The sequence below is a fragment of the Saccopteryx bilineata genome, chromosome 12 (genome assembly GCF_036850765.1).
Source record: "Saccopteryx bilineata isolate mSacBil1 chromosome 12, mSacBil1_pri_phased_curated, whole genome shotgun sequence".
NCBI lineage: Eukaryota > Metazoa > Chordata > Mammalia > Chiroptera > Emballonuridae > Saccopteryx > Saccopteryx bilineata.
In genome coordinates, this window is record NC_089501.1 from 40,310,330 (window position 1) to 40,436,037 (window position 125,708).

Here is a 125,708-nt window from a genome sequence, read left to right on the forward strand (position 1 = left end):
ATCACACAGTCATATCTGGTCTAAGACCAAATGATCTCTGTTTTTTATTGCACCCCCAACCCTAACCTTTTCCAGATGAGAATCTTACCAGTTTGCTGATAGCAGAACTCTGTCTTATAGATTTGACTGTGGTATGGAGTACAGCTATAAGAAATCTCAACAAATCTGAACATTTGGAGTTGTTTTATAAATTTTTTTCATTCACTATTTCCCATAGTATCCTATTCTTCTCAACTTCAGGGCACCTATAAGTAATTGAGAAGACATAAAGCCACGGATTGATTATACCTGATCAAAAGTCAGGAATCCTTCTGTTATTGCAAACTAATTTATAAGGTCTTTGACATTGTTCCATATGGCTAAAGCAAGAATCCTTGGACAAATGAGCAATAAATGCAAAGACTGAGACATTCATTTTTATATTACTTAAAACCCTCTTTTATCTAGATTTAGCTTAACATTATGTCACACTTGGTGATCAGTCACTCATATGGAGAAGATTGACAGCTCACCACACTGCTCATTGCCCAGAGTTTGTTCCTAACTTTGCCGAGTTGTTGTGACTGTGCAACTTAAGGAGGGAAAATTTGATTTGTCATTCTTACTCAGTTAACTTACCCATGAATGTGTCATTATAACTTGAATTCTCCGGATCTAATACGTTTGAAAATAGAAGCAAGAGTTCCAGGATCCTAATTCTGTCAAATGAGTCACTTTTTATTTCTGCCAACGACCCCTTAGGGAATCATTCTAAAGTCTAAATGCTACGAGAGCCGTGGGTGAGTCTCTTAAAGGGTGATGCAGAAGAGCGTGAAAGTCAGTGGCTTAGAAATAACTTGCTGGCTGAAGAATGAAAGTCAACAGAACACCACTACCGACACTCGACACTCCTCGCCCAAACACTTAACATTCTGGCATCAAGGGACGGTCTCGTGAACAGACTATAGATCACGTTTATTAAATAAGGTTAGTAAATCACTTGACTCTGATCCTAAGTTTCTCTCCCATAAAAAGGACAATATACTTTCTAAGCATGTTTGTGGGGGTTTTTTTCTATGTGGAAAATAAATGAAGATCCAGTATATATGTGGAAGATATTTATAAATTAAGGCTCAACAAACATACTCTTTCTTCACAATCTGGTCCCACTTGCCTGTCCAGTCTTACTTTTCAACACTATCTGTCCTCGTCCCTCCAAATTCTCCACTTTGACCTAAATACTATCTGATTTCTTTTGCCTCTGAAACCTTTGCAAAACAAATAATACTCCTTCTGACCCAAAATTCTCATCTCTCCTCCAACTGCTGCCAAAATTTGGCTCACACTCATTGTCCAGGTTTCTGTTTATATCCTACTTTCTTAATCTCCCCAAACTGGATTGAGGTATTTCTTCTATTACAGTGCTTCCTGTATTTTGTGGCACCTGTCCATTTTCCTGTTTGTCCCCTTTGTTACTTGTTCCCTCCAACACGTTGAAGTCTTAACCCCACATGTCTCAAACTTAAAATTTGACTATATTTGAAGATAGGGTCTTTAAGACATAACTAAGTTAAAACAAGGACGATGGGGTGGGTGAGCCCTAATCTGATATGACTGGTGTCTATATAAGAAGATATTCGGACATCAACACATATGGATGATGTGAAGAGAACCATCCACAGGACAAGGCGAGAGGTCTGGAGAGCCTTCCTTCATAGCCCTCGTTGAAAACCAGCTCTGCCAAAACCTTAATCTCAGACTGCTAGCATGCAGAACTCTGAGAAAATAAATCTATGCTGTTTCAGCCACCCAGTTTGTATGACTTTGTTACAGCAGTCCTAGCAGACTAACACACCATATCCACAAACTCAAATGGAAAAACTGTGATTATCTCAAGACACAGGAAAATATTTTGACAAAATTTGACATTCGTTCCTGACTCTCAAAACATTCGGAATAGAAGGAAACTTCATCTTTATAAAAGGCCTCTACAAAAAAGCTAGAGATAACATGAAACTTAGCGATGAAAATTGAAGCCTTTTCTCCTATGTTTAGGAAAAAGACTAGAATGTACAATCTTACCACCCCTATACCAGAACTTCTAGCCAATGCGTTAGAATGACAAAAACAAACAAACAAAAAAACAAGCACCTAAAGTGGGAAAAATATGTAAAATTACCTTTATTTAAAAATATTTATATGTAAAATTACCTTTATTTGAACATATGATCATCTACATAGATATTAATATACAGAAATCAGTGGTGTTTCCATATACTCGCAGTTTGAAATTGAAATTTGAAAAGCAATAGTATTTATAACAGCATCGAATATATGGGAGACTTAGGAAAAAGTCTAACAAATGATGTGCAAACCTGGACACTGGAACACAACATGTAACTGAAATTTAAGAAGACCTGAACAAATCAGAGCGATATGATATTCATGAAGAGGCATACTTAGTACCACTAACATTTCAGTTCTTGCCAAATTTTTTATAGACTCAACATAATCATAATAAAAAACCCCAGCAAGATTTTTTTAATGAAAATTGGCAAATTGATTGTAAAATTTATATGAGATTACAAAGAGTCTAGAATAGCCAAAATGCCTTTGACAGAAATAATAAGAACAAAGTTGAGGGAACACTACCAGAAATGATAATTTATTATAAATCTGTAATTAACAAGACAATGTGGTATTGGTATAATGGCTGATAAATAATTCAATGAAACAGAGTAGGTTCAGAAATATACATATATTGCACAACTAATTTTTTACATGATGAAAGACAATTTAGTGACAAAAGATAGTCTTTCAACAAGTGATATTGGACAAATTAGATATCCATATGCAAAAAAGAGAAAGAATTTTTGAAGATGGTCTATGAAAGCACAGGAAGAGAGGTGACATTTCTTGAGATAAAGTTTTACTTCTGTTGGGACTTGAAAATAAGAGAAATAAATGAAGAGGTTTTGATTACAGTTAACCAAGGAAGAAATCTTCAGAATAACATTTTAACATAACATAGCCCTTAAAAAGTAGACATAAATGAGATTGCGTTTCCAAAGAAATACAGGGGACTGATGCTAGTCTATTGAAATGCATCTCCCCAGTTTAAGTTGTATAGCCACAAATATTTTAGGTCACCTGGATGAAAATGGCAGCGGTTGGTTGTCATCGTGCAATAGCCTCTTTTATTAAAAACACAGAGAGCCTGACCTGTGGTGGCGCAGTGGCCAAAGCATCGACCTGGAACGCTGAGGTCTCAGGTTCGGAACCCTGGGCTTCCCCAGTCAAGGCACATATGAGAAGCAACAAACAAGCAATGAACAACTAAAGTGAAACAACTATGAGTTTGTACTTCTTGCTGCACCCACCCCTCTGTAAAATTAATATATAAAATCTTAAAAAAAAACACACAGAAAAAAGGAGGAGTGCATTCCAGGTAAGGAAAACAGTGTATGCAGAGGCACTGAGCAGTGTGAGGAGAGCTTTGTCAGGGCTGCCGTCTTCGTTTGCCTGGCCTGCCATCGTGAAACACCAGAGACTGGGGGCTTAAACAACAGAAACCGATTTCTCACAGCTCTGGAGGCTGAGTCCCAGATCAAGGTGCCTGTTGATTCAGGCTCTGGTGAGGGCTCTTCTCCTGGCTTGCAGACAGCTGCCTTCTCACCATGTCCTCACATGGCCTTTCTTTGGTGAGAAAGAGGGAGAGAGAGAGAGAGAGAGAGAGAGAGAGAGAGCACTCTTGTGTCTCTTCTTCTAAGGACAATAATCCCCAGCCTCATGATCTCACCTAACTCTAGTTTCTTCTTTAAAGTTCCCATCTCCAAACATCTTCATACGGGGGTGGGGGGGGGGGGGTGTTAAGGTTTAACATAAGAGAGGCACAACTTAGTTCATAGCAGTAACTGAAATGGGACCGGAAGTGCAGAACTGAGCCAGTTCATACAGGACAAATTGTGTCCTGTTCAGGAGTTTAGGACATTTCCAATGTCAGCAAGGAGCCTCCTGCCTTTAGTGGCTTATTAAGTGACTGCCTGGTTGTGAGGAAGCAGGACCCACATGCAGTAGGATACAGGGTAGCAAAACATTGCAAGTATTGTAATATGAAATATTGTTGGAAGATTGTTGCTAAACAGATTGTGTTAAAATCTTTTGTGACAACCTTTTTTTTTTTCTTTTCTAATTCTTTATTTACACGAGTCATTTGAGTCATAAGAGCATCAGTCTGCGGTTCCACAAACCTACAAAGCATTTCTTTCTATGAGCAGTTTATTCTTTTGTCTTGTTGACAAATGAGATCACCTCTTTGCCTTTCCTTGTGGTGTGGCTATAATTTAAGACACATTCCTATAGTCTATCTCCTTTTTTTTCTACATTTTTTGTTTTTCATCCTTCCTCGCTTTGGACCTTAATTTGGGTTTCTTCACACTTAATTCCTTAAAACACTTATTATTGACTAAACCCCACTACTTTTACTTGTACCAAACATCTTTAAGCTGAAAAATGTCCTTTAAAAAGAAATGGAAGATTTTTTAAAAAGTAAAAACACCACAATTACAACAAAAACAAAACAAAAAGAAAAAAAGGAAAAGATCCCAGTAAGCTCCTTGTAAAGAGGTAGCTTTCTGTTATTTGGTGCAAAGATCTGTGTGGGTTGTTTATGGTCATCTAGCTTAGGGACCAGACTTTTGGAGACTTGGAGCCTAAGGCAAGTTAAAAAAAAAAAAAAAAAAAAAAAAAGCACAGCATTCATTCCAAGTGAAAAGCCCAAAGGGAACAAGGTTTGATGATGTCCTAGATTTCTGAGATAGTCTACATTGAAATGATTATTTGTTTCTTTTGGAGTGGCCGCACTTTTTAGGTCATTAGTGGAAGGCAAATTTGTTAATGCCCCTATCTTTCTTTCCTTCATGCTTACCCCATCAAATAAAATTTAAAACACAAACACAAGGCTTGGGATTGTGGTGCCTTTATTTCTAGTATGGAACGTTCAAAACCATAAACAGCCACATTTTCGAAAACGACTAGCTTTTTATTATTCTGGGCTGCATATTTTCTTCCCCAGGAATGACCCTGCCAGGTCCCTGACGTAAGCCTCTGATTGAGTTCACATTTTGGTGCCTCTGGCCCCTCTTGGGCACTTCCGGCCAGCATGTGGAAGGAAGCAGAGGGTTACTTTTCATTCCAGTTCAAGCTGCGATTGCAACCACAGTGAGCAGCAATACACATTTGAACAAATTCCAAAGCCGCTCATTTCAGGAGTCAGGAGTCCTGTCCTGGTCTGGGAAACCGCCCCGAGCCAGGAGCCAGGTTTAGCTGCATATTGCTGGGCTTGTTGGCTGTTTAAATGAGTATTTCAACACAAAGCAGGACTGCATGTGCACAGCCGGAAGTCTCTAACCGGTTTCCCTTTTATGCTCTCATTTACCATTTTGGGAGTAACTTTATTCTACCTATTCAAAGCAACAAAGGAGTACCTTCTGCAGCAGCTAAGACCACACGTGGACTGACCCAAACTCTGAATTAGGTGCCAGAGAGTCTAAGATGCAGACCCAGGCTCTATTTGGGAAAACCTATATATTGTCTAGACACCCTTCCTCGAGTTATTCTATTTTGACTTCATGGGAGCTATTTTACAACTCCATACTTTGTAAATAACTGATCGGCATATGTATTTTGTCCTGCTGGGTCTGAAGTTCATTGACATCCCTTGGCCCCGCCCCTTTGTGTGCGTGGTGGAGAGGGAGGGTTGCTTCCATTTGCAGTTTTCTTCACCATTCCTTTATTCTGTATGTATTTGTGCTTCTTGATTTCTTTTTTGAACGAGCTATAACATCTGCTTACTTCCCTCATCGAATGAAGTGAACAAAATCTTTAACCCATGTCCATTCTTTTTATCCCTATGCAAGTCACAATTTTACCTTTTTTTTCTTCAAATTTTAACATTCAACTTCCCCATGGAAATGAGTATAAAAATACCTATCTCCCATTTCTCCGTGAGTTTTGGGGTGAAATGAGTTATAATTAATTGGGTTGAAACAATCCCTAAGGGCTAAAAATGTGTCTTATTTCCTTTTGTATTCCTAGTCTCTGGGAAGGAGAATCTGCACAAAGTGCTCTTTATTATAAAATACTAGACTAATAGGAGGTATTGTTATTTTCTCAGACCTCATTGGCAGCACAGGAGCCAGCCACCTCTGACCTCATTTTGGTGGTGGCCAGAGGGTTCATCTTAGGTAGCACTCACAGAGCCTAAGGTTCAGAGCTCACGCGCAGGGCAAATGGGGACATGGTGACACTTAAGTGGTTTCCGATTCCAGTGCAGAGGCCACTGGTGGCAGAAAAGGGTTAAAGGAGACTCTAAGAGTGGCCTCTTCTTTTCTGGGCTCTTCGCCACCAAGGGATTCAGAGGTCAAAGGTGCTTTCCCACACAAACATCAGCTAGTCTGACACACAATTACTTGTCACTCCTCCTGGCTTTTGCCTGTGTGGCTGAGGTGGGGTGACAGACAGTCGGTGGACAGAAGGGGTGGACAGCAGAATTTCTGGGATGCAAAATCTACTTACAGTGCATATAAAGATTTTTCAGAGCACACAAAGATTGCCAACACAAATTGGCTCGATCTGTATCTAGCTTTTAACATTTAAATGATCTGTTTCAGTTCCAAAATATAAAATCCAGAACTTTAAAATAGGAAGCTAAAGTTCAAAATATAGGTCTCACTAGAAATATTCTGTGATGGTTTTAAGTCTCAGTATTCTTTTTCTTTCTTTCCCTTTTTTTTTTTTTTTTTTTTTTTTTTGGTGAAAGAGAGAGAGAGATAGAAAGGGACAAACAGGAAGGAAGAGAGATGAGAACAGAGGCGGATTAAGGTCAGTTGAGGTCTCAGGTGAAGAAGAAAATATAGGGACCCTTAAAAAAAGAGAGAGACAGGGAAAATAAAAATACACGTTAATCATATTTTAAAATAAATAAAAATATTATATACTATTAATGCTAAAATTGCACATATGAAACCAAACTTGGTGTCATTAGAAAAAAGTGTAAAGTTGGGGTTTTGCGGGGGCCTTCAGAAGTCAGGGCCCGGGGCATGCGCCCAGTGTGCCCGCCATTAAATCTGCCTCTGGATGAGAAGCATCAACTCATAGTTGCAGCTCCTTAGTTGTTCATTGATTGCTTTCTCATATGTGCTTTGACTGGGGGGCTCCAGCCTAACCAGTGACCCCTTGCTCAAGCCAATGACCTTGGGCTCAAGCCAGCGAACATGGGGTCATGTCTGTGACTCAGTGTGCAAGCTGGCGACCCCACACTCAAGCTGGAGAGCCTGCGCTCAAGCCAGCAACCTTGGTGTTTTGAACCTGGGTCCTCTACATCCCAGGCTCATGCTCTATCCACTGCGCCTCTGCCTGGTCAGGCAGACTCAGCATTATTAACTTTACTTTTCCACTCTTTATATCTCTCTGATTTCAAAGTGAACAGGTACACTGAACATCTTGTTCATCAAACATTATTAACTCACGGGTTCACAGGAAGCCAACTTGTGTCCACTAAGTGAGTATCCGAACACAGCCCTCTAATGGACTGTCACAGGCTGGAAAATGCCTCCCAAAGATATCAGGTCCTAATCCCTGGAATCTGTAACTCTTGCCTTATATAGAAAAAAGATGTTTATAAAAGTAAGTTAAGGATCGCGACAAGGGGAGATTATCTTAACTGAGTGCACCCAAATGCAATCATAAGTGACAGTATGTAGACATGGGTGACCCAGACAGAAGAGAAAAAGACCCTATGACCATGGAGGCAGAAACCAGAGTGACATCAGCGTGATCCAGGGGACACCTGCAGCACCAGAAGCTGGCTGAGACAAGGAGGGGACTTCCCCTTGAGCTTCCAGGCCGAGTGTCGCCATGCCGACACCTTTACGGCACCCCAAGGAGGCTGATTTTAAACTTCTGGCCTTCAGACTGGGAGCGAATCAGTTTCTATTGCTGTAAGCCACTGAGTTTGTGAAAATTTGTCACACCAGCCACAGGAAACATACAGATAATTCTGCAAGCACTGTCTTATAGAGATGTAAAAAAAAAAAAAATCCCTATAACTTTGTCAAGTATATTTGTTCGTTAGGACTGCTATAATAGAGGACCACAGACTGGGTGACAAACATCATGAATTTATTTTCTCACACTTTTGGGGGCTGGAAGTTGAAGATCAAGGTATCTACAGAATTGATTTCTTTTGAGAATTCTTTCCTTTAGTGTATAAATGGCGTCCCCTGTGTCTTCACATGGTCTTCCTTCTGTGCACGCTCATGTCCGTGTCCTAATCTCTTGGAAGGACGCCAGGCACATCATTGAATTAGGGCCAATCCATATGACCTCATGATACCCTAATCATCTCTTTAAAGACTTTATTGTTATCTGACTGAAGGGGTGTGTTTGCCCGTGCACATCAAAACCCAATCAAATGCTAACAGAAATTTGCAGTCATGAAAAGTTGAAGAAATGGAGCCATACCTGGAGTCCCCTGTAAGCTAGTGCTCAAAGCCCTGCGTGCCCGATGGATTCCAGGGGGAAAATCATTCATCGTGGTGGCTAAAGGAGTTGGAGTCCTGGGTTTTAGGGATTGGTTGGGGCCAGGGCAAGGAGTAGTTGATCACTGTATCAGGCCCTGCTGTTAGCCATGGTGTTATTCTGTCTGGTTACATGAAGGTGTGGTCTGTAGGGTCTTCACTTGCCTGGGCCTGGGGCTGAAACAGAACTAAAGTCGAGATGTTATCTTCAGCTTGATGAAACTCTTTTCCTATGGTCATCAGACCTGAAGCTTTGTTATCAAGACAGTTTGATACTGACCAGAATCTGATCCTAGAGGCTTAATGATTAAGGAAGGGAGTGCATGGAGAGAAAGGAGGAAGGGTCATGTTGAAGAAATGGAGATTTTGCACAGTTAGGTTATATCTGAATGCAGTTACATTTGAGGTGTGGAGGATTAGGACTTTGACAGGCATATGAATTTTGAGGGGAGTATAATTCAATCCATAACTCCAAGTATGATCATTATCTTCATTTCTACTTGTGGACAAGTCCTGCCGGGGGTGAGGATGATAGAGACCAGGTTCAGTGATGCAGATCCACTTTATTCAGGAAGTAAGCTAGCTTATATATGTAGGTTCAGCCTATAGGGTGTTAGAGCGTGTCCTTCATTGCCAATGGCTGAAAAGATCAGGGAGCTGCGTGGATGGCGCCAAGTCACTTCCTTATAGCGGGCGAGCTTCCTTCCTGGGTGTGCCCAGGAGGCTTCTGGGAGCTGGAGTATTCTCACAGCATTGCATCAGCCACAGCTGCTAGGAATGCGCTTTGTGCTCCACCCACATTTCTCATGAAGAAAGCCCAAAGCCCAAAACTTTGCTTAACACCACACAGCTAAGTCTAGGAGCTTGAATTTAAAATCAGGTTGCTCTGACTTCTTACTGAGTTCTTAATAATAATAATAATAATAATAATAATGATAAATTTTTTGGGATACAATTAACTTTTGTTGAACTTTATTTCATATTAGGAAGTTTTGACTAGGTCACCAGTTTCAACCAGGTAGAAATAATGATACCAAAGTTAACTTACGACACAGAAAATCAGTTGAAAGGAAAGAACCCCTGGTTTGCATTATTAAATTAAAGACAGAACAAATATATAAATTTCTAATATTTGTACTTAGAACATAAAGAGTCAAATGAAAAGCAAAAATATCAAAGGAATAGAATGTAGCTGTCTTAGAAGACTCTTGTTTTTCATACCTCACCCCTTTAATTTCTTGTTCAATAACTTTACTCTGCACCTGAAGAAGGAGATGGAGCCTAAGCAGTCGGGATCTTTATAATATTTTTAAAAGTTAGCTATAAAACAACCACTCTTAGAGCTGATTTCTTAAGATATCATTTTTGAGACAAGCATCAACCTCTACAACAAATCATCAGAATTATTTTTAGGAGAAATTAAAAAATCTTGCATTGTAATAGTTTTTATTATTATTAAGTAATAATGCTTCCCATATACATTATTTCATGAGACAGCTTCCTTTTTCTTAAAAAAATTTGATCAAGTTTGAAAATGTTGCCTTTCATTGGGGGTTAATTTCCAAACATAATGGCATTCGTTGAACAAATATTTATTAAAGACTATCTGCCAAATATTGTTTTAAATATTAGGAATGAAGTATAACAGCAACAACAGAAACAAACCCAGAAACATCCTGAACGAAGGTGAAAGACGGAGAAGAAGGAACAGTTTTAAGAAATGGAAAGAATTCGATGAGAGATGTGATCTTTGGTAGACGAAAGCAGCTAATCCTTGCGGACCCTGCAGGGAGGGGGCTGGGAGGAGAAATGTCCTGACTCCACTCTCCATCCACCCTTCAGTCTCCTGCTCAGGCTCACATGGGCCAAGCCCCGTGAGAAGCTAGAAGACCTGGAAGCTCACTGATGAGCAGGAAGCTGCAGAGGCCGATGGGAAATAGTGAGCCCATAGGTTAATCGGTTGGAAGGGTAGCTTGGGCTCGTATCACTGAGGACTTTGAACCCTAAACTGAGGAATTTAAACTTCATCCTTTAGAAAAAGGGGAATCATTGATCGTGTTTGGAGCTATAATTGAGAAGGAATTCAGTCATGGAAAGAATGGAGGAAGCTGAGATGAGAAGAAATGAAGATATGAATTTAAATAATGATAATTATCCAGAAGACAGCTTTTGTATATAAAGTTAACAGAATGTTTATAGGGAGTGAGGAATAAAAAAGTTAATAAGGAGCCTGGTGCCTTGATAGGAAGGGAACTTTGAAAGCAGGTGAGATGAAGATGATAAAGACTTTGTTTGGAATGGTGGACTCGTGGAATTCTACTGCTAGAATGGCGGATCTAGGTGGTAGCTGTGGAGTTGATGAAAAGTGGTTGGAGTACAGATGTATTTGGAGGGTGGACTTTATTGGCTGATGAATTAGATGTGAAGCGTGAGAGAAGATAAAGGCATTAGGATGACCCCAAGGCTTTTGGCTTGAGCAAGGGAAGGATGGAGTGTTATTTATTGACATGCAGAAAATAGCCAGTTGAGTGTTAACAACTTCCAATTAACAAGTTTATTTTATTTTTTGAAAGTTCTGGGAGAAGAACTTTCTTATTGCTTATAATCTTATATTCCTATAATGGGCATCTGTAGCCAAAACCATGGATGTAAACTCTGGGGAGGGCCCCTGGTAGAACTTCACATCCTATTACTAAGAGTGACTAGCATGTCCACAGTTCCCTGATGTATAATTGCAAAGAGTGGGTGAGCATGTTAGTCTTGGCTTTAGTGCCTTAATGGTGTTCATTAAAGGAAAAAAGGAAAGTTAGGGACCATTTAACCCTATACTCTAAAAAGCAGAGGCATCAGGTCTACTTACAGTCCTCTTGAGGCAGGGGAAGACTTTTCAGTAGGCAAATTAATGTCATAAAGAGTTATTGTATTACTGCTATGACATACCAAATTTGTGGGCAGATACCATCTACACCAGGGGTCTCAAACTCAACTCAGCATGTGGGCCGCAGAGCAAGATCACAGCCATTCGGCGGGCCGCACTAGGTCTACAAAAGGCAACTGTTACGCAACACTTTGCTCACTGCAGTTGAAAACAAAAAAAAAATCAGTACAAGCACAATCATACATGCAGTTTACTCAGTGTCACAAAACGACCAGAAACTGTAGTTCGCATCACAACTGCTGTTAACTAAGCTAATATCTAGCTAGGATGCTAGAGAAATGAAAAATACAAGTAGGCCCCTAGGCTTACTTAATTTTATCCAAAATATTTTGAACTTCGTGGATTAGTCTGCGGGCCGCACACAATTGTTCGGCGGGCCGCATGCGGCCCGCGGGCCCCGAGTTTGAGACCCCTGATCTACACCATCATTTCACAATGCAACTGGTTAGATAGCTCAGTTGGTCAGAGGTGTTATCCTGATACACTAAGTTTGTGGATACATTCAAAAATCAACCAATCATTTCATAAATAAATAGAACAACAAACAAATCTTTCTCTCTCTCATATTCTTTCTCTCTCATCCTTCTTCTCTCTCTAAAATCAATAATAATACACATTTTAAAACCTTGAGGTCCAATGTATTGAAACTTAAAATGACTATATCCTTCATTCTTTGGTGATTTAAATTATGTTAGAAATACAATGAAAGTGAATTCTACCATGCTAAATTGGTGTCCTTAGTGATAAATTTATGTAGTGCTTTTGCAAACTCTTTGTCAGTAATAGTAAATCTTTTACTCTCTAGCAAAATTGATTATACAAGGTGGGGCAAAAACAGGATGACAGCTATGAGTATATGAAACACAGAGTTTATTCATGTATTATTACTTATTATTATATTATTTTCCATATAAACAACTATAAACCTACTTTTGTCCCACCCTGTATAATTACATTCCTACTCCTCTGAAATGTTCTCATTCATAAGTGTCTGAGGGCAGTCTTTTACTGTAATACAAACAACTCAATTCTTCTGTGGCTCCAAGCTGGCATTTCAGCACTGGGTTCCAATTTTAGAGCAAAGCATGAAAATCTTCTAAGTAAACTTGGCAAAGAATATGGCCACCTAAATTTATTAAAAGCAATGATTTCCCTTAATAATGCTTTGTAGTTTTCATTATATAGGTCCTTTACATTCTTTGTTATGTTTATTCCTAGGTTTTTTTTGTTGTTGTTGTTGCAACCATGAAGGGGATTGATTTTTTGAGCTCATTTTCTGATGTTTCATTGTTGGCATATAGGAAGGCAATGGTTACAAAGAGCACTTTATGAATTTGACTCCAAAGGCAAGGGAAGTGAAGACAAAGATAAATGAATGGGACTATATCAGACTAAGAAGCTTTTGCTCAGCAAAAGAAACTGACAACAAAACAAACAGCCAACTAAATGGGAGATGATATTTACAAACAACAGCTCAGATAAGGGCCTAATATCCAAAATATACAAAGAACTCACAAAACTCAACAACAACAAGCAAACACTCCAATAAAAAAATGGGAAGAGGACATGAACAGACACTTCTTCCAGGAAGAAATGCAAATGGCCAACAGATATATGAAAAGATGCTCATCTTCATTAGTTATTAGAGAAATGCAGCCTGACCTGTGGTGGCACCGTGGATAAAGCATCGACCTGGAATGCTGAGGTTGCTGGTTCAAAAACCCTGGGCTTGCCTGGTCAAGGCTCATATGGGAGTTGAAGCTTCCTGCTCCTCCCCCCCTTCTCTCTCTCTCTCTCTCCCCCCCCTAAAAAAATGAATAAATAAATAAAAGTAATTTTGAAAAAAAAAATGCCTGATCTGTGGTGGCGCAGTGGATAAAGCATCGACCTGGAAATGCTGAGGTCGCTGGTTCGAAACCCTGGGCTTGCCTGGTCAAGGCACATATGGGAGTTGATGCTTCCTGCTTCTCCTCCCCCTTCTCTCTCTATCTCTCTCTCCTTTCTAAAAAATGAATAAATAAAATAAAATAAAAAGAGAAATGCAAATCAAAACTACAATGAGATACCACCTCACACCTGTTACATTAGCTATTATCAACAAATAGCAAATGTTGCAGAGGCTGTGGAGAAAAAGGAACCCTCATTCACTGTTCATGGGAGTGTAAAGTAGTACAACCATTATGGAAGAAAGTACGGTAGTTCCTCAAAAAATTAATAGAACTATCATATGACCTAGCAATCCCTCTATTGGGTATAACTCAAAAATACTGGTACATAAAGACACATGCAGCCCCATGTTCATTGCAGCATTGTTCACAGTGGCCAAGACACGGAAACAACCAAAAAGCCCTTCAATAGATGACTGGATAAAGAAGATGTGGTACATATATACTATGGAACACTACTCAGCCATAAGAAATGATGACATCGAATCATTTACAACAACATGGATGGACCTTGATAACATTATACTGAGCAAAATAAGTAAATCAGAAAAAACTAAGAACTATATAATTCCATACATAGGTGGGACATAAAAATGGGACTCAGGGACATGGACAAGAGTGTGGTGGTTATGGGGAGGGGGGAAAGAAGGGGGTAAGGGCAGAGGAGGGGCACAAAGAAAACCAGATAGAAGGTGACGGAAGACTATATGACTTTGGGTGATGGGTATGCAACATAATCAAATGTCAAAATAACCTGGAGATGTTTTCTCTGAACTTATGTACCCTAATTGTCACCCCATTAAAAAAAAAAGCAATGAAACTGCTTTTTACAGGTTATTCTATTTCTAATCAACAAAACTAATACAAGTGAATTGGAAATCAAATATACGGATTTTTCTTACTGTTTGGTTAATGGAAACTGGTTAAGTCCTCTTTGATTTAAGCCAGTGGGTCTCAGTTTTTTTCCACTAGGAGAGATTTGGTAATGTCTGGATACATTCTTGTCATAACCTGGGGAATGGGATGTGCTACTGTATTTGCATCTAGTGGGTTGAGGCCAGGGATACTGCTCAACATCTTTAATGAACAGAACAGTCCACCCAAGAAAGAATTATCTGGCCTAAAATGTCAAGAGTGCTGAGATGGCACCTGGTTTATGCTACAGTTTATAGTTCATTCCACAGCTCACGTCCCATTTTCCTTTCTTTGTGCATCCTAGTTCCGTTGCTCAACTCCGTATTTGAGTGTATGAAGGAGACAGACACTGGAATGTAGTTCCTGGATGGGAAGAACACAGTACTTTGAGGTTACACGTTTTGCAGTTAGTCATTGTTTGAGTTGGAAGACCATGTGATTCTTTATTGGAAACCAGCCGGTTTGCCGGATTATGGCTTTATGTAAGAATATCATGAGGGTTAATGGGTTTTAGAAAGATAATAGCGACCTTTGTTTTACGTCTAAGAAGTCTGTGCATTGTTTAGTTATTCCAGTCCCATAGCTCCATTCAATTGAGTGTCAACTGCAGCCAGCAATTCCAGATGCGACCACATTGTAACTGTGGCAGCTGGATATCAGCGAGATCCATGGGCCCTGAGCATTATATTCTCTACAATGTGTGACTGATTTTGAAAACCATCTGTCTCATTTTAATCAGAAGAGGCTCTGCCAAAGCTTTTGCATGCCAAATAACTTAAAAGAAAAACACCACACACCATAAAATGGTGCTATGCTAAACAATGTTTTAAAATATTTTTATTCATATGTAATTCACATACCACAAAATCCAGCCATTTAAAGTGTTTAATTCAATATATGTTTTGTAGTGTATTCACAGAGTTGTGCAACTATCACTACAATCTAAGTTTAGAGTATTCTCATCATTCCATAAAAAACCCTCAAGCATTAGCAGTCACTCCACATACCTCAGCCTCTCTCCTAGGCCTACATAACCTCTGCTATACCTTTAACTCTATAGATTTGACTGTTGTAGATATTTCAGACAAATAGAAGTAGACAATATGTTATTGTTTTTCTTCTCTTAGCATGTTTTTAAGATTCATACTTTGTAGCATGTATCGTTACTTCATTTCTTTTTATGTCTATTCCATTGTAAGTCTATGCTACCTTTTGTTTATCCATTCATCATTTGATAAACACTTGGGTTGTTGACCTTTTGTTTATTGGAAATGACGTTGATAAGAACAAGTTTGAGGTGGGGCTGTAATCCAATATGATGGTGTTGAAAAAAGGGCCTCCTACTAACCCTGACAAGCTCAGGGAGGCCTGTACTGCAGACCTTACAAACTCAGAGACCTAAAGTAACCACACAGGATGGTCTGAACATGAAAAGTCCCACCTAAGAGCAAGTCATGACAAGTAGTCATGTCCTAGGCCTGTAGCTTACCTGACCCAAAGGTCAGGCAACCTTTACCTTATGTGAACCAACTTTCCTTCTGCATCTAAGCTAAAATACCTTTGAAATGTCAGAGTAATCTTTTCTAGAGCCCTCAGGGCACAACCCACAAACCAGAGCACAAGACTGCAGAACCCCTCATCACCTTGTTCCCATGTACCATCCCTGTGTCCTGATGTTAAGCATTAACTGTCTGGTACCCACCAATGTAAGAGAAGTGTCTCTCTCCATTTTCCTTTTTTTTTTTTTTTTTTGTATTTCTCTGAAGTTGGAAACGGGAAGGCAGTCAGACAGACTCCTGCATGCGCCCGATCGGGATCCACCCGGCATGCCCACCAGGGGGCGATGCTCTGCCCATCCGGGTCGTTGTTCTGTTACAACCAGAGCCACTCTAACACCTGAGGCAGAGGCCACAGAGCCATCCTCCAGTGGAGCCCTGGCTGCCGGAGGGGAAGAGGGAGACAGAGAGGAAGGAGAGGGGGAGGGGTGGAGAAGCAGATGGGCGCTTCTCCTGTGTATCCTGGTCGGGAATCGAACCCAGGACTCTCGCACACCAGGCCGATGCTCTACCATTGAACCATTTTACTTTTTATCCCATCCCAGAGATTCCCCTGCTTTGCTTTCTCCCTCCCCCATAATCCATCCCCAAGGGAGTTCTTGTAACCCTTTCATCTCCTACTTTGAGTCTAATGTATAAAACAAGCTGCAAAAGGACCATTCTCTGGGGCATTTTTGGAATCCGTTGAGATTTTGCTTCTTGTCAATTGTTGTCAGTTTGACTCAAATATACTCAGAAAGATTATTTACAGGTTTGGACACTTCTTAAGAAAGGAGACACCAAGGGAGCATGCTCACGGAGGAGGGACCATGTGCGGCACAGGGAAAAGGCTTGAGCGCGGGTTCATCCGGCTTGAGCGGGGAATCACTGGCTTGAATGTGGGATCACAGACATAACCCCATGGTCGTTGGTTCAAGCCCAAGGTCACTGGCTTAAGCCCAAGGTCACTGGCTTGAGCCCGAGATTGTTGGCTTGAGGAAGAGGTCACTCGCTCTGCTGGAGCCCCCGGTCAAGACACATATGAGAAAGCAATCAATTAACAACTAAGGTGCCACAATGAAGAATTCGTGCTTCTCATCTCTCTCCCTTCCTGCCTGCCTGTCCTTATCTGTCCCTCTCTCTCTCTCTCTCTTTAAAAGAATAAAAATAATCCTAAATATTGTTAAAATCTTTGAAAGATCATGGACAACTAAAACTGTACTGGATACTATAGGGCCGTTCTCACTGGAATCTTGAAACAACGAAAGTTTTCATCAAAACTTCTTTGGCAAACAATGATGAAATCCTTCATCACACTTCCGTGGCATGATAGAGAACAGAGGAGCTCCCTCAGCCACCATGCTAGGCAACATGTGACTAGTCAGTGGGTGGGAATAAAGGTCTTCATGTTGATCTGCATATTTATAAATAAGAGGAAACTTAAATTTGTTTTACAGACATTACCCCACTCAAAACGTGTTCCCCTATCTTCTTTACTATCCCTGGAATATGCACGCCCCACATTGAAGGGCCATTAATGAACACCAGCGATACTCATCTCAAAAGCTGTCTTTTTGTGTGTGTGCAACCTTTATTCCTTACATGTTTATGTCTAAACATTTATGGGGATGTTTTCTTAGAAACATTATCATTCCATTTAAAAGCGGCAGCACAAACAGCATGGCCCATTTGCTTCCCCAAGGGTGGTGTGAGTCAGAGTTCAACCAGAGAAAACACAACCAGTAGGGGATCTACATTAAGGGGCTCATGGCGGGGCACTGACACGTGACTGTGGAGGCTGGGCAGGCACGATGGAAACCCACAGGGTAGGCCATCAGGACTGGCAGGCTGGAACTCTCAGGAATGGCTGAAGCTGCTGTCCACAGATGGAATTTCTTCTCAGGGGAGTTTTATTCCTGCTCCTAAGGCCTTTCAGTTGATTGAATCAATCCCACCCAGGTCATCAGAAATAACTTTCCTTAAAGTTGGCTGATTACGGGCTTTAATTATATCTACAAAACTTTCACCGCAATCCACAGATTAGTGTCTGATTGAGTAACTGGTACTACAGCTTAGCTAAGGTGACCCACACACCTGACCACCACAGGTGCCCATTATCTCTGTGGTCACATAATTTTTTTTTTAAAAAAATATTCATATGAAGGTAGCATTTAAAAAGTCAGCTGCTATATCCAATCTCAACAATTTAGATTTTTTAACAAAGTGTAAGATACAAAATTAAACAACTCCTCGTTGTATACGAAGTCCACCGAACTTGCATCTGTTGTGGTTGCTGAGGGGTAGCTTTCTTTCCACAACAGGCCCTTGGCTATGATCAGTAAAAATGGGCATATAACAACTTGCTATAAGCACGGGAAGAAAGTTCTGCCCATTACCTGCCTTCCTCTTCATGAGACTTAAGATACTTTAAAAAATACGCTATTGCATTCGCCCCCTGGAGGGCAGAGCGTCGCCCCCTGGTGGGCATGCCAGGTGCATCCCGGTCGGGCGCATGCGGGAGTCTGTCTCTCCCCGTTTCCAGCTTCAGGAAAAAAAAACACAAAAAAACGCTATTGCATTTGTTCTCAAACTTTCTGGTCTCAGGATCTTTATGAATCAAAATTAGTGAGAATTCTAGAGCTTTTGTTTATATGGGTTGTGTTTCTGTCAGTTTGGGCTGCCATAGGCCAGGTGGACTCTCTCCAGGGAGCTGATTTCCAATACATAGGCAGACAGTTTTTTAAGACCAAGGAGGAAAATAACAGATAAGAAAGGAAGAGCCCGAGTAGGTGGTGGCACAATGGATAGCATGTCAGACTGGGAAGCAGGGGACCCAGGTTTGAAACCCCGAGGTCGCTGGCTTGAGTGCAGGCTCTTCTGGCTAGAGTGCGGGGTCGCTGGCTTAAGCAAGGGATCATAGACATGACCCATTGTCACTGTCCTGAGCCCAAAGGTTGCTGGCTTAAAGCCCAAGGTGGTAGGCTTGAGCAAAGGGGTTACTCGGTCTGCTGTAACTCCCCCCCCCCCCATCAAGGCACGTATGAGAAAGCAATCAATGAACAACTATGGTGCCACAATAAACAACTGATGCTTCTCACCTGTTTGTCCCCTCGCTAAAAAAAAAAAAAAAAAAGGAAGGAAGAGAATTAAAAAGTGGTTTGCTCAGTAAAAGTGTTTTTAACCTTAACACTTGCAAGACCAAAGATATTTAAGGAAACTTGCTCATGTTCTGCTCTATGCACAAGAAAGATTGAGTAAAAACAGTATCTTCCCTTAAAAACAGTTCACTGCATACATTAGACGTCTGCTTGAGTCACTGTTAACAAACAGGAAGCCAGAAGTGTTCTGTGAAGGTTTTTCATAGCCTGTCGTGCAAGCAGCCAATCCTCTGGGAAGGTGAATTTGAGTACAAGGTAGAAAACATTCCTGCAGATAGGGGCAGCCCCCTGATGGCCCATTAGGGTTTAAAACGTGAAAAGCATTGAGACAGTTTTAAGTAAATACAAACTCCACAATGATGCTTACCATTTTAATAGCTAATTATTTATAAACATTCTGATACAACAAAGCAAGATCAGGCACTAACATACATTCCCTTTTCAAACACAGGTTTGCATTTTCCAAAGAAGACACTATTCTGTGACAGTCAAAGGAAACATATTTAACATGACCAACAGGCAGTAATGTTCTCATTTTAGTCAATAACATTTTTTATGAAGAGTTTGGACAACACAGTGGATGTAGCGTTCATCTGATTATTGGAAGCTGAGTAACAGTAAGGGAAGAAGGCGTCTTTACAGGTCTGAGCACAGAATTAGAGATGTGGTAAATACAAAGTAAGTGGTCTTGAAAGAAAACATATACAGGTAATAAACCTCAGTAGACATCCCCTAAATAAATTATAAATAAAGTGAGGAGACACTCAATTTCTAAGGACATCTGGGTACAAAAATTTGCTCTGTAAGGCACTGGAGGGGTCAATGATCAGAAGTGTGAGTCATAAAGATCACAGATCTGAAAAAATCCCACATGCCAAAAATATGTTTGCACAAAACTCTTCCTTGAATAGGTTCTATCAGGGGCGCGGTTTCCAGGAGACTAAGAAACTAGGAGGGGTTTGAAGAGGAAGACCTTTAAGAAAAGGCTGAAGGGATGTGTATTTGATAGGCAGAAAGAAAAAGTTACTGAACAATTCTATAACAATAGTCTTTTGTAATAAAGGATCATTATACAGATAACGGAGGTTAAATTTTGTTTTACATGGGAAAAAAAGCCTAAGCTACAGTACAAAAGATTTGGTTTCAACATAAGTTTAGTTTTAGTGAACAAAATCAATCTTGAGAGTCACTGATATTAAATAATGAAACAGGATACCATATATGGTGAGGGACCTTCAAAGACAAGACACAGAGTTAGCTCCTGATGAAGGCAAGGGAAGGCTAGAGATGGGCGTTTTGGTCCCTGCCAAGTTCTCGTGCTATTAATATTTTCTCTACGTGATACTTTTCTGCTCTGTAACTCTAACAGTGAAATGCCTGGTCTTTCTGATGCCATCTTGTTCAGGCCTTATTCCCATAATCTTCAGGCTACCAGCTCAGGCTTTAGACTTGAAAATCATCAGAGGAATTCAGCTTTGGGCTTGAGTTTTTACAAACACATCCCTCCTATTTTCTTTTCCTTAGACTTCGAGGAAGCCTGAACTCTTTGCTTGCTTAAGATGGATTTGAGGAAGCTCTGAGGCCCCCATCTTCTTGATTAGGCGCCTTCTCGATCAATAAATCTTTCCTTACTCCAAACTCGGATGTGTTGAGTATAGGTCTTTTGGAAGTGTAGGGAACTCCCTTCGGGAGAAGCAATTACTCACAGTCCTTTCTCCAAGGGAGGCTTGCAGGGGGTTCATGATCTACAGTGTTACAGAGGTACATGGGGATTCTCATAAACTTTATAAAATATAGTTAATTGAACCTATTTTGAAGAAACACTATTGAAGATTAGATTTCTCTTAGTCCTGTCCTGTTTTAATGACATTCCATTTTTATACTGGCATGCCATTTAAAAATTATGAAATGGCATATTATTGTGGAATTTTGTTAAAATTCTAGAGAAACTGAAAGATGCTTTCTATTCCATTTAACTAAACCTGAGGTCATTTAGCATGGTGATTTTGCATTTTGTAAAGATTCTCCTTTGAGCTTAATAAACATAAAAAATGCCCAGCACACTCAATGTTGGGAGAACTTGCAAGGACAGCAGGGGAGATTATATAGGCACCATCTCTTCCTTTGTCCACTTGAAAGGGCAGCTTGTGGCAATGGCTAATCTCGCATTGCTAAATTCAGTTCCTAAATATTTTGATAAGTACTGTTAGGCTTAATAATTACTTGTAAAGTATTTGTGGATTACATGTTAAATTATTATGTCAGGAGTCCTTAGTCTGTTGTTATCAGTATGATATGCAAGGGACCAATTGTTAAAATCAAACGCATCGATCATTCTGCAGAGAGAACATACGAAGAGAAAAGTTGAAGCTGCAATCAACACAGTCAATAAACATCTGGTTTGAAGCAAAAGTTACGAAATTAGGTGCATGTATTTTCCATGGTGTGTATGTATCCATATAAACAAGTCTTTCAGTCTTGTAAGCTCATCTGACTCACTTCACAGAAGCTGGTTCCCTGTGACACACACACTTAAGCCCTCCACAGACTGCAACTGCCTCATTGTTTCCGGTTCATCAGCACAGCACCCATTTAAGAACAACTATTTATAAGCACAGGGACATTTCAGAGAATATAAAATGATGAAAAAAGAAAAATAAAGTCCTTTGCAGCCAAGAAGATGTGGGGGTTAGATCTGTATTTGTTTTGAACAAGTATTTGGGAGAATTGTCACAACTGTTTTAAAGAAGTAACAAATGTCTGTAAAATATGGGATTCTATACTATAAGCAATTTTGATGTATTTTGTTGAGAAAGCAAAACAAACGAACCCCCCCCCCACAAAAACACTGTATATTCCACAGCTCAGAAATTAAATAAATCCCCAGATTTCAACTTCCACTAAGATATTTATTTAATTGCTGATATCTTACAGAAATAAATAGGAGCAGTGTGTCCTCTAACATAGACAGGTAGATTTACATTTGTGTGTGACATACGTAGATTTTTTTTTTTACAAAATTTAAGCGTATCAAATTGCTTCCCCTAAAACTTTAGTTCAAAAGGAATACTAGAAAATAAACACAAATACTAAAATATACTCATCATTAAATTATAACCATGGGCTTTCTGAATGTCAGCATAACAGGTGAGTTAGAGAAAGAACATGAGATTTGGAGCCGGGGACCTGAGCTCCATGGTCAAACTTGCCTGTGTTACAAGCATGTTTCTGAATATTTCTGAACCTCAGTTCTCTACCTTGAAAACAGGAATGATATAAATGACAACTTCACAGGATTGTTGGGTAAATGAAACACGTGAACGCATAGGAAAGCTCATATGCAAAGAGCTATACCAATAATAGTTGTTTAATATCATATAAAAGAATCCATGCAGACCTCCATTCAACTGAAGAATAAGCACCAAAAATGTGTGTGTTTTCTTCAGCAGAATTATGTCAAATGTAGAATAAGAAAATGCACCTTAACTAAGCACCAGAGCCTCTCGGACAAATGTGATCAAGGGGGTATTTCTATTAAAGTTGGCTAAGTAAAGCTAATGAGTCCTGAGGGTCATTTAAAACGGCTCAAAGAAAACAACACAGAACATGATCATCTGCGTTACGCCCAGTGGCGGGGACGTGCTAAGCTACTGCTCGTAAGCTACCAACCCCAGAGCCCACCGCTTCTTCACAGAAGAAGGAACACGAAGTCATCAGCACTTACAATTATCTGCGTATGTAAATATGACATCCTCTTGCTTCAAAGATATAATACTAGTTCTTGAAATAAGTATTAGTGGAATAAAATGGTAAACCCAATCATAAATTTAGGAATTTGTGATTAGAAGTCACTAGGTACACAAGAACATGAAAAAGAACGCAAGACATCAGTATAACAATGCTTTTTAAAACACTTGCCATATTTGCATGTCATAACAATAAAAACTGAAGTTTAAAAAATTGTAATATTTACAGATACCTTACTCTTAAAACATGTAAAAACTTAATGAGAAAAAGTAAAAGTAGAGAAAGCAGGTTAGATAATTTGAATGTAAACAGTAATACACTTAGGAAGCCTATGTAAAGTGAACTGCTTACACTGACACTACTTAACATGTGCTGGACAGAAACAGGCAGTCGCGAGAGACAGAGAAAAGACACACCTGCCGAATATTAACCACTGTTAGGAGCTGTATTACTGTGACGTTCCTATGTATGGAGTTATCTAAACCTACTTGAATGACTAGGAGTTAACAAAATTTATCATCTATTTATAATATTGATATTACTAACAAGATATTGCTGAATCATATGCTAAAGATACTAAAGGCCCTTCCAAAAACAAGACTCATGTTGGTTAACAAGCAGGTCATAGAAAACTAGGCTAGATTACTTCCTCTTATTCCAACTCTTTTTAAGACTGACCTTATCAAAAGAATAGTATGTTTTACGTATCTTAATTCCCTCAGATATATTCTTTAGAACAAAAATAAACGTTTTATTGGGAGAAATTAAAAACCTTTGTAAGAGCTCAGGAAACGGTGTATTTATTGAGAAGGACTCAGTAACTACTAGGACACTGCACAACTAAAACAAATTCACTCAACTAGGAAGAGTGTGTACTGACAGCTACTGGGTGTTTTCCTTGTAACTTCGCTCGACGAGCTAAGCGTGCAGATGCGCTCATGTCCGCACTCTGTGTCAAGGGCTCTTCAGTCCAGGTCCTCGGTGTCTCTGGTAAACAGGTCCGCCAGGCCGGCCACGGTCAGGACGGAGGCCTCGGCGTGCTTCACCGAGTTCGTGCGGCTGCAGGGTTTTCCAGGCGAGCAGGGTCAGAAACACCAAAGAATGAATGATTTTATTTGTACTATGTAGTGTTCTAGTCTATAATAATATGTTATAACACATGAATATAATCATATTATATTCTTATGATAACATAGGGACATTATTTGTAACTAAGTCTTAAGAAACTCCCAGGAGAAAGTAGGTGATAGGATCATTATTACTTCTTGTTAAAATTAGTGAAGACTTCTATATATTATTTTCAGGCTTTGTCATAAGAAATACTTGTTCTTGGCACAATTAATAAAACAGAGAAAAAACTCTCCTCCCCCACGGATACTAGGGCTCTCACCGTCAGTTCATTTCCTATCATGCAAAGTTAATTTGTTTTAAGAGAATGTCAACAGCTCTTCTAAAACTGAGGCAACTTAAATATAATCACTGAATTCTATTACGCATGAAAACAACAACAAAAAGCCTTCATGTTTGAGGCAAAAATCTCGTGTCGCCTCTTTACTTTCCATAAACCACAGATGACCATTCCTGGCCGCAAACTGCTTCTGTGCTAACTAGGCAAAGAAGTCCTCTAAGGACACATCCCTTTGAAGAGAATCATCTCTACTGTGCTATCTCACGAGGGTGCTAAGACATTTGTTGATGTTTTCAAAACAACTTTAAAGAAAACAAGTTCTGGAATAAATATTAGCAAGTTTTAGGACTCCAAAGCTGAGTTTTTAAAATCAGGGCTGTTTTGGTCTCTGCTGCTGCTCTGCCTTCAGAATTAACACCATAATGACCAGCAGAGGCTTAGTCTGGTCCTTCCTATCTGCACGTGACTAACAAATGTGAAGTTCCAAGCAGCTCTTTTGTTTTATAAATAACACACTAAGGCTTTTAGGCCGGGCATGAAGGTAGATTTCATTTAAAAATCCAACGTGGTAAAGAAATGTAGGATGGTTCAAATATTTTTATGCATTTTAATCCCTATTAACATGTTAAGTCATATACAGAACGAATAGCAGTTGAAGCATTTGAACAGGTAAAATGCCACACCACGCTTTCAAAGAGCACTCACACTTCCATCTTTCAGCAGCCTGGTGGCCACCTAGTGAAGCAGCTCACTTACACCCTGTACATAAACAGAAAGGCTTCCCCCTGCCACCTACCTCCTCTCAGCAGCTCTCCGTATTCCTTGCATTCTTTCTTCTATGGTTGCTTTAATTAAGAATCTGTGTACAATAGTAGGTCTAGGAGGCACATAATGACAAGTTTAAACACATCTTAAAACTAAAGGCATCAAACTATTTGGTGTATGCTATATCATCCGTCAGTTCGTCCCCACTGTGGCAAGCACTAGCCAAGGTGCTGGAGGGGTGTTCAGCAGTGAACAGAGCTATTTATTCTCGATGAACTAACATTCTAACGAGGGGAGACACAATAATAAACACATCAACAATCAGGATACTTTCAGGTACAGATAATGCCAGGAGGAGCTGACAGAGGAGTTGAAACGCAGGCAAAGGAGGAGTGGGAAGGGTACCCAAACAAAAGGAGCAGGAATGAAAAGCCAAGTCCCGGGAGGAGAGCAGGCTAGGTGCGGCTTACGAAGTTCTGGGGGCAGAGGGGTGACTATCGTGGCAGCAGCACACTAGAAATGTGGGGGAGGTGAACGTGAGCCTGGACGGGAGGCCTCGGCACGCCGGGGCTGGCAGGATGTGGCAGGAGCTTGGATCACACTGCGGTTCCAGTGGGAAGCCAGCAGCGGGTTTTCTGCAGGAGCTGAGGTACACTTGATTACGCTATAGAAACCCCTGGGGCAGCTGCGCGGAGGCTGGACCAGTGGGGCAGCGAAGCGGGTGACAGAGAAGCCAGTGAAGTTCTGTTGTCAGCCAGGTGAGGGGTAGGTGGGCCGTGGTGTGTCAGCGAAGGCAGTCAGCGCTCAGGGGACCAGGAGCACCTTTTAGGGGTGGAGCTGACAAAGCCTGAATGACGGTTTGGATGGGAGGCACGAAAGGAGAACTATGGGAGGGTCCTAGACATATGCTGTGAGACACCAGACAGGGCCACACCTGCAGAGGGCCAGCCTCGGGGTGGGTGGCAGTGTGGTGGGAATAGTTCGGTTCTGCCCACATTAACCTTGAGTTTTCTATCAGACAGGCACCTGAGGGGAGGTGTTGTGTCCACAGACACAGGTGCAGAGATGGACGTGGATAGACAGGCGCTAAAGAGGCACGTCCTAAACACGGAGCCTCCCCACACGGTACTAGAGAGAAGTGTCATGCTCCTGCCGAACACCGAGCTCCACACCGAGGATCAGACCTCTTGCGTTGAAGGCCAGAGCTCCAGCCTTCTCCCCACCTCTTGCTTCATAGTTTCTCTAACAAATCATTCTCTTACTATTTCTCCCACGTGAAGAGGAAGAGAAACCCTCTCCCGGCCCCCTCCTCCTTCCCCTGCTCTCTGCAGGAGAGACTCCTCACAGCACTGTCCCCCAGCTCCCACAGGCAGCCGGGCCCCGGGGCCGGCACTGTCCCCCCAGCTCCCACAGGCAGCCGGGCCCCAGGGCCAAGAGCACAGACAGTGAAGGCCTAATGGCTGTGTCTTACACCTGCCACCACTTTCCCGAGCCACATGACCCAGACAGGTCACTTAACACCCCTAGGCTATGTAAGTGTTGCTAATAAATAAATAAAATCCTAATCTCTCTCACACTCACCCCAGTCCATGTCTCTGCTGCTCTGGCCAAACCGGTTTGATTTCCTTGCGCTAGACCTAATGATCAATTCTCAATTCTCACTCACTTGACATCCGGACAGGACTGGCACAGCTGATCCATTCTTCACTTGGCTCCGAGGACGCCTCTCCCCTCCAGTTTCCTTCCTCCCACTTTGAGCTCTGTCCTCTATGCTGCTGTCTCCTCTGTTCCCAGCGCCCTTCACTTCGGTGTGCCTGGAGGCTTGTCCTTGGTCCTCTGTCTACACTCTCTGTTGGCAATCCCACTCCACGCTAGTGACTTCCCAACATATCTCTCCACCCAGGCTTTCCTCCTTGACTCCGAACATCTACATCCAGTTAGAGAACAGACATCTCCATTTGGATGTCTAATAAACATCTCAAATTTAGATCTAACATGAAGTTCTGCCTCTGTCACCAAATCTGCTCTGCCTTCCAGTCTGCCCAGGCCACAGAGAGGTGCTGCATCCTTCAGCTGTCCAGGCCAGAACCATGGTGTTCACCTCGACTCTCTCACACCCCGTGCCCAGTCTGTCCACAAATACCACTGGTTCTGCCTTCAAAAGAAATCAGACCTGACCATGCCTCACCACTGCCACTGCTGTGAACATGGGCCAGGTCCCGTCCCACCCCCACCAGGATCACTGCACCGCCTTCTACCTTGTCTGCTTGCTTCTAGTCTCCGTGCTTCCCTCCCCCCGGGCCCAGACCCGGAACTCAGTGACTGTTTCAATCCTTACGTTAGATCACGTCACTCCTCCGCTCAGAGCACTCCAAAGGCCTGTGGGCCCTGTGTCCAGCCAAGCTGTCTGACTTCATCTCCTCCCCCTCTCTTCTCTGCTCATTCGACTCCAGCAATTCTGGCTCTTTTGAAACCCCGAAACACATCAGGTGTGTTCCTGACTCAGGGCCTTCGAGCGGAGTATTCTGTCAGGAACACTCTTCCCTCAGGCATCTGTTGGGCTTTCCTGACCTCACTCTATATCTCTCTGATCACAGTACCTTCTCCATAGGACCGACCTGACCTCACTCTATATCTCTCTTTTCACAGTATCTTCTCCACAGGACCGACCTGACCTCACTCTATCTCTCTGTTCACAGTACCTTCTCCATAGGACCAACCTGACCTCACTCTATCTCTCTGTTCACAGTACCTTCTTCACAGACCCGACCTGACCTCACTCTATATCTCTGTTCACAGTACCTTCTCCATAGGACCGACCTGACCTCACTCTATCTCTCTGTTCACAGTACCTTCTCCATAGGACCAACCTGACCTCACTCTATATCTCTCTGATCACAGTACCTTCTCCATAGGACCGACCTGACCTCACTCTATATCTCTCTGATCACAGTACCTTCTCCATAGGACCGACCTGACCTCACTCTATATCTCTCTGTTCACAGTACCTTCTCCATAGGACCAACCTGACCTCACTCTATCTCTGTTCACAGTACCTTCTCCATAGGACCGACCTGACCTCACTCTATCTCTCTGTTCACAGTACCTTCTCCATAGGACCGACCTGACCTCACTTTATATCTCTCTGTTCACAGTACCTTCTCCATAGGACCAACCTGACCTCACTCTATCTCTCTGTTCACAGTACCTTCTCCATAGGACCGACCTGACCTCACTCTATATCTCTCTGTTCACAGTACCTTCTCCATAGGACCAACCTGACCTCACTCTATCTCTGTTCACAGTACCTTCTCCATAGGACCGACCTGACCTCACTCTATCTCTCTGTTCACAGTACCTTCTCCATAGGACCGACCTGACCTCACTCTATATCTCTCTGTTCACAGTACCTTCTCCATAGGACCAACCTGACCTCACTCTATCTCTCTGTTCACAGTACCTTCTCCACAGACCCGACCTGACCTCACTCTATATCTCTCTGTTCACAGTACCTTCTCCACAGGACCGACCTGACCTCACTCTATATCTCTCTATTCATAGTACCTTCTCCATAGGACCGACCTGACCTCACTTTATATCTCTCTGTTCACAGTACCTTCTCCATAGGACCGACCAGACCACACTTTATCTCTCTGTTCAGACGGTACCTTCTCCATAGGACTGACCTGACCTCACTCTATCTCTCTGTTCACAGTACCTTCTCCATAGGACCGACCTGACCTCACTCTATCTCTCTGTTCCGACAGTACCTTCTCCATAGGACCGACCTGACCTCACTCTATCTCTCTCTGTTCACAGTACCTTCTCCATAGGACCAACCTGACCTCACTCTATCTCTCTGTTCACAGTACCTTCTCCATAGGACCGACCTGACCTCACTCTATCTCTCTGTTCACAGTACCTTCTCCACAGGACCGACCTGACCTCACTCTATATCTCTCTGATCACAGTACCTTCTCCACAGGACCGACCTGACCTCACTCTATATCTCTCTGATCACAGTACCTTCTCCACAGGACCGACCTGACCTCACTCTATCTCTCTGATCACAGTACCTTCTCCATAGGACCGACCTGACCTCACTTTATATCTCTCTGTTCACAGTACCTTCTCCATAGGACCGACCTGACCTCACTCTATATCTCTCTATTCATAGTACCTTCTCCATAGGACCGACCTGACCTCACTTTATATCTCTCTGTTCACAGTACCTTCTCCATAGGACCGACCAGACCACACTTTATCTCTCTGTTCAGACGGTACCTTCTCCATAGGACTGACCTGACCTCACTCTATCTCTCTGTTCACAGTACCTTCTCCATAGGACCGACCTGACCTCACTCTATCTCTCTGTTCCGACAGTACCTTCTCCATAGGACCGACCTGACCTCACTCTATCTCTCTCTGTTCACAGTACCTTCTCCATAGGACCGACCTGACCACACTTTATCTCTCTGTTCAGACGGTACCTTCTCCATAGGACCAACCTGACCTCACTCTATCTCTCTGTTCCGACAGTACCTTCTCCATAGGACCGACCTGACCTCACTCTATCTCTCTGTTCACAGTACCTTCTCCACAGGACCGACCTGACCTCACTCTATCTGTCTGTTCAGACAGTACCTTCTTCACAGGACCGACCACCCACGCCTTCCTGACCAGCCTCCTGCACTCTTTTTTTTTTTTTTTTTTTTCATTTTTCTGAAGCTGGAAACAGGGAGACAGTCAGACAGACTCCCGCATGCGCCCGACCGGGATCCACCCGGCACGCCCACCAGGGGCGACGCTCTGTCCACCAGGGGGCGATGCTCTGCCCATCCTGGGCGTCGCCATGTTGCAACCAGAGCCATTCTAGCGCCTGAGGCAGAGGCCACAGAGCCATCCCCAGTGCCCGGGCCATCTTTGCTCCAATGGAGCCTTGGTTGCGGGAGGGGAATAGAGAGACGGAGAGGAAAGCGCGGCGGAGGGGTGGAGAAGCAAATGGGCGCTTCTCCTATGTGCCCTGGCCGGGAATCGAACCCGGGTCCTCCGCACGCTAGGCCGACGCTCTACCGCTGAGCCAACTGGCCAGGGCCGCCTCCTGCACTCTTAATCCTCCCTCCCCCGCTCTACCATTCTAACTCCTAACACTGTATAGACTGTTGTTTATTGTTTACCATCTGTCTCTCTACCGACTCCTTGTAACTAGAATTTAAGCCCCACAAGGGCATCTCAAGTACGGTGAACAGTGCCTGGCAGACAGGGCTCAGTACAAATTCACTGAATGAAGTATGTAGATATCATGTTGGTGACGGAAAGAAGAGGCACTTCTAATCTGATTGAATCTGTTTCTGCTGCATGAGGCAAGACCATTGTCAATGGCGAGAGGAAGGAGGTGTAGAAGACTTAAGATGGTCTCCTCAGAATGCAGCAGAATGAGTTCATTAGGGAAGCGTAGTGGAATTGTCAAGTAGTGTTAAATATCTTGAGACGTGTGGCCTTACGCCTAAGAAGAGTCCAGGGCACGCTTTAAAGACATCGATAAGACGAAGTCTATGTTTAAAAATATAAGACAGAAACATAAACAAAAACAAAACCATGTAAACAACCAAATAAGACATGACTACATCTTCAATGCTATTTGGTAGTACTGCAAAACAAGCCTGCACTTCCTCTACTGCCTGGTCCCACTCTGCTAAGGGCCTGTCAGGTGGATGTGTCCTGCGTGCTCACCACTGAGCCCTCCCGTGTCCTGCCGGCCCGTGCTCGCAGAGCAGTGCTACTGCTGCGTGTGGCACAGAAGATCACAGCTCCTGCCATCCCTCTCCTCGCGCTTCGTACCCAGCAACTGCAACCCCACAGTCCCCAGACACATCACGCTGGTTATCTCCACTGTGTTCCGGAAAACCTAACTCTTTTTGGCTGCGAGAAACCCCCTTTTAATCCAATTCTGAAATAATTATTCCTTTAAGACGAATCCTAATAAAGTTTTTTCTGACTCCCTAGGGTACAACCTAATCACTCCCTTCCTTTGTTATACTTTTGCATGTCCTAGTATAATGTGTTAAATCCTCTGTTTCCTGTACTACATGCTAACCTCACTGGGGGCAACAGATTGTGTCTTGTTCAACTTGACTCTTCAGTATCCAGCCCAATGTCCGACATATAGTAGAGACTTAATTGATATTTATTTAATAAGTTCTTTGTATGGATGCATTTCCTTGAAGAACAAGGCATCTAACATCCAAGAGGACTTATAAAGGAAAATGGCCCATTATAATATTTGAATAAAAATAGTGCATACTATATAATATATACAATTAGGTTTGCTCTGGGCCTCAAACTAAATCTAATTGTCTCTTAGAGTGGCCCTGTCTCAGAGTGGGGCTGTCTTTTCTTAAGGCAGGCAGGAAATATGCCTATGACAGCTACCTGAGACAGAAGAAATCAATTCTTCCCGAAGTTAGGATGCATGCTTTCAACCCTGAAGTTGTCCTAAGTATTTCAAGAAACTGCTTTGATGTATCAGGGCAGTTTGTGAAGGAGAAAAGACAAAAGTCTAGGAGAATTTGGGGGTTTGTTGCTTGGCGGAGGGAGGGTTGGAAATCTTTTAAAATGTCTTTGTTTGTGTAATAATATTGAAAATGTAATCAATGAGGAAGAGACTGAGAATGAATAGGTTGCTGGAAACATAAATGAAGAGTTCCGACCCCGATGTGTCCTACAGGAACCTGCAGCGACCGCAGCTAACAGTCCTGAGCCCTTACTTGGTCTGCCCGATCCGGTGCACCCTCCCGATGGCCTGGAGCTCGTGCGCGGGGTTCAGGATGGGCTCCACCAGGAGCACATGGGTGGCTTCAATGATCGTTAGCCCGTTAGAGCCTGTGTGCAGGGGCAGCAGCAAAATATTGATTTCGGGATCATGTTTAAACGCTGAAAGGTTCTCCTAAAAAAGAAAGATACATTTAAATTTTAGCTGAATCAGTTAAAAATAAGAGCAGTATATTATAGCTCATGTTAAATATGCCTAGTGGTATCCAGGTCTTTGTGAAATGTAATAGCTAAGAAAAGTAAATGTAAAATCACCAATTTTAGAAGATGCCAACTGTTACTTGAGGAAAAAAGGGTCACATAAGCTGTAGGGAAATCACAAGGTATACATGTGTGTTGTATGGAAATTCAACTATATGAGCTGAGAGAAAAAAGAAAGGGAAAGAATGTGTTGGAGTGAATGTGACAAATGAGACAGGAATCTGCTCAGTGTTCACTTGTCCTGTGTGTTTGTCTCTTCGGTGTGGATCTGTTGCTGTGCTGAGTGTGATGCAAAGATAATTTGACCACACGCTGTGTAACCTAATGCAGTGTCTTCAGAATCTAATTCCTGGGGCATAAGGCCTCTGTCCATTCAAAAGGTATTACCATAGGCCATTTTTGCTATATGAAAGAAATATACTTCAAGTCAGAAGAATCTTGCTATAGGTATAACTGAACAGAGAGAAAATAGCTACAGTTTCTCTACTTTGCTTCCTAATGTTGATTTTATAATTATCAAGACACAAGACAGTGCATAAAAGTAAGCTAGTTAACAGAAGTTTGTTTGTTTTTTTGTATTTTTCCGAAGCGAGAACCAGGGCGGGGGGGCGGGAGACAGAGTCCTGCATGTGCCCAAACAGGATACACCTGGCATGCCCACCAGGGGGTTAATGCTGTGCCCCTCTGGGGCATTGCTCCACTGCAACCGGAGTCATTCTAGTGCCTGAGGTGGAGGCCCAACCAACTTTGCTCTAATGGAGCCTTGGCTGCAGGAGGGGAAGAGAGAGACAGAGAGGAAGGATAGGGGGAGGGGTGGAGAAGCAGATGGGTGCTTCTCCTGTGTGCCCTGGCCGGGAATCAAACCCAGGACTTCCATATGCTGGGCCAACACTCTACTGCTGAGCCAACAGGCTAGGGCCAACAGAAGTTTTAATATACACTGAATCCGCTTCAAAAAACATGAGAAAATCTTTTTGACATACCTGAAATGTCTTAATACGACTGATCTGTGCAAATTCCATGTTGTTGTCCACGAGAGCTTTTGAAATAATATCTAATACATCTTGCCACTAAGAACAAATAATAACAAATTTACACATAGCTTTCACAGAAACAAAATTTAAAAAGGCAGTCAAAATAACTTTTGTACCTCAGAATTAATACAAAACCATAACCTTTAAATGAAGTACTGTCAATGTTATTTAGTTCTATCTTGAAATGTTTTTTTTTTAAATCAAATGCTAAAGGTGAAAAAACATATATCTTTGAGAACTGAATTAAGATAAACATAAATAATAGAAAAGAAATAATGGAGTGCTTAATGAATGTGGTTACTTATCTCTCCAAAATGAAAACAGGAATTTTTATTCCATACATTATTCAGTTGATCTTCTTTTTCTTAAACAATTAAATTTATTTGTAAAATGAGACTTCAAAGGTTATAGATCCTAATTTTAAGAAACATTAATACAAGAAAATCCATAAGTATAACTAATATAAAAACATGAAATGTAGCTATAGGAATTGTCTTGTGAAACATCATAAAATTCTGTAAAAATATTCTATTGTATGGTCATGGAAAAAAATCTAATGTGGAAAAGCCTATCAGTAATTCTAAATCTCACCTCTATTATGTCCAACATTAATAATTCTCAGTTACAAACTCATTAAAGACAGAAGCCAGTCTGCGTTAACACTGAGGGTGAAAACGCTGGTCATACCGTTGAGAAAACGAGCGCTTTAGCTCCCGGATCTCTAAGCTGGATTCTCCGCAGAGTTCTGACCACAGCTTCCACTTTTGTAGAATGACTGCCCTTTAAACACAAAGAGGAAAACACATTACTACCAAATAAAATCTAGTTAACAATGAAATGGAAAACCAATATAAAACACTTTTATTATAAAAACTATATGATAGGTACACATGTGTTTATCTCTTATTTTGTATTTGCTGGAAATCTTTAGCCTCCAAGTGTAGAAGTTCTGGAGTTCATACCCTGAGAGAATTGAATATAAAAGCATTCTAGTGCCTGACCTGTGGTGGCGCAGTGGATAAAGCGTCAACCTAGAAACACTGAGGTTGCCGGTTCAAAACCCTGGGCTTGCCTGGTCAAGGCACATATGGGAGTTGATGCTTCCTGCTCCTCCCCCTTCTCTCTCTCTCTCTCTCAATCTCTCTCTCTCTCTATCTATCTCCCCCCTCCTCTCTAAAATGAATAAATAAATTAAAAAAAAAAAAAAAAAAAAAAAAAAAAAAAAAAAAAAGCATTCTAGAAATCATACAGTGATATGACCCTGAAGGTAAGATTTTTTAGTTAAATGGTTAGGTCTGTAATTATAAAACTTTGTTACTTTTAGATAAGCACATTATATATCTACTTGAAACGCTATTCACTTTAGCTATTATGGCACTAGAAATGTTAATACAGCCTGATCTGTGGTGGCGCAGTGGGTAAAGCGTCGACCTGGAAATGCTGAGGTCGCCGGTTCAAAACCCTGGGCTTGCCTGGTCAAGGCACATATGGGAATTGATGCTTCCTGCTCCTCCCCCCCTTCTCTCTCTGTCTCTCTCCTCTCTCTCTCTCTCTCTCTTCCTCTCTCTTCTTTCTAAAATGAATAAATAAATAAATAAATAATTAAAAAAAAAAAAAAGAAATGTTAATACAATATATCCAAACTCCAATTTAAGAAAATAGTGAAGGGTCCAAACCATGAAAAATCCTTTCCTACAATGACATTACAAAGGACAAATGACAGAGGTACAAATGTCCACTTGGACTGGGCTTTACACAAAGCTAAATAAACACTTAAAGGATGCTTTTTGCACAACCATTTTCATCAGAATATGAAAATAAGCAAAAAATGAAGAAATTGTAAGATGAAGGAAAAAAGCACGTGTTTTTATAATCTTCATTGAGAAAATTTTTCTTCTGGAATGCTCTAGGGATGGTATGCCATGGAGATTAAGGGCGTAGGGTTTTGAATAAGATAAAATCCAAGTTCAACTGCCAGTTCTACATCTCACTAGTTATAGATTCTAACCTTTCCCAGCCTTATTTTCCTTCTTAGTCAAGCGGGGATGATGACTGTATCTACTCCCAAAGGGTGCTGTGATGGTTAGATGAGAAATACACACAAAGCATCTAGCACAACAGTAGAGATTCAATAATTTATCTTTCCGAGACATTAGAGATGAGCACTCTAATGGGACAGACTATTCCCCAACTCGGGCAGACCTCACCGAAAAGAAGTTACACTACTCTCCCAGCAGCCCTACTGCTTTCTCATCATTTTTATGTCAAGAGACAATCAAAAATAAAAATATAAACAAAACAAGGAAGAAAGCTATAGTAATTTCAAGTTAGCAAGATAGAATAATGGAAAAGTTTTAAAATTCTCATATTAAAATCCTGACTGTTTTTATTTTTCTGGATATGTAGACTTTCAATTATTCTTGAAAGGTTAAAAAATATCAAGGAAACTATTTTAGTCTAAGCATTATAAAGAAAAAAAATATGTTAAGAGCAAAATAACCTCAAATAAGAGAAAACAGAAAATTAGCACAGAGTGATCACATTTTGGAGTTTAGACAGAAACATCCATGTTCCTTGCAAGATCTCATTTTCAAGAAGATATCCAAATGAAATATCAGGATGACTATAAACCCTCTACCTATTAAACTGCTTCTTATAAGAACTTACAAAGGAAATAAAATAATCTTTTATAAGCAGCATCCAAAATGGAATGCTAATATTATAATATTAAGGAAAAGCCCAGATCATTCCTTTTTGCCCGAGTTTGGCCAGTTCAGCAGTAGCTCTCACTGATTCCTTCCAAATGCCATAGCTCTGTGCCGTTTGGTCCCAGTTCAGTTACTTGTCACTATGAGAGAAACAAAATAAGGAAGTCTGCAAGTCCAGAGCTCTGCTTGGCAGAATGCGTATGGGCAGTGAGATGACCTCAATCCCTTTCCTTCCAGATGGACAGAAAGTGGCTACTGAGAATGAGAACAAGGAGACAGAGAGGGCGCCACATTTACCTGCAGCCCTTGGTCTGGACAGGCATGCCCTGCATAATTTTTGAAAACAAAGCCAATAAAAAAGTAATCCTTATATTAGATCAATGTGTTAAGGCTGTTTCTTCGAAAGATTTCATATTTTAGACTACCTGAAGACATTTAAATTATCATAAATCATAATATAATGTTGCCTGAAGTTGTGAGATGCTGTGTTGAAAATCCACTGCCTCTATCAGTCAACTTTAGTAAGAATTCATAATTTGTTGTTAAATGAAAAGCAAATGTTACACCCAATGATTGCTGATCTACGAAGACAACACAGAAAAATTAAATAAAAGTTACATAAGAACCTGGTTTCTGCCCTATTTGCTAAATATATCACAAGCACTTTTTGAAAATTTAAAAATAATTAAAAAGCGGTATATGTTTCTTGGACAACTAAGCTAAGAAAAGTGCACAGGTTAAAAATTTAATTTATTTTTATGCCCTACCCTCTCTGAACACCACTAAGAATTTGGCATTTATCTTGTTAGAGCTTCTTATGCATTTTAGAGGCCTATGTAAAAACGTACACACAACCCGTACTTACAGCTTTGGGAACACACGCAAATATCATCGAAGTAGCATTGTTGGTCAAAGGATAAAGGAATTTTTCAGGTATCTGGACTTTGGTAGTTTCCCTATCAAATTACCCTCTAAAATGCTAGAACTTTTAGTGACCAACAGTTAAATGAGTAACGTGCACAATTATGACAATTGAATATTCTGCCACTTGATAGGTAAAACAAGGAACCAAACGTTCACTCAGTCCGCATGCGCCGAGAGCGACCTAAGACCAGCTGCTACCCACTGCGCCCTCCTCTGCACTGTCTGCTCAGAGCCTTAACCAACGTAAAAGGCTGGTTATCTCAGTGATTTGTAGCACCTCCTCTGCACTGTCTGCTCAGAGCCTTAACCAACGTAAAAGACTGGTTATCTCAGTGATTTGTAGCACCTCCTCTGCACTGTCTGCTCAGAGCCTTAACCAACGTAAAAGACTGGTTATCTCAGTGATTTGTAGCACCTCCTCTGCACTGTCTGCTCAGAGCCTTAACCAACGTAAAAGACTGGTTATCTCAGTGATTTGTAGCACCTCAGATGCTGTAAATGTTAAATTTATGTTGTATTTTCCTCCCTCATTATAAGTAGTTTATTTATTGTGTTAAATGCAATAATGCAAGCAAAAGTACTACATTAATATATTAGTTACAGTAAATCACAAATGCTTGATGAACAACATCTCGATTTAAAAACTATTTTTCAAGTTTACTATTGTAAACATACTTTTTTTCTGTGCTTGACATTTAAATTTGTCTTTCATAAGGGAAAGATGAGAAATTTTATTTGGAAAAGAATAGCTTTTTTCCCTCAATTAATTCTCCTGCCATGGTCTATCTAGTATGATTTCACATTATAATTATATCATTCCTCAGAGTTATTCATTAGTCAATATATTATTGGAAAACAGGGATCAAAAGGCATTTACTTTTATATCACCAGCGCTTAGCATGGCCCTATGTAAACAGTATACATGCAATCAGTTTATTTGATGCAAAAGAATTAATATTTACATTTAGCCTTCTCAATCCTAAACAGGACTGAGTAAAGCAAACAAAATATTAATGGGGTCAGAATACAATTTAGTATTTTCAACATATTTTTTTATTCATTTAGAATGATCAGCAAGAGGCGAATAAAATCTTGTAACTAATCTTCAGTTTTCCCACTTACAAATGCTAGAGAGGCTCAGATAGTCAGTCAAGGAAGACAAAGGACTCACCCTCACACAGAGCAGGCTCTAGGCGGATTTCATGTTAGGTACTGTGCAATGAAACCGTGGGAACTGGTTTTAAAAAAAGCCATCAATTGGAGGGCGGTGTCATCACATTCAGGTTATCAAGGCTGAACTTTTCCACGAACCTATCAGCAGCTCTGGGGGTGCTTAATATACTCAGCGAACCCTATGGGGTTCTATATGAACACTATTTATGATACAATATTATATATAACATTTATTGATTTTCTCTAGATGTGGAAGCCATGTCTATGTTTAGATAAAAAAAATGTGAATGTTTAAAAATTATAATTTTAAAATGACATCAGAACACAAATTAGAATGTGGAGAGAAGAAAGATTACCTCACATTTTAAAGTGAGGAGTCACCATACACTTTCTCAAGCTAGTATTTTAAGAACAAAATTTATGTATATTATTGAAAGTCATATATAAGATCTCTGTAGCTAAAAATAGAAACTGTTCACAGTGACAAGGAAAAGGAGGGAGAAAGGAGAAAAGCATTACTTTTCATTGTGTCCTTCTGTGTGAATTATTTCTACTCAAAATAAATTCAGGGTAGGGCAAAAGTAGGTTTACAGCTATTTGTATGGAAAATAATACAATAATTAATAAGTAATAATACAAGAATAAACTGTTTCACATACTCACATCTGTAAACCTACTTCCGCCCCATGCTGTGTTATACTTTTTGTCTACCGTTGTTTCTTACAGATGAACTCATTCTTAGGAGAATGAGTGGGAGACCTGTAATTCTGGGACTTTTCAAACTTACTACCTCAATGATACAAGTGGAATGGTGTTTCCCAAGGGAACTTGTCTTCTGAATTGTGTGAGCACGCCGGTGCTGCACGCTATCGTATCTGCAGTACCTCTCACTGGGCTGGGGTCAGGTGGATGTCGAACCTGTGCTAGCTGCCACAGATGTGAGTCTCAGCTCTGTCGGAGAGGAGACAGGATTCTACACATAGTAGACTTTGGTATATGGTGGTTCTAGGCTTCTCTGGGAGTTCGAATGCAGAAATACAACTTTTCCTCTACAAAACAGGCCACATAAAACATACCTATAAGCAATAGATTTACTTGTTAAAAATGATCTTATAAATACTAAATCAAAATCTATGGGAATGGGGCCTGAAAAAAACCTTTTTCTAAAAAGCAGGGCAGTGAATGACTAGATACTCCACAATCTGAGAAGATGAGCCCTGTGCACATATGTGGGGTGGCAGGGAGGCGGCTGCCCTGCTGGGGCTGCACCCCTGTAGTATGTCCTCCTGGTCACATACTTCCTGTGACAGAAAAACCTTGTCCGTTCCAGGGTCAGGGTTTCCACTGACAAAAATGCTTTGTATGAAACCTAGCCAAACTTAGGACACAGGGGCCATGCCACGTGGGGCTGTGTTCTGCCAGGAGGCCTACTTAGCATCCAGAACGCCTGGCAGTTGTCAGAACTTGCAAGGGGAATTTTGTTTACTTTGTGAAATGCCCAGTAGGTTCCAAGGGTCATTTAGGAATACTGTCACACTGTCGTTAGGGTAAATACAGTCTTCAACTTAAGTGCATCCATGAAAAGGAACACTGTGATCTCAGGACTCATTTTATTTCTACAGTCCATCAACAGAACTCCTTACATTGTGAAATACCAACAGAAAAAAAAGTCAAGTTATTTAATACTATTTTTATGTCCTCCAAATATTATCTGAAATCAGCTCTATAATTAAGCACTATGTGTGATATTATATTGTTTATTATGGCCCAGAGTCTCAATGATTGGCTTAAAGTAAAATAAACATTTTAGATAATACAAAAACTTTAATGAAATAAAATTAGTTCTCAGGATTGTTTAATCAAGATCAGAGATTTGGTAGTCAATAACAATTTTTTAAAAGCCTATGTTTAGGAATAGTTTAAACTGTTATTTACAAAATTTCAAAATGCCTTCATCGTTCACATAGAGCCAGCTTCCTTTCGTATCTGATCGTGCCCTCAGCTCCAAGACCATGTGACCATGTGACCATGTGGCAGAGAGTTTCAGTAATCGCAAGAGTGTCGTGAGAGTCTGGGAATACAGTAAGTAGGCGCTTCAAGGAGAAGTGGCAGATACCAGGGCAGAAAGAGGACAGAAGGAAGAAAAGGGGATAGGTGACAGAGGGCAGAAGTGGCAGACACCAGTGGTGACAGAAACAATACTGAGATTAAGCTTGCATAATAGGTACAATGTTCAGTCATGTATTTAATGAAAAATGGAAATGCAAGTATATATGTATCTATGACAAAAGAGAAATTAACTTTAGTAAAAGTTGTAGTCATAGTTTTTCACAAGATGGTTCAATTCGTTCATGTGATCATAGATACTCATGAAAGACAGGAAGAAGTCAGAGCGTAATAAACACATTTGCACACTGATATTCTTGTCCCAACAGGACAACACATGTAACTGTCCTAATGTCCCTCCCGGGTGTCTAGGAAAGCTGCCACAGGATGAACAGGTGTGAGGTCTGATGGGCTCAGTGACTCAGTTTCGCAGAGGCTGTCCTGTTTACTGGTAGCCGGAGCAATCGTTCCCCAACCCTTGGTGCATTCGGCCTGACACAGCAGTTCTTTCTTCTGCTGTCCCCTCGACCGTGAATGCTTTCGTCTAAGAGTCAGCAGCCCTTCTTAGCCACAAATGCCTTCTGTGGCCTTTGGGGTGCCTGAGGCTAGAAGAGGAGACAGGAGAAAAAGAAGAAAGCACTAGGAAAGACTGTTTTTATGAAAAGAAAAGGGAGAAAGAAACTACAGGAGTGGGAAGAAAGGGGGACAGAGAATGAAAGCTAATAAAGTATAATCAACTTTAGATATCATATACACTGCCCGCTGGGACAGCCCAATCAACACTTGGGTCTCACCACTTCGCCTTCCAGAACCTGCTTCCTTCACCTCACTTGGGTCACCGCTTCTACAGTCACATCTGAGGTACTGAATACCTGGACCTCTCTCAAAATGACTAATTCAGGTCGCTTCCTCTCTGATAAAAACACCTGCCCTTACCGCTTGTTTGCTCGACAGCCCAACATATACCCACTGATTTCAATTAGCTCTATTTTCCTTCTGCATATTAGCATTTTCCCTGTCTTTCCAAAAAACTTATAGTATTTTACAGATTACCGCTTTTCTCTCTATATCTTCAACCTATCCTTCTTTATTAGAGATTAATCACGTTCAAGAATCTTTTCTCTTAAACAAAACAAAATAAAAGACAACAGTCTTTCTGTCCTTATGTGCTTCTGGTTATAACTCCCGCTCGTCGGTTTCACGGCTAAGTCTGCCCAAGAGCCGGGCACTGGCGCTTCCTACTCACTCCCTTCCCTCATCGTCTGCTCCTCATCCCGTGCCAGTCTGCTTCCAGCTCTACATTTCCACTGCACGGGCTCCTTCTGAAGTCATCACTGCCCTGCGGGAGCCCAGTCAGCCCAGACTGCGGGTGACCCACCTCCAGCACACTGGAGAGTGCTGGTGACTGCTCCTGTCGAAGCAGGTGTCCTGTGGCCTCTGTTGTTAGCCTACTCCTGGACTGCCGTGTCTCTGGCTGCTCCTTCTTGGTCTTTTTCAGCTCTCCTTCCTTTAATTCCACCTTTAAAGAGCTATGGAGTTCCGCAGGACTTGATCTAAAGCTAACTTCTGTGTTTCCTTCCTTAGGCCATCTCACTCATTCTCATGCTGCAGAGAGCACATATGCCAATGACTGATTTTTTCTTTTTAATCTTCAGCACTACATATTAAGACTCTGCTGAATAGTTTCACTTGAACATCTAGGCACTTTAAAGATAGTATGTGTAAACGTGCTCTTCTTCCAAATACCTTAATACAGTAACTGCACCATTACCTGCCTGATTTTTCATACCAGAGACGAGGGGGTCACCTGTGAAATCTTCTTCATCAACCCCTCCAACATCTCATCTCACTAACCAACTTTAATCTAAATATCTCTCGAATATATCCACTTTTTCCCTCTCCTCCACCACCAATATAATTAAAGCCACCATTACTAGTGGCGTAGACTCCTCAACCTGCCTCTCCAAATGTCCTCTACTGTACTGTTTCCTAGAGCAACGTGACTGGTATTTTCAGGTTTTACTCAAGTGATAGTAGAAATAAACAGCAATGAGATACTCTTCCATTCAACTTGAGTTTTCTTGGGAGAGAGCATCCTAACAACTGCCTAATATCCTAACAATTCAATTTGTAGCTAATTCTACCACAAGGTATAGTCCTTAAACATAAGAAAGAACACCAAGGACCCAGAAGGAGAAGGAACTAAGGAAGAAGTCTACCATCTCTTTGCCAAGAGCACGCTGCACCATTCATTCTCTTGACTACTCCCTCTGGCCCGTATCCCGTACTACATGCACATGTTTATCTGTCCATCTAAGTCTGGTTAGGGGAGAAACAGCCCACATGTGTAATAACAACAGAAAAATCTAGTATAGGTTTTTCATTAATAAATGTCCCTCAGGCAGAAAGTCCAATTATAGACTCTATTTGGATTTCAAATTTTAAGTACTTTCTTAAAATTCTGAATGCAGCATGGGAAAAAAAAAAGGAAAATAAAGCCAAGTTTTGGCCTCACCCTGAAATATTATTCCATGCCATCTAAAAGAGCACTAACTTCAGTAACCAACCTATTTCTTTTCTCCTTCCGCTTGGTTGGGCACATCCTTTTCCCTGATATCTTGGGTTAAAGCAAGGAGGGAGAAGCTTTCCTTAAAGACACCCTGAATTTAACCGGACCTGTCTCTGCAGGAGACGGAAATACTCCAGAGCACACCAGAGAACTGGAATCCCGGTCAGTCACCTGCCCACACAGCGGGCGGGCGGGCACACAGGGGGAAGGGAGGGTGCTCCTGAAGACCCCACAGGGAGGCTCGAGGGCAGGGCGGAGGCTTTCGGGAGGCGTGCTCACCCACAGACAACAGTGGTGCCTACACATTCACAGCCTCACTGATCTTGACTTTTCACTGCTGACTACATATCCACGTGCTCTTAGTCTACTTCACCTTCACAGGGATGTCCACTTCCTGGCTGGCTGCCTCTGAGGTAAAGACATAGGAGATTTCCTTGTGAGACGTGGTCTGGCGGCAGATGGCACACTTGATGGCGCTTCTGTGAGTGCCCACGCTATACTGCTCGATGATGATGGAGATGCATTCATTGCAGAAACAGTGCCCACAGGTCAGGACTGCCCACTGGGGAGGGAAACACAGGACACGCCACAGTGAGAGGCCTCCTAAACATTTCACCATCTTCATATTCTTGAAGTAACAAAAGCTAAGCTGTACGTTCACACGAACTATTTTAAGTCAGTCTCCAGTCCTGCTCACCCGGACAGTGAGCACAACAGTCAGGGAGCTGTCGCTACTCTGTAAGGAGCTGTGCTGTCAATTCAGTATTTAGGAGAAATGGGAACAACCCTTTAACACTGACGGCAGACACATACAGGGACCAAGAACAATGTTCATTTGCAGGCGATACCACACTCAATATAGTCTATACAACGTATAACACAGATTTACATTTTTACACGTTAAAGCATTTATTATCTAGGAAGTAAGATGGGCTAGTCTCTCAGATTTATTTTAAAAGTGGTTTTGGATACATTTTAAAAATTCCTAAAAAAAAAAATAAAATAAAAAGGTATTTTTGAAAATCCCTTTGTCATATTTCAAGAAAGGCACAATCCTCCTCTCTGGAGCATATCATGGGGACTTCTCCCCTTCTTTGGCAATGGGGGTGAAGAAGAGAATCAGATTTCATCAGGGTATAGGTTCTGAAAGCTCGCACATCTAATTATTTAACCTCTCACCCGGTAAAGACCCACAACAATAATAGAACCAGAGTGGTGACAGGCTCCCAGGCCCTAAACTGCATAGATGAACTGAGTGGGAAAGACAGTGTGTGGCTGGGCCTTCCCGAGGCGCTCTGCAGAAGGGACCCAGCAGTCCCGCACTACAGGAAGAGAAAATGCGGACTAGAAGCTGGGATTTAAAATCAGACCGGGAGAGAGGAGGGTCATCCAGGGTTTCATCGGCCAATGCGCTCGCTCAGGCTGCTCTCCAGCGGCACCGGCCCAGCAGCAGTGGGACGCAAGCTGTCCCACAGGCGGTTCGTAGACAGAGCACCGCTGTTCCACCGCTGGGAGGAATAGTGCTGCCCCTCCTGGAGAGGAGAGGACCTGTGCAGAGGGTGAGAGCTCAGACAGACACGCTGAAGAGCCAGACAGGCCCATCTGCAATGGAGGAGAAACCAGAGACCTCTGGCACCAGAGCATGAGGAGTGCCAGGTGACTGACATGGCCTCAAGAGAAGAACAGACAAATGGCAGAGCCTCTGGGGCAGGGGTCGGGAACCTATGGCTCGTGAGGCAGATGTGGCTCTTTTCATGGCTGCATCTGGCTCGCAGACAGATCTTTAATAAAAAAATGTTAAAAATATAAAACATTCTCATGTATTACAATTCATTCATTTCCTACTGCTCATGTTTATGGTTGCGGGTGGCTGGAGCCAATCACAGCTGTCCTCTGGGACAACACCAAATTTTTATTGGATAATGAGTAACATACATGGGTCGTTGTATGGCTCTCACGGAATTACATTTTAAAATATGTGGCGTTCATGGCTCTCTCAGCCAAAAGGGTTCTCGACTCCTGCTCTAGGGCATTAGCTAGTAGCTGTGAGTTATCTCCAATGGGTCCTCTGAGGAGGGGGTGGGGGTGGGGGACACGAAAGGACAACAATTGAGGTGGTAATGAAAAAGGCTGTGGTGGGTTCTGGCCGGTTGGCTCAGCGGTAGAGCGTCGGCCTGCCGTGTGGGGGACCCGGGTTCGATTCCCGGCCAGGGCACATAGGAGAAACGCCCATTTGCTTCTCCACCCCCCACCCCCTTCCTCTCTGTCTCTCTCTTCCCCTCCCGCAGCCGAGGCTCCACTGGAGCAAAGATGGCCCGGGGGCTGGGGATGGCTCCTTGGCCTCTGCCCTAGGCGCAACAGAGTGATGCTCTGGAGGGGCAGAGCATCGCCCCCTGGTGGGCAGAGCATCGCCCCCTGGTGGGCGTGCCGGGTGGATCCCGGTCGGGCACATGCGGGAGTCTGTCTGACTGTCTCTCCCTGTTTCCGGCTTCAGAAAAATACAGAAAAAAACAAAACAAACAAAAAAACTGGAAATGTTTAGAACAAAACTAAATAAAATTATTGAGACTATCCAGTTGTATAAATTTCATCAAAATTTAAAGGAAATTGGTTACACCATGATCTTTTCAATTTTTATCATAAGTCTGAATTTTATCACTGACTTTGATCAGAAATTGCAGTATACCTGTGCATTACTATTCTTTGGCTCAGTTTTTAATATAATAGCCAAACCTTTCAGATTTATTGTCAAAAAGTGTCCTTTAAATCTTATCGCCTTTGGCCCTGGCCGGTTGGCTCAACGGTAGAGTGTCTGCCCAGCATACGGAAGTCCCGGGTTCAATTCCTGGCCAGGACACATAGAAGTGCTCATCTGCTTCTCCACCCCTCCCCCTCTCCTTCCTCTCTGTCTCTCTCTTCCCCTCCCGCAGCCAAGGCTCCATTGGAGCAAAGTTGGTCTGGGCGCTGAGGATGGCTCCATGGCCTCCGCCTCAGATGCTAGAACGACTCAAGCGGCAATGGAGCAAGCATTGCCCCCCGGTGGGCATGCCGGGTGGATCTGGTCAGGCACATGACAGAGCATTGCCCCCCGGTGGGCATGCCGGGTGGATCTGGTCAGGCACATGGCAGAGCATTGCCCCCCGGTGGGCATGCCGGGTGGATCTGGTCAGGTACATGGCAGAGCATTGCCCACCGGTGGGCATGTTGGGTGGATCTGGTCAGGCACATGGCAGAGCATTGCCCACCATGGACATGCCGGGTGGATCTGGTCAGGCACATGGGCAGAGCATTGCCCCCCGGTGGGCATGCCGGGTGGATCTGGTCAGGCACATGGGCAGAGCATTGCCCCCCGGTGGGCATGCCGGGTGGATCTGGTTAGGCACATGGCAGAGCATTGCCCCCCGGTGGGCATGCCAGGTGGATCTGGTCAGGCACATGGCAGAGCATTGCCCACCGGTGGGCATGCCGGGTGGATCTGGTCAGGCACATGGCAGAGCATTGCCCCCCGGTGGGCATGCCGGGTGGATCTGGTCAGGCACATGGGCAGAGCATTGCCCCCCCCGTGGGCATGCCGGTGGATCTGGTCAGGCACATGAAGGAGTCTGACCTGCCTCCCTGCTTCTAACTTTGGAAAAATATAAAAAAAAAAAATTTTATCTCCTTCATAAACCATGGAAACTAAAAGGTGCTTTCTTTCTGATTACTGTTGGTCAGACTATGGAGCTCATTATATATTTAATTTTCTACTATCAATTCCATAGAAAAAAACCCAAGACTATTTTTATTCATTTAATAATAATACATGTATCTTTTAAATTTTGAAAAGCAATGAATACTCTGATATTGGAGATAATAACTTATCATACAAAGTAGGAATTTATAGTTTCATAAATCACAGTTGAAAGGATAAAAATAAGAATCTCTTTGAGGGGAATAAAATGCCATCAAGTTTATAGGTATCTCTATACTAATATTCACAAAGAAATACACTTAATTACTATAATGGTCTAAATTTCCAAAGGACTGTTATTATTTGTTTTTTATAGTCTGGTATCATTAAATATTAATAATGCTAAGTAAGAGCTAAGTTACTATACTTTTAAAATACTTTAAGTAAATATATGTGTGCTGTATTATATTTCTGCACAATTACCAAATAACCATGTTAAACTAACAAAGTCAAAATATTTAGATCCAATCTTATGACTGAAAACAATATTAAAACCATACATCTTTAGTGAGAAAGGTGGAGTTATTATAAAAATAGGATTTTACCTTGCTCAAACTGTATGTGGCACTAAGCATGTCGGCTAACTTTTGGCCCTACCTTTAAGATAAACATAACGTTTGCCTTGAATACAAAGTTGTTGACAGAGAAGGGGGTTGGAGATGGGGGAGAGAATATTTTGCCTTTGAAAGATACAAAATGTTTTATTTATTTATTTTTTTGACAGAGGTAGAGACAGAGAGAGAGGGACAGACAGGGACAGACAGACAGGAAGGGAGAGAGATGAGAGCATCAATTCTTTGTTGCGGCACCTTAGTTGTTCATTGATTGCTTTCTCATATGTGCCTTGACCAGGGGGCTACAGCAGACTGAGTGACCCCTTGCTCAAACCAGATGAGCCTCTGCTCAAGCTGGCGACTTCACGGTCTCGAACCTGGGTCCTCCGTGTCCCAGTCCAACGCTCTATCCACTGTGCCACCGCCTGGTCAGGCTGCAAAATGTTTTATAAATGCATGTGATGATTATGATAATCTCACCTGTTTTCCCAGCTGCCGAGCACAAATTGGACAAGGTTCTGGATTAATACCTCCTGATGTTTTGTCTTGAGACTATCCAAAAGAGAAGAATTAAAAAATATATTAGTTACATTTTAAAACCTGCTACATAGTTTAAAACTCATAGAAATGTATTCTGGCAATTGAAATTTTAACTGCTTGATAACTGAGATGACCTAATAATTTACATATTATTTTCTTATACTATCATTCCTGGAATTCACAAATCACATTCATTAAAGAAGTGAACAAAAAATGTAAACAATTTTTATTACAGTGTGTTAAAGTTATGATATTACTACAGTTATGATTACTACAGATGGCAAAATGAAAAGAAAAATATGATATAACTGAACTGAATTCTCAAATTTTATTTTCAGGCTAGATTTTTGTTAGAAATGAGATATTTTGCATGTCCACTTAACATGGGCTCACAGACACGGGAAGAGGCATTACTTATTTGTATAACTCCTTAGTAATACTGATTTCTTCTCAGCACCTTTATTCTGATCTCATTAAGGCAAAGCAAATAAGCAGAAATTAGAAATAATACTGATTTGAGACCTATCTATGCCTGGGAATTAGGTTGAAGTATAATAGCTTTTAAAAATCTCCTATTTAAAAAAAAAAAAAAAAAGGATCTTCAATAAAGTCATCAAATGAACAAGTTTAAAATGACGAAAACATAATGGAAAGTAAACTAGGCTTATTGATCACTAAATTTTTAAGTCTGTGGCTTCACTAACCAAATAATTTTCTCAAAAAGTTGTCCTTGATTATCCTTGACTCTCTTAACAATTTTCTAATATACAGTATTTTTATTTTTTCTTTCAACTTTCTAACAAAAGTATTTTCTTATCTCATTTATTCATGGAAAATGCCATTCAAAATAGTTATATCATGTCATAACAATAACCCATGATTTATGTAAATGTAATTTTTGTTGGCTATAACTACAGCCTGTTTACACTGCTCTATATTATATAGTACATACTATATATTATCTGTGTAACATATTTTCTACAGATCATTACCTCCTTTTGTGATGTGTGTTGCTATTGTAGACATAATTAGTATTCTGATGTATACAACTAACAAAAACAAATAAAACACCGACTTTAAAAAAACCTACACTATTGATTATGGAAATAACAGTTAAAATGGAAAGAGTCACTGTAGCGGTTTATGGTCATACGGGGTGAGAAGCAGCAGCATCTTTTCACACAATACCTTCTCCAGGTTATTCAGGTAAAGAAGCTGCCCAAGTTTCTTCTGCAGCTGGGATGCAGCCACGGCTTTGTCATTCAGGAGCTTTATCCGAGTTTGCTCCACCTGAAATACAAACAGAATAACTTTATTCTCTCTCCGAATGATGGTAAAATTCTATTAAACATGCATAATTCTCCCGCAACAATATCTGTTCTCTTTTAAGAAAACTCATTTACATGTGAAAACTCAAATTTGCAAAATGGATACTAAATAATATATTTCAAAAGGAAATATATATTGCTTTACAGAGAACTCAACATTAAACTGCTTTAAATAGGAAGCTTTCCCATACAGTGCTACCTGAAGATAAGAACAGACCAACATACAGTTTTTTTGTTTTTTTTTAAAGATACGAGCTGCAACCCGGTCCGTATTTTTGTTTGAGATCCAAGCGAAATTCCGAGATGAGTTGTGATTTGGGAAGCTGCCGCTAGTTGGCGCCAAAAGTGCAGCCAAAAAGGCAAAAACAGGTGATGATTAAACAAAAAATATGTAATGTTAAGCTTAGGTTAAGTTTAAGGTTAAGAAAGTGCATTTTTTTTACAATTAAGTTTTTGTGGTTTCATTTTAGTTTTGTTTAAAGTAAAGAAAGTGCAGTTTTAGTTTTGTTTAAAGAAAATGCAGTTTTAGTTTACACTTAGTGTTAAATGCAGTTTTAGTTTACATGTCTACAGTGCCTGCATCCCTTCCTCACTCCCTCCTCCTTCACCATTCACCTCCGTTAGACGCACTTGTCTGTCTCCAAGGTAACTAAATAACACTTTTTTCTTTTCTTTCATATATATTTTGTTATGCATTGGTAAAGTATACATGTGTGTTTCTTAATTAAAAACATGTCTTTTTTCTTAATTTAGGATGGTTTGGGGATGTTTCTCACAGGGCTGGAACGGATTAACTCTATTTCAGTTATTTTAAATGGGAGAAATTTGTTTGATATACGAGTTGACTGACTTACGAGCTTGGTTACAGAACGAATTAAACTCGTATCTCAAGGTACCACTGTATACGTAAAAACAAACTAAATTCTGTGTACTGTTTTTCAGTAATACATTTATGGCATAAAGAAAACTAAAATGATATACTACTCTGGCCAGAGTGATTTTAAAAAATCCAGAAGAGTCTCTGTGCCCCCATCTCTCTGTGGCCTCTTTCAGAATATACTAGACAAAAGAGGTTGTAATAATAACAGGAATTTGTTTTCAAAGAAAACACTTACTGAGAATTCTATTTTAAAAGTTAAGTAAAATAGTATATAATGAATATTATCAACTTTTCTAAGTCACAGTCTCCAAGTTTTACAGAAAAAAATATTTAAAAAATTAAAAACACATAAGGAATAAAAATAAATTATATAAAGAAAATAGTATTTTTAATATGGAAAAGAAAGGCTGGTGAAGTTACTTTTTAACGCTGAGGTAAATACGGAATTCATTAGAAGATAAGTTGTCAACATTTGTCATTAGCAAAGGAAAACATTGCAAAAGAAGTCTGTGGTTGTTCCTAGAGAAGACTTCTTAGTTCTAAAAAAGCTGATATAAAAGAATATACATCTGAAAACTGACAAAGAATATTTTAGGTTCTGACACAGAAGGGGTTCATAAATAGGTGAATATGCAATCTGGAGAGAAATGAATGTACCAAAAATAGTAAATTTTAAGCAAGCATTAGATCTGAAATTGCTCACCTTTGACCAGTTTTGACCTACATAATCAACCTCATAAACACATACTTATCGAGCAGCTCACTGCTCTCTCTCGTCTACGAATCTCGGACTTTGTGATGCCTATGTGCTGTGCTCTCCTCTAAGGTTTAGCTGCCAGTTACCTCATATGGCTCAATGATGTGATGAACAGGTGGACTGGGCTTCGGCTCCCTAGGGTCACGAACTCTCAGGCGCTCTGTAGCCATGGCCAGTTCATCAACAGCAGAGACACGATTCCGCAGAGCCATCCAATACTCATGAAGCAACTGCAGGAACAGAAAAGACAAGCATTGGTAAAGCACAGAATTAAAATGGGTTAAAACCACCACGATGTGCCTTGCTCAAAAGTCTGCAGTGAGGTCTTATGACATAAACTTTCTTCATTAAGTGTTTGAAGTACAAGAAGTTCTTGGGCCATGTTCGGGATGAGGAAGTGCGACCAGCAATCTCCACAGGCCACTGCAGAGCACTGCTTCTTTAGTTTCTTACCAGAATGCCCAGGGCTTTCTGGGTAGGACCAAATAGCTTTATAGTTCAACAGTAGGCTGGTGCAATCTCTGCTTTATTTTTTAAAGAAAATTTTATTTTAAAGTATTTTACATATTTAAAATATATATGTATGATAATGAGAATACTAAAATACACAAGTGAGTCCCATCAATCAATTTAAGAGAACAATACCAATTTCTTAGAAAGCCTCTGTGTTCCTTCCTCACACATTTTTTTCCTTCAACCCCTCAAAATGGGGTCACTATTATTCTGAATTGGACATATTACTCCATCCTTAATAACCAGGGTATGCATGTTTCTGAAATGTACAGAAGTGGTGCCGATCGTCAGAACAGTTCTGAAATGCTTTCCTCACGACCACTACACTGCCGGAGATCCCGCCTGTGCCGCAGAAGCTCATTCCTTCGCGTGGCTGAAAAGAGTTTAGTCTGCAGTTACGGAGCAACAAGGCCCAACGTTCTGGGAGAACTGCAGGATGCGCACTCCTCTGACAGAGCGCGTGGCTAAACTGAGCCCGAAGGAAGAGTGCAGGGCAGAGCGGACACTATCCCGTACCATCTTCTTCTGTGGCTCGGCGTAATTAACTGTGTTAATGTGCTTTTACATGAAAATAGTAGTGTGAAAACAATTACTATAAACCAATGATTTCAACACTATAAAAGTACCTTTCCCCATATGTCAAACATATAAACTGATATCATAGACAGCGTGCCTTCATTTTCTGGATACTTTTATTCTGCTGTAAAAGGCAAGAACTTTAGATTAAAAAAAAGATATTAAGTAGAATTATAACATAAATAAAACACTTCTTTCACTGCCTCACCCATCTCACCTGCAAAGTAGCATAATGAATTAACAAATCCAAATATAAAGAAAAATTCAAAATTAATTAACTGGAATCTTACCTCAAGGACAGAGTTATAATATCATGAAATTACTAAAGTAGTAATATAAAGGGTGACTTTTTGCATTATTAACTGCAATGATTTCCAGTCTCATATATTGAGAAATACTATGTTCTTCAACCTCAGCCCTCACTCATGATTGTTGATGGTTGATTGTTATTCACAGAGCAAAAACAAAGGAAAACAAAAAATTCCCTTCTTTAACTTAGCGTAGTAGTGTAAGCTCAAGCTAAGAACAGAACCACCATCTTCACAGCTAAGTAAAAGATTTCATATAATTTTAGTAATGATTTTATATTAGTAATTTAATAGAAGTTCCTTATTTGTTCAGTATTATTGTATTTGTTTTTCATTACAGTCATATTTTAGGAAAAGAGAAATGATAATACTTCAAGTCTCTAAGCAGATTAAAAAAAACTAAAGAGAAAAAGTATCAATTAAAAATTAATGTCAAGTAGAATTTTAATACTAGAAGGAAATTTTACAATACTGGACCTTATACTCCTTCTTCCAAGCCTCAAAGAGATCCATGGCAGTACTTCCTTCATCAATTAATTCAATGTCAAATCTGTGTGATTTTGCAAATGACAGTAGAGCTTTCATAGACCGCTCTGTCTCACTGATTGCCCACAGACCCCGGTTGGTGGTAGGTATTCGATCATCCACCAGTCCTTCTTCATCCTCTATCATCTCCTCAAATATTGCAGTCTGGCCTTTAACTCTGAAAACATAAGAGAACAAAGTAACAGTAACACTGTCAGTGGGTAGAAATCACCATAAAATCATACTGGCAGAGCCAATAGGAAAACAGGCCACCGATAAAAATTTCAACAATTTTTAATGTCACTTCTACAAGATCATGCTTGCAAATTTTTGGAAAAAAAATACAGCAACTCTTAAAATGCTTGAAGCATCATAAATTTGACCTGTGTTTCTGGGAGGCACCTGGCATAAAATATGGCTATAAATTCCAACCTGAAATCTTACTCTGAGAATTAAAACCACATAAAACACAAGCTATCGCCACCATCAAACATGCAAACAAACAGAAAAACCTAAAAAACAACACAAGGTGATCTAAAAGTACCTGCGAATCTCTCTTTTTTAAGGCAATTAGAACTTAGTCTTTTCTCAATTTCCATTTTGTAAAATAGAAATAATTTTGCTAAGGCCATGGCCACATGCACTTACAAAAGTAGCTTAATCCCTTACACAGGATAAAGACTTCAAGCTTGTGCTAGAGAAAGTACATTAATAATGAGAGCTACTATTTCACAGGACACTACCCATGTATCAAACCCAATGCTAAGCAATTCTGTGCATTTTCCTACTTAATACTAAAAAAACCTCAATGAGGTAAGTGTTGTTCTTCTATGCATTTCATAAATGAGGATACTGAGGCTCAGAGAAATAACTGGCTCACAATATTTGAGTTAAAATCTGTTGGACTCGAGAGTCCCTTACTCCTGTAAACTATCACTCAATTAGACATGAATACATGACATGAGCAATTGGGGGTGAACTGCTGCATAGGTGAAACTGAGCATGTTTAATGGTCAAATGCCAAAGTATATTGAATTGATTTAATAAGAGAAAAAATATAAGAAATATTACTGTAAGGAAAATCAAGTCTTCTAGTTTAAAACATCAAGTCATGTAAATGTTTCATGTTCATGATGGGGAATAATCAGAGAACTTACGTGTGAGAAAACAGCTTCGATTCATATTCTGTGAACAGTTCATCAGCCTTACAAAAGACACAGCTGGAAAAGAAGAAATTGTCAGCAAAATATTCACAAACATAACCAGCAATCAGGTAATTTCTAAAAAAGGCTTACTATTTTATACTACTTCTTTTTAAGAAATATGCCATTTTTAAAAACAATGGTTTTCAATATGTGGTCCTTGAGTTTTGTTTTTTTTTAAAGTCAGATTGATAATACATCTCTACTTCTGTCTGAATTCAAATGAAAAAAACTTATGAATCACTGTTTCTTCTCTCAGAAAAAAATCTAGCTTACGGCAATGATGCTTTGCCATCAAAGGATTTCTCCTGGTACCTACCAGTTAAGAGGAAGTCTGGCTGGCCGCAGGTGGCAGATTGTTGCAGACTCAATAACATTACGAGATGGAGGCCCTTCCAGGCTTTTTACAGACTCTCGTACTAGCTTCTGGAATTTAGTTAATTCCTCCATTTGCGTTGTTAGTAAGAACTGGAGACCTCTGCAATCACGGAACCTAATTCCCATCACCAGCACCAAACACAATGCAGAGAAAAGAATAGGTCAGTTTCTTTAAATTCAGAAAATGGTTGCTAAACAAAGTAACCGCACCATTTTACCTAGTCCTAACAATTCAATTTGTAGCTAATTCTACCACAAGGTATAGTCCTTAAACATAAGAAAGAACACCAAGGACCCAGAAGGAGAAGGAACTAAGGAAGAAGTCTACCATCTCTTTGCCAAGAGCACGCTGCACCCTCCATTCTATTGACTACTCCTTCTGGAGTTTACCTTGGGAGTGCATTCTATTCATATCTATTAGTAGACGAGGACTAACAATGGATTATCTACTATAAAAAATAAGACAGTTCCTATTCTCAGCAACACAGCATTCAACAAACCCTTCTGTCTCAAGATCATGATTGTCACATTCTTTTTAACACTGGCTGACCACAGATGCCCCTTCTGACATCCTAGGTCTATATGAGGTGACTGCAGGATGAAAAACAGAGACAGAGAATTGGGAAGAAAGAAAAATAGCTAAGAGATATGGTACTTGTCACAAGATGCTGTGTGTGTTTATTGTTAAGCATTTCCTGTGTCTGAGGCACTGCGCCAAGCACTTCTCCTGTACACTCTCAGTAGATACTATGCTCATGTTATACAGCTTAAAAAATTAATTTAGTAAGTTACAAAGCTATTATGTGGCAGTCAGTAGTTAAACCCAAGCAATACTCTGAACTATTCTGATAAACTACGGATGACAGGGCTAAGAAAAAAAATGTACGGATATATCTACGGACTTACGAAAGGAAAGAGAAAGCCTAGAATAATAAGAAATTAGAAAATGGAAAATGCAAACACGATTTGCTTTTTAAATTAAGAGTATATACTTCTTATTTTTAAAGTGCCATATGCCCTTCTCTTCAAATTGTTCTTAAGAACCCACTCTCCTTCCTGAAGTCTTCTCCAACATTTCATAACACTAAACTGTTTATGTCCATGGAGTTTATTAAAAATATCATTCATTTTAGCGGTTTGCTATGTTCGGTTTTTATACAGTCATATTTCTCAAAGTATTCATGGGTATTTCATAATAAACTATTTTTTTATTATTATTAAGTGAGAGGCAGAGACAGACTCCCACATGCACCCAACTGGGATCCACCTGGCAAACCCCTACTGGGCGATGATGCTCTGTCCATCTGGGGCTACTGCTCTGTTGCTCGGTAACTGAGCTATTTTAGTACCTGAGGTGAGGCCACCAAGCCATCCTCAACACCTGGGGCCAACTTGCTCAAGCTGTTTGAGCCATGGCTGCAGGAGCAGAAGAGAAAGAGAGAGAGAGAGGGGGGAGGGAGGGAGGAGTGGAGAAGCAGATGGTAGTTTTTTCTGTGTTCCCTGACTGGTAATCGAACCTGAGACTTACACACACTTGGCTGATGCTTTACCGCTGAGCCAACCAGCCAGTGCCTAAACTTAATTTTAAAAGGTAAGAATTAGATCATATCCTTTAAAAAATTACTATGTAACAGAATAGCTGTTGAATAATATCTAAAAGAATTTGCATAGACATACTTGAACAAAATTTACAAAAAAGAAAATTTTAAAAAATCCTAACATTAACTTTTGAACCAAAGGGAAGAAGTAGCTCTGGAAAAACTTCACTAACTCTTGCCCAGCCATGTAATTAATTAGGGCCTGAAAAATATGTCACAGATTAGCATTTAACAAGTCTTAGCAATGTTCTCTCTTATAAGTCTTTTAAATGAAAGAGAGGAAACATAGTATAATGTTCTCAAGGGCCATCCATGTTGTTGTAAATGTCACTGTCATCATTTCTTATGGCTGAGTAGAATTCCATTGTATGTATGTACCACATCTTCTTTATCCAATCCTCTATTGAGAGACACTTTATTTCCATGTCTCGGCCACTGTGAACAATGCTGCAATGAACATGGGGCTGCATGTGTCGTTATGTATCAATGTTTTTGAGTTTTGGGGATAGATACCCAGTAGAGGGATTGCTGGGTCATATGGTAATTCTATTCTTAATTTTTTGAGGAACCACCATACTTTCTTCCATAGGGATGTACTAATTTGCATTCCCACCAGCAGTGAATGAGAGTTCCTTTTTCTCCACAGCCTCTCCAACATTTGTTTTTATCTGTCTTGTTGATAATAGCCAATTTAACAGGTATGAGGTGGTATCTCATTGTAATTTTGATTTGCATTTCTCAAATAGCTAGTGAAGATGAGCATCTTTTCATATATCTGTTGGCCATTTGTATGTCCTCTTGTGAGAACTGTCTGTTCAGGTCCTCTCCCCATTTTTAAATTGGATTGTTTGCTTATTTGTTGCTAAGCTTTGTGAGTTCTTTCTATATTTTGGGTATTAACCCCTCATCGGAACTCTTGTTTGCAAATATCATCTCCCATTTAGTTGGCTGCCTATTTGTTTTGTTGTCAGTTTCTTTTGCTGTGCAGAAGCTTTTTAGAAACATAATAGAAGGTAACTCTTAGACATCAGACTAAATGGAAGACACCATTTTAAGTAAGCACTTAACAAATATTTTCTAATCCTCATGACAAAGCTGTGTGGTTTTATAGATGAAAAAACTAAGGCACAGAGAATTTGTCTTCTCTCCCAAGGTCAGAGAGCTAATAGTGGTGCAGTTGAGACATGAACACAGTCGGACTTGAGAGCCTATCTGTGCTCTTAATCACCAACAATCATTAACAAGTATACATAACATACATATAAGTTACATATTTTCAAATTTACTTTCTATTTATGTCTATTTTTTTTCCTCAAAAGAATGCTTATATAATGAGTGGTACATTTTACCCCTCCTATTGGTCCTTCTATAGCCCTGGCTTCTCAAAACATTTAACAGGGGATATGTTCTAATATGAGGGTTTACAGCTTTTAAGTAGTTCCTGTATGATTAAAAAAACAAACCTGAAGATATTTTTAATATTCTCTTATTAAACTGGATAAAATGAACACTGACTTAAATGACACTTATTCTGGAACAGTGACTCCTGAGCTTAGCAGGGAAAAGGAAGTGGACTCAAGGGTGTAACATACTTCACGTTTCAGAAACAAGTGGCCCATCAGGGTTGAGTGGGGAAAAAGATAATTGCAATAAAGTACATCCAAGTTAATAATGACACATGCAAAATGCGGCAGATCTCTTTAGGGTTTTAAGCAGACATTTGGAAAAGCTTTTGGAAGAGTAAATTAAAATACTTTAAAACATTTCAAAGATATTCTCAGGATGAACTTTTCCCTGAAAACTGACACTGATCCCAAGGCTGGTCTTCCGCTGGGCTGTGATGTGAGCAGCAGGAGGAGTCTCCCTGTCCCCCGCCCCTGCTCCCCCAGCTCTGCTGCCCCGGCCTGAGTTCTGAGCAGCAGGAGGAGTCTCCCTGTTCCCCTCCCCTGCTCCCCCAGCTCTGCTGCCCTGGCCTGAGTTCTGAGCAGCAGGAGGAGTCTCCCTGTCCCCCTCCCCTGCTCCCCCAGCTCTGCTGCCCTGGCCTGAGTTCTGAGCAGCAGGAGGAGTCTCCCTGTCCCCCTCCCCTGCTCCCCCAGCTCTGCTGCCCCGGCCTGAGTTCTGAGCAGCAGGGGGAGTCTCCCTGTCCCCCTCCCCTGCTCCCCCAGCTCTGCTGCCCCGGCCTGAGTTCTGAGCAGCAGGGGGAGTCTCCCTGTCCCCCTCCCCTGCTCCCCCAGCTCTGCTGACCTGGCCTGAGTTCTGAGCAGCAGGGGGAGTCTCCCTGTCCCCCATCCCTGCTCCCCCAGCTCTGCTGCCCTGGCCTGAGTTCTGAGCAGAAGGGGGAGTCTCCCTGTCCCCCTCCCCTGCTCCCCCAGCTCTGCTGCCCAGGCCTGAGTTCTGAGCAGCAGGGGGAGTCTCCATGCCCCCCGCCCCTGCTCCCCCAGCTCTGCTGCCCCGGCCTGAATTCTGAGCAGCAGGAGGAGTCTCCCTGTCCCCCTCCCCTGCTCCCCCAGCTCTGCTGCCCAGGCCTGAGTTCTGAGCAGCAGGAGGAGTCTCCCTGTCCCCCTCCCCTGCTCCCCCAGCTCTGCTGCCCAGGCCTGAGTTCTGAGCAGCAGGGGGAGTCTCCCTGCCCCCCTCTCCTGCTCCCCCAGCTCTGCTGCCCCGGCCCGAATTCCCCACATCAGACAGATAGGGACAGGGCAAGCCCCTGACGGTACTTTTGATAAAGAGTAAATCTGTTCTTTGGAAATAATGACTCACCGTTTCTGTATCTACAGAAAGAATTCAATTACCTACGAAGATACTGCAGAGTGGTAAGTGCTGAGAAGGAAGATGGACGGAGAGAGCAGGTGCTATGAGGTAACCTCTGCGCTGCGACACTCTGAGCTCAGGACTCAGGGAAGTACAGAGGCCTTACCCCCAGGACAAAAGGCTCCAAAAGAAAATCTATTTCAAAACTTCGCTAAAAGTTGGCTTTAAGTAACTTTGTCCAACAAAGACACAAAGAAAATACCTTAAGCAAATTAAAGAAAAAAAAGCAGTAAAAAGATGTTTACATGAGTAATATATAGGAAAAAAAAGCATTTCTCTTTTAGATGTATAGCTAATATTTTGGTCTGAAGTATACACTTACCGACATGTAACATCTACATGTTCACAGTCACACACGCTGCTCTATTTAATTGTACCTCGTAATACCAAATGATCTCAACAGCTGGGGAGCTAATCACACAGTCACTCTATTCTGTACTGTTTTCTTACTTCTCGGACATAGAAAGCTTGCTAGTTTGCTGCTTGTAGTTGCTGGTTATCTCATTTCGCACTCGCAGAACAAGCTCCTCATCAATAGAGAATTCTATTGCTCTGTGGATCACATTCAGCCACCAGGGAGAATTAGAATACATCTGCAGAAAAGACAAGAGCTGATCAATTAATGCTGTTGTAGTACTCACTGTGCCTGTATCACTTGGAAGGGTGCTGTAAAAAATCCAAAGGCAGCAATAAAGCTGCTCTAGAGGGAATTGTAACAGTGGTATACATTCTCCTTATACGATGTGTGAGCACAACTGCCACATAATGTAATTAAAGAGAACACCTGTTTCCTGGCTACTTCAGATGAACGACAATTTACTGCGTGCACATTTGTAGAGCAAAGTTGTGCTGAAAAGTATTTTACCATAATGAAAATTCAGTACTTATTCATACATTTGAAAAGGTTAACAGGTTTCTTTGTCAATATAAAGGCATCAAGCTAATACTCAACTAACAACTAAATCTTATTCAATGAATAATCTGTGAAACTAACAAAATTATATGCCTGAATATTAAATAATTAATAAATTAGGAAGAATAAAATGTGGAGTAACTGGTAAAAATAAAAAAGTAAATGAGCTTGCCCTGGCCAGATAGTTTGGATGGTTAGAGCGTCATCCTGAGACACAGAGGTTGCAGGTTCGATCCGTGCTCAGGGCACATACAGGAACAGATCAATGTTTCTCTCTCTCTCTCCCTTCCTCTCTCTCTAAAATCAATAAATAAATTTAAAAAATTTATTTCAAGGTAAACTGAGATCTTTGCCATGTAAGGACTCAACAAAAAGACAGCCATCCGCACACCAAGAAGCAGGTCCCCACCAAGAACCAATGTGTCTGTACTTTGATCCTGGACTTCCAGCCTCTGGAACTGTGAGAAATAAATATCTGTTGTTCATCCCCACCCCACCCCAAAGTAAATTAGAGTGTATTTTGTGTAGCCTTCTTTTTGGACTTTGTTACTGATTTCATAAAAGGAAAATTTTAGAAATGACAAGTGGGTCATATTCCAAAATACCTGTGGTTCTAACATCTTAATAGAAAAATTTTGGCAACATATACATCTAAGATCAAAAAGACAGTTATGCCCTGGCTGGTTGGCTCAGCGGTAGAGCGTCGGCCTAGCGTGCGGAGGACCCGGGTTCGATTCCCGGCCAGGGCACATAGGAGAAGCGCCCATTTGCTTCTCCACCCCTCCGCCGCGCTTTCCTCTCTGTCTCTCCCTTCCCCTCCCGCAGCCAAGGCTCCATTGGAGCAAGGATGGCCCGGGCGCTGGGGATGGCTCTGTGGCCTCTGCCTCAGGCGCTAGAGTGGCTCTGGTAGCAACATGGCGACGCCCAGGATGGGCAGAGCATCACCCCCTGGTGGGCAGAGCGTGGCCCCATTGTGGGCATGCCGGGTGGATCCCGGTCAGACGCATGCGGGAGTCTGTCTGACTGTCTCTCCCTGTTTCCAGCTTCAGAAAAAAATGCAAAAAAAAAAAAAAAAAAAAAAAAGATATCAAAAAGACAGTTATGAAAGTCTTTACTTTCTTCAAAAGACAACCCAAGGTAAAAGAAACCCATTGCAGCTTAAAAGAAATGAAAAAGAACTACAGAATAGAGGGTTCATCTGTGCCCTGCTTGTTCAATCAGTACAAACACCTCTAACAGCAAGTCCATTTTTACTGTGGGGCAGGCACCGTACTAGAGGCTTAGAATTCCAAGATGACCACATAAGTTCAAGTTTCTCCTCACACTGAACCAGACGCCAAAAGCTCTGTGGTGACAAACAGCAGGAAGAAAGTTGCTCTGGGGACGCACCTTCCTCTGGAGCTCGCGGATGGTCTGCTGCACGGGCAGCAGGGCCTGCTGCGCCTCGGCCACCTCCGAGTTACACTTGCTCATGTAATGCTCCCGCAGCTGCCTGGCCTGCGCGAGAGCACAGACAGCACACACGGTCACTCCGGGAACGCAAAACAACACAGTACGATGTTTTGACAACAGTGCAGTTATTTTAAATACTTAAAGCTACTTAACTCAATCGAAGCATAAAACTCAACCAGTACACTGTAGTGAACATAAAAGCTACACCAGAAGTGCCTAGTATATTCAAGAGAACACATTTACCTGTTAAGTCACAAAATTTAAGAAATCCCAAGGGTTACACCCCAAATTTTATCAACTTTGTAATTTAAAAAAAGGAAGGGAGAATAAGTTACATTTAAAATTATGAAGCAAAGCAAGGATACCACTTAGAATCTCATATCTGATTTCAATTTCTTGGAGTTTAGTTTAGAAATAATATATACTTGAGAATATACAGTAAGTAACAAAGTATGCAGAGGTCTCAAACTCGCAGCCCGCAGGCCGCATGCGGCCCTCCGAACAATTTTTTGCGGCCCGCAGACTAATCCACGAACTACAGTTTCTGGTCATTTTGTGACACTGAAAAGTGTTGCGTAACAGTTGCCTTTTGTAGACCTAGTGCGGCCCGCCGAACGGCTGTGATCTTGCTCTGCGGCCCACATGCTGAGTTGAGTTTGAGACCCCTGGTATACAGTGTGACAGATTGACTTGTGTTTCCCCAAAATTCATATGGTGAAGCCCTAACCCCCAATGTGATGACATTTGGGAATGGGACATTTAAGGATAAGGTGATGAAATGAGTAAATGCAGTTAACTGAGATCATAAGGGTGAAGTCCTAATCCAATATGATGGATCACCTTAAAAGAAGAGAGAGAAAACAGAGATGCAAGTAAAGAATTGGCCAGGTGAGGACACGGAGACGGCAGCCATGTAGAAGCCAAGGAGACTCTCAGGAGAGACCACCCTGCCGACACCTCGACCTTAGCCTGCCCGACCCAGACTGAGAGACGTACATGTCTGTTGTTTCAGCCTCGTGGTCTGTGGTATTTTGTTATGGTGGTTCTAGCAGACTAATGCAACAGGGTATAAAAATTCTTCCCCTTTCATATAATGGGTCACATAATTTGCAAACAATAGAAATACTATAAAATTTATTCTTAGTTACCAATACTAGACCACTTTGGACTTATTTTTTTAAAAGGCAATTTCTTGCGTTTTGACCTAACAGATGTACTTCTTTGGGCAAGGCAATGCCTCGCTGGGCTTCCATTACTTCACTTACAAAAGGAGGTGGTTGAAGTAGGTGATTTCCCGATCTTTTCCAGCTCTGAAATACTGTGCCTTCGTCTGCTCTGAGTCAGGCACAAGAGATGATACATGGAAATACATATACAGAATGAACCCTCCTCTTCGTGACGCATTTTTCCTTTTCCTGTCACAAACTTCCAATTAATGTGTATTAAAATTCCTTACGTTATTATTAGTCCACTAATAGACTGAACTGTTTCCCAGAGTTTCCTGTCACTAGATACTTTAAAACAAAGTGACTGATATAAGCAAAGATTATATGCCTGTAATGGGAACAAAATTTCACTCAAAATTCTTAACACTTAGACTGCCATCTAACATTAAGAGAGAAGTACATACTTATATACTCCTTTTTTATCTTGTTGATTCAAATAAAGACTCTACTTACAGGTTCAATACATTTCAAACATATCTACTACTCTTTAGATCTAAGCTTTGCTATCTTTCTTTGATCTTTAAAAAGGCAAAAGTCCATGGGTCAATTAGCATAATAAGCTTATTTACAGTGAATTCATTTATAATATCACTCTTTCCAGAGAAAGGCAATACTTATTGCAGAGAACACTTCTTTGAGGACATAAGAAATACCACTGAAAACTTATATTTTAAGAAATAAAAAGAAAGGTAGTGAAAGTATAAAACTTTTTATTTTTACTGAACTATGTCTTTTGCAGATCTGTCAAGAGACCAGTAAGGTCTCCTTTTCAAATTTGTTATTTATATCCTGTGCCACTGACTCTCAACAACCATATCGACAGCAAGCAGCTGCCCTAGAGCTGCCTGCAGATCACCAGAGAAACAAAGTTAATATGGAGCACTGCCACTCGCTGCCACCCAGAACAACACAGCCAAGTCTGAAAGAGAAGAGCAGCAGGAAAACACAATTACCTTTATTTAAATGTTGTATTCCCTAGGAAATAACAATTAGGTGGGGCACACAGTCTGAAAACAATATTCTTTAACAGACAGAATGAAAAATAATAATTACCTCTTCCTCAAGTCTGCTATCTCTCAAGGTAGGAGGAATCCCTGGGTGCTTGGCTACCAACAATTCCATCAAGTTATGAGTAGCATGGAGTCTCTACAAACACACAGAAGGCAGTAATTATGACAGTCAGTGCAGTGAACTTGAAGGGAGCACCCACTGTTAATATGGCATGCAGAGCACTAACAGTGTGTCACTGATCTGAGGACCAGCCTTCTCAGGGAAAAGCAAAACCAGTTTTATAGTAAGTCTTAATTCACAATGACATGATTTTTCTTCAATTAAAAATCTAGTCTTATGAAATATGTCTATGTATTTAGCAGAATACGTAATATAGGTACATTTTTTTCTATTATATATTTGTCTTTATGGGGAACATGAGGAGGCCAAGGAAGTCCAGTAAAATAACAAGGTAGATGCCTAGACTTGATTCCTCTTTTGGGAAATGAGTCTGAATGAGACTAGCAATTACATCATGCTAACAATAAAGACAATGAAATACACATGAAAACAGGGCTATGGCCTGGAGGTGAAATGGTACAGAAAAAGTCTATCTTATATCTGTATTTATTCCCTATAAACCAGGCTTCTCACTGTGACACTGAGTCTGTAACTGGTTAGACTCCTAGAGTCAAGGGCTATGAGAAAAAATAAAGTGAAAGGAATTTTTACCTGTTAACCTAGGAAGACAGGTGAGGGTTAAAGGGGCAGAAAAAGTGTTTTTCTGGTGAGATTTGATTTGGTATCACCAATTTGAGACCATAAAGGTTTAATCTGGCTACAGATCTTTAGGAGCCATGGTACAGATCTTTGTAGCTGACCTTTGAAGAGTTACTTCAACTGTTCCAGGTCTTCTCAACATGGCTACACAGGCAGTACAGTCAGTAACACCATCAGATTCAATGACAATAAATGTGTAAGTGAGACTAGAGAAACAGAGTAGTAGAAACCTGGCTTCTCTTGTCTATGTGTGCTCACCAGAAGAGGAGATCTGGTTCGTTCTGTAAAAGGTGGTTGGTGGTTGAATGGACTGGGAGAAATACTTGTCGTTGTGTCCCCCCCCCCCCCCCCCCACACACACATAATCTGACTGAACAGAACAACATATTCAGGGGCCATTCTTCACCAGTAGGTGGGGTTCTTAGGACCGAAAGGAAGAGCCAGGCTGGCTGCTTCCTTTTTTTTTTTTTAATTTATTTTTTTAAGACTTTATTTATTCATTTTAGAGAGGAGAAGGAGGAGAGAGAGAGAGAGAGAGAGAGAGAGAGAGAGAGAGAGAGAGAGGAGGGGAGAAGCAGGAAGCATCAACTCCCATATGTGCCTTGACCAGGTAATCCCAGGGTTTTGAACCAGCGACCTCAGCATTCCAGGTCGACGCTTTATCCACTGCACCACCACAGGTCAGGCCAAATATGCTTCAATTGGAGCTTTTTCCTGAATAGCACCCAAATCCAACTTCAAAGTTACTCTTCTTTTTTTTTTTTCTTTTTCTTATTTATTCATTTTTTTAGAAAGGAGAGAGAGGGGGGGAGAGAGAAGGGGGGGAGGAGCTAGAAGCATCAACTCCCATATGTGCCTTGACCAGGCAAGCCCAGGGTTTGAAACCGGCGACCTCAGCATTTCCAGGTCGTCGCTTTATCCACTGCGCCACCACAGGTCAGCTTCCTCTTGAACTTAGGCATAATGGACTTACTGTCCTGACAACCCTGTACTTTGTTTCCTTTATTCAGGGCATGATACCTTTGTATCTCCTCCCCCTATGAGGCAGGCACGTTTGCCTGAGGTCCAGGGCTTGCCTTCTCTCCTCCTCATCCATGCAGAATATAAGCAGACGTGAATTTATCTTCCCCTCCTCTCTCTCCCCCCCAGCACACCTCCTACTGCTCTCTGAAGCCTATGTGAACATGCAGGTCCCAGAGTCTAGATGCCGAATGATAAAGAAGTCTCACTAGGGACTCAAACCTAAACTCATCAAGATTAATAAAAGTGGTCCTCATTTACCATTTAGCTAGAGATCCTCGACTGGGCAGAACCAAGAATGAGAATGTCATAATTCAAATTTTCAAATCTCCCTGAAAAACTTCCAAAAATTAAATTAGAAGATCACTGGACAGGTGTTATTGGTACTTAGTTCTATCACTGAGTTTAACTCATCTTCTTTAACTTTTTGGTGAAAACTATGTGAATAGATACTATGTTGATGTTCACATGCCAAAATGAAAAACTAACCCCCTCTTTGAAGACCTTTCCCCAATGTAACTAGTCAGCCTTGTGCCGCTGCTGGCAGGAGCATATGGAGGAGTAGTGATTCTCAGACTTTCACGTACAGTCCGCCCTCCAGATCTGCAGGTTTCAAATTTGCACATTCAACCAATCAAGGATAAAAAATATTCAGAAAAAAAAAAAATTCCAGAAAATTCCAAAATGCAAAACTTGAACTTGCCACGCACTGAGCATTAACGCTGCATCCACAGAAATGAAATGACGTGTAGGCACACCCTGCTGTCGCCTGTACGCAGATATAGATCATGTGCGAAACTGTGCCATTTTCTATAAGGGACTGGGGCACCTGCATACTTGGGTATCATGCAGGGGAGAAGTTGGGCTGGTCCTGGAACCAATGCCCTGAGGACACTGCAGAAGGACTGTGCAGGTCAATCATCTTGAACTGAACTGCAAATTTCATCCCCAGATTATGACTCAGTCCGTTTGTTATCCTTCACCTTCGTAATATTCAGAAAAACCATTTTGTAAAAAAACATACACGATGTACTGAAACTGTTTAGTTTTTACTCACTTGGAGTGAGTCGGTTTTGAGTTTTCCTTTGTGTTCTTCAGATGAACGCAACACCTCTCTGTACAGTTCCACGGCCAGAGCGTATTCACCTGGAGTTCAAACGGATTTAAAAGAGATAGTTGGGCATTTAGCTCCCAATGCGATCTAGTTATTTATATATAAAAATGTCTATAAGAATATAACAGCGATTAAAACTCACTATAGTTTTAAGAAAAGGAATCTGGCTTAGTATTAATATGATTGCCCCAGTAAGAGAGTGGATGGTAGGTCCTTTGCTCTGTTAATTTCACAGTATACGATACCGATCAAGTGTTTTACAATGTTTTAAAATTATCCTGAAAAGCAAACTCTGGATTTATTTCTAATTTAGAAAAATGATTTTCTTCTCATTGAAGTTAGAGAATACCAATTCAGCAGTCATTATGATGTTTGAAATGAAGACAAGTTTGGAGTGATTATAAGCGTTTACAGACAATTATTCCAAGCACTATGACCAACCAATACATAATTCACAGGTGGTGGTCTTCTTGGTAGTCAAAGTAACTTGTAATTCAAAGCTATATTTCAAAAACTTAAGACAGTCTTCTTTCTATTTCTGGTCACACAAGTCACAGTCTGAGTTTATGCTGTTTTATATTGTTTATAAATAGCAGCTCATTTAAATAAAATAATTCAAAAAGTTATCAACTGGAAGTACAGGTTGGCAAACGACGGCCTATGGGTCATATCTGACCCTCTATTTTTGTAGGAACCTTAACTAAGAATGGTTTTTACATTTTTAAATAGTTTGAAAACAATTCAAAAGACTAATATTTGGTGACATGTAAAAATTATGCAGACTGAAATTTCGGGGTCCATGGATAAAGTTTCACCGGCTCTCGGCCACGGCGACTGACTCATGGCTGTTCTGCTCTGTAACAGGACTGAGTAGGGCAGCAGACTGTGGCTTACAAACCTGAGAGATATATTACTTGTTCTTTCAGAAAAGGTGCGATTGCACCTCAACGCAAGGAGAGATGAAACGTTTTTTTAATGGCATGAATAATAAATCTATCTTATTTGCTGCTTAGGGAAAAATTTTAAACTGGTAATTTATAAACACAATTAGAATAAAAATCTAAAAGTGACAAAATTATGAAATTCCAAAAAAGGCAAGGAGTGTTCTAGTTTCAGTTTATTGTGGGGGAAAAGCCATCATTTCCTGATCATCACATAAACCTGCTTTTCGTTTTTAAACTTCAACCTAGTTTTATTGATATCGTCAATTAGGGTCTTCGTTCAGAGCCACAATGAGTTCTCTATCTCTCTCTCTTTTATTAATGGTGATTATATACAAATATGAATATACATTTTTATTGTAAAATATACAGAACATAAAATTTACCCTATCAACCATTCTAAGTGTGCAGTTCGGTTGCAGTAACTATAGTCACATTGTTGTGCAAAACACTTGCTTTCATGCCATTGCTTTCTAATGAGTTCTATCACTAATACAAAGCTTTCTAAAGCATACATTTTCATACTCCTTTACAATAAGGTGATTTTTATTCACTTTGATAAAAAATTATTTTCACAATAAAATCACATCATAAGGTAGGAGTAATACTCAATTACTGTCATACAATGAGCTCTTTTTTTAGTTTTGAAGATTCTTGTGAAGCTTTTGAAAATGGATTCTATTAGTAGTTACACTATCATTTATAGAGAATAATTTATTTGGCAATTCCCCTTCCATAATGATACCCTTTAAAGAAGGTATAATGACTAAATTAAAATGTAAGCAACTGAATTTGAACTATTCACTATCTTTTTTTTATGCTTATTAAAAAAATGCATGTTTTTGTGGGAAGACACAAAAATAGGCATTTTTAGAAAGTTATATAGGTTTAAGTAAAATTTGGAAATACCCAGTCCATGCCACTTGATGGCAGCAGCATTTCCAAGTTAACAAATTGTACTGAATTTGGTATTGCCATTCTAATTTTCTCCAAAAAATATATGCAGAATACACATTATACAAAATTGGAATAACACCATGTGTTTAAATCATAACCAGTGAGGACTTAGAATATGCATTGCATATGATAAATATATATTCACCTATAAGTAAATCCCTCTAGAGTTTGAAGTTAATTTTAGATCTTTATTGTCTGATCGCTACACTGAAAGAGTTTAAACTACCTAAGTTAAACATGTAAAGTTACATTTGAAAAGATGTACATTGCTTAACATAGCACTGTGAAGTTAAGCGATGGAAAACTACTGCAGTAAATACATCACAATTAAATTTATAATTATAATTAAATTAAGAATGGACATATCCTTTACTAATGGATTTTGCATTAACAATCAGTGGTAGTTTCCACCCCCGGAAAGAGCGAGAACTGCAGTGGGAACGTAGGGCCAACGAGCTGAAAACCGCAGTGGCGGCGCCCTCGAGGCCGCACACAGGGACCGACTCCACACTGCTCCTGCCAGAGGGCTGCAGTGGGAACGCAGGGCCAACGAGCTGGAAACCGCAGTGGCGGCGCCCTCAAGGCCGGCACACAGGGACCAACTCCACACTGCTCCTGCCAGAGGGCTCAGTGTTTGGAAACACCAGGTGAAAAACCTTTTATCCCCAGCGCCCATATCATGCACAACTGCACAGGAAGGAAAAGGAGACAAAAGATCTCAAAAGGAGACTAGAAAATAAAACGAGAGGAAATTCATCAGCTGTCTAAATTTCTGAGTAATAACATAGAATAAAATCAGAAATGCAGTTTTAGAATCAAAAGTGGAAATCTGCATTTTATTTTTATGACACTCTACAAGCAGTGTATTATTCCATTTTAGAAATTTTGATGGTGAGCTTCAACTTACTATATATAGCAAAATACTGAGGTTTATATATATGTTTGATAAAGAAGCTGACATAGCATAATAAAAACATTAAATATGTGATTTTAAATTCAAAGATCTAGGGCAAATTCTCTACCACTTATTAGCTACAATCTTGAGAAAGCAACTAAGCCTTCTGAATTAGTTTTCTTATACAAAAAGGGTATGATATGTCAAGCATTGGGTAATTATGATTAAATGGAATATATACATGAGAGTGTTATGCATAATAGAAGATGTTTATAGAAATACAATCATTTCTGAGAGATGAAGCCAGATTTCATGACCTACATACTTTAAATAGTCTATTAATTATTCATGTATTTTAAAGACCAAGCACACATACATTTCATCTGTGATAGTCAAGTATTTTGTAGCTTTTCATCACAATTATTCCATCCATTAATTTGGGACTACGAGAAACTGGTATTACATATGACACATAATTTCCCATTTTTGCCTGATTATTTCCAAGTCAAAATAATTTAAAGTTTAAATTAAAAAATAACTTCTACTAAACGTTTCCTTAGTTGTTCACTTTCGATTATAAAGCTCAGGCCATTGTCAATTTTAAACTTATGCCTGGAATGCTACATAGTCACAGGCACACTCAGAAATTGAGATGACAAAGATGATGAGGGTGATGATAAGAATTATTAGAGCAAATCCAAACTTGCAAACATTGCTAGCTAAAATGCAGATTCCCTAGGGTGTGTCCTAAGGAAAGATTTGCTCACAAAGGTGTATTTGCTATACTTAAACAATTTATCAAGAGTATGTAATAATTTGTCCTTTTCTCCTGTTATCAGTTACTAATAAAATTTGCTTTGTGAACAAGTTGAAAAGTGGTATGAATTTGAGGTCACTTCCTATAACCACAATTAATAGCACTGTTCTTTACCTATATGTTTCTATGCAAGTTTCAATGTGCATCCACATTTCACATTAAGAACAATACTTCGAGGCACATGGTATCATCTACATGTTATTGATAAGAAAACAGATTCAGAAACCTTGAATATTATACTCAAGATCACAGGACTATAACTATAGTAACTAAGAAGCCTCATCTTTTCCAGTTGTCTAGAGCTACTTCTACTCAGCATCTGTGAGTCTAACTCTGCCCAAGTATCTGGAGTTTTAAGAGACACTTTCTGGTTCTGGCTGTTATGATGAAGAGCTAATAACTAAAGACAGCCCATTCCATTTACAGAGGCTTAGGACACTACCTTGTACTCCACAGAAGCACAATCTTTCCTGGCAACTGATTTCTTTAAAGTCTTATTAGGTAAATGAGAATAACGGTAAATTTTCTCCATGACTGTGTGTATCCAAGTTCACTAATGGTTTAGTAATCTTTGGGGAAAGGTTGAAGAATTGAAATTATCATGAAATGCCTTTCTGGCTCAAAAACTATAATAATCAGCTAACTTCAAAGATTTTGTGAGGAATGTAGAAATAAAGAAGCTTTTGTACATCCAAAATTATTTCAGTGATTTAAGCTATATATTATTTCACCATCATGAAATACTTACATGACTTTAAGCACTGTATTCTACTTACTTTGGAGAGAATAAGAAAGCTCCCAAGAATCACTATGGTTTGTTATAAAGGCTACAAAACTATACCATCTCTTATTGTATTACAAATGCAGTAACAGAGGAAGTAGTTGTTGAAGAGAACGTTCCATGATTTATTAAAGTTGCAAAAAAGTAATCCTTGAGTTGAAATAGCCAGAAAGGTTTTCAGGAAGAACCAGAGGTACCACAGCCCTCGCCTTCTACCTTGAATGATGTGGATGCCGGCTAAGCCGTTGAGAGCACAGACGAGCTGCCGGTGCGCTTCTTCACACTCGGTTCCACATTTCTTCTGCAGGGAGGTCAGAAGCTCTTCCATTGTCATGGTGCTAAAAGAAGAGGCAGACTGTTCAGAACTGGAAAGAAAATCGTGAGAGGATTATATCACATAAGATAATCAGGCCCTTACAGAGTCTTTGTCACATCCTCAGCATCTTCCCCTTCACCCCCCCTTTTCTCACTACCGCGTTTAACTTCATTGCAGTCACCTCCTCTTATCGGTGGGCTACGCTCCAAGACCCTCAGATGCCTGAAACCTCTTCTAGCACCCAACCTTATAAACCAAATAGAAAAACGAAAGCTTCCATATGTAGGGTGATGCAAAACCAAACAAACAAAAAAACAAAATTCCAAAATAGTCCTAATTTAAAAAGAAATGTTCAAAACCATAAACGCAATTTTGAAGATGTTATTCTTTCACAAATGAGGTTCCACAGCAAAGAAAAAGCACCACACTGACGGCTAGGTCTAGGATGCTAATTGCCTAAGTACTGCCTGCTGCCCCTATGCTCTCGGTGAGTGAAGGAAACGGCTAAGCCAACCTTTTCTGGAGCGGCAGGAACTCCCCGCGGACGGCCTGCGGGTGGCAGCAGGCCTGCCGGAGCCTCAGCAGCGGGTACAGGATGGAGTTGACGGTCCTTCTGTCTAGGCTGCTGAGCTTCATACTCCAGTCGGGAATCTTCCTGAGCTTGACGACCACGTCCTGGCAGCACACCTCATGCTGGCGGTGATAGAAATGTCTCTCCACCGGAGAAAAGTGGAGCCAGTGGGTTTCTTCTGTCTGCGGAGGTATCTGAATCTGTAGAGGAGGGAAAAAAGATACCATACAGAAATTTAACTGTCTATCCCAACTCTTGTTTTTCCTTTTAATGCTCTTAATCAATAAACATTCAGCATGCTGACCTGGTCAATCACATCTTTCTTGGCAGACCTCCACAGAATCTTGGCAATAAAGCTGTAGAGGGGCTGAGGATTCTTCTTGCAGTAAGGGTGATAGAGAAGTCGGACCCACCAGTGTTTGACACAGAAGGGTTCAACACCAAGAAAGACCACGAGCCCAAAAAGATCTGAAAAGAAAAAAGAACAAGCACATTGAGAATAACTGCCTCTCTATTTCTGTTACACACAATGAGTAACCACTTTCACAGACACTACACAGGACACAGTACTTTCCATGAACTAACATGCAGATTGCATAGGCTCTTGAATCTGAAAGTCAATTGCAATTCAACTTACATTTCCCAAGTATTTATTTGTTCTATGTGTTCTGCTAAGAGCTAGGTTTAAAGTTTATAGAACTATTATAAAAAGCTTGTAGTTAATTCAAAAGTCTGAAATTTCTATCAGAAGTCAAGTCAGAAAACTACTTAACTGAGTGTGCCTGATCAAGATACACACACACACACACACACACACACACACACATCATGTAAGGAGAGATGCAACATTGGCCATTGAAAAAAGTTATAATTAAATAATTAAAAAGGCGACATGGAGAATATTCTGTCCTAGTCTTCAAACCCTTTGATCTAATAATTCTACTTCTATGAAGTAAGCTTAACACAATAGTAAAAAATAGAGATGCGATATACCTAAATGGTGACAGTTATAGCAACAAGATACAAAATAAAAAAGTCATTAAATAAATCATTTTATTCCCACCCCCCACCATAAGACAAAACTTTTTTTTTGTCCTGATTCAGCAGTCTTGCATTTGTTAGCTTTAAAGCATGGTATTTCTTACATTATTCCTGACTTAGACACTCAATTTTATATTCCCTATTTTTTTAAATTTTCTTGTATTTTTCTGAAGTTAGAAGCGGTGAGGCACTCAGACAGACTCCCGCATGCACCTGACAGGGATCCACCCAGAATGCCTACCAGTGGGCGATGCTCTGCCCATCTGGGGCATTGCTCCATCCAGCTGGAGCCATTCTAGCGCCTGAGGCGGAGGCCACGGAGCCATCCTCAGCACCCCAGCCAATTTTGCTCCAATGGAGGGGGAAGAGAAAGAAAAAAGAAGGGTAAGGGTGGAGAAGCAAATGGGCACTTCTCCTGTGTGCTCTGACCAGGAATCGAACCTGGGACTTCCACAAGCTGGGCCGATGCTCTACCACTGAGCCAACTGGCCAGGGCCCAATATTCCCCATTTTTGACCACTTAACATTATACCCTAAGCATTTTTCTAGATATTCATGATGAATTTTTAAACATGGAAGACTCCTCAGGATTTAATGTTAAGTAAAAAAAATAAATGGAATATAGAATTATGTATGCAGTATAAGTGTAAATATATAAACATATTGAAGACAGAAACAGTGGTTATATTTTCAAATGAAGATTATAGCTAACTGTAATTTTCTTTACATTCTTCTGTATTGTTAAATTTGTTCACAGTCAGCATATTTTCTCTTCAGACACCATAAAAAAATGACCACCAATATTTCAGCTGCATTAACATACTTGGATGGTTCTTGAGTTAGTAACATCTGAAAGAACCACTGCCTAGATGCAGATATCCATAGATCTAAGTTTCCTGCTTCAATCAATCCAATTGTCTGTGTTTACCTCTTCTTCGAGGTCCCAAAGATACCTCAGCTTAACCTACCAAAATCCAATCCATAACACTGGGGAACAAACTTTTTTTTCATTTTCTGTTGCATGACGTTTTAGAAGTTTTTCTATATATTTCACCATTGCTGATTCCAAATCTGAAATCCATTTTTTGGTGCATGCTCTAGTTTTTATGCAATTTTAATTTCTTTTTGTTACAGTTAATGGCATGCATTGGTTTTTAAATTTGAGTTAAAGGGCAACGACTCTTGGATTGAACATAACCACAAGGCAATTAATGTTTTACAAACATCACTTTCGCATAATTGTAGTTGTTTTTAAATGTAAAAAATTATCTGATAAAAAACCCTCTTATTTTGTTTTAAGATTGAATCATGGCTTCTTCAAGTAGGCGTAAATGTAAGAATAGTCCTGACACCTTCTGTTATATATGTTACACACTTCAATGTCAAAGGTGCAATATTTTATCATTTGTGACACGTGCATATATTGCCTATTTTCAAGTTCCCCTTGGTGATCAAGACAAGAATTGGGCTCCTCATATTGTGTGTCATAATTGTGAGGAAATGCTTTGTGACAGGACAAAAGGAAAACGCAAAGGAATGCCTTTTGGAAAACGCAAAGGAATGCCTTTTGGAAAACGCAAAGGAATGCTTTTTGGTATTCCCATGGTTTGGTGTGAACCTAATTACCACAGCAGTGACTGTTATTTCTGTCTGATCCATACAAAGGGCATCGGCAAGAAAAAACAGCATATGATTGCATATCCTAATATTCCTTCAGCAATACGACCTATCCCACAGTCTGAGACACTCCTGATTCCAGTTTTCAATGGTTTTTTATTTCTGCTAAGGACTAAGAGAGTGAACATGGTGATCAAGTGTATTTTGATAAGATGCATGAGGAAATGGTTGTAAAATTTGAAGGGTCTTCTTCTGATGCCAAGCAGTCACTAACCCCTCAGCAGTTTAGCCAACTCGAATTGAATGACTTAGTAAGAATGACATAAAAATTGTCCTTGACTTTCTGAAGTATGAGGAGCATAACTGGATCATTTGTGTGGATCTTAAAGTGGTAAATTTCCTGCTAGGACAACAGAGAGGTTTCACAAAGTATCCTTGCTTTCTGTGTATGTGGAACAGCCGAGCTCGGGAGAAACACTGGACACAGAAGGAGTGGCCGAAACGTGAAGCTCTGGAAGTAGGGATGCAAAATATTGTGAATGAACCTGTAGTTAATTGTGACAGGATCATTTTTCCCCCACTTCACATCAAACTTGGCTTAATGAAGCAGTTTGTTCAGGCCTTGAATAGAAAAAGTGAATGCTTTCAACATACTATTTCTGCTTTTTCTGCCTTGTCTTTTGAGAATATAAAAGCTGGTGTATTCAATGGACCTCAAATTCAAACCCTCATACGTGATGAAGAATTTGCCAGAAAGATGAATAAGGAGGAGAAAGCAGCATGGCAGTCTTCTATGGCAGTTACAAAAAACTTCCTTGGCAACAAAAAAGCAGAAAACTATGAACTTCTGGTTCAAAGGATGCTGCTGGCTTTCCACAACATTGGATGTAACATGAGCCTTAAGATTCACTTCCTGAACAGTCACCTTGATAAGTTTCCTGCAAATCCTGGAGCTGCTAGCGATGAGCAGGGAGACCACTTATATCAAAATCTGAAGACGATGGAAGAGCGTTATCAGGGGTGATGGGACAGAAATATGATGGCAGACTACTGCTGGAGCATCAAACGAGATTGTCCTCAACAAGTACACAAATGCAAGAGCTACAAACATCAATTTTTGCCTGAATATAATTTAAATTAAGTTTTGCGCAAGTTCTATGATTAAAATAAGTGTTTTAATATGTTCTATTTTGAAATTGTAGACAAATTCTGATGCAATCATATCTTTTAGTGTATTAGTGTATTTACTGCATTATATAAATTATTACATTTTCACAAAAATGATGCCCAAGAAGACATTCTACTTCACTATGTTAAACTAAATGTTAAAAATTTTATAATAAGATGAAAACCTAAAATCTTGAATTGCAAAAAAACTGTAGCTTACAGAGAAAAACTAATGTCAGATTTGAGATGAACACACTCGAATTAGGTAAGAACAAGTGTTTCTGTGGATGCAACAACTATTTTGTTCCCCAGTGTATCTTTTTGCCTAAACACACTTCTCTTCTAGTGCTAGTCACTGGCAAATATTTCCACTATCCATGGAATTATGCAAGTCAGAATCTTGGCATACCCTGATCTATCACTAAACCCTGTTCATTTCTCATCATCTGCTTTTTTTTTTTGTATATCCTCGAGATAGCATGGTCCAAATCGAAAATGTCAGCATTACTTGCCTAGATTACTTATTGTAGCCAATCAATTGATAGTCTACTAGCCAGTGTGCCTCCCTTCTAAACCATTCTCCACATTGCAACTAGTGATCTTTTGAAATATAAGTCTAACCACAAGATAATCCAAAACCACTCTGTTGAAATCTTTTCAATAATTCCCACTCTTCTTCTTTTTTTTTTTTTTAATTTATTCATTTTAGAGAAGAGAGACAGAGAGAGACAGAGAAGGGGGGGAAGAGCAGGAAGCATCAACTCCCATATGTGCCTTGGCCCGGCAAGCCCAGGGTTTTGAACCGAGGACCTCAGCATTCCAGGTCCACGCTTGATCCACTGCGCCACCACAGGTCAGGCAATTTCCACTCTTAAGAAAATAAATCAGGCCCTGGCTGGTTGGCTCAATGGCAGAGAGTTGGCCCAGTGTGTGGAAGTCCCGGGTCCGATTCCCAGCCAGGGCACACAGGAGAAGCATCCATCTGCTTCTCCACCTTCCCCTTCTCCTCTCTCTCTCTCTTCCCCTCCCACAGCCAAGACTCCATTGCAGCAAAGTTGGCCCTGTTGCTGAGGATGGCTCCATGGCCTCCATCTCAGGCACTAGAATGGCTCTGGTTGCAATAAAGCAATGGCCCAGATGCGCAGAGCATCGCCCTCTAAAGGGCGTGCCAGGTGGATCCTAGATGGGCACATGAGGGAGTTTGTCTGACTGCCTCCCTGCTTCTCACTTCAGAAAAATACAAAAAAAAAAAAAAAAAAAGGAAAAAATAAATCAATAAAATCTTCATCAGGACCTGCAATGTCCTCAAAGATCCAATGAATACCTAACCAATCTCTCAACCCATTCTGTTTTCCTAGCCTTCTGTACTGTAGTCACACTAATACTCTTCCTGTCTCTTTCTGCTATGTGATCTTGATGTTTTCTGTTTCTGCTGCAATAGAGAACTTCCCTCCCCCCACCCTTACCTAGCTCATGTCAATGTTTCAGACCTTATGCAGTTGTCACTTCCTTCTGCATCCCTTTCATGTAATGTCACAGAATCAGACGTTGTTTTTGGAAAACTATCATAGAATTTTATGTCTGTCTCATATATGAAGTTATCTTGATTGCAAGATTGCAACCTTTTATTCGCCTAAGCAGTTAATAAATAGCTTCTGCTCTAAACTGTACACTTAATGATACCAGAAACCCTGTCTTTTTTCTTATACACTGTTATATCTCAAAAAGAATAAATGAAGCAATAAATGCACCACAAACTACTACTTGAGTTATTTAAAATCTACATTTTCAAGAACACTAAAACAAATGAATACATAAATAAAAAATAAGAACAAAAAAGCAGTAGCGGAAGCAGGTACATTCACTGAATATTTAGTATCTTCCAGGAACGGTGGTAAATGTTTTGCAAACTGTATTATAATTAATCGTTCATACACCTTATTTTACAAATAAGGAAAAGGAAGATTTGAATAATTAGGTAATCTGTTTACGGACATACAACTAGTAAGTCAGGACGTAAAGCTAGTTCACATCTCTCCCAAAGCCAATACTTTATATAAAACGGTACAAAGAAGTATGTTATACAGACATGGAGTGTGGTGCGTGGGGGAGAGAGCAATGGTTTTTATTTTTATAATTTTTATTTTTGTTTTAAAATTGAATTATTGGGGTGATACTGGTTAACATAATTATATAGGTTTCAGGTGCCCAATTCTACAATACATCTCTACACACAGTATTGTGTGTTCACCCCCCCCCCCCCCCGTCAAGCCTCTGTCAATCATCATTTACCCCCCCCTTACTCTCCTCCACCTTCCCCCACCCCCATAATCACCACACTGTCAGTGTCCTCGAGAGTTTCCTTTTGGGCATGGACTTTCTGCTCAATTCCTCCACCCTCTCAGTGCTGTTTGACTTTCCAGGTAAACTGACATTATATTAGTTTCCCTGTAGAGATATATGAAAGGTCTGGCAAATTATGAAATGAAAACATCCCAGTCTCATTTCCTTGCTCAATATGTGGCCACCCTGGAACTCATACGATCTCTGGGTTGTTGCTAATTAATAAAGCATCAAACCTGACTTACCCCTATCAGTACACACTGGTTCTCAACTGAGGTGGACACAGAGGAGTGCAATTTTGCCCTGCAGGGGATGTTTGGCAATGTCTAATGACATTTGTATGTGTCACAACTGCAGGAGTGTTACTGGCATCTAGTGGGTAGAAGCTAAATATCCTAAAACGCACCAGAGAGCTACCAACAAAAATACTATCTATCTCAAAATGTCAATGGGGCCATGATTAAAAAACGCTGGTGTAACACAAAAAGAAAACAATGAGACTTCCACTTCTAAATACAACGCAGTAAATCACAGCAGGCTAACACCCTCACTGCAACTACCAAAAGAACAAATGCCCCACAAGAATCAGAGCGTTAAAGATATCAGAGAGCTATGGAAACAAAGACGAAAGAGAAACTAAAATTCTAAGAGAGTTTGGAAAATCTCTTTTTTAGGTAGCCTGGGCAGGAAGAGATTTTAGGGGAAATCTTGGTTGTGAAAAAATTTATAGGTACTCATATACAGTAGTACCTTGAGATACGAGTTTAGTTCGTTCTGTAACCGAGCTCATAAGTCAGTCAACTTGTATATCAAACAAATTTCTCCCATTTAAAATAACTGAAATAGATTTAATCTGTTCCAGCCCTGTGAAACATTCCCAAACCATTTTAAATTAAGAAAAAAGATGTTTTTAATTAAGAAACACACATGTATACTTTACCAATGCATAACAAAATATATGAAATAAAAGAAAAAAGTTATTTAGTATTGTATTCTTACCTTGAAGACAGACGAGTGCGTTTAACGGAGGTGAATGGCGGAGGAGGAGTGAGGAAGGGATGCAGGCACTGTAGACACGTAAACTAAAACTGCACTTTCTTAACACTAAATGTAAACTAAAACTGCATTTTTTTACTTTAAACAAAACTAAAACTGCACTTTCTTTACTAAAATGAAACCACAAAAACTTAATTGTAAAAAAATACACTTTCTTAACTTTAAACTTAACCTAAGCTTAACATTACGTATTTTTCATTTAATCATCACCTGTTTTTGCCTTTTTGGCTGCACTTTTGGCACTTTCACTTGCAGGACTTTTGAATACAAATCTATCCAAAGAGGTTTGCTTTTGCCTGCCTTTTAAAATGTTACGGAAATGTGACAAACAAGTGTCATTAAAAAGTGCCAAAGCACGACCAGCTGAAACTTTCTGGGTGTTTCTTTTCAGTGAAACTGGAAAGCTTCTCCCACATTGCCAGCATGTCTTTCATTTCACTTGTAGAAATCACTTCCTTCGACTCTACCTCCTCCTCACTATTAATCTCTTGCAGAAGCTCTGTATGTTGCATCATCTGAGGCTCCTTCAGCTCCTCAATTGAGAGTTCCTCCTCATGTTCCTGGACGAGCTGTTTAAGTCACCCTCATCTGCCTCCAGACCCCATGGACTTTCTGAGGGACCCAATCTCCTCCAACGCTTCTACCTCGGTCTCAGTCTCTGGTTCGAATCCTTCAAAGTCTCTGTCTGCAACAACATTAGGCCATAACTTTTTCCATGCCGAGTTCAAGGTTCTTCTTGTAACCTCTTGCCATGCCAAGTCAATAATGCGTAAACATATCACAATATTGTACTGATCTTTCCAAAACTCTCGAAGGGTTAGAATTGTATTCTCAGTCACCTCAAAGCAGCGGTGGAACAAGTGCTTTGTGTAAAGCTTTTTAAAGTTGGAAATGACCTGCTGATCCATAGGTTAAGATTGAAATCGTGTTGGGTGAGAGGTAGAGGACTTTCACGAATTTGAACTCATCGAGAATGTCATCTTTAAGACCAGGTGGGTGGGCTGGTGCATTATCAAGGATTAGTAATTTTTTTCATCAGGAGTTTATCTTCTTGAAAATATTTCTTCACTGCAGGACCAAAAATGAGATTTACCCATTCAATAAAAAACTGCCGTGTAACTCATGACCTAGCATTGGCGCACCACATAACCTGCAGTTTTTCTTTAAGAATTATGTGAGTCTTAAAGGCTCGAGGATTTTTGGAATGATACACTAGCAGTGACTTTACAGTCACCGCTAGCATTTGCATACAATGCAAAGGTCAGACGGTCCTTCCTGGCTTAATGGCCTGGCAGCTTCTTCTCTAAGGTAATGAAAGTCCTCCAGGGCACTTTTTCCAAAACAATCCTGTTTCATCACTGTTGAATACTTGTTGGGGGATGTAGCCTTCCTTTGCGATAAGCGCAGCAAAACATGCGATGTACTCCTCAGCTGCCTTAACGTCAGCACTCGCAGCTTCACCATGCCTCACCACCGAGTGGATGCCAGATCTCTTCTTGAAATTTTCAAACCAGCAGTGACTTGCCTTAAACATATCTGCTGCTGCCTCTTTTGAGGTTGATGGTTCTTTCTTCTTCAAGTTGCTGTAAATAATACGTGCCTTTTCGCATTTACAGTCTCCATCACTGTATCTCCTGTCAGCTCTTTCTCTTTCATCCACACCAGCAGAAGCTTCTCCATTTCTTCATGGATATTTGTCCTTAGTTGGGACAGAACTGTAGTTCCTTTTTCTGGATTTGTGCTTTTGATGGCATCCTTTTGTTTAAGGATGGTACAAATTATAGATGTATTGCGGCCGTACAGCCTTGCCAGTTCAATCACTCGTATACCATGCTCATGTTTTTCTATTATTACTTGCTTTACTTCCTTTTTTTTTTTTTTTTTTTTTTCATTTTTCTGAAGCTGGAAACAGGGAGAGACAGTCAGACAGACTCCCGCATGCGCCCGACCGGGATCCACCCGGTACGCCCACCAGGGGCGACGCTCTGCCCACCAGGGGGCGATGCTCTGCCCATCCTGGGCGTCGCCATATTGCGACCAGAGCCACTCTAGCGCCTGGGGCAGAGGCCAAGGAGCCATCCCCAGCGCCCGGGCCATCTTTGCTCCAATGGAGCCTCGGCTGCGGGAGGGGAAGAGAGAGACAGAGAGGAAAGTGCGGCGGAGGGGTGGAGAAGCAAATGGGCGCTTCTCCTGTGTGCCCTGGCCGGGAATCGAACCCGGGTCCTCCGCACGCTAGGCCGACGCTCTACCGCTGAGCCAACCGGTCAGGGCACTTGCTTTACTTCTATCGACATCATTCTCTTCTTCTCACCACTGTCCTTTACACTCACTTTCTTCGGCCCATGATAGCACACAAAAAAAGTAAAAAATGCAAAAATGATGCAAGAACTAGTATGAGATTCAACTTGATTCTGTGGTTAATACGTGAGAAAGAACGAGATGTTGGTGTTGTGCTGCCGATAATGGACCTGTGTGCCAATGTGCCAACTAGTGGCAGCTTCCTGAATCACGACTCATGAAATTTCGCTTGGATCTTGAACAAAAATATGGACCAAGTCGCAGCTTGTATCTTAAAAAATTATATATTGGTCTGCTCGTATCTCAAATTACCACTATATGTTTAATGTTTCTTTTTTGTTCTATTTTTAATATTGTTTAAAGTTTCTAAATTTTACATTTTAAACATTTACTTGAGTTTTATTATGTCATTTTTACCTTAATGAAGGTGCTTTTAAAAACATTACTCAAGAAATTTGCTGAATAATGACAAGTACTCAAAACACCCACCAACATCTAACATATCCAAAATAACCTACACAGAGAATTGAGGAATTACTGCTCATATAATTTTTTTTTAATTAAGTGAGAGCAGGGTAGGCAGATAAGAGACTCCTGCATGTGCCCCAACCTAGATCCACCCAGTAAGCTCCCTATGGGGTGATGCTCTGCTCATCTGGGGACTGCCTTGTTGCTCAGCAACCAAGCTATTTTTAAAGCCTGAGGCAGTGGCCAGGGAGCCATCCTCAGGACGGGGGGGTCTCATACACTTTCAACATTAAAATTAGAATAAAGTGGCCCTGGCTGGTTGGCTCAGTGGTAGAGGTTTGGCTCGGCGTGTGGAAGTCCTGGGTTTGATTCCCACTCAGGGCAAACAGGAGAAGCGCCTATCTGCTTCTTCACCCTTCCCCTTCTCCTTCCTCTCTATATCTCTCTTCCCCTCCCACAGTCAAGGCTCCATTGGAGCAAAGTTGGCCTGGACGTTGAGGACGGCTCTGTGGTATCTAAAATAGTTCTGGTCGCAATAGAGCAACACCTCAGATAGGAGAGCATCACCCACTAGTGGGCATGCGGGTGGATCCTGGTCGGGCACATGCGGGAGTCTGTCTGCCTCCCTGCTTCTAACTTTGGAGAAAAAAAAATTAGAATAAAGTAACTCTGACAGTCATTTTTTTTTTTTCTTTACCCTCTCAGCTAACTTTTAAGCTTAATGAGATCTTATTAATACTGAAACACCTACAATTTCAGCAGTTTCCAAATATTAAAGCAGACCACAAAATCTGGCCTTTTGGTACCCTTATATTCTCTTATAAATATGTATTTTAATGAAATTTACTAAAGTTATATAAATATTTAAATACATACTTACCAAATCTCCCTAGATGTTTTTCTTCTTAAAAATAATTATCAAAAAACATACTGTTTTTCAGATTACTGTAATGAGTGTTGATACTAATTTTAATTTTAGCAGAGTGATAAATTATCCTGATTAAAACAAATACTATATAAACAGTTGAATTTTCAGAAAGACCATTTTTTTTTTGACAGAGACAGAAAGAAGGAGAGATAAGGACAGATAGGAACAGAGAGAGATGAGAAACATTAATTCTTCAATGCTGGCACCTTAGAAGTTCACTGACTGCTTTCTAATATGTGCCTAGACTGGGGGGCTACAGCAGAGTGAGTGACCCCTTGCTCAAGCCAGCGACCTTGGGCTTCAAGCCAGTGACCTTTGGGCTCAAGCCAGTGACAATGGGGTCATGTCTATGATCCCATGCTCAAACCAGTGACCCCTCTCTCAAGCTGGTGAGCCCACACTCAAGCCGGAGGAGCCCACATTCAAGCGGGGATCTTGGGGTTTCAAACCTTGGTCCTCTGCGTCTCAGTCCAACGCCCTATCCACTGCACCACCTCCTGGTCAGCCAGAGAGATCAGTTTTGAGAATGAATGTGTGCCACAGAATTCTCCTCCAAGAACAATTATACTTTCCAATTTAACTTCATTTTAATTATAGGAAGTTTAATTTTTAGGAAACTTCTTATGTAAAACAACATTTAAACTTTTAGTTTTAAATATTCATAAGTTAAATAAAAATTTTAAAACGCAATGTCAGCTTTTCAGAACAAATAAATTCTATGGTGAGATGATGTAGAAGAATGAGTTCTGATGTGTGTGCGGGAGGGAGGGGAGAACCAGAAACAGTCTCTGTGCCCAAGAGGAGCAGCTGGGGGACTGAAGATGGAACACATGGAGTGATACAAGGCCATTCATATTTTATAACTTTTACAATTAGTAAAATTATAGTCCCACTATCTCTGGATTCAGGCAATAAAAGTCAAGGTGCTATTTGCGCTGATTAACATTTCTTCTCTCTCTCTTGTCAAGAGTTTTCTGTTTTCTACCTACATCTCGGCTCTCCCAGTTTAATTCACACCTGTCTCTAAACTGTTTAGGCAGGCACAATCCCTGCTCAACTCAGCACAATGGGACTACACCGTATCTCTGTCCTTACATCTACCACTAAAGCTCACCCAATTTCATGTAAAAAGATAAATGCTTGAAGTTGGGAAGATGGCAGCGGAGAAGGCGGACGTACAGACGCCCAGCTCTCACCACCAAACTGGAATACAAATCAATTTAGGAAAAATCAGCGTGAAAAACCAACTCTGGATTACAAGAACAGCTCTCAAAAACCAAGGAGCAAAGAAGAAGCCACAACAAACCTAGTACGGGGAGCCTGAATCTCCTCTGCTTACAGGAACGGGGGGGGGGGTGAGGCTGAGAGCCCAGAGGGGATCTCACCCAAGAGAAAAGAGCAGAAAATACTGCTCACAGCCACTTGCCTGGCAACCAGGGAGCGAGGTGTGTTGAAAAGACCAGCTTATCTCCCAAGTGGAAAGGACAGGGAGAGGGACAGACTGTGAGGGGCTAAGGAATGAAGGACACGAACTAAAAAAGCTGATTCATCCGTGCTGAAGGCGACCATAGCTGGGGGAGGGACTGAACCTTTCACAAAACAGTACTGACTTGCTTCCGGATCAGAGATCTCTGGACATCTCTCCAGCTCCAATCAGTGCAACAAGACACAGCTGAAAACAAGAAGTGGGGAGGAGGGGCAGTAACTCAGGTCTCCATGGAGATCTGAGATACACATCCCCCTACTGAAGCTGAGGAAACACCCTGCCCCCAGAGAGATTAGTTGGCTGAAGAGGCCTTCAGAGTCTCAAGTTACACCCTTCCAATTCCTGGATACATTTTCAAGGAAGCCCCCTGCTGAGATCAGTAAAAAGATCTTAACACCTGTAAAGAAAACAAACAAATCAAGATTTCAAAGCTGCCCAAATCCGAAAGTGGATTACAGATAACAGTTGATACCAACCCAAGAAGACCTAGAAATAACTGAAAACTGGAGGCAGACAACACCAAGCCTAGACTCAACCAACTCTACAAATAAAAAACCCAAAAACAGACAATGAGAAAACAAAGAAGTGCAATCCAAATGAAACCACAAGAGACACTTTCAAAAGATGAACTGAGCGATATGGAAATAATCAAACTTCCAGATGAGGAGTTCAAAATAATGATTGTAAGGATGCTTAGGGATCTTAGAACAATGGATGGTCCTTAAGAACACCTAAATAAAGAAATAGCAAGTATAAAAAAGAATCAGTCAGAGATGACAAATACAATATCAGAAATAAAGACCACAATGGAAGGAATTAAAAACAGGATAGATAGACCTGAGGATCGAATCAGCGAGTTGGAGGACAACTGGAATGAAGGCATAAAAGCAGAGAAGAAAAGAGAAAAGAGACTCAAAAAGTCAGAGGAAACCCTTAGAGAGCTCTGTGACAACATGAAGATAACATGAAAATAACATCCGCATCATAGGGGTTCCTGAAGAAGAAGAAAAAGAACAAGGGATAGAGACTTTGTTCAATCATATCATAGCTGAAAACTTCCCTAAATTAATGCAAGAGAAAATCTCACAAGTCCAAGAAGCACAGAGGACTCCATTAAAGAGAAACCCAAAGAAACATACACCAAGACACATCATAATTAAAATACCAAAGCTAAGCAATAAAGAGAAAATATTAAAAGCTGCAAAAGAAAAAAAAGTTATCACCTACAAAGGAGCCCCCATAAGGATGACATCCGACTTCTCAACAGAAACACTTGAGGCCAGAAGGGAATGGCAAGAAATATTCAAAGTAATGCAGAACAAGAACCTACAACCAAGACTACTTTATCCAGCAAGGCTATCGTTTAAAATCGAAGGAGAAATAAAAAGCTTCCCAGACAAAAAACAACTCAAGGAATTCATTACAACCAAACCAATGCTGCAGGAAATGTTAAGGGGCCTGTTGTAAACAGATCAAAGTGGGAAAAGAATATAGCAAAAAAGGAATACACCTTTAAAGAAGAAAATGGCAATAAACAACTTCATATCAATAATAACCTTAAATGTAAATGGATTAAATGATCTAATCAAAAGACATAGGGTAGCTGCGTGGATAAGAAAACAGGACCCATACATATGCTGTCTACAAGAGACACACCTTAGAACAAGAGATACACATAGATTGAAGGTAAAAGGATGGAAAAAAACATTTCATGCAAATGGAAATGAAAAAAAAGCTGGGGTAGCAATACTTATATCAGACAAATTGGACTTTAAAACAAAGGATATAGTAAGAGATAAAGAAAGCCACTACATAATGATAAAGGGAGTAATCCAACAGGAAGATATAACTGTTATAAATATCTATGCACCTAATATAGGAGCACCTAAATATATAAAGCAGACTTTGGTGGATTTAAAGGGCGAGATCAACAGCAATACTATAATAGTAGGGGATTTCAGTACTCCACTAACATCACTAGATAGATCCTCAAGAAATAAAATTAACAAAGAAACAGCAGACTTATTGGACACACTAGATCAACTCGATTTAATAGATATCTTCAGAACCTTTCACCCTAAAGCTGCAGAATATACATTCTTTTCAAGTGCTCATGGTACATTCTCTAGGATAGACACATGTTAGGGCACAAAAGTACTCTCCACAAAATTAAGAAGATTGAAATCATATCTAGCATTTTCTCTGATCACAATGGCATGAAACTAGAAATGAACCACAACAGAAAAGCTCAAAAATTCTCAAACACATGAAAACTAAATAGCAGGTTGTTACATAATGAATGGATTAAAAATGAGATCAAAGAAGAAATAAAAAAAAGTCCTAGAAACAAATGACAATGAGCTTACAACAACTCAAAATTTATGGGACACAGCAAAAGCAGTACTGAGAGGGAAGTTCATAGCACTACAGGCACACTTTAAGAAGCTAGAAAAAGCTCAAATAAACAACTTAACCCTGCATCTAAAAGAACTAGAAAAAGAACAGCAAGTAAAGCCCAAATGTAGTAGAAGGAAGGAAATAATAAAGATCAGAGCAGAAATAAATGACATAGAGGCTAAAGAAACAATACAGAGGATCAATGAAACTAGGAGCTGGTTCTTTGAAAAGGTAAACAAGATCGATGAATCTTTAACTAGACTCACCAAGAAAAAGAGAGAGGACTCAAATAAATAAAATTAGAAATGAGAGTGGAGAAATAACAACTGACACAACAGAAATACAAAATATTGTAAGAAAATACTATGAAGAACTGTATGCCAAAAAACTAGACAACCTAGATGAAATGGACAAATTCCTTGAAACATACAATCTTCCAAAAATCAATCTGGAAGAATCAGAAAACCTAAACAGACTGATTACACCAAATGAGATCGAAACAGTTATCAAAAAAACTCTCAACAAAGAAAAGTCCGGGGCCTGATGGCTTCACAAGTGAATTCTACCAAATATTCAAAGATCTAACTCCTATCCTTCTCAAGCTATTTCAAAAAATTCAAGAGGAAGGAAGACTTCCAAGCTCCTTTTATGAGGCAAGCATAATTCTGATTCCAAAACCAGGCAAAGACAACACAAAGAAAGAAAATTATAGGTCAATATCTCTGATGAATATAGGTGCTAAAATCCTCAACAAAATATTAACAAACCGGAACCAACATTATATGGAAAAAATAATACACCATGATCAAGTGGGATTTATTCTGGGGAGGCAAGGCTGGTACAATATTCGTAAATCAATGTGATTCATCACATAAACAAAAAGAAGGAGAAAAACCATATGATAATTTCAATAGATGCAGAAAAAGCATTTGATAAAATCCAGCACCCTTTCATGATCAAAACTCTCAGCAAAACAGGAATACAGGGAACATACCTCAACATGATAAAGGCCATCTATGACACACCCACAGCCAACATCAAACTCAATGGGCAAAAATTAAAAGCAATCCCCTTAAGGTCAGGAACAAGGCAGGGGTGCCCCCTTTCACCACTCTTATTTAACATAGTCCTGGAAGTCCTAGCCACAGCAATCAGACAAGAAGAAATAAAAGGCATTCAAGTTGGAAAAGAAGAAGTAAAACTACCATGATTTTATTTTTATTTTTTAAATTTTTTTATTTTTTATTCATTTTAGAAAGGAGAGAGAGAGAGAGAGAAGGGGGGAGGAGCAGGAAGCATCAACTCCCATATGTGCCTTGACCAGGCAAGCCCAGGGTTTCGAACCGGCGACCTCAGCATTTCCAGGTTGACGCTTTATCCGCTGCGCCACCACAGGTCAGGCCCAAACTACCATTATTTGCAGATGATATGATATTGTATATAGAAAACCCTAAAGTCTCACTCAAAAAACTACTGGACCTGATAAATGAATTCAGCAAAGTGGAAGGATATAAAATCAATACTCAGAAATTAGAGGTATTTTTATATGCCAACAATGAACAGTCAGAAAGAGAAATTAAGGAAACAATCCCCTTCACAATTATAACCAAAAAGTAAAATACCTAGGAATAAACTTAACCAAGGAGACTAAAGACTTGTACTCAGAAAATTACAAAGCATTGATAAAAGAAATCAAGGAAGATACAAACAAGTGGAAGCATATACCATGCTCATGGTTAGGAAGAATAAACATCATTAAAATGTCTATATTACCCTAAGCAATCTATAAATTCAATGCAATACCAATTAAAATACCAATGACATACTTCAAAGATATAAATCACATATTCCAAAAATTTATATGGAACCAAAAAAGAACACGAATAGCCTCAGCAATCTTAAAAAAGAAGAATAAAGTGGGAGGTATCACACTTCCTGATATCAAATTATACTACAAGGCCACTGTATTCAAAACAGCCTGGTACTGGCATAAGAACAGGCATATAGATCAATGGAACAGAACCGAGAACCCAGAAATAAACCCACAGCTCTATGGACAACTGATATTTGACAAAGGAGGTAAGGAAATACAATGGAGTAAAACACAGCCTCTTTAAAAAATGGTGTTGGGAAAACTGGACAGCTACCTGCAAAAAATGAAACTAGGCCACCAACTTACTCCATTCACAAAAATAAACTCAAAATGGATAAAAGACTTAAATGTAAGTTGTAAGACCATAAGCATCTTAGAAGAAAACATAGGCAGTAAGCTCTCTGACATCTCTCGGAGCAATATATTTGCTGATTTATCTCCACGGGGAAGGGAAATAAAAGACAGGATAAACAAATGGGACTATATCAAACTAAAAAACTTTTGCACAGGTAAAAACAAGAACAGAATAAAAAGACAAGCTACACAATGGGAGAACATATTTGACAATACATCTGATAAGGGTTTAATAACCAAAATGTATAAAGAACTTGTAAAATTTAATACCAGGAAGACAAACAATTCAATCAAAAAATGGGGAAAAGAAATGAATAGACACTTCTCCAAAGAGGACATACAGATGGCCAATAGGCAGATGAAAAAATGCTCAACATCACTAATCATTAGAGAAATGCAAATTAAAACCACAATGAGATATCACCTCACACCAGTCAGAATGGCACTCATCAACAAAACAACACAGAATAAGTGCTGGCGAGGATGTGGAGAAAAGGGAACCCTCCTGCACTGCTGGTGGGAATGCAGACTGGTGCAGCCTCTGTGGAAAACAGTATGGAGATTCCTCAAAAAATTAAAAATCGAACTGCCTTTTGACCCAGCTATCCCACTGTTAGGAATATACCCCAAGAACACCATAGCACTGTATGAAAAGAAGAAATGTACCCCTATGTTTATGGCAGCATTGTCACAATAGTGAAGATCTGGAAACAACCCAAGTGTCCGTCAGAGGACGAGTGGATTAAAAAACTTTGGTACATATATACTATGGAATACTACTCAGCCATAAGAAATGATGACATCGGATCATTTACAATAACATGGATGGTCCTTGATAACATTATATGGAGTGAAATCAGTAAATCAGAAAAAAACTAAGAACTATATGAATCCATACATAGATGGGACATAAAAATGAGACTCAGAGACATGAACAAGAATGTGATGGCAACGGGGGTGGGGGAGTGGGGGGAGGGGAGATGGGGCGAGGAAGGAGATGGGGTTGGGGGAGGGGAGGGGCACAAAGAAAACCAGATAGAAGGTGACAGAAGACAATTTAACTTTGGGGGAGGGGTATACAGCACAATCAAATGTCAAAATAATCTGGAGATGTTTTCTCTCAACATATGTACCCTGATTTATCAATGTCACTGCATTAAATTTAATAAATAATTTTTTTAAAAAAGATAAATGCTTGAAACTACTAGGAGTTAATATAAATACATATATCACCACTTAAGTGAGAATTTCAGCAAACATTAGATATAACAATACTTTTTCTTAAAAAATTAAGCTTTTCAAATATACGCAAATAGTGAGGAAGCCATTCATTACCCTCCAGTCCTCTCTGTACGGGAGTGCCACTGATACACCAGCGGTTGATGCCGCCCAGGCGCTGAGCCATTTCTGCAGCCTGAGGAGACAGAGACATGGAATCAAAAAAGAAAAATAACACCGAGGAGAAATGCAGAAGTTCGGTGTGTTTACTCATGCACACAGCCCACGGAGAGCTGCACCTCCGGTCGCTGCATTGCTCTCGTTTATCAGTTACCCCTCTCAATGCTGAGCGTCCTCTTCATGGGCCAACTTCCATTACAGTGGCTCTCAGCAGCAGATGCCACATGCACCCCGGGAGGGAAGGGGAGTTCAAGACATGCAGAATGAAAAGGCTCCCCAAATGACTGACCCATCCTCACCCCATCTTTCAGATGTCAACCACTATAATAATAGATGCAATTCAAAAATTTGGGACAGGCTACAGACTGGCCAAAAAAGACAAAATAAAGATGTATGACAAAAGCTGAATCAAAATTCTAGCTTCTAAAGTTGCATTTTCATTACCATCTGGTCTGTCTGATAAAAAGCTGCCAAAGTCAACGCTGGCCAAAGCTATCAGAGACTGTGTGGTAAGCTTTCCTCTTAGCAGAAATGCTAACAAAAGTCCTTAAATACAGTCTACTTTGATCTTCATCACATAAACTGCCATCTTATTCAAATACACAGGGGCATTGCATGTACAGCAATGATTCATAGCACCAAAATAATTCCTAGGGGTCGTGAAGTTCACAGTAGAAAAGGAAACACAGTATTTAACAGTAAGATTTTGGCTAATATAAATATTGTGGGTTAATTACACTTAAATTATTGAATTTTCTATGGACAGTTTCTCCCAATCCCCTTCCCTTTGTCTCTTCCTCAGCCCTCAGAAGACTGCAGAAATTCTCACTTTTACAGTGGGACATTCGACCATCTGAGCTTCGTCCAGGCAGATCCGCCACCACTCCACGGCCACCAGGGGGCTGGGGATGGCCATGTAGCGCTTCTGGTTCCTTAAGCGACGCCCGTCCTCACTGTTGCTGTGTGGGATATCTACATAATTTAGTTCTGATCGAAGGACATCATAGGTAATAATAACTATATCCTGTTCTGCCAAAAAATGAGGCTGCAAGAAGCCATCTTTCTTTACTCCTTGATATACCTAGAAAATAATCAGCACATAGTTAATTGTGGAACAGCTCTTCAAAGATAATTGAAATAATCATTTACTTACACCCTCACTGAGCCCTTTGTCCTGGTTTAGGACCAGACAACCTTGGAGATAATTCCCCCTTGTCTAGAGGAAGCCGACTACTAGAAGCGACATGAGAGGAGATGTAACAGGGCTAAACGGGCTAGCACCAGAGTGGAGGGACCAATTCTACGGCTGAGAAGGCAAATTCAGAGGGCAGTTAAAATTTGAGGTGGATCTTGAAGAACGTTTGGAGTTTTCAAGGGAGAGAAAGGAGGAAAGCACATGAGATACAGGTAGGTAGCAGACGGAATCAGCAGCATGTGCAAAAACCTAAAGGTATATAAACCAGAAGAGTAAGAGCTGTTATTTACTGAACGCCTTTTATGTTTCAGACACTGCTAAGCTTTATCTGTCTTCAGCAACAAGTCTGGTAGACATTGTTATTATACCTCTCTCACAAGCAAAAAATATGGAGTGTTTTGCTCAAAACTGGCGGAGCCAAGACTCAAACTAAGGTCTGTTTATCCCATAAAACAGGGCTCTGCAATTGCAAAAATGGTGTTTTACTTATTACTGTATTCTCTGTCCATGCCTATGACAGTGTCTGAGATGTAGAAAACCTGCAATAACATCTGAATGGAAACAAGGAAAGAAAAACTGAGTGAAGAACACTAACATTAGCAAACACTAACACTGAATGATCACATACTACGTGCCCGTGCTTTATCAATGTAATCTTCACAGTAAGTCTGTAAGGAACACTATTTTCAGAACTTAGCACAGTTCCTGGCACAAAACCGGTGTCAATAACGATTTGTTGAATAAGTAAGTTCTTATTTTACAGACGAGATAACTGAGGCTTCAGAGGATGGTTCTGGAGCTAAGAACTGGTGGCTCAGACGAGCGGCTATCACACAGTGCTGTTTTTTGAACTGCATTACTCCCTGAGGATAAATGCTTAGACAAAGACTTTTTCATTTATAGGATAAAGCATTTTTTCAAAAGCTTTCACATCTTTCTACTCTAGTACTTTAACTTCTGAACTTCCAATGTCAGAAAAAGTCTACTGTTCTATTTCTTATTCTCAATGTCCTCTTCAAGTTCTGATTTAATATTATTTTCTCATTAAGTTAATTTTGGGGATAAACAACAAAGTGACAATGACTAAAGAAGCAAAACTTGACATTTTCCTGTCCCTTTAAGGCACCCAAACCGCCATACCAAGACTCGAAGAGACGATGACCTCACGTGCCGGTTGATTTCATCCACCCACTGGTGACAGATGGAACTGGGCGAGATGATGAGAGTCGCTCCGGTTGACACTGGCTCCATCGCAACCAGGCAGTGGGGGCAATAGAAAGGCTTAATCTTCAGATTCTTCTCTTCATAATTCACACATTTTGCATGTTGCCACAGGTGGCATTTCAGGCACTGAACACGAGGCTTACGGTCTACATGGTCCAGTTCACCACATATGCATTCAAAGCGATAATCAGACAAATCAGAGAGACTCATACTGGAATGTGGTACATCACCAACAGCACGGTTCAGAGATTCAGCTTGGTCCCCTGTTGCATGTTCTTGTTTGACTTCAAAGACACAGGTACCCCTGGATGTGGTAACATCGGGAACTCCAGAGTCACTGGTAGCTGAACTGTCGTCTTGTGAACGAAGGTCCGTGTCAGGCTGACCTTTCCCCTTTTTTGTGGACGCAACCGGCTTTCTCCTCATTTTACTACGGTATCTCTTGGGCTTACAGTAATAATGGGAAGGGTCATCGTCATCATCAGAGGTGTTTGATGGCAAGTACTGAGAATCTGTGTCCTGGCTCACTGGTTTGCTGGGTTCTTTCTGAACTTTCCTTGGACTCCATACTGCCTATGAAAAACATTATTTAATTAATTTATTTCAACAAGTTCCTTTCCTGAAATTAAATTCTAACATTACTTATGTGCTTTATATAAAAATCGTGCTACTTTCTTTCCTGAGGAGAATCAGTCTTGATCAGGGGGTTCTGATGTGCCCTCTGAAAGAACCCTACCCATGGTCTGCAAGGTCAAGAGAAAGGCTTTCTTTATAAGGAAGATTTGGAGAAAATAAAAATTAGAAAGATAAAGGGAACTAATAATACTTTGGTATTAAACTCTTACAATTTATAGTCTGCCTAAATCAACAGAAGACTAGTAGTTTCTAACACATAAATATAAATTAAATCAAGGCGATTATAAAAATACTAAGTACTAACATATAGCCTTTAAAGAAAGTAAAAGTTAATGTATGAGTTACAATTAGCAAAGAAAGCCCCTCTTTCTCTCTCCTTTCTGCTTGTGTCCTCTTTTACAATTATTCATGGAATGCCAATTTTGTGCGGTGCTGAGGACACCCATGAGGAATATTTAGCTCCTTGTCTCATAAGAGTATGCTGAAAGAGAGAATAGTGAAAGGTAAAGTGATGCTATAGGAATGCCTAAGAAGGGCGTCCTAAGAAGGCAGACCCAGTAATGGCTTCCTGGAAGGAATGGCAGGCCCAAGGTCGGAGAGGAGGTAGGACACTAATGAAATACAGTAAATGGTCTCAACTGAAGAAGATTTTCTTTTTTCTTCTTTTTGGTGATAGAAGAATTAGTAAAAGCACAGAAGTTCACTGCAGTCTTTTACCCTGGCTGGGAAAAACTATTGGAGACTCCCTAACGGAGGAAACTCTTTTATCCGCCGTTTCAACAGTGGCCAAGCTGGTAGCTCCACGCTTGGACTTGTCATTCCTCTTTCCTTGATTTATGTTTACACATTTGTAACTACTTTCTTAAAAAAAATTGAAATGAATAACCCCAAAGAAGCAGTTTTATAACAAAATGTAAAATATTAAGACAGGGGTCAGGAACCTTTTTGGCTGAGAGAGGCATGAACACCACTTATTTTAAAATGTAATTCCATGAGAGCCATACGACGACTTGTATACATTACACATTATCCAAAAAAAATTTGGTGTTGTCCTGGAGGACAGCTGTGATTGGCTCCAGCCATCCGCAACCATGAACACGAGTGGTAGGAAATGAATAAATTGTAATACATGAGAATGTTTTATATTTTTAACATTATTTTTTTAATAAAGATTTGTCTGTGAACCAGATGCAACCATCAAAAGAGCCACATCTGGCTTGCGAGCCATAGGTTCTCGACCCCTGGATTAAGATGATGATCATGGGAAAAGTGAGAATTTAGATAAAAGATTCAAAAGTATATAAAGAACTCTGCCAATATAAGGTATCATTAACACTGTTAAAATAGGTAACAAACTTTTAAACTGCTGGCAATAGCACAAGAGTAGAGAAGTTAAACTTCTGAACATGCTTAAGGAACTGATTTAATAATTCCCTCTCAATAAATATCTGAGCACTTGCTATATGCCAAGCACCCCTCTTTGGGCTTAATGGTAACCGAAATAAAATTTATACTCTGATGGAACTTATATTCGTGGAGTAGAAAAATATTCAGGAAGCAGAAAACGTAAGTCACATACACAAACGATGTCCCTAACGAGTTTGCTTTTTATCTTCAGAGAGCAAGACCTTCAGTGTCAAGGTGAGATCTGTCAGCTCATTCAGTGAGGCATCACACACACATAGCTACTTCATAATGCTGTTACCTGCTTTTTTGTTTTATCATATATATCCTCTTCCTTGTAATTCTTCCCCAATGTGAAAGTCCCAGTAAAACCATGGCCTTTGATCTGTTTCACAAGACCTTCAAGAATTAAACACTTCAGCATCCGTTTCAGAAGACTCCTGTTACGCTGAACATCGTATCTGTATGTGGAACTGATGTACTTATAGATGGAAAGGATGGAAACTCCCTTTTTTCCACTCATTTCTTTCACAGCTGTCAGGATCATGACACGTGTAGCTAAATGCAAAAGGATATGCTAACTCAGTCAAAATAATTAAAATTAAAAGAAAACAAAACTCAGTTAATCATTAATGGACCAAGTTAATTAAAAAAATAAATAAACCAAACATTTATAGAAAGTCTGTTGTCTATACAGTCATTTTGAAGAATATGTAATAAAAATTTATCTCAACACATTAAGAAATAAGTGACTGTAATGGAAGTAATTTAAGAAAGAATCACTACAACAGGGAACACTGTGAAAAGATATTTTCTTAAAGAGATTTCATACTTACGAGGGCACTGAATTTTTTCTTTTGGTTCAATTTCCATATTCTGAGTTTCTGTGTTTTTTACTTTTCCTTCAGAATAAGGTGATGGAGTGAAATAATTCACCACTTTTCCCTGATAAAACAACATGCAGTAGTCACACAGTGTTTTGCTTTCAGTATTCTGAATTACTTATTATCATTAACCCTTTCAATTAAGGAGATGCAAAAGAGTTGTAAAAAGTTATGAAAAGAGGGCCTAAATATGCAGTTCATACAGACAAGCCTTATTTTTAATTTTGGTGTTACAGCTAGTTATCACTTTTATTAAATGTGTTGTGTATTATCTAAAATTATCAAAATGTTATTAAGTGTGAGACTTCTGCAATAAACTTTTTAAGTCTTGTTTAAATACAAGATTAACCTACTGAAAATATAATAATACTAAAAATAACTTCGAATTAAAATATCTAATGAGAAGAAATGCCAAAAAGAAGTTACTGATAGTTAAAACTGTATATGCTAACTCATTTTTCCATGAAGGAAAAAGGTATTTTCTATTACCTACTCAAATCTGCAAGGCTAATTTTGCAAACTTGACCCTATCAGAAGATCATATAATCACCAAGGTTGTGAGCATGGTGGGCCTTACAGGTAATTACAGTTATACTCTTAATTAGTTGCCTCATTTCAGCAAATTGAAGATTTCAGATTTCATTATGGAAAAATGTGAACTCTGTTTCCTCAGTGGAATTTTTTTTAAACTTTCAAATTTATATTTTAAGACAATTATATATTTTAGAACAAGGACCTAGCACTCTAATCACTAAGCTACATATCCTTTAACAAAGTTCTAATTATTATATTCTTGATTTACATATCTGAGATTTGTACAGCTTAAAAAAAATAGTTCTCAAAAACATTTAGTGGTAATATGGAGACTTGTAGCAGAGACAAAACACTGAGGAAGTGACAGTATTTTCCAACAGGAAGTTCTCTGGCAACTACAAGGAAGCTCTGGTAAGTGACGGAATATCCCCCCTCCTACTTGGCCAACATCACTTAAAAAACCCTGCCGGGTCACAAACATCCCATTTTCTGTGCGCACTTAACGTTAACTAATATAAGTCATCAGCTGCAGCATAAATGGAAACTGTTGACCTAAGTGCCAAGCAAATGTTCAGCAGATGAAGATTTATGAGAACATAAGTCCCCTGCTTCCCAAGCCCTGCGCTCTCCTACCTCAGGAAGAGTTAGAGCATCTTGTTGAACATCTTGTCGAGTATGTGTCAGAATCAGAGCCAAAACCTCTACTGTCTTTCCGAGACCCATCTCATCTGCTAGGATTCCACCAAACAACTGCGGCCCCGCACTCGGGTATTCACGGACGATGCTAACAGAGAAAGCAAGAAAGTACATCACAGGAATACAGATAACAACTAAACTGTTCTGACAGAGAACTGGGAGAAATGCATCAAGTCTAACTTCTAAAACTACATTTTAGGGTGCAACAACTCAAATCTCTATTTCTAGAATATAAGAACTGTGATAGTAATAATTAAAACTGCCTGAGATGACAACCAAGACTGTAGAAACAAGAGCAGATTTGGAAAACAGCCATCATTTTTTCTCTTCTAAAATAAAAGGTAGCATATCTTCCTCCTTTCTCTGAGTTTTACAATTTTGAGAATGAAAAAAGAAGGGCAATACTTACTGATTCACTAATTATGGTTAATGATTCCTAAAACTCCTTTATAATAAACATTGACAAATTTAATGAAAAATAGTGACCTATAATATGAAATTGTTACTTAGAATTATAGTCTCTTTAAATATCAATAACTAAGCATCTTAAGTCTCTTGTATAACATTCACTTATTGAAAAATGACAGGTGCTATTAATTCTGTCTATCCAAGCTATAAAGATGTCTAATAAGACTTTAACTTACTATTCCTTCTTGAGGTACTTACTGCCAAGGCTAAAAACATATATGACCAAACTAATATAGGTTTTCATAATATTTATTTTTAATATCAAACACATACCAGCCTGTGTATGGATTGTAGTAGAGTTTCAAACCCTCAGAAGTAATGATCTCTCGCCATAAGAAGTGCAGGGCATTTTCTAAAGAAAAATATACCCATAAGAACAAGTTTTTCTTTGTTTGCTTCTCTGCCAGACAATGACATAAGAATAAAAATAACAGAGAGGATACCCTGGTAAGCAGCATATATACACATAGGAAAGAGGCTAGGATCCTTTTCACTCTTTTCTTCAAATATTATTCTTCAGCTTCCTCTGCTTTATGCAAAAGTATTTTCCAAACAATTTGAAGTACAGAAAATAACAGGATTAACAGGAAAAGAAAACTAATACATATAATCAACTGCTACCCAATAAAGAAAAGTAGCTTTACCTTTTATAAATCCTTCAAACTCAACAGACATATACTAGTAGGATAATATAAATACATTATTCCTAATCCAACCTAGCCTTTTATATGGGTCTAAGAGTGAAAGGAAAGGCTTATTTAACTAAGAAAATCATCTAAAACTGTAACACTAAATTACTGACTTAGTTTCAACCAGAAATATTCCACTATCCTCTCATTTAATATTTTAAGTTGCTTAAACCAACTGACAAATAGGAAGTACGTCTCTACCTACCAGTTAAACAGAAAGTAATTATTTGTTGCCTTCATTAGCGATTAATAGATGAAATAGGATTATAGATACAAGGGTTTAGAATATGGAACAATTAAAAGATAAAAAGCTTTGATTTATGGGAACCATAGGGAACAGAAGAACTACTAAATGACAAATGAGACTTAATGAAATCCAGTCTGTGGACCAAAAAAAGAATGAATTACTGATACAAGGAGCATGGATGACTCTCAGATACATTATGGTAAAAGAGGCCAACTCTCTCCTCCACATTAGAAGTTCCATTTATTGTTTCAAAAGCAGGAAAACTAATTTGTGGTGAGATTGGTTTCCTCCCAAAGAGGTTGAATTCAGTATGAGAACTAACTGAGCTATGAGGGAACATTTTGGGCTGATGAAAATATTTTATATGTCAGCACTGTATAAAGAAATAGACAAAAAAATTTTAAGTCTATTTTATTTAGCCCAAAAGAACCAAAATAATATTTCAATATGTAATCAATACATAAATTATTGATATATTTCACACTTTTTATACTACCTAAAATCTAGTATATTTTAAACTTAAGAGCACATGATTTGGACAAGCCACATTTCAAGTCTGAAGAGCCATCTGTGGCCAGTGGCTACTTCTGGGAAAATTTTTTCTACATCTTATTTGGGTTGCTGGTCACACAGAGGCATAGATTTGTCAAAACTTATCAAACTATGCCTTTAAGATCTGTACTTTTTTTGTATATGTTATATATCAATAAAATTTAAAAATTGTATGTTGGAGAACAAAATAATCCAGTGTATGGGAAACTCTACAGAGCACAATTTCTTCAACACACAAGAGTTTTAAGAAAAAAGAGATGAAAGAGGGATGCTAAAAATCTATGAATTAAAAGAAACTTAAGAGGCAGCAATAAATTCCAATGCCTAGATGTTATCTGGATTCCACTGTAACAAACTGCAAACAAATTCTAAAAGAAAATGGGAGAGGGGTGGGGGAGAAAGGAAGGGAAAGAAGAGAGATTTAGGGATATTAAAGAATTACTGGGTTTTAAAATTCATCCATATATGTATATATTTATATTTGTTTAAAAGAACCCTTATCTTTTAATGAAATATTAACAGATGAAATATGATGTGAAATTATTATTTAAAAATTATTCAGAGTATGGGAGGAAGAGAAGTGGGAATAATATTGGTCATAAATTAATATTTATTTTCTAAAATAGAAAGTTAGAAATAAAGTCTGTTGGCTACAAAAGTATAAGTTGAAACTCATGGGAGGAAAAAGCTATTTATCATGAACTAGAATAAATCAATATAGGAAAAATGAGTAATAGTCATGTAAAAAACTCCTATTATGCCCATACCTTTGGGTTGCATAATAAAGAAGTGGCATAAATGATCCCTTTAACTTACTATTTTTTATGAAAACACTTAATATGTAATGTTTTATTTTGTTATTTACTTTGTGAAGTAAAGACAATAAATGTACACTTAGGAAAATTAGATTAGTCACACACATCTTCCATTTTTGTAAATTTGCTTTTTGTCATTAACATTCAGCATCAAATTGTGAAGTGTCTTACAAATGATGAGCAAGATTTGGACATAATCAGATTCCAAAAACAATTCTCAGTTGGGAAGGCATGTAAAAAATTGCAGACTTTAAAAAAATTCCAAGCAAGACTGGAGAAACCAGTCAAATTCTTTAGGATAAAAGAACTCACAATTGAATTTCTCTAGACTTCAGTTTTTTGGGATTTCTCAGAAAATCATTTTGTTCATAGTAACCCTCGTTCTATCCTCTCTTTTCAATATGATTTGTGTAATGATCAATTCCCCCAACGCCCACCCTGTCCCATGCAATCCCTCTGATCAATCTGTATTTCATAAACATCTTCTACTTGCCATTAGGGGGAGTGCTTCTGAAATGCTCTTGTTGTAGCATCCAATTGACAGCCTCTCTTTGGTATGGTCTCAACACGGGCGTCAGTGCAGGATGCTGGACATCCACTTGAATGGACTGTGTCTCTTGCTGATGTGTTTGCTTCACAAAGTGGTAGAGCTCATCAATGTCCTGTCCCTCTGACTCACTGTCTGAATCTTCCTCATCCTCTTCCAACACATCTGTACATCCAACAACAAGGTACTCAAAACATCTCAATCCAACCTTTATAACTACAGGTACAGCAATTCTTATTTCAAAACATACCAGGCAGCTCTGGGGACTTAACCAGTGTGTTTCGTGACTGGAAGGCCTTACACTTAATACTTCATGCATAAAAAATCTCCCCATCCATCCTTCAAGGTAGTTCAACTGCTACTTTTTCCATAGCATCCCCCTCCCCGAGCCCCAGTTACAATGAATGTGCTCCTCTGTGTTCACGTAATACCCTTATACTTTGGGTACTGCAGTGCAATGTATTGTCTGGTAGTGCAATCATCTATGCGTGGTTGCTCCTTCTACAACGAAGTGCAATGCTCTTTGAGGACAAAGGCGGCCTTTTGTTTTTATAGCTCCCTAGAGCTGGCACATGCTTTGCCCATTGTGGATATTTCACAAACATTTGAGGAGATGAATGTATATACTCTATCTTTTGCAGTTTGTAAAAGAATAATTCATTTTACTTTTAGATCTTTATGTAAAAATTATTCATAGGCAGACATAATTTCTCTAATATGGCAAATACTAAAAAAGGCTTTTAGTAGCAGCTTTAGCCAACTAGGAGTAATTATGTAAATCAGTAATATAAATCTGTAAGAATATCAGATTCATTTGTTGGACACAACTTCCATGTGGAAGATTTGTGCCTACTATATATAACATGAAAAAAAATTCAAAATCTTGAACAAATTAACCCCCTTTAGCTAATAATTTATTTCTGAATTGTTTCAAAAAGGACTATATACTTTTATAAGACACACCTCATATGCTCTAGAATGAAGTGTACCACAAAACACATAATTTACCTTTTTTAATAAAAAATATGCCATGAAAGATTTTTTTTTTTTTTACAGGGACAGAGAGTCAGAGAGAGAGAGAGAGAGAGAGAGAGAGAGAGGACAGACATGAATGGAGAGAGATTAGAAGCATCAATCATTAGTTTTTCATTGGGACACCTTAGTTGTTCATTGATTGCTTTTTCACATGTGCCTTGATCGCAGGCCTTCAGCAGACTGAGTAACTAACCCTTTGCTCGAGCCAGCGTCCCTGGGTCCAAGCTGGTGAGCTTTGCTCAAACCAGATGAGCCTGCGCTCAAGCTGGTGACCTCAGGGTCTTGAACCTGGGTCCTTCACATCCCAGTCCGGTGCTCTATCCACTGCGCCACCACCTGGTCAGGCCCATGCAAGATTTTTAAAACTTTAATGTTTATTTTTATGTTTGGTTATTTCAGATTGTTACTGTAGTTGTATAATTGTAGTTGATAACTAAATAGATGTGTTCCTTTGAAATCCTTTGAAGTTTTACTTTGAAAAGTGCGTACTGTATTCTTTATTTTTTATATTTTTCTTAAGTGAGAAGTTGGGAGGCAGAGAGACAGACTCCTGCATATCCTTGACCGGGATCCACCCGGCATGCCCACTAGGTGGTGATGCTCTGCCCATCTGGGTCCGTTGCTCCACTGCAGCCGGAGCCAGAGCCATCCTCAGTGCCCAGGCCAACTCCCTCCAATAGAGCCTTGGCTGCGGGAGGGAGAGAGAGAGACAGAGAGAAGGGAGACGGGGAAGGGTGGAGAAGAAGATGGTAGCCTCTCCTGTGTGCCCCGGCCGGGAATCGAACCCGGGACTTCCACACGCCAGGCCGACGCTCCACTGAGCCAACTGGCTAAAGCTGCATACTGTATACTTTTTAAAAGGCAAAATAATGGGCCGTAGCCGGTTGGCTCAGCAGTGGAGCATTGGCCTGGCGTGTTGAAGTTCTGGGTTCAATTTGCGGCTGGGGCACACAAGAGAAGTGACCATCCGCTTCTCCACCCCTCCACCCCTCCCCCTCTCTTTCTCTCTATCTCTCTCTTCTGTTCCCACAGCCAAGGCCCCACTGGAGCAAAGTTGGCCCAGGTGCTGAGGACGGCTCCATGGCCTCCGCCACAGGGCTAGAATGACTCCCAACACAACGCCCCAGATGGGCAGAGCATCACCCCGGGGTGGGCATGCTGAGCAGATCCTGGTCAGGCGCATGCAGGAGTCTGTCTGCCACCCCCTGCTTATCACTTTGGGTGGGGGGGGGGTGGAAGGGGAAGGCAAGATAATGAATCTGTCTTAACTTTTAAAAGTATACGTCTTTAAAAGCATTTCTTCCAATTCTGAAGCCAGAGATCATTCTTCCTTTTAAGACTTTAATATGCAAAATGATTTACTTTGATTAGCATTATGAAACTTTACAAAGAATGTCCTGAACAAACAACCTAACAATCAAGCCAGAAACTTATTTTCTAAGTATTTCAGTGTGAAGACTTGCACCTGAAATAATGGTGCCCCACCACGGGCAGGGCTTGAGGAATCTGAGCCGTTTTCCAGTAGTGTTGATGGGCTGCACCAAGCTATCCGCACTCTCCCTTGGGAACCAATGGCGGACACCGGAAGCTGCAGTCCTGACCAAGGATGCAATGCCTTGCCAAGAAATAGTAGCAAAATTAACTGGCCTTTTAAGAAGCAGGCTCTTGACGTTGTCAGACTAAAAAGGAGAGGTGGAACAAAGGCCAACAAAAAACCTCTGGCCACAACAAAGTAAAAACACAGGAATATTATGAAAATTCCAATCAGCTCAGATCCCTTTAGACCAGGGGTCTCAAACTCAACTCAGCATGTGGGCCGCAGAGCAAGATCACAGCCGTTCAGCGGGCCGCACTAGGTCTACAAAAGGCAACTGTTACGCAACACTTTTCAGTGTCACAAAACAACCAGAAACTGTAGTTCGTGGATTAGTCGGCGGGTCGCAAAAAATTGTTTGGAGGGCCGCATGCGGCCCGCGGGCCACGAGTTTGAGACCTCTGCTTTAGACTCTGCCTATTGACTCTGCAAACATTTCTTGCCCATTTACTCTAAGCTACGCATACTATTAAGCAAATAAGTCCACAAATTATATTAGCGGGGGCATTTCAAAAAAATATAATTTTGTCATACAGAAGAGACTTTACGGAGGTTAATTTTTATTATGGTTTTACTAGCTGTTTTTTTCTGGCTGTTATAAATAGGACTTAGAGCAAAACCCACAACTCTTAAGTAATAGCAATTTTTAAGTTTACTTTAAAAATTACCTGGAATAAAATTGTATAACTTTTCCATCACTTTCTTCATGAGTTGACTGAACTTTTTCATTCTTGAATTTGCATCACTGAAAAAGTCTAATTTTGCTAGGCCATCTTCCAAAAGATAAATTCCAACCTACAAAGAATTAATCAGTACAGAAGTATTTTTAATTGTACTATGCCACACTTTGAGAATATAAGAAAAATATTTTTTACCATCACCACTTTTAAAGATATTCATGGTATTTGCCCCACAAACACCAATTATATATCTATCAAATCTCCCTCACATATTTTCACTTTCAATAACAAATCCATTTCCCAAAAGCAGTACCTACTCTGTGTGATGCACCCTTCAGGTTGCTAGAAAAAAAAAAATACTTCCCTAGCTGGAACCACACCAGGGAGGGTATGAGAGAGCATCAATTCTACTGATCAAGTCAACGGTTTCCAAACGTGACGAGCATCAGAACAATCAGTGACTTTGGCTAATAATACAGATTCACCCAGAAGATTCTGACACATATGCCAGGAGTTAGATTTGGGAATCCCTATTATTACATCAAACACTTCAATGTACAGGAAAACTGAACTTAATTGTTTTATATCTCAATTCTGGTGAAGCAACACAGTATGAAGTTATACAGTCAAATATTGAATATGAATAATAGCATTGGTATTTAGATGCTAAATAAACAGCCAAATAGTTAATCTGTTTTGACGTAAGTGTTCTTATTTGTAGAATGGAAAGAAGCCCACATAACGTAGCCTGGATCAACTTGAAGACGTCCAAATGGCAGATACTCAGGAAGTGGTTTCCTCCCTTTCCCTCTACCACCCGGGCCCCATTTCCTAAGCACTGAGATTCTCCTGTTCTTTCACTCAAGAACAAGACTCCAACCCAGCATTATACAGGAATGTGTGGCAAAGATTACAATTCACTAACATTTTTACCTTGGCCTGTTCACTTAGAGATGGCAGCATTTAAATAGCTATAAAAATCAAGATCGGGGAACACAGAATAGGTCAAAACCTGGATTGTGAGGCAGGTGGACAGAACACAGATACAAATACATGAATTCTTACTTGTTATCGCGGAGCCACAATTTTGATACTCACGATCAACAAAGAAAGAGAAGCTTGGTTGCAGAGTTGCACTGTTTATGGAATGATTAATTATAATCTAATGCTGCTAAATTTTCTCCTTTTCTACGGTCTATTCTGAAACTATAAACAGGGCTAAAATGCAATTGTTTTTTAGTGTGAGAAATGCAGCAGTTTTCATTTGAACAAAAGTGAATTCAACATAGAATTTTTTTCCCTTTCAAGTTTTAGTATGAAGGCATACTGACCTGCATCAAGTTTACAAAGTACATCTACTTACATTATTCCACCTGATTCTCAACACAATTGTATGAGGTAAAAAAGGATGGATATTATTTATATTTGATACAGAAAGAAGCTGCAATTAGAGCATTTTAATGATTCACATAGTTACTTGGCTAGTGAATAGCAGAGCGTGAAATGAATGATAAGTTTATTTATTCATTTACTGAAATCTCTTCAGTATCAGGCGTTTCACTAAGCTGCGAAGGTAAGACTTCATAGTCTAGTGAGGGCGAAGGACCTAAAATGTAAGTGCGCTACAAGTGACCAAGCCAAGTTAAGTGTATGCATCGGGTATGATAGGGAAGAGCATGTTAATACCATCCTGGGAGTTGAAGAAGAGCGCTCCCTAGATAAAGTGAGCTCTGAGCTGAATATTAAAGAATGACCAGGAATTACCTGGTCATATTAGGGAAGAGGAAGAGGACAACCCAGGCAGAAGGAACCAAGAAAGCAAAAGCAAACATGCAGAAAGATGGCATGAAATGTGTAGAAAACAAGTCAACCAGAAATTTCTTGAACCAAATAAAAAGCAGGTTGATAAAAGATGAGGCTGGAGGAGCAGACCAGGGTCTCCCAGAGGAAAGACCAGTATGCCAGGTTATGCTCAATTCTGCAGGCAGTAAATAATAAAATTCCACCTGCATTTCATATTAAACTCTTCCAGGGACAAAGTAGATGGAGGAGTTGAAAGGCAAGCAGGGAAATGGTTCAAGGATTGCAATTGGAGGAGGAAGAGATCACAAGGACTAAGACAAATCAGTAGGAGTAGAGCTGCAGGGAAGGAACCAGGAGGATAGCCTTGAAAAAATTTAGCCTGAAAATAATTAGCTACAATAGTCATCCCCAACCTTTTTTGGGCCACGGTCCGGTTTAATGTCAGAAAATATTTTCACGAACCGGCCTTTAGGGTGGGACGGATAAATGTATCACGTGACCGAGACAAGCATCAAGAGTGAGTCTTAGATGGATATAATAGAGGGAATCTGGTCATTTTTAAAAAATAAAACATCGTTCAGACTTAAATATAAATAAAACGAAAAGAAAGTAAGTTATTTATTCTTTCTCTGTGGACCAGTACTGGTCCGTGGCCCGGGGGTTGGGGACCACTGAGCAACAATATAGATATGTATAATTCATAGTTATTGAAAGTCCAAAATAAAGTATACTTTCAAACTTAATAAGAGGTTTGTTGCTGGCGTTTCAGATCTTCTATCTTAGGTAACTTTAGAAAGGACTACCCAAGGCAGAAGACCCTTAAAAGACACCATAGAAACTGGGTACCTTAATAATGTGATCTCCTTCTGGTTTCTGGTGAAGCTTTATTTTTCTCTTCTTCTGCAGCCAGCCCAAATCTTCTAACAGTTCACCACTGAAGGATGATTCCACTAGAATGCCCTTGACACAAACACTGATTGGCTCACTGAGTCCTTTTTTCTGTTTATCTACATCTGTGCATTCTGAATGGAAATAGATCAGGAACTGATTGCTGGACTCTGAACTCATCAGTGTAAAACTTCTTTCAGAACAATCTTCCACTAAACTCTGTTCGGGAAGAAGCTGAAGAGTGAACTCGCCTAGAAACGCTTTCCAAGAATTATCAAAGTGACAGGGAGAAATCACAATATTCAGCTTCACAGATGAGCGGGAAAGGCTGTCACCAGTCTCTTCTTTATCGACTGATTCTGAGTTGCTCACTGCCCCTGCATACCTTCTTCTACCTCTGGGAGCCACTTCCTCCTTCCCACAGTCCTCCAGGATGACGCAAATGGCAGAGGAGGTGTCAGAGCCGGAGGACGGGTGCTCGTCGTCAGTGAGCACCTCGTCCCTTCTGTCCTCGTGCATATTCCAACGCAGCTGCTGCTGCTTCTCCTCGTCGACCCTGACTGGGGGGGCCCGTTTCCGTCGGCTGCTCATTTTTCACTTTCTCTTGGTTGGGAAACGTGAACTCTAGAAGACAAATGCAACAGTAGGCATTCCAAGAGATAATTTTAGTATTAAAGTGCCCCCAGATGAGAAATTCAGCATAAACTAATTGTCCACATACACATAACATGAAACCGTCAGAGATACAAAAAGCAATGAATAAATGTGTTAAATAAGTCAATACTGACCATATAAAATAAATTCTAAAACTACATTTACCAAGCAGCATGGCAGCAAATTTCTCAAATATCCTGGAAATGCATTTTAGTAACATGTAAACTCATATCGTCACTACAGAATTTCAAATGTTTTAAAATCCCAAATGGTTATCAAAGCTTCACTTGATCCTTACATAGCTTAAAAATCCCTAAACATGTATCTTCTCTTTCAAAAGAGGAAGCTAAAAATGTGGAAATATATTTCTTTTTTTGTGGATTAACAGATAAAATGGATAAGAAGGATAGTTGGGCAAGGCATAAGGTGGTGATGGCAACCAGGGAAAATAAATCAGACTAAATAAACGAATCAAGGCCCTGGCCAGTTGGCTCAGTGGTAGTGTTGGCCCGGTGTGTGGATGTCTCTGGTTTGATTCCTAGTCACAGAACACAGGAGAAGCGACCATCTGCTTCTCCATTCCCTTTTTCCCTCTCTCTCTTAGTCTTTCTCTCTTTCCCTCCCGTAGCATCAGCCCTGGGCACTGAGAATGGCTCCATGGAGCCTTCACCTCAGGTGCTAAAAATAGCTCAGTTGTGAGCACCACCCCAGATGGGCAGAGCATTAGCCCCAGATGGGGGTTGCTAGGTGGATCCCAGTTGAGGCACATGTGGGAGTCTATCTGTCCTCCTCTCACTTGGAAAAGAAAAAAAAAATCAATCAATCAATCAATAAGAGAATAAAAAGAAAAGGTATGGAAAAGAAAAGTTTCCTATCTCAAAAGAGAGAACTGGTCTGAAGGCAGCTTATATGAGGTAGGCCCCAAAGTACACTTTTTCCAAAATAATAGCCAATTTCTACACAAAACAGAGTAGCTCACAGAGATTAAGTCATAAAGTAATAATGATGTTGGTACTTATTTTGACCTATCCCAGCCATGTAGCTGAAAAAGAAAAAAAGAAGTGTATAATCAATTGAAAATTGGCTTCAAGCACAGTTTAAGAAATACTTTCTACAATTAATTCCACTTCTGAATAAAGTCCAATCAATAGGGATTGCTGCACCCCCATTATATATTCAACACTGCTATATTTTAGGAAAGGATATGAAAGAAGTGTAAGTCAAACCACGGTCATTAATTCAGTATCAACAATAAATTTTGTTTTTGTTTCTTCAATCTGAGTACATAGAGCAGCCTACATCCCTCTACCCCCACCCCTAATTACTATGCTCCAAATCTAGGAGAAAATGGGAAATGTGTTTTAAACAAACAATTCAGAAACACATAGTCCTATTTAACCCTTTGAGTAGTGAGTTCTTTTCATGCTCGCTGACCCCCGGGAGTGAGTTTTTTTGTTGTTTTTTTTAAAAAAATGAAACTAGTTCCAGTTAGTTTTATTAACTTAAAATCATGTTTGATAACCAATTTATGGAAACAAGAAGAACATACATTTGCCTGCATGCCTTTACTGCTCCAGTTCAAAGTTTAAAGATGTACGTGTATGATCATACTCTGGACAGGAGGCACAAGGACGTACATGACGTTTGTACTACTCAAATGGTTAAAACTACAATAACAGCAACAACCAAAAAAAAAAAAAAAAAAGGCCATCAGGGAAAATCTCAGTTGAGAAACTCCTAGGAATTCCTAAAAACGCCAGGGAATCAGACTGAACAGGTATGTGGTGGTATGAATTAGCACCAAAGATGGGAGCATCACCCAGAGGGCTTCCATGAGCAGTGGGGACAGAGCTGACCGTAGGACCCAAAGTGGGCCCAGGGCTACAAACAGAGATAATAATGGAGCAACAAAGTGGGAACTGGCAAGGCAGCTGTGGTGGGGTATCTATGTTCTGGGAAAACAGTGCCTGAACTGGAAAGATATCCATTGTTACTGAGTCCAGAAGAAAAAGCACAGGACAATGGACTCTGCCTATAGAGAGGTTTCCCCCATTATCACTGAAGGGAATAGGAAGCAAGTCCCAGCAGCTCCTTCTGATCCTTCTCTTTGGCAAACTGTACAAGCCAAAACAATGAAAGTGAAACAGGAATCTCAATTGCAAAGATGAGCGCACAATCAACTATCAAACATTAAGGGAGCTTCACCAGGAAAATAAATCAACACAGAAAGCTTTCACCCAAGGAAACAGATGAAGCAATCTATACAATCAACATCATCACACACTCAGGGACGTAACATACTGTTATTTGAGACAGGATTTGTATGTGGAATATATAAAGAACTCTTGCAAAACAGTAGTAAGACAAAAAGCCTTAAATAAAATGAACAAAAATTTTTAAAAAATCAGCAAAGATGATGTGCAAGTAGCAATTAAGCATATGAAAATATTTTGGCCCTCATTAGTCATCAAGGAAATGCAAACTCAACCCACAAACTACTATTAGAGATTATACGTCCATGCCCTGGTGGATGGCTCAGCTGGTTAGAGCACTGTCTGGAAGTAAAGGGCTCCTGGAGGGTTTCCAGGTCACGGGCACATATAGGAACAGTTTGATGTTGCTGTCTCTCTCTCTCCTTCTCTCACTGAAATCAGTCAATTAATACAAAGAAATTATATATCCACTAGACTGGTTAAAATGAAAGACTGAACTCAACCATAATTAAACTCCATATATTCCAACAGGAAAACTTGGTCAATTTCTTATAAAAGTAAATATAGACTTTCTGCAGAGCCTCATTTTCCCACTCATAGGCATTTATTAAAGAAAAATATAAACACAGATTCACAAAAGAGACTTAAAACTTGAATGTTAAAAACACTCTTATTATTCAAAGTCCTAAATTGGAAAAATCCAAATGTCCATCATCCAGTAAATAAACACATGAAAAACAACTCTATGATTAAACTACTGTTACAACATACAACAACATGGATAAAGTTTAAAGCATTATGCTAAGTAAAGTAAGCCAGACATGTAACTACTACATCTTGTATGATTCGATTTACATTAATTCTTGAAAAGCAAATACCTAGTGATAGAAAGCAGATTAGTGGTTACCTGCAGCCAGGAAATGGGAAGAGGTGATTAACAGCCAAGGAGCAGGGCAGAAAACTTTGGGGTGACAAAAATGATTTACTGCTAATTACATGATTGTATGCATTTGTGACAACTCATCAAATTGTTGAATTTAATTATATGGAAATTATACCTTAATAAAGGATTTAAAAAGCAAAAACAATAACAAAAAAAAACAGATACAGGGATTTAAAATGTATAAGAGAATATTAAGAATGGCTTTACTCTAATAAACTTGAAATGTAGATAAAAGGGGTAGTTTTACCTATAAAATATAAATGAATTAAAACTGGTTCAAGAAATAGAAAAATCTAAGAAATAACCATAAAGGAAACTGAGGGAGTATTATTCACCTGCCTAAACTCTACCTCACTTCCTTGCTTTTGCTGACAGAATCTTTCCCTTATTTAGGAAGGGTGGTTATTGTTTCTGTTGATGTTGTCCCATAAGGTTGCTGCTAGCTGCAGGTGGCTATTTTAAGTAAGATTAAATATTATAAACTCAGATCCTCAGTCTCAGTAGCCACACTCTGAAGTACTCAATAGCCATGTGTGACTAATGGCTACTGCTTAAGCAGTACAAATATAGAACATTCTCCAAAGTACCAAAAATCTATTAAAAATGCTGGTCTATGTCAATCATGAGAAGCCCATTCCCTAGCCAGGCTGGGTTCATGAGTATGCAGGTAGATAGATTATAATCAATCTCTGACTACAGGTACTGTAAAGTATACATGGTAACAGAAATTCAGCACATAGCGAACGGTAGTTGCTATTATCAACATACTGAGAATACTATAAACTATATTTTACAATAACCAAATTTAATGTGGCAGGATGGCAGAGCATAGATCAGACCGTCTCAAACTTGACTGCACATTAGGATCACCTGTGGAAACTTTAAAAAATTCTAATGCCCAGGTACTACCCCAACCAATTAAACCAGAACTGAGCATGCATTTATTAAAAAAAAACAAACCCCAAATCCAAAAAACCTTGATTTGGTTGATTCTTTTCCCATAGGATCTCCATCCAGGGATAAACTACTCAATAACCATAACGTAAATTAGAAGCTAACAAGCCAAATTCTGGTATATCTCTAATCATATTCTAAATCCTTCTGGTTTTCTTCACACCATATAAATCCCACCTTTGATGGATCTACTTCCTCCTTCTTAAAAAGCAATGTTAGTGTAAAACATGATTAAATGCGGTTTTCTATATGGACTGAATGAACTTTTACTGACCTGCATTTAAATGTAAATTCCTTTTGCCTGGAATGCTCTTTCACACTTTTTCTGTCAGTGCCCTAATCTTCCCTTAAACCCCTCCAAGATCAGGCCCGCTGAGTTAAGGGCCTCTCCTCCTAGATCCCAACTGCTACATTGCTCCCCAACCGTTTGACTATGAACTACTTGAAAGCTGGGCAGGAGGAACAGTATCCTATTCAGCATTGTACCTTCAATGCCAAGTCAGTGCCAGGATGGAAGTGATACACAAAATAAGGTGAAACAAAGATCTTGAACTCCATGAATACCCTCCCTTTTTTAAAGGACCTAACAGTACTTTACTCACATTTCTTTTTGGACAAGAGTCTCTTAACCACATTCTAGAAGACTGCAGGTAATGTGAAACTATTCTTTACTATTTCTGGCCCAGAATTAGATAGACAAAACTGACCGACCCTGTCTCTTTAACAGAAAACAGAGATGGCTAAAAAAACAAAAATCTTAAGTAAGACAAAAAAAAGGAATATCAATTAAACTTAAATTCAGATCCCCCCCCCTATCAAATTATAATCCCTCATTAAAATACACAAATCCTGAATTACAACAAATCGATGGTCGACCTGGGTTTAGATGTTGAGGGCAAAGGAATGTACCTTTGCTACGTGTATAGATCCAAGGTGAACCCTATATAAGTAAAGCCCAATCACTACTGATGACTAAAAAGCTACCACAATCTTCTGTTGTGATAACTCCAGCAGGATGAGAGAATTTTCATCTGTTGAACCCTAACGTGTGTTAGTCATACAAACTTGAAAAACGCCTTCATAAGCAGCTTTTCTCCCCGAATCCTTCTAGCCTGAACACTTCATAAAAGTTTTTCTTAAATAATTCTGTAAATATAATTCTTTTAAGCTGAGCATAAATAAAATATGAATGTCACTGCTTCTCTCAGAAGTAAATTACAATATTTTATTCTCCACTTCCAGCTTCTTGGCTCACTGGTCCTGCAAAGCTCTACCCAGTAAAGGCGCACTTAGCCTACTGCGGCTCACTACTGTTCCGTTTCCAGCATGGTTACCGAATAGAAACCAACTAGCCTTTCTGGTGACAGTACCGACACCAGGGATCATTTCTATTCATGGAAATTCTATCATTCCTGCTATTACCCGACAGAATTAAAAATCAATGTATAGACTAAAAAATTATTTTATGTTGTTCGTTGAGAGCCTCAAATTAATTTTTAAAAAAGGTGGAAAACACCAAATATCTAAAATTTATACTTGGTGCCTAATGTCAAGTCACTGGGTAAAAAAGGCACAAGCTTAATAGTCATTACTTAATAATACTGCATATCTGACAGCGACCATCAATCATTAGATAACATATCTCTGTTCATAAAGCTGGCAACTACCACAGAGTAAAAATACACAACGTGCGAGCGTGGTTCTGGATGCGAAGGTAATTAATCAGCCTCCGAGGGTAACTGAGAACTTTCAGACTAACTTAGAAGCCTCGGCCGCCCCCCTTTGACTCCTCGCCTACCAAGAAGCCAGGCGGCTGACCAGTTCCAGCCTCCAGGGGGATGCGCCTTCGGCGAACGGTGACCCACCCACTCCGCTGGCTTCCGAAAGACCCAAAAGCAGTTCGGGGAGTCGGAGCAGGGTTGTCAGCGCCCAGTCGCTCCCAGCAGGCCGAGCAATCAAGCGACCACGAGGCCGAGGACCGCGACAAAAGCCCCTCGGACGCTCAAGCAAAACCTCGCAGGCGCAGGCCCCCCGGGGAGAAGCACGGCCTCCTTTCCCACGACTCCACCTCCTCCCGGGGAAGCGGTCGCGGCCCAGCGGCCCAGCGGCCCGCACGGCTGGGGCCGGGAAGGGCCGGGAAGGGCCGGGAAGACTCGCGCGGCGGCTCCCTCTTAGCCCTGTAGCTTCCGCGGGTGCAGAGCGACCGAGTCCTCCTTCCTCGGAGCCTCCGTCTCTATCTAGAGATGTCTTCCATACTCGAACTCTGACCCCTGACCCTCCGCCACCCGAGCGCCTACCTACAAGGCTTCTCCAAGCCTCTTGAGACTCTTTGCACCAAGGCCCTATAATGTCCCCGCAAGTCACCAGGCACGCAGGCGTCACACACCCAACATCCGCTGAAGGTGGACACGCGCGCTTTAGGCCGGCGTGTCGAGTTCCCCGGGGAGCCAGAAACCACAGCGTCTAGCTGCCGGGGGCGCGCTGGACCGTGGGGTCAAAGTGTACGCGCACGTCGAGTTGCCCCGCCCCCTTCCCCTGGCCGTGGCTTCCAGAACCACTTCTACGCAAGTCCACGGGATGAACGACTGCGACAGGCTACAGTTGGAGTCTCGCGGTAGCTCTGTCCACAACAGTAGAAGTCACAGGATTGGCTGGAACCTCCAAGGAGGAGGTGGGCTCTAAGCAAATGTAAATATAGGCGGCTCTCCCAGCTGAAGGGGCGGGACCCGCCTTAAAGCGAGTGCCGGCAACCTTTCGGCGCTTTAATAATGAAGATAGTAGAGACTAGAAACGCACTTTTGTTTTATTGCTTCTAGAAGACTGGCACTAGTTAGAGTCTGATGAAACTTATCTCCCTCTACAGTATTATTTTAAAAGACTTTCCAGTGTAATGTGAGTAAATATTTTAAGTGGAGAGAAGAACTACAGGTATTGTGCTGAAGGTGGCCCTCATTTCTTCCTTTTCTTCACTGAGAGTTAGCCGCTTTCTCATGGAGGTAGGATGAAGCTTAGTTCTCTTCGGATAACTCTGATGAGAGGCGTCAGCGCCAAGAGCCTGTAAAATAACCCCCAGGAACTAGCGCGTGCTCAGTGGTTAGTGCGTCCCTGCTAAGCACGCGGCGTCCTGCTTGCAGGGGCGTCTGGCAGGTGCGATCGCAGAAGCACTAAAGTAAGTTTCTGCCGAAAGGAGCTTATGTTGTAGTTGCAGAGACAGTCCAGAGTGGGTCCCTATCCTTCTTTGTATGGAACTTCATCACAGACCTCTGAGATACAGTAGTTTGAAAGAAGCTATTTACATAAACAAAACGCTGTAAAATCCGATGCAAATCGGTTATTCTATCCCAGGCTTCAAGAAGCAAGTTGAAAAAGTGCTAATGTTGGAGCAATGGGCAAGCCGAGTCCCTCCTTTATTGGAGAACCTATCATTTTACTAAGTACATGGCATAATGGAACCTTTCTTTTGGAAATGTAATTTGAAACTCAATATCTAAATGCATAGTGTGCTGTAAAACGTTATCTTTGATAGTTTTATGTCATTTCTCACCATTGGAGCAGAGATTTAAACTTATAGTTTGCGTCAGGCTGGGGGCGGGCCAGAGGTGGATTTAACCAGCGTGCGCCCTGGGCTCGGACTTCTGAAGGGCCCTGCAAAACGCCAACTTTACACTTTTTTCTAATGACACCAAGTTTGGTTTCATATGTGCATTTTTTACATTAATAATACATAATAATTTTTATTTAAAAATGTGGTTAACATGTATTTTTTATTTTCCCTGTCTCTCTCTCTCTCTTTTTTTTTTTTTTTTAAGGGGCCCAATATTTTCCTCTGTACCCCGGGCCTCAACCGACCTTAATCCGCCTCTGGGACTGGCAGAAATATTAAACAAAAAAATAAGTGTAGCATTATTTTCTCTTTGTTCACCGTGACTGGTATAATTAAGCTCTATAGACATAATTATTCTTATCCTGTGTGAAATATTAAACTACAATATTAAACTGTGTTTGGAGATGTAATTTTAACTATAAAGAGGGACTTCTACACAATATCATTCAGCAGTTACAATTAAACGAAATTCTTCTCTTAAATTTCCAATGGTATGTTCAATCCTGTAATTACAAAGTGCCCTGTATATTCTTTGAAATATTTTTCTGTGTAGTAGTGTTTTCCAATATTAGAATCACTAGAGCTAATTTCAGGAGGAAAAAAAAAAAAAGTTCTTCTTTGCACCTTAGCTTTCTGGAAGCTCCCATCTGTGAAATACTTGTTTACCCCTGACAACACCGAGTTCCTCCACCTATTAGATGCTAAAGATCTAATAGCATTCCATAAATGGGAGTTAATTTTGGATTTGAACCAATCAGTGAAGTAGTTTGTTCAGAGAGTTCAACTGCTCCTTCTTGAAGCTATAAATTTGATGACAGGCTACTTGCTTCCTTGTGTGGTCTCACTAGACCAAGGCTACAGATCCAGTTCCTTTTGGAGACACTTAGCTTTATTCTAGCTATAGCCCTAACTCAGGTCATCTATTTTACAAATAAATGTTGTAAATTATCTTCAGGGAGAAGAACTGGTTGAGAGGAAGTAAATGAGTTAATACAAATTTAAGTGCCTTTGGGGGCAGAAACAGTATTATTAATGATTTATGAAAACTTTATGTTTTGCAAAGCCATTTAATGGTTACATTTTTTATTCATACAATGACAATATTAGATATTCAAAATTTTCATTTTACAGGAGAAATATGAGACCCAGAGAAATTTAGTGACTTGCAACAGTTTAGCTCTAAGAGAACAGGAAGACCTACAATTCCTCTTGACTCCTCTGTCTAGGTGGTTGCCTTTTATCATAAAGTCATGTTCTCTATCAAAAATAAACAGTGTTTCACCAACCTTCCTAGGTTGACATTAGAAAAATGATGACCCAAGGTTGTGTATATCAACAATAAGATCGTTCAGGGCCAGTATTATATTTTCCTTACAAAAATCATTAATAAAATTGCTTGAGAATTTATTCTATATTCCACTATGCCTGCTTTCTAGAAGTGAGTTTGTTGGCCACTCAGTATAATCAAGGCTTTCCAAAGATGAATCTCTGTTGTCGTTTCCTCCACCCCCAAACTGTTGAGGACTGCTTTCCCTCCTCCTGACAAGTTGAAAATATGAGGGTTAAAATCACTATTCCAGAATGAATTACAGGGTCCAAATCTATTGTTAAACTGTGTGTAGTAGTCACAGAGAGTGAGAGGAAGAAACATGGTCTTTGAAAATTGGTGCTGGCAAATGTAATCAGCTGTGCTGAAAGGGAGGGTGTGGTTCAAACATGAAATGTTCCCAGAGGGACTGGGCATGCTTTGCTATAGCACGAGCAGGATTACAGATTACATTAGGATGAGGAGGTGTGCAACATGAATACAAACCTTTGTCTTTAGACTGTCACAGTTTTTCCTCAGGTTGGCTAAGGATAGGTTTATTACCTTTTAATTTAATTTGTCCTTGGTGATTTGCAGGTCGGATTTATTTCAAAGCCCAGAGTTTGTTATGTTCCCCTTGCTGCACGTTAACACTGCAGACTGAAAACTCAGCGTGTTCCTTATGCCTGTCATAATTTGTAAAGCAAAATTTGTGATATGTACTCAGCATACTGCATCAAACATGAACTTATGACATGAGAAGGGAGTTCACCATTTTTTTCTAAGTGTGTGTTTTGGATGTTAGCAAAACAATGTTTACAAATAAGGCGAAAGCAAAGATAAGGTTGTAGCTGAATCTATTGGGTAAGGAAAGAGGTGAGATTATACTCAATACTTATCAATGAAGATAACATAATCTGTATCATTGGTCCCCTTCTCAGCCCCTCCCTTCTCTCTATTCCAAAATTTTACTTTTTCTAATGGAATATTGTTTTCCAACTAATTTTGTGAATATTGCCTCTTTAGTATTAAGGAATAGGAATTTGTAGATAAGTCTTTTGATGCTTATGCCTTACTCAATATTTATTATGCAGTTTTGAGAAAAATACAAGTAAATTTAAATAATGTTTCAGGGGTCTCATGTCATTTTAATGTACAAAAATAGTGATGTAACAATTTCAAAATTAATTTAAAATCTCAAGAAATCTTGGTCATACTAGTGTTAGCATAAAATGATGCTTGCCAGAGAATAAAGAACCTTCCCAAAGCTTCCATTCACTAGAAGGGCAGCTCTATGCTCAAACTTCAGCATCTGTCTATTGGTTAGGTCAGTTCTTAGAACAATGACAAAATTAGATCCCAATTTAACTTTCTTCAAACCCTGTTAAACTTTCAAATTCTTGTTTGGGCCCTTAAATAAACTTAAATACTTAAATACTACATACTAGTACTATATAATGATCAATTATGTCCATATGCCATAACATCCCATCTTGATTATTTGTTCTGGAGAAATGATTTTCAAAATCCAAACTAAACCAAACCATTCAACATTCCCAGATAATTCTAGTGAGTTCAATTCAAAGACAGATGTTTGGAGCCACCTGAGTAGATGATCTCCAAATTATGACCTAATAATTAAAAAAATCAGTGGTTAAAAATAAGCTAATATAAATCTAGCCAATATTTTCTATAGCAACAATATTATAAACCAGGCTGCAATCTTGGAAACCCATTTCTGCGCCTTAAAAAGAACAAAGTTATCTTCACAAAAAATGAACTCAAGTGGACTGCAGACCTAAATGTAAAATGTAAAACCCCTAGATCAGGGGTCCCCAAACTACGGCCCGCGGGCCACATGCGGCCCCCTGAGACCATTTATCCGGCCCCCCGCTGCACTTCCAGAAGGGGCACCTCTTTCATTGGTGGTCAATGAGAGGAGCATAGTTCCCATTGAAATACTGGTCAGTTTGTTGATTTAAATTTACTTGTTCTTTATTTTAAATATTGTATTTGTTCCCATTTTGTTTTTTTACTTTAAAATAAGATATGTGCAGTGTGCATAGGAATTTGTTCATAGTTTTTTTATGGTCTGGCCCTCCGACGGTCTGAGGGTCAGTGAACTGGCCCCCTGTGTAAAAAGTTTGGGGACCCCTGCCCTAGATGATAACATAGGAGAAAACCTAGATGGCCTTGGGTATAGTGATGACATTTTATGTACAACAACAAAGGCATGATCCTTGAATGAAATAATTGATAGGTTGGACTTCATTGAAATTAAATCTTCTGCTCTGTAAAATAACTCAACAACATCAAAGGAATTATAAAAAAAGTCACAGACTGGGTGAAAATATTTGCAGAAGACATACCTGATAAAAGGCTGTAACTAAAATAAGGAGTTAAGAAATACACAAGCCCTGGCCGGTTGGCTCAGCGGTAGAGCGTCGGCCTAGCGTGCGGAGGACCCGGGTTCGATTTCCGGACAGGGCACATAGGAGAAGTGCCCATTTGCTTCTCCACCCCTCCGCCGCGCCTTCCTCTCTGTCTCTCTCTTCCCCTCCCGCAGCCAAGGCTCCATTGGAGCAAAGATGGCCCGGGCGCTGGGGATGGCTCTGTGGCCTCTGCCCCAGGCGCTAGAGTGGCTCTGGTCGCAACATGGCGACACCCAGGAGGGTCGCAACATGGCGACGCCCAGGATGGGCAGAGCATCGCCCCCTGGTGGGCAGAACGTCGCCCCCTGGTGGGCGTGCCGGGTGGATCCCGGTCGGGCGCATGCGGGAGTCTGTCTGACTGTCTCTCCCTGTTTCCAGCTTCAGAAAAATGCAAAAAAAAAAAGAAAGAAATACACAAGACAAAAAAAATGTAATAAAAACATAAAATGTGCTAGGGAGAGAGCAAAAAGGTGAAGCTTTAGAATGCAATCAAACTTAAGTTCTCATTAACTTAAAATGGACTATTAGAGATTATATTATATTATATTATATATTATATTATATTATATTATATTATATTATATTATATATTATATTATATTATATGTAAGCCACAAAGTAAAAACCTATAGCAGATACACAAAGATAAAGAGAGAGGAATCTAAGCATACCACTGAAGAAAATCATGAAGTCACATAGGAAAAGAGCAAAAAAAGAAAAAAAGAAAAATAGCTGTAAAACAGTTAACAAAATGGTAATAAATACTTATCAAAAATTATTTTAGGCCCTGGCCGGTTGGCTCAGCAGTAGAGCGTCAGCCTGGTGTGCGGGGGACCCGGGTTCGATTCCCGGCCAGGGCACATAGGAGAGGCACCCATCTGCTTCTCCACCCCCTCCCCTCCTTCCTCTCTGTCTCTCTCTTCCCCTCCCGCAGCCAAGGCTCCATTGGAGCAAAGATGGCCTGGGCTCTGGGGATGGCTCCTTGGCCTCTGCCCCAGGCGCTGGAGTGGCTCTGGTCGCAGCAGAGCAATGCCCCGGAGGGGCAGAGCATTGCCCCCTGGTGGGCAGAGCGTCGCCCCTGGTGGGCATGTGGGGTGGATCCTGGTAGGGCGCATGCAGGAGTCTGTCTGACTGTCTCTCCCTGTTTCCAGCTTCAGAAAAAAAAAAAACACACACACACACACACACAAAAAAAATTATTTTAAATGTAAATGGATTAAATTCTCCAGTAAAAAGACATAATGTGGCTGAATGGATAAAATATAAACAAACAAGAAGTCCCATTTGTATAATGCCTAGCAGGAACTCAGTTTAGATGTAAGGAGACACACAGACTAAAAGTGAAGGGGTAGAAAAAGATATTCTTTGCAATTATAGATCAAAAGAAAACTGAGGTAACTATATTTATAACAGTTAAAATAGACTTTAAAACAAAGACTATAATAAGAGACATAAAAGAGTATCACATAATGATAAAGGGACCAGTCCAACAAAGGAATATAACATTTGTAAATAATTATATACCCCAATATAGGAGCACCTGAATATATAAAACAAATATTATATACCTAAAAGAAGAAATGGACAGAAAACAATAACAGAATGGGTATTATATATTTCACTTATATTAATGCATAGATCATCCAGACACAAAAAATAAAGAAATATCATCCTTAAATGACATGTTAGATCAAATAGACTTAGCAACTATGTAGAGAACATTTCATCCCAAAGCAACAGAATACACATTCTTTTCAACTGCACATGGAGCATTTTTCAGAATAGGTCATATGTGAAGCCACAAAACAAGTCTTAATATATTTAAGAAAATTGAAATCATATCAAACATCTTTTCTGAACACAAAGTGAAACTAGAAATCAATTAAAAGAAGAAAACTGAAAAATTTGCAAATATGTGGAGATTAAACAACGTGCTTCTGCACAATTAATTGATGAAAAAAATTAAATGAGAAGTAAAAATACATTGAGACAAATGAAATTGGAAACACAACATACCAAAATTTATGGGATGCATCAAAAGTAGTTCTAAGAGAGAAGTTTATAGCAGTAAATGCCTACAAAATCTCAAATAAACAACAATGGATAAATAATATAGAATAATAGAATAAATAAGTTATAATTATATAATAATCTCAATAGATACAAAACATCTTTTGACAAAATTAACATCTATACATGATTAAAGCTCTCTCTCTCTCTCAAAAAATAAAAAAGGGTATGGAAGGAACTTACCTTAACTCAATAAAGCTATATATGAAAAGCCCATAGCTAACATCTTATCCAAGGAGGAGAAACTGAAAGCTTTCTTTTGAAGATATGGTACAATGCAAGAATGCCTACCCTCACTACTTCTAGACAACATTGTTCTAGGAAGTCCTAACCAGAGCAATGAGACAAGAAAAAAAAACACAAATAAAAAGCAGTTAAATTAGAAAGAGGTAAATAAAAAGGTAAAACTATGTCTGTTTGAAGGTACATGATTAATGATGTAGAAAAAAGACTCAAAAACAACAAAAAACTGTTAGAGTTAAAAAATAAATTCAATATAATTGAAGGATAGAAAATTAACATACAGAAATCAGTTATTTCTATCTACAAACAACCAACTATACCAAAAAGAAATTAATAAAGCAATTGCAAGGCCCTGGCCGGTTGGCTCAGTGGTAGAGCGTTGGCCTGGCATGCAGGAGTCCCGGGTTCATTCCCGGCCAAGGCACACAGAAGAAGCGCCCATCTGCTTCTCCACCCATCCCCCTTTCCTTCCTCTCTGGCTCTCTCTTTCCCTCCCGCAGCCAAGGCTCCATTGGAGCAAAGTTGGCCCAGGCGATGAGGATGGCTCTGTGGCCTCTGCCTCAGGTGTTAGAATGGCGCTCTGGTTGCAACAGAGCAATGCCCCAGATGGGCAGAGCATCGCCCCCGGTGGGCATGCTGGGTGGATCCCTGTTGGGTCCATGCGAGAGTCTGTCTGACTGCCTCCCCATTTCCAACTTCAGAAAAATACAAAAAAAACAAAAACAAAAAAAAACCCCAAACCAATTGCATTCACAATAGTAGCAAAAAGAATTAACTACTTGGGAGTAAACTTAACCAAAGAGGTAAAAGACTTATACATTGAAAATTATAAAACATTGATGAAACAAATCAATGGATAAATGGAAAAACATTCTGTGTTCATGGAGAAGAATTTACAATGTTAAAATGTCCATATTACCAAACACAGTCTAGAGATTCAATGCAAGCCCTATCAAAATCCCAATGGCATTCTTTTTTCTTTCTTTTTTTATTATTAAATTTAATGCAGTGACATTGATAAATCAGGGTACATATATTAACAGAAAACATCTCCAGATTATTTTGACATTTGATTATGCTGCATACCCCTCACCCAAAGTCAAATTGTCTTCCGCCACCTTCTGTCTGGTTCTCTTTGTGCCCCTCCCCTCCCCCCACCCCCTCTCTCTCCTTCCTCGCCCCATCCCCCCCACCCGCCACCCCCGTTACCATCGCATTCTTGTCCGTGTCTCTGAGTCTCATTTTTATGTCCTATCTATGTGTGGATTCATATAGTTCTTAGTTTTTTCTGCTTTACTTATTTCAATCCGTATAATGTTATGAAGGTCTATCCATGTTATTGTAAATAATCCGATGTCATCATTTCTAATGGCTGAGTAGTATTCCATAGTGTATATGTACCAAAGTTTTTTAATCCACTCGTCCTCTGATGGACACTTGGGTTGTTTCCAGATCTTCACTATTGTGAATAATGCTGCCACAAACATGGGGGGTGCATTTCTCCTTTTGGAGCCGTTCTATGTTGTTCTTGGAGTATATTCCTAAAAGTGGGATAGCTGGGTCAAAAGGCAGTTCGATTTTCAATATTTTGAGGAATCTCCGTACTGTTTTCCACAGAGGCTGCACCAGTCTGCATTCCCACCAGCAGTACAGGAGGGTTCCCTTTTCTCCACATCCTCGCCGGCACTTATTCTGTGTTGTTTTGTTGATGAGCGCCATTCTGACTGGTGTGAGGTGATATCTCATTGTGGTTTTAATTTGCATTTCTCTAATGATTAGTGATGTTGAGCATTTTTTCATATTGGCCATCTGTATGTCCTCTTTGGAGAATTGTCTATTCATTTCTTTTCCCCATTTTTTGATTGGATTGTTTGTCTTCCTGGTGTTGAGATTTACAAGTTCTTTATAAATTTTGGTTATTAACCCCTTATCAGATGTATTGTCAAATATGTTCTCCCATTGTGCAGTTTGTCTTTTTATTCTGTTCTTATTGTCTTTAGCTGTGCAAAAGCTTTTTAGTTTGATATAGTCCCATTTGTTTATCCTTTTATTTCCCTTGCCCATGGAGATAAATCAGCAAATATATCACTGTGAGAAAGGTCGGAGAGCTTACTGCCTATATTTTCTTCTGAGATGCTTATGGTTTTACAACTTACGTTTAAGTCTTTTATCCATTTTGAGTTTATTTTTGTGAATGGTGTAAGTTGGTGGTCTAGTTTCATTTTTTTGCAGGTGCTGTCCAGTTTTCCCAACACCATTTATTAAAGAGTCTGTCTTTACTCCATTTTATTTCCTTCCCTCCTTTGTCAAATATCAGTTTTCCATAGAGCTTTGGGTTTATTTCTGGGTTCTCTGTTCTGTTCCATTTATCTATATGCCTGTTCTTATGCCAGTACCAGGCTGTTTTGAGTACAGTGGCCTTGTAGTATAACTTGATATCGGGAAATGTGATATCATACCTCCTGCTTTATTTTTCCTTTTCAAGATTGCTAAGGCTATTCATGTTTTTTTGGTTTCCATATAAATTTTTGGAATATGTGTTCTATATCTTTGAAGTATGTCATTGGTATTTTAATTGGTGTTACATTGAATTTATAAATTGCTTTGGGTAATATAGACATTTTATTGATGTTTATTCTTCCTAACCATGAGCACGGTATATGCTTCCACTTGTTTGTATCTTCCTTGATTTCTTTTATCAATGTTTTATAATTTTCTGAGTGCACGTCTTTAGTCTCCTTGGTTAAATTTACTCCTAGGTACTTTATTTTTTTGATTGTAATAGTGAAGGGGATTGTTTCCTTAATTTCTCTCTCTGACTCTTCATTGTTGGCATATAAAAATGCCTCTGATTTCTGAGTATTAATTTTATATCCTGCCACCTTGCTGAATTCATTTATCAGGTCCAGTAGTTTTTTGACTGATACTTTAGGGTTTTCTATATACAATATCATATCATCTGCAAATAATGATAGTTTTACTTCTTCTTTTCCAACTTGAATGCCTTTTATTTCTTCTTCTTGTCTCATTGCTGTGGCTAGGACTTCCAGGACTATGTTGAATAAGAGTGGTGAAAGGGGGCACCCCTGCCTTGTTCCTGATCTTAAGGGGATTGCTTTTAATTTTTGCCCATTGAGTATGATGTTGGCTGTGGGTTTGTCATAGATGGCCTTTATCATGTTGAGGTATGTTCCCTGTATTCCCACTTTGCTGAGAGTTTTGATCATGAATGGGTGCTGGATTTTATCAAATGCTTTTTCTGCATCTATTCAAATTATCATGTGGTTTTTCTCCTTCCTTCAATCAATGTGATTCATTTGCAAATCAATGTGATTTGCAAATATTGTACCAGCCTTGCCTCCCCAGAATAAATTCCACTTGATCATGGTGTATGATTTTTTCCATATATTGATGGATCGGATCCGGTTTGCTAATATTTTGTTGAGGATTTTAGCACCTATATTCATCAGGGATATTGGCCTATAATTTTCTTTCTTTGTGTTGTCTTTTTCTGGTTTTGGAATCAGAATTATGCTCACTTCATAAAAGGAGCTTGGAAGTCTTCCTTCCTCTTGAATTTTTTGAAATAGCTTGAGAAGGATAATAGTTAGTTCTTCTTTGAATATTTGGTAGAATTCACTTGTGAAGCCATCAGGCCCCAGACTTTTCTTTGTTGGGAGTTTTTTGATAACTGTTTCAATCTCATTTGTTGTAATTGGTCTGTTTAGGTTTTCTGATTCTTCCAGATTGATTTTTGGAAGATTGTATGTTTTAAGGAATTTGTCCATTTCTTTTAGGTTGTCTAGCTTTTTGGCATACAGTTCTTCATAGTATTTTCTTACAATATTTTGTATTTCTGTTGTGTCAGTTGTTATTTCTCCACTCTCATTTCTAATTTTATTTATTTGAGTCCTCTCTCTTTTTTTCTTGATGAGTGTAGTTAAAGGTTCATCGATCTTGTTTACCTTTTCAAAGAACCAGCTCCTAGTTTCATTGATCCTCTGTATTGTTTCTTTATCCTCTATGTCATTTATTTCTGCTCTGATCTTTATCATTTCCTTCCTTCTACTACATTTGGGCTTTACATGCTGTTCTTTTTCTGGTTCTTTTAGATGCAGGGTTAAGTTGTTTATTCGAGCTTTTTCTAGTTTCTTGAAGTGTGCCTGTAGTGCTATGAACTTTCCTCTCAGTACTGCTTTTGCTGTGTCCCATAAATTTTGAGTTGTTGTAAGCTCATTGTCATTTGTTTCTAGGAATTTTTTAATTTTTTCTTTGATCTCATTCTTAATCCATTTGTTATTTAATAACCTGCTATTTAGTTTCCATGTATTTGAGAGTTTTTGAGCTTTTCTGTTGTGATTCATTTCTAGTTTCATGCCATTGTTATCAGAGAAAGTGCTTGATATGATTTCAATCTTCTTAATTTTGTGGAAAGTACTTTTGTGCCCTAACATGTGTCTATCCTAGAGAATGTACCATGAGCACTTGAAAAGAATGTATATTCTGCTGCTTTAGGGTGAAATGTTCTTAAGATGTCTATTAAATCGCGTTGATTTAGTGTGTCCTTTAAGTCTGCTGTTTCTTTGTTAATTTTCTTTCTTGAGGATCTATCTAGTGATGTTAGTGGGGTATTGAAATCCCCTACTATTATAGTATTGCTGTTGATCTCACCCTTTATATGCATCAAAGTCTGCTTTATATATTTAGGTGCTCCTATATTAGGTGCATAGATATTTATAATAGTTATATCTTCCTATTGGATTACTCCCTTTATCATTATGTAGTGACCTTCTTTATTTCTTAATATATCCTTTGTTTTAAAGTCCATTTTGTCTGATATAAGTATTGCTACCCCAGCTTTTTTTTCATTTCCATTTGCTTAAAATGTTTTTTTCCATCCTTTTACCTTCAATCTATGTGCATCTTTTGTTTTAAGGTGTGTCTCTTGTAGACAGCATATGTATGGGTCCTGTTTTCTTATCCATGAAGCTACCCTATATCTTTTGATTGGATCATTTAATCTATTTACATTTAAGGTTATTATTGAAATGTAATTGTTTATTGCCATTTTATTCTTTAAAGCTGTATTCCTCTTTTGCTATATTCTTTTCCCACTGTGATATGTTTACAACAGGCCCCTGCCCCTTAACATTTCCTGCAGTATTGGTTTGGTTGTAATGAATTTCTTGAGTTTTTTTTTTTTTGTCAGGGAAGCTTTTTATTTCTCCTTCAATTTTAAACGATAGCCTTGCTGGATAAAGTAGTCTTGGTTGTAGGTTCTTGTTCTGCATTACTTTGAATATTTCTTGCCATTCCCTTCTGGCCTCAGGTGTTTCTGTTGAGAAGTCCTGATGTCATCCTTATGGGGGCTCCTTTGTAGGTGAAAGCTTTTTTTTCTCTTGCAGCTTTTAATATTTTCTCTTTATCACTTAGCTTTGATATTTTAATTATGATGTGTCTTGGTGTAGGTTTCTTTGGGTTTCTCTTTAATGAAGTTCTCTGTGCTTTTTGAACTTGTGAGAGTTTCTCCTGCATTAATTTAGGGAAGTTTTCAGCTATGTTATGATTGAACAAAGTTTCTATCCCTTGTTCTTTCTCTTCTTCTTTGGGAACCCCTATGATGTGGATGTTATTTCTCTTCATGTTGTCACAGAGCTCTCTAAGAGTTTCCTCAGACTTTTTGAGTCTCTTTTCTTTTTTCTTCTCTGCTTTCTTGTCTTCATTCAAATTGTCCTCCAACTCGCTGATTCAATCCTCAGCTCTATCCATCCTGCTTTTAATTCCTTCCATTTTGGTCTTCATTTCTGATATTGTATTTGTCATCTCCGACTGATTTTTAAAAATATTTCAATATCCTTTTTTATACTTACTATTTATTTAGTTGTTCATAATGACCATCCATTGTTGTTCTAAGATCCCTAAGCATCCTTACAATCATTTTGAACTCTGCATCTGGAAGTTTGGTTATTTTCATATCACTCAGTTC

The 125,708-nt window shown here is 39.9% G+C and overlaps 1 protein-coding gene across 4 annotated transcripts; it reads right to left on the reverse strand.

The window, feature by feature from the left end:
* Positions 1-20,107: 20,107 nt before the first annotated feature.
* Positions 20,108-112,571, reverse strand: SHPRH (SNF2 histone linker PHD RING helicase). 4 transcript variants are annotated; one of them, XM_066248494.1, is made up of 30 exons: positions 112,454-112,571; positions 105,262-105,927; positions 102,601-102,727; positions 99,250-99,468; positions 96,727-96,805; positions 95,923-96,073; positions 94,708-94,816; positions 94,173-94,429; positions 91,748-92,404; positions 90,242-90,493; positions 89,350-89,428; positions 71,291-71,454; positions 70,930-71,186; positions 70,316-70,464; positions 65,652-65,740; positions 62,858-62,950; positions 60,516-60,623; positions 58,664-58,806; positions 53,749-53,922; positions 53,385-53,447; positions 52,180-52,405; positions 50,392-50,535; positions 48,529-48,630; positions 47,281-47,352; positions 42,890-43,078; positions 33,724-33,816; positions 32,986-33,072; positions 31,738-31,916; positions 25,002-25,082; positions 20,108-23,856 (listed from the first exon to the last, which is right to left on the reverse strand). In XM_066248494.1, the coding sequence occupies exons 2-30, from the start codon at positions 105,892-105,894 to the stop codon at positions 23,763-23,765; spliced, it is 5,070 nt and encodes a 1,689-aa protein (XP_066104591.1). In that variant the 5' UTR covers positions 105,895-105,927; positions 112,454-112,571; the 3' UTR covers positions 20,108-23,762. The 4 variants fall into 4 exon arrangements, with proteins under 4 accessions (XP_066104591.1, XP_066104593.1, XP_066104590.1 ...); XM_066248496.1 differs by having other exon boundaries at positions 70,316-70,437; positions 112,365-112,548; XM_066248493.1 differs by having other exon boundaries at positions 112,365-112,548.
* Positions 112,572-125,708: the final 13,137 nt, after the last annotated feature.

Coding starts and splice junctions, on each gene's coding strand:
- SHPRH (XM_066248494.1), bottom strand. CDS start 105,894: ATGAGCAGCCGACGGAAACGGGCCCCCCCAGTCAGGGTCGACGAGGAG. Junction 96,074..96,726: donor TACAATCCATACACAGGCTG/GTATGTGTTTGA, acceptor TTTCTCTGTTAG/CATCGTCCGTGAATACCCGA. Junction 25,083..31,737: donor CACCGGATCGGGCAGACCAA/GTAAGGGCTCAG, acceptor TGTGCCTCCTAG/ACCTACTATTGTACACAGAT.